The sequence below is a fragment of the Scomber scombrus genome, chromosome 17, assembly GCF_963691925.1.
Source record: "Scomber scombrus chromosome 17, fScoSco1.1, whole genome shotgun sequence".
NCBI classification, from domain to species: Eukaryota; Metazoa; Chordata; class Actinopteri; order Scombriformes; family Scombridae; genus Scomber; species Scomber scombrus.
This window is the reverse complement of record NC_084986.1, coordinates 4118158-4241573: the sequence shown is the minus strand read 5'-3', so window position 1 is coordinate 4241573 and position 123416 is coordinate 4118158. Positions and strand designations below refer to the sequence as shown.

The 123416-nt window shown below is 38.0% G+C and overlaps 4 protein-coding genes across 6 annotated transcripts; 2 read left to right on the top strand and 2 right to left on the bottom strand.

Moving 5' to 3' along the window:
* The first annotated feature begins 5757 nt into the window (after nucleotides 1–5757).
* LOC133997317 (uncharacterized) lies at nucleotides 5758–27182 on the top strand. Of its 3 annotated transcripts, none has more exons than XM_062436887.1 (9): nucleotides 5758–5826; nucleotides 5982–6311; nucleotides 6454–6726; nucleotides 6913–6957; nucleotides 24210–24311; nucleotides 26073–26180; nucleotides 26267–26346; nucleotides 26569–26637; nucleotides 26842–27182. In XM_062436887.1, exons 1-9 carry the CDS (start codon nucleotides 5766–5768, stop codon nucleotides 26959–26961), a joined length of 1188 nt encoding a protein of 395 aa, XP_062292871.1. In that variant the 5' UTR covers nucleotides 5758–5765; the 3' UTR covers nucleotides 26962–27182. The 3 variants fall into 3 exon arrangements, with proteins under 3 accessions (XP_062292871.1, XP_062292873.1, XP_062292872.1); XM_062436888.1 differs by lacking the exons at nucleotides 5758–5826; nucleotides 5982–6311; nucleotides 6454–6726; nucleotides 6913–6957 and adding exons at nucleotides 17886–17958; nucleotides 18120–18446; nucleotides 18589–18858; nucleotides 23594–23635; XM_062436889.1 differs by lacking the exons at nucleotides 24210–24311; nucleotides 26073–26180; nucleotides 26267–26346; nucleotides 26569–26637; nucleotides 26842–27182 and adding exons at nucleotides 8528–8629; nucleotides 8715–8746; nucleotides 8832–8888; nucleotides 9150–9734 and having other exon boundaries at nucleotides 6454–6738.
* Nucleotides 27183–39576: 12394 nt separating this feature from the next.
* Nucleotides 39577–51292, bottom strand: cebpz (CCAAT enhancer binding protein zeta). The gene is made up of 17 exons (XM_062436883.1): nucleotides 51072–51292; nucleotides 48627–50119; nucleotides 47264–47495; nucleotides 46603–46783; nucleotides 46428–46516; nucleotides 45094–45147; nucleotides 44852–44954; nucleotides 44619–44675; nucleotides 44147–44213; nucleotides 43605–43711; nucleotides 43291–43351; nucleotides 42786–42991; nucleotides 41962–41997; nucleotides 41756–41845; nucleotides 41535–41602; nucleotides 40633–40714; nucleotides 39577–40090 (listed from the first exon to the last, which is right to left on the bottom strand). Exons 1-17 carry the CDS (start codon nucleotides 51270–51272, stop codon nucleotides 39930–39932), a joined length of 3288 nt encoding a protein of 1095 aa, XP_062292867.1. The 5' UTR covers nucleotides 51273–51292; the 3' UTR covers nucleotides 39577–39929.
* A 796-nt stretch (nucleotides 51293–52088) lies between these two features.
* On the top strand, nucleotides 52089–63105 carry ndufaf7 (NADH:ubiquinone oxidoreductase complex assembly factor 7). Its single transcript, XM_062436886.1, has 10 exons — nucleotides 52089–52412; nucleotides 53032–53192; nucleotides 53327–53407; nucleotides 54023–54133; nucleotides 54641–54854; nucleotides 55547–55605; nucleotides 56274–56387; nucleotides 59763–59906; nucleotides 61674–61847; nucleotides 62574–63105. The coding sequence occupies exons 1-10, from the start codon at nucleotides 52334–52336 to the stop codon at nucleotides 62796–62798; spliced, it is 1362 nt and encodes a 453-aa protein (XP_062292870.1). The 5' UTR covers nucleotides 52089–52333; the 3' UTR covers nucleotides 62799–63105.
* A 3415-nt stretch (nucleotides 63106–66520) lies between these two features.
* LOC133997325 (serine/threonine-protein kinase D3-like) lies at nucleotides 66521–118061 on the bottom strand. The gene is given in 20 exon segments (XM_062436898.1): nucleotides 66521–67682; nucleotides 67873–67958; nucleotides 68275–68542; nucleotides 68663–68761; nucleotides 69848–70009; nucleotides 70138–70244; nucleotides 70392–70464; nucleotides 70967–71019; nucleotides 76351–76627; nucleotides 80609–80686; nucleotides 82592–82715; nucleotides 83585–83768; nucleotides 84735–84806; nucleotides 84809–84811; nucleotides 85001–85046; nucleotides 85048–85191; nucleotides 89214–89371; nucleotides 93431–93562; nucleotides 97095–97233; nucleotides 117771–118061. Coding segments are annotated over 20 exon segments (2670 nt in total). The 3' UTR covers nucleotides 66521–67508.
* Between the last annotated feature and the right edge of the window lie 5355 nt (nucleotides 118062–123416).

Here is a 123416-nt window from a genome sequence, read left to right as displayed (position 1 = left end):
ACAACCACAACACCTGCAGCTACAGATGCTACTGTGCTGCCAGTTAACTCAACATTTTGTGTATCTTGCTTTACATTATATCTCTCTCTCCCCTCTTTTAAAGTCTAAAGTATGAATGTGAGACTTACACTTGACAGTGGACAGTGATATTATTGTATTCAGTCCAGCCTATTTACTGTATACATTCACAGTTAGCAAAAACAACTTCATAAAAAATGAGTGGGTTGTTTGGTTTGTCTAATTGGTAAATGGCAAAATATTCTGTAATTTTCAAACTGACATTGATTTAGCTGCATTTAAACACAAAAATACACTTTAAAACACGAGTCAGGAGCCCAAATGAACATTAAAGCTGTTTCTTGCTGTAACCATTCCTCATGTTCATACTGAGCAAAAAAAAGATCACAAAAAATGTTCACATTTTGAAAGTACTAAGTGAATCACTTTACAGTGGAAAGGAAGTGCGTTGTGGCCTTTGAGGTGAGTCACTGGAGACATTCACCCTGAACTCCTCTAATATCTAATCCTATATGTATATAGATATTTTATCAGATACCACAGATGCTTGCTCGTAAAATGCAAAAACCGTTTGAAAATAAAGAAAAGGGAAGCTAATATGCTCCACCCTAAAAACAGTTACAAGTGAGGAAAAATGGGTGGAGGAGCCCCTCTGCTCATGATAGGAAGTACATAATCCATTTCTGCATTTTGAAAGTTGAGAGCGTGAGAAGAAGACAGAGAGAAAGACAGAGAAGCACAATGGTTAAACTCAGAAGGATTAAAATGTTATTATTTCTGATTCTGGGGCTTCAGTTTACAGGTAAGATACAAAATCTGCATGATTACCAACTTTAATTTTACTGAGACAGTCAAATATGCTGTTTGTTTGTAACATTCACACTACAGTCATATTCTTATTTCAGTTCATTTATCACATTTCTCTTTCAAATTCTCAATAGCAGTAACTGGACAAACGTTCCTCTACATCACTGTCAGAGATGGAGATGAAGCCACTTTGTCCTGTGAAAATGTGATGACTGATCAGGATGAATGTGTCAGTACTACCTGGATCTTCAGTGGTTCAAGAAACACAGCAACAGTAGAGCTGATTAGACTTGGGCAGATTGGTGAAAATGCCAAAGCTAAATCAGACAGACTGAGTGTTACAGCGAACTGTTTTCTGGTTATAAAGAAGGTCACAGTTGAGGATTTTGGTCGTTACACCTGCAGACAGTTCGACAGATCAGGACAACAACGAGGTCCAGACTTTGTGGTTGATTTGTCTGTTGTCAGCAGTGAGTATTTACATTATAATGTTTTCAGCTCAAACTGTCTTGTTGGAACAATATACTGAAACATTACAATAATTATGATTACAGTGATGAAGTTAATTTTACTCTTGTTGTCTTTCTCTCACAATATCTCCATCTTCACCAGTGACTGAACATAAGGACACTGATAATGTGAAGTTAAGCTGCTCTGTGTCGACATCTGATGGGTGCAGACACACAGTGAAGTGGTTGTATAAAGGAAAAGACATAAATACCAGAGACGCAAAGACATCACAATCTACCTGTTCTGCCTCTGTGTTGATGTTGACTTCTCATTTTATTTACACACCAAATTATACGTTTTTGAAGTGTAATATCACAGATCTCAGCAGTGGAAAAGGGCAGCTGTATAACTTCAGTCCTCAGTTGTCAGGTAAGAAACCAGGTAGAAGATTACAAGTTGTTTATAATCACTCTACTCAAACAACTACATTTGTTAATTTTATGTATTCTAAATTTTAGAATGGGTTTACACAATGTTTACAATAAGTTTATTGGTTTTAATTTAATCTGTCAGAACCTGAAACAACAAGATCAACAGCAATACAAGAAGGTGAGCAGCAAAGTCACTCATATGTATTCAACATTTTATTCAATGTATTTAACCACTGCTGAAAACAGCTGTTTACTAGTGTAGATTTAGACTTTCTCTCTAGTAGTTATCTACACTAGTAGATTTAGACAATATTTCCCAAAGACTTTTAATGAGTTCAAATTACAAAAATAAAACATTTTATTAATGGAAATTAATCAAGTACTCTATAATTGTATCCCTGACAAAGTCTGATATGTTGTATTTTATAATGTATATGAGACACATTTTGAGCAACTCATCTTCATTAATAATCAGTGACACATAATCAGGTCTCCATCCTACATGTTCAGTGTGTTCAGTCTTTGTCAGGCTGCTGTGACCTCTGACCTCTGACTGTCTGTAGCTTCTGTTATTGCTGATCAAAACAGTTTCGTCACTGTGGAGGAGACAGAACTAAATGTTACAGATGTAAGTAAAGTAAAATTGTTTGGATGAAAATGGGATGAACTCTGTCAACTCACAGTGAATTCAACACCTGACAGAAAACAGAATAAAACAGACTAAATGTCTCTACAACACAAACTACTGTACAGACTCTAACAGTTGAGAGCATCGATCTTCACACGTTCAACTTCCTATTCTTATTTTAAGGAGGTCAAATGCGTCATTGTCACAAACACATAGTGGGAACAAACACAGTGTGCACTTGTTGAATCTTAATATGGCTGCTCTGAATGCAGAAAAATATTTCTTTACCTTGTGATTTCACACGATCTTTGTCAGACAGTTGTGACCTCTGACCTCTGATCTCTTCAGTGCTGGTTGCCCGTCACATTACTGATCAATAAATGTGTCATTCACAGTGGATGAGGGAAAACTACACTGTCAGAAGTGAATATGTTAACTTTAACCAGTTTTTGGCTGCAAAAAATTCAGAGTCAAACAGCTGATCACTGCCTACATACAGTCCAGACAGTATTTATTTAAACATTTACAGCTGAGACTTGGCACTTTCTATTATTTTATTTCAAACTGAATGTGCTGAAGCACAGAGCCTGAAGAACAAAACATTTGTAACTGTCCAAATACTTAATGTCTGGACTGTACATGCAGTAGAGTAAGAAAGAGGAAGTGACACATAAACATCACAGGAAGAAGATGACTTATCTCAACACAACAACTACAACTACAGCCAGAACTTCCAGAGAAACATCACAATCATTATGATCACAGTAATGAAGCAAATGTTACTTTAGTTTAAACAAAAAAACAAACATTTTGTGATTCTCCACAGCTGCTGTTAAATATTAAACCTGCTGACTCAGTGGACAGTTTTAAACAACAACTCAAAACATAACTTTTAAATGTTAAAATTACTTCACACTGATGTAAAGTTTAAACCAAAATATTTGTGTAATTTATAGATTTGAAGTTTTAAGATGAAATTCTTTCTCATTGAGATACTGAAGATTATAAACATAAAGTATTTTCTAAGTGTACAAATTTTGGACTGTTCATTTGTCCAGGTGTGAACGCCACACCAACAACAACTAAATCAACAATTCAAAGAACTACAACCAAAACACCTGCAGCCACAGATGCTCCACCAAGATATTTTGTGTATCTTGCTTTACATTATCTCTCTCTTTTGAAGTCTAAAGTATGAATGTGAGACTCACACACGACATTCAGAGTTAGAAATGCAAGAAAAACAACTTTATCGGAACGTAGTGGGTTGTTTAGTTTGTCTAATTAGTTAATGATAGTAATGTGTCATAACTTGCTAACAAATAATATATATACCTTGTATTTATAATGCATAGAGAAATTAAAACTCACCTGGAAGAAAACATGAATGATTCAGTCCAATTTAGAACATGGGGTCATGGTATACTTATGCCCTCCTCTGGCCTAAATGACTATTACAACAAAAAACTCATGAATCATAACACACAAAAAACTTTTCTTTCATCTGTTCTTGAGTCATAAAAATAGGACAGAAAATAACTTCAAACTTAGAAACCTGATCTTTAAAATCATAAAAATGAATCTCACTTACCTTTCAGAACCTTCATCCGTTCCAGTTTGGTGGTTGTTAATCGCTGCGGCTTCAGCAGCAGTCATAGTAGCTGCTGTTGTTGTGGTGGTGGCCATCAGACGGAAGAAAACTACAGGTGAGAAAGTCCACAGATTAAAGTTTTTCTGAAAAACCTGGATTTTCAGTGTTGAATCTGAAGTCGACTCTCTTTTTTGTATTTTAGGGAACAACACACAGATGAGTCAGGGACTTAGTGTAAACCCTGCAGTGACTCAGTCTGGTTTAGAAACCAGTCAGGACACGGTGAGATCACAAACTTCACCCAGTAGGCGACAACATTACTCTTACTTATGTTTCTGCCCCAAAATGTGGCAGAAAGACAGAAACTCTTGAGAAGACATTGTGTTGTCTTCATTGTGTAGGTTGATCCTGAAGAAGGTGTTTCCTACGCCTCCATCAGCTATACCAAGAAGACCAACAGTAAAGCCCGGGTAAGCTGAGTGTTTGGTTATACTGCCATAAAGGAAGAGAAAAGTTCCATCAGGATGGAGATCAACAGGGAAATATCAGTCATTAAATATAATCACAATGATGACTTTCAGATCTCCCAGCGTCTGTTAAGTTATGTTGAGTTTTGCTTTGTCATGTTATTATGTGCAATTTATGTGTGATTTTGTTTTCCAGGTTCAGGATGATGATGATGATGATGCAGTGACCTACAGCACTGTGAAAGCTTCCTCCTCTTATGCTGGAGCCTCCACTGATCCCAGCAACCTCTACGCTACTGTCAACAAACCCAACAAATAAGAAACCACAGTGTTCATATCATTACATTTCATTCATTACTGATTAGATAAAGCTTTAGCAAAGCAATTAGCCTTCACGGTTTATATCTGTGGGGAATTTGTCTTTGCAGTACAAACCTTATAGCTTCTGTGACTACGATACAGCAATTGGGATTCATTTCTATAAATAGCTTTTTTTACAGAAAGAGATGTGGTAAGTAAGACATCCTTAATGAACTTAATATCAGGCTCTTTATTGAGCTCAGTGATGTGTCTGCTGATGTTGAGTGAAAGTTAACATGTCCTCTCATGAGTTTTTTTTTTACATTGATAACTGATGTTCAATTTATCTGATTTAATATATCCTGTTACTTCTAATTTGTACATCAATTTTTGACTATTTTATGATGATTTTCCGGAATTATTGTTGTAAAAGCTTAATTTGTCCAGCAGGGGGAGTAGTAAGTTAGCCTGTGTGCAAAGGAAGCTGCCTGGACTATAAATGAGCAAAATACATTATATTATACATTTTGGTTGATAAACTTGCTGTCAGGCACTTGAATGTGTTATTTGTTTTACTTGTTTTAACATCTTTTTAAAAATGAATAAGTAAGTAATATCACCTGTTAATGTTTGATACGCAGTATTTTTTTAACGTCTCTGTAGTTTATTTTTATATTCTGATATTAAAGTAATTCAAGCAAACTTAGAAGTGGAACAATCCTCCATATGACTATCAATCAAAGGAAGCTGACTGTTTGATATTCATATTGCATTTTCAGAGCCATCTTAAAGTGTGTATGTGCTAGTGTACAGTAAATGGGGATTTAATTCATTTATTGGTCCCATGACTGGTTAATTCTTTTTCCAGATGCTTGCTTTTAAAATGCAAAAAACATTTGAATATAAAGAAAAAGGAAGCTAATATGCTCCACCTACAAAAACTTACAAATTTGGTCATTTGCAAGAGAAAAATATGAGGAGAAGACACTCATTACAGGAAGTAGATAGTTTACTTCTGCATTTTGAGCGCTAAGAGCGTGAGAAGAAGACAGAGAGAAAGACAGAGAAGCACGATGGTTGAATTCAAATGGATTAAAATGTTTTTATTTCTGATACTGGGGCTTCAATTTACAGGTAAGATACACAAATCTGCATTATTACAAATAGTACTTTATTGAATAACCATTTTACTGAGACAGTCAAATAAGCTGTTTGTTTGTAACATTCACCCTACAATCATATTCTTATTTCAGTTCATTTATCATATTTCTCTCTCAAATTCTCAACAGCAGTAACTGGACAAACTTCCCTCGACATCACTGTCAGAGATGGAGATGAAGCCACTTTGTCCTGTGAAAATGTGATGACTGATCAGGATAAATGTAACAGCACTAACTGGATCTTTGTTTCAACAAACACAGCAGTAGTAGAGCTGATTAAACTTGGGCAGATTGGTGAAAATGCCAAAGATAAATCAGACAGACTGAGTGTTACAGCGGACTGTTCTCTGGTTATAAAGAAGGTCACAGTTGAGGATGTTGGTCAGTACACTTGCAGACAGTTTAAATCAGGACAACGACGAGGTCGAGACTCTGTGGTTGATCTGTCTGTTGTTAGCAGTGAGTATTTACATCATAATGTTTTCAGCTCAAACTGTCTTGTTAGAACAATATACTGAAACATTACAATAATTATGATTACAGTGATGAAGTTAATTTTACTCTTGTTGTCTTTCTCTCACAATATCTCCATATTCAGCAGTGACTGAACATAAGGACAATGATGAGGTTAAGTTAAGCTGCTCTGTGTCGACATATGATGGGTGCAGACATACAGTGAAGTGGCTCTATAGAGGAAGTGATTTGGACATAAATACCAGAGACGTACAGATACCACAGTCTACCTGCTCAGCCACTGTGGTGTTGTTGACTTCTCATCTTATTTACACATCAAATTCTAAGTTTTTGCAGTGTGAAGTCACAGATATCGACAGTGGAAAAGTGCAGCTGTATCACTTCAGTCCTCAGTTGTCAGGTAAGAAACCAGGTGAGAAGATGATGAGCTGTTTATAATCAATTTATTCTAATAAGAAATATAACAAACTATATGTCAATTGTTTTTAGAATAACATCGTTTTTTTTCTTATAGTCACAGCAGTTGTTAAAATAATGTGTATTTTTCTCATTTTTAAAGTTTGTTGGTTTTAATTAAATCTTTCAGGTGAGGCAACAACAACAGAACCTGCAACAACAGCAACACAAGAAGGTGAGCAGCAAAGTCACTTATATGTATTCAACATTTTATTGAATGTATTCAATCACTGCTGGCCCCAGAAATATATTTAAACAGAAACATGTTTATATCTCTCCACTCGCTCCCAGCTGCTGCAAATTCAAAATCCTGACACACGCTTACAACACAGAAACTAAAACAGCTCCCACCTACCTGACCTCCTTCATTCAGGTCTACACTCCCTCCCACTCACAATACTCTGCCAATGAAAGGCACCTGGTACGACCACCACAACAGAGCCCTAGGTTGCTGCCCACACTCTTCCCTTCAGTGGTTCCCTGATGGTCGAACGAGTTACCAAACCCTTTTCAATCCACAATGTCCCTCTCAGTCTTTAAGAAGAAGCTAAAGACCCAGCTATTTAACAAACACCTCTGCACTTGATGGTCTGAACAAACACAAAACAATAAAACCTTCCTCTAAGCTCTCTGCATTGCATCTATAATCTGTAATGCCTGTTGGTACCATTGTCTTATAGGACTCAAACTTATCTTCATTTGATCAGATCTCAGCTGTACGTCACTTTGGATAAAAGTGCATGCTAAATTAAAATTGTAAATTGTAATGAACTGAAAACCAAACATGAGACACATTTAGAAAGTTCTGATGCAATCATAAATTATCCTCACACTTACAATAAACACAACGTTATATTTCTATGTGTTTCAGTTACTTGTTCATATTGCTCTCTCATCGTCTCAGCAGAGTTAACTGACAACATTCCTCCTTTAAGGTCAGAGATGGAGATAAAGTCTCTTTCTTTTGTGAAAATGTGTTAAATGATAAGGATGAATGTAACCGTACTACCTGGTTCATCGGTGCTTCAGGAAACACAACAGCACTGTGTCTTTATGGTCAGATTCATAAAGATGCAGAAACTAAATCAGACAGATTGAGTGAACTGTTCTCTGGTTATAAAGAAGGTCAACGCTGAGGATGATGGTCGTTACATACAGTTCAACAATTCCAAACACTAAGTATGATCTGTCTATCTTAAAATTGAGTATATAAATAACACAATTTCCAGCATGCAAGTTTTCTCCCAACAATCAAAAAGCTCAGAGCAGTTAAAACAGTGCTATGTTGTGCTTGTGTCTGTGTGTTTTAGCAGTTTCTTGTTAACAATGAGTGAAATGTAGTGAGTGCACAGTAAATATCTCCACTGATATAAGTCTCCTCTTTTTCATTCTGTTTCTCTGTTTGTCATTTTTTATCAAGCTGAGGTCAAGCTGCAGCTGATATCTTCATTTCTTCATGAGCTCTTCAGCACATAAAGAGCAGCAATGTGCAGCATGACTTCAATAATATAACAAGTTGTTTTTCTAAGAACATTTTCTTGTTATATGAAGAAACTGAGCAACTATTTGTCATGATGGCAGCAATACGCTGCTGTACAAATGTAACTTGTTAATCTTTTATTAACATGGCCTCTGTTTCCACAGCTCACATGAACCTGCTTCTTTAATATGACAACCTGCCAAAATATTCCACATGTACGTCCTTCCTTTACTTTCATGTTGTTTCTCTGATTAATTCTCCACAGCTTGTGCAGATTGTTCTGCTCTGAGCTACATAATGTTGGTGATGCGTGTGGTTGAACTCGTCCTCATCACTGTTGTTACTGTTCTTCTCTTCAGAGCTCGAGGTGAGAAAATGTTCACCAACCTTTGTTCAGTCTGATTAACATAAACTGTAAGTTTAGAGCTGAAATGTTCCTCTGATTTGTTTAGCAGGGAACCAGAGACCACCTGATGACCACACTGTGAGTTGATGTATAAAATCAACTAATAACGTCCATGTTACTGTAATGCAGGACTGTGAATGTCTCACTGTTTGTGTTTGTGCAGGTTTCTTATTCAGTAAGAAGCAGAACAGCGAGGCGTTCAGGTCCAGCAGACAGTCAGGTAAATATCTGATGGTGCATTCAGGGTCTGCTGACTCCACTGTGACCTGTGTTCAGTTTTAAAACTTCAACAGTCAGCTGGGAGGAAAATCTGGGAGTTTGAGGCTCTTTCAAATTCGTTTATTTGTATATGTGAGATTATTTGTGATTGTGTTGAATGTGCAGCAGCAGAAACCTACAGGTCAAAGAAGTGGGGTTGTGATTTGTTAGTTTTCAGCATCAGTGTGTCAGACTTTGTGTTTCTTTGTGTTGTTTTTCACAGGAGACGAATGATGAAGATGATGGTGCGATGAACTATGAAAACTTTGGAGAATCTTCTGCTTCTGTCAGACTCCGCTGATCAACCACTTCCAAACCATCAGCTCACCAGAGAAACGACTCCCTGACTGTTATATCATTAATATCGTCTCAGTTTTACATGACTACTTGAATTCTTTACATAAAAAAAGAATTATAAGATCACTTTGAGATTTTGGCCCCTTGAATGTTTTGTTGTTATTCATCAAATTAAGAAATGTTGATATGGATTAGTTTTAGCTTGAAAACAATATTCAAACCTGGATTTTATCTGTAGTTATGTAAGAAGCACAGTGTGAATTTTATTAAATGTCTTTTTCTGCATTCTTTTTTCCAACTTTTCTCGTGTTTTCACTCATTTAACTTCCTTAAATCTGCTTTAAATGCCAGAATTTGAATCTTAATTTAGACTTTAAGACTTTCTTGGCTGCTTTTTAAGTTGCAGCAGCTGCAACTCAGTTTCATGTTTAAATTGTACAGAAGAACTAATTTTAACTTTCATTTATCATTGTTGTTAACATGTTTGTCAGGAGTTGAATGAGTCTTCCTGCAGTCACTAATAGTTTTCTCTTCATTATATTTTCTAATAATAAAATATGCAAATAAATAATGTTTAGCATTTAATTCAACAGTGTTTTGTAATTATTTCATGTACAAACAGTGTGATGATGCTGTTGTTTCCACATTCTTACCAAAACTCTTCACACATCTCTCATTTCTCAGAAAATGTAACTGCAAAGATCAAATGAGGAACTAAAAGGTGCCAAATCACTTAAACACCATCCTATCTGTTCTTTCCCAACAGCTACAGCATCACCATGTTGCATCATGAGCATCAAGAGTCAAAGTTTGACTCTTCATCAGTCTGTTCATGTGTGCTGTCAAACATCACCATGAATCCTGTCAGTTTTTTAATAAACACAATATAAAGAAGAGTTGCATTGCTGCAAACATTTCTCTTAAATAACATTCTTCACACGTTCAACTTCCTCAGTTCTCGTCTTCTTCCTTTCAGGAGGTCAAACACGTCATGCACAGAAATGCATCATGGGACTGGAGTGTGCACAATATGTCCATTTTCAGAAGGAAATATCTCTTTTAATGGTGAGTCACTGGAGACATTAACACTCTTCTAATATCTAATCCTACATGTATATAGATATTTTAAAGATATATATGCCATAGATGCTTGTAAAATGCAAAACATTTTGAATATACAAAGAGGGGAAGTTAATATGCTCCACCTACAAAAAGTTACAAGCGAGAAGAATGGGTAGAGACACTTTACTCATTATAGGAAGTAGATAATCTATTTCTGCATTTTGAGATCTAAGAGTGTAAGAAGAAGACAGACAGAAAGACAGAGAAGCAAGATGGTTGAACTGAGATGGATTAAAATGTTTTTATTTCTGATACTGGGGCTTCAGTTTACAGGTAAGATACAAAAACTTGCATCATTACTAATGGTGCTTTAATTAATAACCTTCAATTTACTGAGACAGTCAAATTTGTTTGTAACATTCACACTACAGTCATATTGTTATTTCAGTTCATTTATCACATTTCTCTCTCAAATTCTCAACAGCAGTAACTGGACAAACTCCCCTCTACATCACTGTCAGAGATGGAGATGAAGCCACTTTGTCCTGTGGAAATGTGATGACTGATCAGGATAAATGTAACAGTACTGACTGGATCTTCAGTTATTCAAGAAACACAGCGGTAGTAGAGCTGATTGATCATGGGCAGATTGGTGAAAGAGCCAAAGCTAAATCAGACAGACTGAGTGTTACAGCGGACTGTTCTCTGGTTATAAAGAAGGTCACAGTTGAGGATGCTGGTCATTACACCTGCAGACAGTACGACAGATCAGGACGATATAAAGACTCTCTGGTTGATCTGTCTGTTGTTAGCAGTGAGTATTTACATCATAATGTTTTCAGCTCAAACTGTCTTGTTAGAACAATATACTGAAACATTACAATAATTATGATTACAGTGATGAAGTTAACTTTACTCTTGTTGTCTTTCTCTCACAATATCTCCATCTTCACCAGTGACTGAACATAAGGACACTGATAAGGTGAAGTTAATCTGCTCTGTGTCGACATGTGATGGGTGCAGATACACAGTGAAGTGGCTGTTTAGAGGAAAAGAACCGAACAAAAATAACAAAGAACTACAGACATCGACTTCTCATTTTATCTACACATCAAATGATAAGCTTTTGCAGTGTGAAGTCACAGATCTCAACAGTGGAAAAGTGCAGCTGTATAACTTCAGTCTTCGGTTGTCAGGTAAGAAACCAGTTGAGAAAATGATGAGCTGTTTAAAATCACTTTATTCTAATAAGAAATATAAAAAACTATATTTGTTTATTTGATGTATTTTAAGTTTTAAGAACAATGTCATTTTTTTCTTATTTAGTCACACTAGTTGGTAAAAAAAAAAGTGTTTATCTGATTTTAATTGAATCTGTCAGGTGAGGCAACAACAACAAAACCTAAAACAACAGCAACACAAGAAGCAGCAAAGTCACTCATATGTATTCAGCATTTATTCAATGTATCTAACCACTGCTGAAAACAGCTGTTTATTAGTGTAGATTTAGACATTCTTTTCCAAAGTCTTTTAATCAGTTCATATTACAAAATCATTTTATTAATGGCAATGGCATGTTTTATTTTATAATGTATTCGAGTATATTCAATAAACATAAATCTAAACCTAAAATTAAAAAACTTAGAATCAGAACAAACGCATGACATCATAAGACAAATCTTGAGCAACTTGTCTTCATTAATAATCAATGACACATAATCAGGTCTCCATCCTACATGTTCAGTGTCAGGCTGCTGTGACCTCTGACCTCTGACTGTCTGTAGCTTCTTTTTTATTGCTTTTCAAAAAGCTGTTTGGATGAAAATGGGATGAACTCTGTCAACTTACAGTGAATTCAACACCCGAAAGAAAACAGAATAAAACAGAATATATGTAATTTCTGCAACACAAACTACTGTACAGACTCTGACAGTTGAGAGCATCCATCTTAAACGTTCAATTTCCTCTTCTTATTTTTAGGAGGTCAAACATGTCATTGTCACAAATACACTGTGGGAACAAATACAGTGTGCACTTGTTGAAGCTTAATATGGTTTAATATGGCTGCTCTGAATGCAGAAACATGTTTCTTTACCTTGTGATTAGGGGTGTGACGATACACTCAGTTCACCAAAAATGTATCTGTCAGTCACAGTGGATGAGGGAGAACTACACTTTCAGAAGTGAACATATTAACTTCAATTAGTTTTTGGCTGCAAGAAATTCAGAGACAAACAGCTGATCACTGCCTAGATACAGTCCAGACAGTATGTATTTGGACATTTACACCTGAGACTTGGCACTTTCCATTATTTAATTTCAAACTGATTGTGATGAAGCACAGATCCTGAAGAACAAAAAATGTGTAACTGTCCAAATACTTAATGTCAGGACTGTACATGCAGCAGAGGAAGAAAGAGGAAGTGACATTAGTAAACATCACAGGAAGAAGATGACTTATCTCAACACAACAACTACAACTACAGCCAGAACTTCCAGTGAAACATCAAAATCATTATGATCACAGTAATGAAGCAAATTTTAAACGAAAAACAAACATTTTGTGATCCTCTACAGCTGCTCTTTTAACTCTTCTCAATATCACCATTAAAACCTTAGTGGATGCTGCTTTTAGCCAAAATGTCCTAAAACTATGGACGGCTGTTAAATATTAAACCTGCTGACTCAGTGTTAAAAAGACTTCAGACTTATAGTAAAGATTTAACCAAAATATTTGTGTATTTTATAGATTTGAAGTTTTAATATGAAATTATTTCTTGTTGAGATACTGCAAATGATAAACATGAAGTATTTTCTCAGTGTACAATTTCTGGGTTTTGTTCATTTGTCCAGATGTGAACGCCACACCAACACCAACTAAATCAACAATTCAAAGCAGCTCAAAGGCAGCTACAACCAAAACACCCGCAGCCACAGATGCTCCACCAGGTAACTCAACATTTTGTGTATCTTGCTTTACATTAATCTCTTTGTCTCCTCTTTTAAAGTCGAAAGTATGAATGTGAGACTCACACATGACATTCAGAGTTAGAAATGCAAGAAAAACAACTTTATCGGAACGTAGTGGGTTGTTTAGTTTGTCTAATTAGTTAATGATAGTAATGTGTCATAACTTGCTAACACATAATATATGCACTTTATATTTATAATGCATGGAGAAATTAAAACTCACCGGGAAGAAAACATGAATGTTTTCAGTCCTATTTAGACCATGGGGTTATGGTATACTTGTGCCCTCCTTTGGCCTAAATGAGTATTACAACAACAAACTCCTGTATCCTGACACACATTTAACAAAATATTTCATCTGTTCTTGAGTCACAAAAACAGGACAGAAAATAATTTAGATCGAAATTAGAAACTGGATCTCAAGAATCATAAAAAAATATCTCACTTACCTTTCAGGGACTCTGTCCTCTCCAGTTTGGTGGTTGTTAATCGCTGTGGCTTCAGCAGCACTCATAGTAGCTGCTGTTGTTGTGGTGGTGGCCATCAGACGGAAGAAAACTACGGGTGAGAAAGTCCACAGATTAAACTTCTTTGAAAAACCTGGATTTCCAGTGTTGAATCTAAAGTTGACTCTCTCTTTTGTCCTTCAGGGAACAACACACAGATGAGTCAGGGACTGAGTTTAAACCCTGCAGTGACTCAGTCTGGTTTAGAAACCAGTCAGGACACGGTGAGATCACAAACTTCACCCAGTACAACATTACTCTTACTTACATTTGTTCCCCATAATGTGGCAGAATGACAGAAACTATTGAGTCTAACTTTAATCTGCAAGATAGAGGAAGATAAAGTGCAACTAGAATTGAACTGAACTGAAGAGGTGGAAGATTGAGTCCATATACTGTAAATCTAGATGTTACTGAGCAGCCATCATGTTGTCTTGACTGTGTAGGTTGATCCTGAAGAAGGTGTTTCCTACGCCTCCATCAGCTACACCAAGAAGACCAACAGTAAAGCCCAGGTAAACTGAGTTAATTTTAGTCATTAAATAGAAGTACAACAATGACTTTCAGATCTCCATCCTCCTGTTGACTTTTGTTGAGTTTTGCTTTTTCATGTCATTATGTTTAATTTACGTGTGGTGTTGTTTTCCTTTTGTTTCCCAGGTTCGTGATGATGATGGTGATGATGAAGGTGATGAAGTGACCTACAGCACTGTGAAAGCTTCCTCCTCTTCTGCTGGAGCCTCCACTGATCCCAGCAACCTCTACGCTACCGTCAACTAACCCAAGAAATAAGAGACCACAGTGTTCATATCATTACATTTCATTTATAACTGATTAGTTAAAGCTTTAGCAAAGCAATTAGCCTTTACTTCATAATAGAGACGGTATCTCTGTGGGGAATTTGTCTATGCAGTGCAAACCTTATAGCTTTTATGACTATGATATAGTGATCAAGATTTATTTCTGTAAATAGCTTTTTATACAGAAAGACATGTGGTAAGTAAGAAATCCTTAATGAACTCTCTATCAGGCCCTTTATTGAGCTCAGTGATGTGTCTGCTGGTGTTGAGTAAAAGTTAAAATCTTAGTTTTCACTGTTATTTTATTTCTTATCATTTTAGGACTGAACTGAATTCTCTAAGCATGTATTTGGTATTTTTTGAGAGTCATAATTTAAACACATATGTTCAGTTTGCTTTGTTGTGGTACAAAAGCCAGAGTGAGCAGAGGTGTGATGTGATCATGTGACATCGCTGACTTGAACTAAATAAGTGGTGTCACCTTTAAGAGTCAAATATTAAACATCTGAATGAGTGAAACCTGAGAAATTCAAACAGGTTGTAGATTCATTGTACAGTTTTAGAGTTTAAAATATATTTGAATATGTTTCATGCTTCTTTCAGACTTTTGTGGAATTTAACATATTTGCTTAATAATTATATAATATATTGTATATTATATTTGAGAAATATTAGCAATACACAATATTCAATAAAACAAATGAAAACTCATACTTCTTGTTGCTGTTTTTTGTGTGTAAGGCAGACACCACTGAGCATGTGCAGGAACTTCTTTTTACAGCTTTATTAGCTTGTTGTGCTACATATCACAACCTCTTCACTTTGCACTGAAGCACCCTGCAGTGACCCCACGTTGAGATCACAAACTTCTCACAGTACAACATTACACTCACTTATATTTGTTCCCCAAAATGTAGCAGTATGACAGAAACTCTTGAGTCTAAATGCAGTCTGTAATATAGAAAAACATAAAGTCCAGATAGAACTGAGCTGAACTGAACTGAACAGCCACTATGTTGTCTTCACTGTGTAAGTTGATCCTGAAGATGGTGACCAACAGTAAAGCCCGGGTAAACTGTCAGATTATTTACACTAGTGATTTTGATGAACAATGAAAAAATATTAAAAGAATATGATCTCCAGAGGATTAATCTTTAAGCTCAGCAGTGATGGTGTTTGCCATGTCACTACTGACTGTGGTGTTATAGTGTTGTCGGATGTCATCACGCTGCATTGACCTGTTTGATCTGTAGCATGTCATGATGTGTAATTTATGTGTATTGTTTTCCAGGTTTTGGGATACTGATGATGATGGTGATGATGTAGTGACCTACAGCACTGTGAAAGCCTCCACTGATCTCAGCAACCACTACGCTACTGCCAACTAACCCCAAAAAAAAAGACAAAAGTTGCCTCCTACTGCTCTTATAATAATACAGTGATGACTCAAAGTTTCTGTCTTTGAAAACCCCCAAAAATTGTTGATATTCTGATGCATTGTGTAGACTACTGCCTACTGTCACATTATGCTTTTGCACTACATATTGTACTGTAGAGCCATATCATTACACTGCTAAACAAGTTCATGAATAATCTTTCTAAATGAATGTTTGACAGGTGTTAGCGGCATGTGACTGAACTACTGTAACCTTCTACTCAGTTTATATGAAAATTAAAGAAAGAGAATGACCCCAAATTTTGTCATGAGTTCAAAGTGTTTTCTAATGTGTTAATTAAGTGTTTCTTTCCAAGAGCCTTATGATGCAAACTTGATTATCAACAGTTCAGCTGATGTTGTAACCACATTAACCTTTAAACACTTCTGTCTCAGTTCTTAGAAAATATGTTTAGCTTGAATGAGGAACCAAAAACCACTAAAATATTAACACATTTGTTTCTTCACTCAGTAACTTTATGTTGCACCACATCAAATTCTGGAGGAGTTTAACTCACTTCTATGTTCATGTGTGGTGTCAAACAAGATTAAATTAGCTGTATTTTAGTGTCTTAACAGTGTAAATGCATGTCTTGTGCACAGGTTGTGAGTAAAAATGTTTTCACTTTTTAAAAAGCATTAGATGAAATACGTCACAGTGGAAAAAGGAAGTGTGTTGTGGTCTTACTGATGAGTCACTGTAGACACTATGATTCTTTCTGCAGTCAGTAACAGTCTTCTCTTCATTATATATTATAATAATATAATGTGCAAATAAAGAACTTTTTAACATTTAATTCAACACTGTTTTGTAATTATTTCATGTTTCAGTTTTGTGCTGCTGTTGTTTCAACGTTCTCACCAAAACACTTCACACATCTCTCATTTCTCAGAAAGCTTAACTGCAAAGATAAAATGAGGAACTAAAAGTTGTCAAATCACTAAAACATCATCTTATCTGTTCTTTCCAGCAGCTTCAGCATCACCATGTTGCATCAAAGTTTGACTCTTCATCAGTCTGTTCATGTGTGCTGTCAAACAACACCATTAATCCTGTCTGTTTTCTAATAAACATTATGTACAGAAAAGAAGAGTTGCATTGCTGCAAACATTTATCTTAAACAACAGTCTTCACACGTTAAACTTCCTCAGTTCTCGTTTTCTTCCTTTCAGGAGTTCAAATGCGTCATTGACAGAATTGCATCATGGGACTGGAGTGTGCACAGTATGAGTCTTAATATTCAGTTGTTTGCTTGTTACAGCATTAGATTGCCTCCATTTGTGTTTTCAAGGCAGAAACATATTGCTGACACATAATCAGGTCTCCATCCTACATGTTCAGTGTGTTCAGTCTTTGTCAGGCTGCTGTGACCTCTGACCTCTGACTGTCTGTAGCTTCTGTTATTGCTGATCAAACAGTTTTTGACTGTTTGGATGAAAATGGGATGAACTCTGTCAACTTAAAGTGAATTCAACACCTGACAGAAAACCGAATAAAACAATAAATGTCTCTACAACACAAACTACTGTACAGACTCTGATAGTTGAGAGCATCGACTTTCACACGTTCAACCTACTCTTCTTATTTTTAGAAAATATCCATTTTTAAAAGGAAATATCTTTTAATGGTGAGTCACTGGAGACTTGAACACTTAACTCTTCTAATATCTAATCCTATATGTATATAGATATTTGAAAGATATATAAGATATCACAGATGCTTGCTTGTAAAATGCAAAACCCTTTGAATATACAGAAAAGGGAAGCTCATATGCTCCACCTACAAAATGTTTAAAGTGAGGAAACATAGGAGGAGGAGACACTTTGCTCATTACAGGAAGTAGATAGTCTTTTTCTGGATTTTGAGAGCTGAGAGTGTGAGAAGAAGACAGAGAAGCACGATGGTTGAACTCAGATGGATTAAAATGTTTTTATTTCTGATTCTGGGGCTTCAGTTTACAGGTAAGATACACAAATCTGCATTATTAACAATGGTGTTTTATTTAATAACCTTCATTTTACTGAGACAGTCAAATATGCTGATGTTTTTTAACGTTCACACTACAGTCATATTCTTATTTTAGTTCATTCATCACATTTCTCTCTGAAATTCTCAACAGCAGTAACTGGACAAACTTTTCTCTACATCACTGTCAGAGATGGAGATGAAGCCACTTTGTCCTGTGAAAATGTGATGACTGATCAGGATGAATGTGACAGTACTACCTGGCTCTTCAGTGATTCAAGAAACACAGCAACAGTAGAGCTGATTGAACTTGGGCAGATTGGTGAAAATGCCAAAGCTAAATCAGACAGACTGAGTGTTACAGCGAACTGTTCTCTGGTTATAAAGAAGGTCACAGTTGAGGATGCTGGTCGTTACAGCTGCCAACAGTACAACAGATCAGGACAATATAAATACTCTCTGGTTGATCTGTCTGTTGTTAGCAGTGAGTATTTACATCATAATGTTTTCAGCTCAAACTGTCTTGTTAGAACAATATACTGAAACATTACAATAATTATGATTACAGTGATGAAGTTAATTTTACTCTTGTTGTCTTTCTCTCACAATATCTCCATCTTCACCAGTGACTGAACATAAGGACAATGATGAGGTGAAGTTAAGCTGCTCTGTGTCGATGGATGATGGGTGTACACACACAGTGAAGTGGCTGTATGATGGAGCAGACCCAGACAAAAACACTAGAAATGTACAGACATCACAATCTACCTGTTCAGCCACTGTGTTGTTGTTGACTTCATCAAATTATAAGTTTTTGAAGTGTGAAGTCAAACATCTCAGCAGTGGAAAAGTGCAGTTGTATAACTTCAGTCCTCAGTTGTCAGGTAAGAAACCAGGTGAAAGATGATTATTCTAATATGAAAAATAAACTGTATTTCATGTATTTTGAGGTTCGGTAAAAATGAATCCTTGTATAGTCACTGCAGATAATATACATGAGGTGTTGCAGTTTTGCGTTTTATTCTGTTCATTCATCCAGGAAATGAAAAGTCAGAATCAGGTTCAAAAACTTTACACATTGTCCACCCCATAACAGAAATATAGCAATGTTTTATTTGTTAGTAAGTGAAATGTTTAAAGTGGCCATAATTATTTATTCATCAACAGGAGTTGTGAATGTGATTTATAAACATTTATGAGTCGATTTGTTTAAAAATCATTCAGCTGCTGTGTTTGTTAGTGTTGTTTTTAAAAATTATTTATTATTATACATTTCCTGATAATAGTTGGGGTTTTTTTGTGACAAATACAGAGGGTGAACAATATCCTCACAAAATCACTTTTTTCTAATAAGAAATGTTCTAATTGGATGAATTATAAGTTTTAGAATGTCATTTCTTCTCATTTATTCACAGCAAATAGTAAACAATGCATTTTTTCTGATATTGAAGTTTGTTGGTTTTAATTTAATCTGTCAGGTGAACCTGCAACAACAACTGAACCTGAAACAACAGCAACACAAGAAGGTGAGTTGTAAAGTCACTCATATATATTCTACCAGCCAGCTGGACTGTTCAGTAGTTCCCTGATGGTTGAATGAGGTACCAAATTGTCTTCGATCAACAGAGTCCCTCTCAGTCTTGTTAATAATATAACAAGTTGTTTTTCTAAGAACATTTTCTTGTTATATGAAGAAAATTAGCGACTATTTGTCATGATGGCAGCAATACGCTGCTGTACAAATGCAACTTGTTGATCTTTTATCAACATGGCCTCTGTTTCCACAGCTCACATGAACCTGCTTCTTTAATATGGCAACCTGCCAAAATATTCCACATGTACATACTTCCTTTACTTTCATGTTGTTTCTCTGATTAATTCTCCACAGGTTGTGCAGATTGTTCTGCTCTGAGCTACATAATGTTGGTGATGCGTGTGGTTGAACTCGTCCTCATCACTGTTGTTACTGTTCTTCTCTTCAGAGCTCGAGGTGAGAAAATGTTCACCAACCTTTCTTCAGTCTGATTAACACAAACTGTAAGTTTAGAGCTGAAATGTTCCTCTGATGTGTTTAGCAGGGAACCAGAGACCACCTGATGACCACACTGTGAGTTGATGTATAAAATCAACTAATAACGTCCATGTTACTGTAATGCAGGACTGTGAATGTCTCACTGTTTGTGTTTGTGCAGGTTTCTTATTCAGTAAGAAGCAGAACAGCGAGGCGTTCAGGTCCAGCAGCCAGTCAGGTAAATATCTGATGGTGCGTTCAGGGTCTGCTGACTCCACTGTGACCCGTGTTCAGTTTAAAAACTTCAACAGTCAGCTGGGAGGAAAATCTGGGAGTTTGAGACTCTTTCAAATTCATTTATTTGTATATGTGAGATTATTTGTGATTGTGTTGAATGTGCAGCAGCAGAAACCTAAAGGTCAAAGAAGTGGGATTGTGATTTGTTAGTTTTCAGCGTGAGTGTGTCAGACTTTGTATTTCTTTGTGTTGTTTTTCACAGGAGACGAATGATGAAGATGATGGTGCGATGAACTATGAAAACTTTGGAGAACCCTCTGCTTTTGTCAGACTCCGCTGATCAACCACTTCCAAACCATCAGCTCACCAGAGAAACGACTCCCTGACTGTTATATCATTAATATCGTCTCAGTTTTACATGACTAGTTGAATTCTTTACATAAAAAAAGAATTATAAGATCACTTTGAGATTTTGGCCCCTTGAATGTTTTGTTGTTATTCATCAAATTAAGAAATGTTGATATGGATTAGTTTTAGCTTGAAAACAATATTCAAACCTGGATTTTATCTGTAGTTATGTAAGAAGCACAGTGTGAATTTTATTAAATGTCTTTTTCTGCATTATTTCTTCCAACTTTTCTCGTGTTTTCACTCATTTAACTTCCTTAAATCTGCTTTAAATGCCAGAATTTAGATCTTAATTTAGACTTTAAGACTTTCTTGGCTGCTTTTTAAGTTGCAGCAGCTGCAACTCAGTTTCATGTTTAAATTGTACAGAAGAACTAATTTTAACTTTCATTTATCATTTATAATTGTTATTAAAGTGTTTGTCAGGAGTCCAATATGTGTTTGGTTTGAATGAGTCCTCCTGCAGTCAGTAAAAATCTTTTCTTCAGTATATCTTGTAGTAATATAATATGAAAATAAAGAAATGTTTAACATTTAATTCAACTGTGTTTTGTAATTATTTCATATACAAACAGTGTCATGATGCTGTTGTTTCCACATTCTCACTAAAACTGCAAAGATCAAATGAGGAGCTAAAAGGTGTCAAACCACTAAACCACCATCTTATCTGTTCTTTCCAGCAGCTTCAGCATCACCATGTTGCATCAAAGTTTGACTCTTCATCAGTCTGTTCATGTGTGCTGTCAAACAACACCATTAATCCTGTGTGTTTTATAATAAACATTATATACAGAAAAGAAGAGCATTATTGCAGACATTTCTCTTTAATAACAATCTTCACATGTTCAACTTCCTCAGTTCTCGTCTTCTTCCTTTCAGGAGTTCAAACACGTCATTCACAGAAATGCATCATGGGACTGGAGTGTGCACAGTATGAGCCTTAATATTCAGTTGTTTGCTTGTTACAGCATTATATTTCCTCAGTTTGTGGTTTAAAGGCAGAAACATATTGATGACACATAATCAGGTCTCTATCCTACATGTTCAGTGTGTTCAGTCTTTGTCAGGCTGTTGTGACCTCTGACCTCTGACTGTCTGTAGCTTCTGTTATTGCTGATCAAAAAGTTGAACTCTGTCAACTTACTGTGAATTCAATACCTGACAGAAAACAGAATAAAACAGACTAAATGTCTCTACAACACAAACTACTGTACAGACTCTGACAGTTGAGCGCATCGATCTTCACACGTTCAACTTCCTCTTCTTATTTTTAGGACGTCGAAAACACTTTCATTGTGACAAACACACCCTGGTACCAAACACAGTGTGCACTTATTGAATCTTAACATGGTTTAATATGGCTGCTCTGAATGCAGAAACATGTTTCTTTACTTTGTGATCCATGATTACATCCCAGTTTCACACGATCTCTGTCAGATGTTGCAGTTATGTGATATGTGTCTTAACCAATATTGGGATGCCACAGAAAATGTCCATTTTTAAAAAGAAATATCTTTTAATGGTGAGTCACTGGAGACTTTAACACTTAACTCCTCTAATATCTAATCCTATATGTATATAGATATTTGAAAGATATATAAGATATCACAGATGCTTGCTTGTAAAATGCAAAAACCTTTGAATATACAGAAAAGGGAAGTTAATATGCTCCACCTACAAAATGTTTCAAGTGAGGAAACATAGGAGGAGGAGACACTTTGCTCATTACAGGAAGTATATAATCTATTTCTGCATTTTGAGAGCTGAGTTTGAGAAGAAGACAGAGAGAAAGACAGAGAAGCACAATGGTTGAACTCAGATGGATTAAAATGTTTTTATTTCTGATTTTGTGGCTTCAATTTACAGGTAAGATACAAAAATCTGCATCATCACTAATAGTACTTTATTAAATAACTTTCAATTTACTGAGACAGTCAAATATGCTGTTAGTTTTTTAACATTTACACTACACACACTACTACTTATTCACTCACTTATTTCAATTCATTTGTCACATTTCTGTCTCAAATTCTCAACAGCAGTAACTGGACAAACTTCCCCATACATCACTGTCAGAGATGGAGATGAAGCCACTTTGTCCTGTGAAAATGTGATGACTGATCAGTATAAATGTGTCAGTACGACCTGGATCTTCAGTGGTTCAAGAAACACAGAAACAGTAGAGCTGATTGAACTTGGGCAGATTGGTGAAAATGCCAAAGCTAAATCAGAAAGACTGAGTGTTACAGCGAACTGTTCTCTGGTTATAAAGAAGGTAACAGTTGAGGATGCTGGTCATTACACCTGCAGACAGTACGGCAAAACAAGACAACATGATCAAGACTCTCTGGTTGATCTGTCTGTTGTTAGCAGTGAGTATTTACATCATAATGTTTTCAGCTCAAACTGTGTTGTTAGAACAATATACTGAAACATTACAATAATTATGATTACAGTGATGAAGTTAATTTTACTCTTGTTGTCTTTCTCTCACAATATCTCCATCTTCACCAGTGACTGAACATAAGGACTCTGATAAGGTGAAGTTAAACTGCTCTGTGACGATATATGATGGGTGCAGACACACAGTGAAGTGGGTGTATAAAGGAAGAGACTTGGACAAAAATAACAAAGAACTACAGACATCACAATCTACCTGTTCAGCCACTGTGTTGTTGTTGACTTCTCACTTTATTTACACATCAAATTATAAGTATTTGCAGTGTGAAGTCACAGATATCAACAGTGGAAAAGTGCAGCTGTATAACTTCAGTCCTCAGTTGTCAGGTAAGAAACCAGATGAGAAGATGATGAGCTGTTTATAATCACTTTATTCTAATAATAAATAAAACAACTATATATGTTAATTGTTTTTAGAATAACATCTTTTTCTTTGTTATTTAGTCACAGCAGAAATATAAACAATGTTTTTTTTTCTCATTTTAAATTTTGTTGGTTTTAATTTTATCTGTCAGGTGAGGCAACAACAGAACCTGAAACAACAGCAACACAAGAAGGTAAGCAGCAAAGTCACTAATATGTATTCAACATTTATTCAAGGTATTTATTCACTGCTGAAAACAGCTGTTTATTAGTGTAAATGTAAACATTCGCTCCCAAAAGACTTTTAATCAGTTCAAATTACAAACATTTTATTAATTGAAATTGAAATTAGTCAAGTACTCTGTCATTTTATCTTTGACAAAATCTGATATGTTGTATTTTATAATGTATTCAAGTATATTCAATAAACATGAATCTAAGCCTAAAATTAAACATGAGGTTTTTTTTCACATTTTAAAGTTTGTTGTAGAAGCTGAGCAGCAAATTATCTAAAGTCACCTATATGTATCGAACTTTTTATTCAATTTATTTATGCACTGCTGAAAACAGCTACTAGTGTAGATGTAGACATATAGACATTCTCTCCCAAAAAACTTTTAATCAGTTCAAATTACAAAATACATTTTATCAATGTTATTTATAGATTTGAAGTTTTAAGATGAAATTCTTTCTCGTTGACATGCTGTAAATGATAAACATGAAGTATTTTCTCAGTGTACAATTTCTGGGCTTTGTTCATTTGTCCAGATGTGAAGGCCACACCACCAACAACTAAATCAACAATTCAAAGCAGAGCAAAGGCAGCTACAACCAAAACACCTGCAGCTACAGATGCTACAGCTCCACCAGGTAACTCAATATTTGGTGTATCTTGCTTTACATTATATCTCTCTCTCTTTTAAAGTCTAAAGTATGAATGTGAGACTCACGACATTCAGAGTTAGCAAAGACATGCAAGAAAAACACCTTTATCGGAACTTAGTGGGTTGTTTATGTAGCACTCGTCCCATGTAGCTAAGTAGTTATTAACAGAATAACAAGGGTTGTAATACTACGGGCGGGGTCCTGGGAACATAAACCTGTGGCTGGCCATGCTAATCTGAATAATTAAATGAACGTACCAGTTTTTTCAATGTTTAACCCAATTATGAATAACTAATTATATGACAGTGCCTCCACTTAGCAGGAAAAATACAGTTAATCTTCACCTATTTTAAATCCCACTAAGAATTTTGTTTTCTACTCTTATCTTTTTAACTCAAAACAAACCTCCATCAAATGTAAATATGACACTCACACTGTACTTTAAATGCAAATCATGAATTTAGTTGACATAAATATGAATATTAAAATCAATTATAACAATAAGAGATAATTCAAAAAGGTTGAATAGACCTTAATTGGTTTCCTTTATGACTTGTAATTTTTTCTCAGCAGTTATGTTTCTCTTTGGTTTTCCAATTTTAAACATTCTTAACTAAAGGGCCCACACTCATACACACACACTCACTCTGCAACAAAATAAAATAGTGTCCTTTAAACAAAAAACAAACAACCGTTGCATCAGGCCTGAGTCGAAGCTTTGGAGCGTGGAGACCTAAAACAAATGGCCGCTTCACTTGCACAAAGCAAGCAACAGATAAAATAGCACGTGCACTGGTCAAGAGTTACTCACAAGTCCTGGAGCTGACAGAGGGAAAAAGAGGAATGGGGTCGACGAGATGATGAGAGGAGAGAAGAGGGATATGACTGCCTGGTTTTAGCATCATCTCTATTTTACAGCATGAATCATAACGAAACACTACATAAATATACACACAGAGGTTTTTTACCTTCTGCAAGTGATACTGTGTCCGATACCGTGGATGTGACTCTGCATCCATCCAAGTATGAAATACCACACACAGCGACCTCGTTTTCAATAGTTACACAGCTAGTCTGTTCACCGCCTCTATACATCTCCAATTGGCTGACAGCTGAATAACAACCAGTGTTATTGAACAAATGTAATGATGGACAACCTTATGCCATGCAAAGCTAGATTGTGCACTAAACATGCTTCTCTATGAACACAGCAACCAAATTACTTCAACTAACATGAATTATATCAAAATAATGACAAAGATGTATCAAACTGCCTGTAGTGATTTTAATGAATGAACTGTATTTAACTTTTTTTTACTTAACCAAGTTTTATCAGAATAACTTTTTAAACATTAAAGATTATTTATTTACATACTTATGTCTTAAATGAAATATTTAAAGATTGGGCTTTATTTAGTTTGTCTAATTAGTTAATGATAGTAATGTGTCATAACTTGCTAACAGATAATATATGCACCTTATATTTATAATGCATAGAGAAATAAAAAATCACCGGGAAGAAAACATGAATGTTTTCAGTCCTATTTAGACCATGGGGTTATGGTATATTTGTGCCCTCCTCTGGCCGAAATGAGTATTACAACAACAAACTCATGTATCCTGACACACATTTAACAAAATATTTCATCTGTTCTTGAGTCACAAAAACAGGAGAGAAAATAATTTAGATCAAACTTAGAAACTGGATCTCAAGAATCATAAAAAATTATCTCACTTACCTTTCAGGGACTCTGTCCTCTCCAGTTTGGTGGTTGTTAGTCGCTGTGGCTTCAGCAGCACTCATAGTAGCTGCTGTTGTTGTGGTGGTGGCCATCAGACGGAAGAAAACTACAGGTAAGAAAGTCCACAGGTTAAACTTTTTTGAAAAACCTGGATTTTCAGTGTTGAATCTAAAGTCGACTCTCTCTTTTGTATTTTAGGGAACAACACACAGATGATTCAGGGACTGAGTTTAAACCCTGCAGTGACTCAGTCTGGTTTAGAAACCAGTCAGGACACGGTGAGATCACAAACTTCACCCAGTACAACAATACACTTACTTATATTTGTTCCCTATAATGTGGCAGAATGACAGAAACTCTTGGGTCTAACTGTAGTCTGTAAGATAGAAGAAGATAAAGTGCAACTAGAATTGAGCTGAACTGAAGAGGTGAAAGATCGAGTCCATATACTGTAAATCTAAATGTTACTGAGCAGCCATCATGTTGTCTTCACTGTGTAGGTTGATCCTGAAGATGGTGTTTCCTACGCCTCCATCAGCTACACCAAGAAGACCAACAGTAAAGCCTGGGTAAACTGTCTGATTATTAACACTGGTGAAAATATTATTAAAAGAATATGATCTCCAGAGGATTAATCTTTAAGCTCAGCAGTGATCACGTTTGCTATGTCACTATTGACTGTGGTGTTTGGGTGTTGTTGGATGTCATCATGCAGCATTGACTTGTGTTCGGTAGCATGTCATGATGTGTAATTTATTTGTATTGTTTTCAAGGTTTGTGGTGATGATGATGATGCAGTGACCTACAGCACTGTGAAAGTTTCCTCCTCTTCTGCTGGAGCCTCCACTGATCCCAGCAACCTCTATGCTACTGTCAACAAACCCAACAATTAAGAGACCACAGTATAGTTACAGCTCCTCTCATGACTTTTCTTTTTACACTGATAACTGGTCGCTTAAATTTAGCTAAATTATTATATCCTGTTACTTCTAATTTTTTACATAAATGTTTGTTTTTATGATGATTTTAAAGGATGTATTATTGTTAAAGCGTCATTTGTCCAGCAGGGGGAGTATTAGTAGCACATTGTGCAAAGGAGGCTGCCTGGAGTGTAAATGAGCGACATTCATTATGTGATACATTTTTGTAGGTAAACTTGCTTTGAGGCACTTTAATGTGTTAGTGTTGTAGTTAAAGATGTATTAGTTTTAACTTTTTACTTGTTTTATATCTCTTTTTAAAACTATGCATCACATGGTATTGTTTGGTATGCAGTCATTTTTCTAAAATGTATATCTTTTGTTTTCTGATATTAAATTAAAGCAAACGTAGAAATCGAAGTGGGACATTCCTTATTATTTTGAGACAACTGATGAAAGAGAAAAACTGGGAAACTCAACAGCAGTGGAAATATGATCCTTTAAAGTCCAGATACATCAGGACAGAGCAAACTTCATGCCAGCCATAAACAACACAGGAACATATAATATAAATATGACATTGTCTGCATACACAACTGACAAGACAGAAAAGAACAGTAAAAGTCACCATGAGGAAGTGACACCTTACAAATTACAGGAAGGGTGGCATAGCAGGATTTAATTTAATTTATTCATTTTAATTGTAATTTGTCGCACATCAAAGAAAATACAAGAAACATACATAATACATTAAGATTATGAAAAGAGAACAATAACTAACAAAAGAGAAATGTGAAGGAAGAGCCAATCAAACCCATAAGGGCTTGTCAGGTGGCCCTCCTTGTTACAATTTGTTAATGTTGCATTACTTAATTGACCCATGGTGAAGAGTATGGTTAATTTCTTGAATGAATTTAGCCTGGCGGGATTTTTAATATGATCAGACGGATCCAACAGAGAGGACCTCAGGATCTAACTGAAAATTTGTAAAACCTTGTCCTGGAAAAGGTGGGGTGGATATTATTGGCTGCACTTGTATTGTAATTATGGATTTGTAAATTGAAGTGAAATAATCATACTGGTTAATTCCCTGAAACTCAACACTACTTTACTACTTCATTACTAACATATCCAAGTAGATTTCTAGCAAGGTGAATGGTGGGTTTAAATCATAGACTGTATATAAAATGGGCGTAACATCCGTGACGTCACCCATTGGTTTGTGGACCACTGCTTGGAAGCGAATATTTTCGGATCTGAGCTGCGCCATCTTGAACATTTCCGATGCATACCAGGTAAAAAAAAAACACGGATTCTACTTATATGGGCATAAGGAGGGGCATGAGGCGCCCTCCTGAACCTGTGAACCAATCAACCTGTCAATTGCGACGTAGCCACGCCCTAATGCATACCCTGCTTTATCGTCACATATAAAATCAGGGAGGCCAAAATGTCCCAAATGAACATCATACTGCATTGAAGAAGGCTTTAAACTAGCGATTGAGACCATAAACACATTTTGAAAACGTTTACTGAGGTTAGAAATCAAGTGAGAAGTTGGTGAATTCTCCATTGACTTGTATAGAGACAGAAGTCCTTTTGACACCAAAACGGTCGCCCCCTGGTGGCCTTTTGATAGAATGCAGTTTTAAGTTACTTCCGCGTTGGCATCATTTCAGAGGACCGGAACTCCCCGCCTGGTTTAAATAAGTCCTTCAAACCAAGGATGAGGCACATTTTCAAATTTTTGATGTATCTGAAAGTATTCTCATGTGGCAGTCGTAACTGGCTCTTCAGTGGTTCGCAGCAGCAGTTGAGTTGATTAAATATGGACTATTTGATAAAAATGCCAAAAGTTAAGTCAGACAAGTGTTATAGTTTACTGTTCTCTGGTTATAAAGAAGGTCTGTCATGCCGCTCACCTAGCTCGCTCTGCCCTCCCTTGTCGTCTGCTCCGTGGTTAAGTACAGGAGTTGATACAGGTATGTGGGGTAATCAAGTACTGAGTCAGCAATACCTGAGTTATATATAAAGTATACATACCCAGTTCAGCTGCAACTTCGTCAGACCGTAGACTCTGTTCATGCAGTTAGTCTAGCCTAGCCTTTTGAATCTAGTACTGTTCAGCCAGTATCTGCATTTATCCAATACCGGTTTTCTTGTGCCATGCAGTTTACCCTCCGCCTGACTCCGGCTTCTGTCTCCAGACTTCCTGTCTCATTTGTCTTCCTTGTCAGCTCAGCATACTTCCTGGCTCTCTGGATAACACTGCCTGGCTCTCCTCAGTATCCCAGCTATCAACCCAGTGTCACAGTTTTGCTCTTCCTATTACCTGCCACTCTGGTAAATTTCCACTTACCCCAATGCCAAACTTTCCAGCACACAATGACTGATTTCCCTGGTGTTGACTCGGCTTGCCTCTGATCTCTCCTCTCCTCGTCTCTGTCCCGGTAAACGCAACAGCCTTCTGTCCCTGACCACGAGTATCACTTGTCTACTTCCTGGTTCTTGTCTGCCTGTGGCTGTTTGGCGTTCTCCGGGCTTCAGCATTGTCAGGAGAGCCCAGAGACTTCTGCCTGGTCATACACCTCATCTCTGTCAGTGCTTCTGGCTTCACCCTACCTGCTGGCTCCACGTTCCTCCATCTGTCTACGACCTTCTGCCTGCCTGCTTTCTCTTGGTCTGTCTGCTCCACTGTCTGCTCACCTGCCGCTGACTCTGCTTCATCTTTGTCGCTGAGCCCAGCCTTCCCCCTTATGCAATTTGTCAAGTTCCTGTTCAGATACCTTGCTGACTATATAAATAAAGATCATTTCAAACTGCTCCCTGGTGTGTTGTGCTGCAATTGGGCCCTACCCCCTCCACAACCAGCAAACTACATCATAATGTTTTCAGCTCAAACTGTCTTGTTAGAACAATATACTGAAACATTACAATAACTATGATTACAGTGATGAAGTTAATTTTACACTTTTTGTCTTTGTCTCACAATATCTCCATCTTCACCAGTGACTGAACATAAGGACACTGATGAGGTGAAGTTAAGCTGCTTTCAACACACCACATACTTTAAACTACTTTCTGCTCCTCAGATGTTGCAGTAATGCGATATGTGTCTTCACAAATATTGGGGTGCCACTGAAAGACTTTTTAAGAAGGTCTTTACATGTAAATACATGTCATGTGCAAAGGACGTGCGAAAATGTTTTCACTTTTTAAAAGCATTGCAGGAAATATTTTAAATAAAGCAGAAGACAAGAAGCGTGTTGTGGTCTTAGTGGTGAGTCACTGTAGACATTCACCCTGAACTCCTCATATCTAATTCTGTATGTATATAGATCTTTTAAAGATATGTGAGATACCACAGATACTTGCTTTTTCAAATGCAAAGACCTTCAACTTTAAAGAGAACGGAAGCTTATATGCACCACCTACAAAAAGTTAACGTACAAGTGAGGAAAAATAGACTGAAGCCACAATGAGGAAGAGACACTTTGCTCATGACACGAAGTAGATAATCTATTTCTGCATTATGAGAGCCAAGAGCGTGAGAAGAAGACAGAGAGAAAGACAGACAAGTCTGATGGTTGAACTCAGATGGATTAAAATGTGTTTGTTTCTCATACTGGGGCTTCAGTTTACAGGTAAGATACAAAAATCTGCTTTATTACCAATAGTACTTTATTAAATCTTAATATGCTATTTGTTTTTACATTCACACTACAGTCATATTCTTATTTCAATTCATCACATTTCTCTCTGAAATTCTCAACAGCAGTAACTGGACAAACTTTTCTCTACATCACTGTCAGAGATGGAGATGAAGCCACTTTGTCCTGTGAAAATGTGATGACTGATCAGGATAAATGTGACAGTACTACCTGGATCTTCAGTGGTTCAAGAAAAACAGCAGCAGTAGAGCTGATTGATCTTGGACAGATTGGTGAAAATGCCAAAGCTAAATCAGACAGACTGAGTGTTACAGCGAACTGTTCTCTGGTTATAAAGAAGGTCACAGTTCAGGATGCTGGTCGTTACACCTGCCAACAGTACAGATCAGGACAATATAAATACTCTCATGTTTATCTGTCTGTTGTTAGCAGTGAGTATTTACATCATAATGTTTTCATCTCAAACTGTCTTGTTAGAACAATATACTGAAACATTACAATAATTATGATTACAGTGATGAAGTTAATTTTACTCTTGTTGTCTTTCTCTCACAATATCTCCATCTTCACCAGTGACTGAACATAAGGACACTGATAGGGTGACGTTAAGCTGCTCTGTGTCGATATATGATGGGTGCAGATACACAGTGAAGTGGTTGTATGAAGGAAGTGACTGGGACAAAAATAACACAGAACTACAGACATCACAGTCTACCTGTTCAGCCACTGCGTTGTCGACTTCTCACTTTATTTATACATCAAATTATACGTTTTTGAAGTGTGAAGTCAAACATGTCAGCAGTGGAAAAGTGCAGCTGTATAACTTCAGTCCTCAGTTTTCAGGTAAGAAACCAGGTGAGAAGATGATGAGCCGTATAAAATTTAACAAACTGCATTTGCCAATATGATGTATTTTAAGTTTTAGAATGTCATTATTTCTCATTTATATTGTGTATTTTTTTTTAATTAAAATTAGGAATGGTTTAATTGTTTTCACATTTAGTCACAGCAAATAGTAAACTTTTTTTTTCTGATATTGAAGTTTGTTGGTTTTAATTTAATCTGTCAGGTGAAGCTGCAACAACAACAGAACCTGAAACAACAGCAACACAAGAAGGTGAGTTGTAAAGTCACTCATATATATTCTACCAGCCAGCTGGATTCATCAGTAGTTCCCTGATGGTTAAATGAGGTACCAAACTATCTTCGATCAACAAAGTCCCTCTCAGTCTTGTTAATAATATAACAAGTTGTTTTTCTAAGAACATTTTCTTGTTATATGAAGAAACTGAGCAACTATTTGTCATGATGGCTGCTGTACAAATGCAACTTGTTGATCTTTTATTAACATGGCCTCTGTTTCCACAGCTCACATGAACCTGCTTCTTTAATATGACAACCTGCCAAAATATTCCACATGTACATACTTCCTTTACTTTCATGTTGTTTCTCTGATTAATTCTCCACAGCTTGTGCAGATTGTTCTGCTCTGAGCTACATAATGTTGGTGATGCGTGTGGCTGAACTCGTCCTCATCACTGTTGTTACTGTTCTTGTCTTCAGAGCTCGAGGTGAGAAAATGTTCACCAACCTTTGTTCAGTCTGATTAACACAAACTGTAAGTTTAGAGCTGAAATGTTCCTCTGATTTGTTTAGCAGGGAACCAGAGACCACCTGATGACCACACTGTGAGTTGATGTATAAAATCAACTAATAACGTCCATGTTACTGTAATGCAGGACTGTGAATGTTTCACTGTTTGTGTTTGTGCAGGTTTCTTACTCAGTAAGAAGCAGAACAGTGAGGCGTTCAGGTCCAGCAGCCAGTCAGGTAAATATCTGATGGTGCGTTCAGGGTCTGCTGAGTCTGTGAAATGTAAAAAAACTTAAAACAACAGTCAGCTGGGAGGAAAATCATGATGATGATGATGATGTTACGGTGAAATATGAAAATTTGTGAGACCATTCAGCTTCTGTCTGACTCCACAACTAAAAACAAACAGCTTCCACACCAACATCACCTAATGAAAAGAAAAACAAACTTTAATTAAAGATTATTTCATCAAAGTTAATTATATTGATAAAATAGAATCACTTGAGTGATTTTTTGTGTCGGAAATCTTAAAATTGGCTTCCAGATTAACAATTTAGAGTCCATTTATGGATTATGAATTTTACTCATTGCTTTTGTAGTTACAGCTTTGCCTGAGCTTTTCTTCTTTTTAAAAAATCTCTTTGTGTACACAAGAAATACATGAAATTTCATTTATAGCATTGCTGTAAACATATTAGCTGGTAATCCAATATATTTTTGTAAACTTTGTACTGTGGTTGAATGAGCTTTAAGCCGTAACAGAGTCTCTTTTTCATAACTGAGAATTATATAATATGGAAATAAGACTGCATTATAATCACCTGAACAATATACGCTGTATTTTGTCAAAGAGTATTATGGCATTACTGTAAAAGGTGAATATTGTTTGCAATAAATATTGATATACATTTTAGAAGAAAGGTTTTCTCTTTTATTCTATCTGATATTGTTGTAATTCATTCAGTTTGGTTCAAATTATATTTACAAGAGAATATTTACCGTGTTCACTGAGACAATTAATGTGGAGTTCACCAAGAGTCGATTTTCTGGCCTCTAATGTTAAAATGTGAGCTCACACTGACTCAAACTTCTTACGAGAATTATGCAAATATGTGTCTCGACAAATATTAGGGTGCCACAGACATTTCTTTTTCTTTTTAAGGAAATCATTTGTCTTGAAATGTAAATACATGCCCTGTACACAGGATGTGAGCAATGTTTTCACATTTTAAAAGCATTACATGAAATACCTCTAAATGCAGCAGTAGACAGGAAGCGTGTTGTGGTCTTAGTAGTGAATCGACATTCACACAAACGCTCATATCTAATCATATATATATATATATACACGCACATATCTAGATATTTTAAAGACATATGAGATACCACCGATGCTTGCTTGTTCAAATGCAAAAACCTTCAACTTTAAAGAGAAGGGGAGCTAATTTTGCTCCACCTACAAAAAGTTTGATAACGTACGTGTGAGAAAAATAGACTGAAGCCACAAAGAGGAGGAGGCACTTTGCTCATTACAGGAAGTAGATAGTTTATTTCTGCATTTTGAGAGCTAAGAGCGTGAGAAGAAGACAAAGAGAAAGACAGAGAAGCACGATGGTTGAACTCAGATGGATTAAAATGTTTTTATTTCTCATTCTGGGGCTTCAGTTCACAGGTAAGATATAAAAAATTGCATTATTACCAATTGTACTTTATTGAATAATCATTTTACTGAGACAGTCAAATAAGCTGTTTGTTTTTTAACATTCACCCTACAGTCATATTCTTATTTCAGTTCATTTATCACATTTCTCTCTCAAATTCTCAACAGCAGTAACAGGACAAACTCCCCTCTACATCACTGTCAGAGATGGAGATGAAGCCACTTTGTCCTGTGAAAATGTGATGACTGATCAGGATAAATGTGACAGAACTACCTGGATCTTCAGTCATTCAAGAAACACAGCAGCAGTTACACTCTTTGAACTTGGGCAGATTGTTGAAAAAGCCAAAGCTAAATCAGACAGACTGAGTGTTACAGCGGACTGTTCTCTGGTTATAAAGAAGGTCACAGTTGAGGATGCTGGTCATTACAGCTGCAGGCAGTACGACAGATCAGGAAAACAACCAGGTCCAGACTCTCTGGTTCTTCTGTCTGTTGTTAGCAGTGAGTATTTACATCATAATGTTTTCAGCTCAAACTGTCTTGTTAGAACAATATACTGAAACATTACAATAATTATGATTACAGTGATGAAGTTAATTTTACTCTTTGTTGTTTCTATCACAATATCTCCATCTTCACCAGTGACTGAACATAAGGACACTGATGAGGTGAAGTTAAGCTGCTCTGTGTCGATGGATGATGGGTGCAGATACACAGTGAAGTGGCTGTATGATGGAGCAGACCCAGACAAAAACACTAGAAATGTACAGACATCACAATCTACCTGTTCAGCCACTGTGTTGTTGTTGGCTTCACATCTTATTTACACGTCGAATTATAAGTGTGAAGTCAAACATGTCAACAGTGGAAAAGTGCAGCTGTATAACTTCAGTCCTCACTTGTCAGGTAAGAAACCAGGTGATAAGATGATTATTCTAATATGAAAAATAAACTGTATTTCATGTATTTTGAGGTTCGGTAAAAATGAATCCTTGTACAGTCACTGCAGATAATATACATGAGGTGTTGCAGTTTTGCGTTTTGTTCTGTTCATTCATCCAGGAAATGAAAAGTCAGAAGCAGGTTCAAAAACTTTACACATTGTCCACCCCATAACAGAAATATAGCAATGTTTTATTTGTTAGTAAGTGAAATGTTTAAAGTGGCCTTAATTATTTATTCATCAACAGGAGTTGTGAATGTGATTTATAAACATTTATGAGTCGATTTGTTTAAAAATGATTCAGCTGCTGTGTTTGTTAGTGTTGTTTTTAAAAATCACCCTTTTCAACAAATTTCTTATGTAATTTAAATGTAATTTTGGTATTTGAATTGTAATTGTTGTGCTGAGGCGACACTTTTCATATCATGATCATATCACGATCTTTTCCATTTCAAACGCAACCAGTACACCATTATACTGCTGCCACAAGAAAAACAATTTACATTACTTTTTTATAACGTGACCAGTTTCTCATATTTCTTTATTTCTAAATTCATTGCAATTATACATTTCCTGATAATAGTTGGTGTTTTATTGTGACAAACACAGAGGGTGAACAATATCTTTATAAAATCACTTTTTTCTAATAAGAAATGTTCTAATTGGATGTATTTTAGGTTTTAGAATGTCATTTCTTCTCATTTAGTCACAGCAAATAGTAAACAATGCATTTTTTTCTGATATTAAAGTTTGTTGTTTTTAATTTAATCTGTCAGGTGCGGCTCCAACAACAACAGAACCTGAAACAACAGCAACACAAGAAGGTGAGTTGCAAAGTCACTCATATGTATTCAACATTTTATTGAATGTATTCAACCACTGCTGGCCCCAGAAACATGTGTAAACCAGCCAGCCGGACTCTTTTCTTCAGTAGTTCCCTGGTGGTTGAATGAGGTACCACATTGTATTCGATCCACAAAGTCCCTCTCAGTCTTCAAGACAAAGCTAAAGACCCAGCTATTTCACAAAAACCTCGACACTAGATCTCTGCTTGTGTTGTATCAGATCTCAGCTGTACGTCACTTTGGATAAAAGTGTCTGCTAAATGAAAATTGTAATGAACTGAAAACCAAAGATGAGACACATTTAGAAAGTTCTGATGTATCTTAAATTATCCTCACACACTCACATGACTGTCATATTTCTATTTATTTCAGTTAAACTTGATTATTTTTACACATAAACCAATATTGTCATGTCTCTCTCTCTTTTAAAGTCTAAATTACAAATACAAGTATGAACTGTTTTGAGTGTCCGACTGATGCTTGTCTGTGGGAACCAATATTATCTTATTCAATCAGTCTCAGTCAGTGTGTTCAAACACATGTCTGAGTACATGGTCAAGTGTTTTGTGATGCTCCTCACAATGAATATTTGCAAATCAGTATTTTTAAATTGAACTGGATTACTTTTTATTCAAGACACGATAACAGAAGAAAACTAAGGTTTGGGTAAAGGAAACAATAGTAATAGTAAGAAGTGAATTATCTTCTAATTTAGTTCAAAGAGTTTTGAATAGAACATAAATATTGTTGCTGTAATACTTATTTCAGCCACAAGAGGACACAAGTGTACCACTACCACATGTTCTAAACAGGCGGGGAGTTCCGGTCCACTCCAATGATGCCAACGCGGAAGTAACTTAAAACTGCATTCTATCAAAAGGCCACCAGGGGGCGACCGTTTTGGTGTCAAAAGGACTTCCGTCTCTATACAAGTCAATGGAGAATTCACCAACTTCTCACTTGATTTATAACCTCAATAAACGTTTTAAAAATGTGTTTATGGTCTCAATCGCTAGTTTAAAGCCCTTTTCAATACAAAAAACTTTAAAAATCCTGACACATGAACAACATTTTCTTTCATCTGTTCTTTAGTCATAAAAAACAGGACAGAAAATAATTTAGATCAGACTTGACAGAATGAAAAAAATATCTCACTTACCTTTCAGGGACTCTGTCCTCTCCAGTATGGTGGTTGTTAATCGCTGTGGCTTCAGCAGGACTCCTAGCAGCTGTTGTTGTGGTGGCCATCAGACGGAAGAAAACTACAGGTGAGAAAGTCCACAGATTAAACTTTTTTTTTAAACCTGGATTTTCAGTGTTGAATCTAAAGGTGACTCTCTCTTTGGTCTTTTAGGGAACAACCCAGAGATGATTCAGGGACTGAGTTTAAAACCTGTAGTGACTCAGTCTGGTTTAGAAACCAGTCAGGACACGGTGAGATCACAAACTTCACACAGTACAACATTACTCTTACTTACATTTCCACCCCAAAATGTGGCAGAATGACAGAAACTCTTGAGTCTAACTGCAGTCTGCAAGACAGAAGAAGATAAATTGCAACTAGAATTCAGCTGAACTGAAGAGGTGGAAGATTGAGTTCATATAAATCCAGATGTTACTGAGCAGCCATCATGTTGTTTTCACTGTGTAGGTTGATCCTGAAGAAGGTGTTTCCTACGCCTTTGTCACCTTCACCAAGAAGACCAACAGTAAAGCCCGGGTAAGCTCAGCGTTTGGTTATACTGCTATAAAGGAAGAAAAGTTCCATCAGGATTGAGAAAGATCCTGATCTCCCAGCTCCTGTTGAGTTATGCTGAGTTTTGCTTTTTCATGTCATTCGTGTCATTTACGTGTGGTGTTGTTTCCCTTTTGTTCCCCAGGTTCGTGGTGATGGTGATGCAGCAGTGACCTACAGCACTGTGAAAACTTCCTCTTCTGCTTGAGCCTCCACTGATCCCAGCAACCTCTACGCTACTGTCAACTAACCCAACAAATAAGAGACCACAGTAGAGTTATAGTTATCTCCTCTTATGTCTTTTCTTTCTATATTCATAACCGATCAATTACATTTAGCTAAATTCATATTATCAGTGTTCAAATCATTGCATTTAATTTATAATGGATTAATTAAAGCTTTAGAAAAGAAATTAGCCTTTACTTCATAATAGAGACTATATCCCTGTAGAGAAATTGTCTATGCAGTGTAAACCTTATAGCTTCTATGACTATGATACGGGAATGAGGATTTATATCTGTAAACAGCTTATTATACAGACAGATATACAGTAAGTTATATCCTTAATTAATTCACTATCAGGCCTTTTATTGAGCTCAGTGATGTGTCTGCTGGTGTTGAGTAAAAGTTAAAATCTTAGTTTTCACTGTTATTTTATTTCTTATCATTTTTCGACTGAACTGAATTCTCTAAGCATGTATTTGGTATTTTTTGAGTGTCGTAATTTAAACCTCTATGTCTCTGTTCAGTTTGCTTTGTTGTGGTACAAAAGCCAAAGTGAGCAGAGGTGTGATGTGATCATGTGACATCGCTGACTTGGACCAAATAAGTGGTGTTACTTTCTAGTGTCAAATATAAACATCTGAATGAGTGAAACCTGAGAGATTCAAACAGGTTGTAGATTCATTGTAGCCTACAGTTTTAGAGTTGCTTCTTTCATACTTTTTAAGGGAAATTAACATTTTTGATTGGTGAATTATATATTGTATATATGAGAAATATTAGCAATATCCAATAAAACAAATACAAACATTCTTCTTGTTGCTGTTTTTTGTGTGTAAGGCAGACATCACTGATCATGTGCAGGAACTTGCTTCTGTTTACAGCTTCATTAGCTTGTTGTGCTACATATCACAACCTCTTCACTTTGTACTGAAGTTCTTTGAGAAATTTACAGCGTAGTTGTAAAATCTAAAATAATAAGTGTAATGGAGACATTTAAACAAGACCTACTTCTATTCATACTTCCATTTCTTGATTATTGCAAACTGTTGACCTCTCTCTTCTTCTCTGCCCTGTCTGTAACCCCTTGGCCCTTCAAAAACACTGCCCAGATGGTAGGGTTCCTGTTTTTTATGAAGAAGTGTTAAATCCGGTGACTCGACCTTTTAACAGCAAGTCTAGTCAAAACCAACCTGGTTCCATTTTTTAATATAGGAACCAAAATTACGGAATTATGTATCCTATCCTATAAAATAAAGTCTGTTTCTCCTTTTTATTTGTTATGCAGACTGCATGGTGCTCTGTATGACTATTTGACCTCTTGCAAAGATAAAGACTCATAAAGACATCTAACTTTCTTTGAAATTATTTCAGATTCTCTTCAAGTAGGGTTTTCTTTTTTCCACAAAAGTAGTAAAAAGTGGAGACGTTATGATATGGAGCTCAACAAGCTAACAATGTCCTGTCAACACAACTGCATTTCTGACTAAATAAAACCAGAATATATTCATACTTTAGAAGCTGGAATATTAAAAAAAGATATATTTTAAAAGAAACCTAAACGAAACACAAAAAGGCTCAAAATGAATTGATTAAAAGTAGTTGATTCATTTTCTATGGATTCTTATCAAAAATGTCTGTGAAAAACAAAGAAAAACATTATTTAACTGAGAAATCAATGTTAGCCTAAATCCATTGTTGTTGAGACTCAATTTCCATTAATTTAAACCTGATAAAAAATAGTCACATTTCAGCCTTTAGTTAAAACATGTACCATGAACCATCTACTTAACTTTTACTTAATTTAAAATAACCAAAAAGAGATTAGTTTAATTCTTCAGAACTAATATGTATGCGTGTTTATCTGCCAATTATAACCATTTATATTGTAAATAAAACCAAAACATCAGAAAACAACTACTTTAATTTCCGTTGATATATATTTAAGCTTCATAACACAGAAGCAGTATGAAGAATATTACAGACTTAAAGTAGATTCTCGAAAAAAATCTGTCCGAGCAACGTAATGTCCCCTGTATAACAAAGTCTCTTTTTTTAATTTTCCAAAAAAGATATTAAACATGGCTTCTCTTCAGATCATGTCGTGAAGATTTCATCAGCTGACTGGATCTGAAAACGAGTTTCTGCTCTGTTTCCTCCCAGTTTACTACCGGTCCGACGAGTGGGCCGGCGTCTACGGCATCCGAGAGAGAGAGAGAGACCACGAAGATGTCCGTCATTTTACAGTCCACACAAAAACACACAGCAGCTACTTCTTCTTCTTCTTGTTCCCGAACATTTTGCTTCCCGTCCTGGCTCCGCCGAACGTCTTCTTCTTGTTAAACGTGGCTTTCTTTCGGCGCATCGTCTTTACGTCGCGGCCTTGGATCCAGTCGTCACGCTGAGACTCCCACCTGAGCTGCTTCAGGCCTGAAAGGGGCGACACGAAATAACAGAAAGTTAAGGAGAGGATGTTAATCTGTCTTAACCAGGCGGGGAGTTCCGGTCCTCTGCACTGAGGCCAACGCAAGTAATTTAAAACTGCACTCTATCAAAAGGCCACCAGGGGGCGACCGTTTTGGTGTCAAAAGGACTTCCGTCTCTATACAAGTCAATGGAGAATTCACCAACTTCTCACTTGATTTATAACCTCAGTAAACGTTTTCAAAAATGTGATTATGGTCTCAATCGCTAGTTTAAAGCCTTCTTCAATGCAGTATGATGTTCATTTGGGACATTTTGGCCTCCCTGATTTTATATTTGACGATAAAGCAGGGTATGCATTAGGGCGTGGCTACGTCGTGATTGACAGGTTGATTGGTTCACAGGTTCAGGAGGGCGCCTCATGCCCCTCCTGATGCCCATATAAGTAGAATAAGTGTTTTTAAGTTTTGTTGATGTAGTCTTGACCTTTAATATTTCTGTTCCAGTGTGAGATATACAAGGTGTAAACCGGCTCAGGTGTCTCTTACCTGCTTTGTCTTTGTTGGCCATGGCGTTCAGTCCAATGCTGTCAAACTTAGAGCCGGCGTTCTCATCCAGTAGGGAGCCAAACTGAAAAACACCAAACCATTTTTTAACTAAAACAGTAATTGTTAAATCCAACACACTTGTTTTTTTTATGTTATATGGTGAACATGTTTTATCAATAATATCTACTTTTCTAAAAAAAAAAACCCACACACACAAAATGAGCCTCTGGCTGAATGTTGGGGAATTTTGGCATCAAAAGAGGGTTTTTATGAGTCTACAGGTTTCTATCAACCTAAGTAAAGCTGAATTAATTGATCAACTGTTTTGATAATCAATAAATCATTTGAGTTACTTTTGCATGAAATTAGCTTGTTACAGCTTTTCAAATATAAAGATTTTAAGCTTTTTTTGTCATACGAAACTGTACATGTGTTTGTTTTGGACGTGTGATTGAGATGATTTTCAGTAAATCGATTAGTTGATTGACAGAAAATCTAACTGCCAACTCTTTTAGATAATTGATTAATTATTTTTGAGACATTTTTAGACATTTTCTGGTTCCTGGACTGCTGTCATGTCTTATCTATCTTATCAAATGTCCATCTATCAAAGACTATATGTTATTATTCTGAGAAGGGGGCAAGTAATGTAAGATTTCATGGTAATGTAAATTGTATTTTTATAAATTGCATGTTATATTTTGTGTAAAAATGTTGTGAAGGAGAGAAATTAAGAAAGATCAGATCCAGTTTCTCTAAAGTTTCCCTCTAGTCAGATATTTTATCTTTTCAAAGAAGACGTTAAACCTTCTGCAGGTATATTTTAAAGTTGTCTTCATCTGAACTATTTCAGCTGTTGTCACTTGGGGAACTAAAAGTTTCAGGTTTCTTTTCATCCTCACCTCCTCAGCAGAAGCAAACACAGCTGCTTCATTTCCTTTCTTCTTCTTCTTCTTCCCCTGTTTCGAACCTGTGAGCAGGAGAAGCACACCAATAAAACAACTTGAGTCATTCAACAGTCAAATTATTCAGGAAACCCACAGTTTACATTCTTTAGATTACTGAATAAAAACAGGACAAAATGAGGGCAGATAAAAATATAAAAGTTAAACTCTGTATTAACCTAAAGATCCGTTGAGCTCCTCGGAGGATTTCCTCTTCCCCTTCTTGGTACGAGGAGTGATGTCTGGAGCGTTCATCTCTTCATCTGAATCTGCAAACAATCATTTTTTATTTCATTATTTAGTGCAGAAGATATTGAATTCATAATGATGATCCGCTCTGAGTCACAGGATGCAAAGTGTGATGAAGGTTTGAATGTAAACTCACCATCAAACGCACCGTCGTCATCCTCCAGCTCAGGAACTGAAAGAAAAGTAAATAAATAAGAGATTTAAATTTGAGTTCAGGGTTTTTTCTCTCATCATACTCACTCAATCTGAACAAGAGCGCATACAAGAAAATTCACTGACAACACTTCAATATTTTAACACTTACACTCATATAAAAGTGAATTTGCAAAGATTTTAAGTACAGCTGCAATGATGTTGATGTGTTTTTAATTTGACTTTATCCAATTTTAATGTATTTTTCTTTTTTATATCAATTGTTGTGATTCTTTGCTTTTACGTGAATCACTTTGTGTCACATTTTATGCATTCATTTGGGAATAGAAATGGACGTTTTATCATGATTATTGTATTTAATCAATTAGCCAATGATTTTGATAATTGATTAATCGCTTACATCAGCAAAAACAACAAACTGAAGCTGCAATTTCAACCATTTGTGAGGATTTGCTGCTTTTCTTTAGTCTCATGCAACAGTTAATTAATTATCTTTGGACAAAACCATCAACTTCAGGGCATCAGCTTGGGTTTTAGGACTTCATGATTATTCAATACATAATACATGGCAGATTGATATTAGACCTGCATGTTTAGTCGATCAAAAGAAAACTAATCCAATAATTGTTTAATTGGTATTTTAAATGCAAAAATACCAAAACTATTTGCTGGGTCAAAGCTCTTGAATCTGAATTGTTTGTAGATTAACTGATAATAAAAAATAGTCCTTAGTTGCAGCGCTAAGTGATCAGCAATAAATGACTATAGTCCCAATTCTAAGGAAGGGAAATCTTTTATGTTCCTTACTTTCATCATCATCATCTTCATCTCCGCCCCCGTTAACGTCCATGAACGTCCCTCCTTCGTCCTCCAGCTCATCTCCGAAGTCTTCCTCGTCCATGCTGCCCAGAGACATCTCCTCATCGTCCAGGTCGTCCACGTCCGAGTCGTCCGCGTCCGAGTCTGACCCCTCTCCACTCGCGCCTTTCTTAGCTTTTTTAGTTTTCACATTACTGAGAAACATCGAGAGGAAACAGAACAAGGAGATGAGATGGTGTTTAAGTCGATGAATCAATAGATAGACTGAGATTTTAACTTTAAACTGCTAAAAGTTAAACAAAGATCAGAGTCTGTCGCAGCTCTCTGATGATCATTTTACACTCAACTGTTGAATGGCTGCAAAATGTCGAGAGCATGAACATTTAATAGAGCCTGCTAGTACAGCTGTAGACTCTCAGATGACGTTTCATTTGTGGCGTTAACATGAGACAGAATATAAACTAATTCAGGTAGTAATAATTGATCTGCTCACCCAGCGAAGTCCAGATCCTCAGCTGCCAAATCAGTGAAGTAAGAGTCTCCCTCACAGGTATCTGTTCAAACACAGTCAGAGAAGTTAGAAACTCATAGAAACAACTTTTTATCATTACTATTATTATTATTTCTGTATTATTTCAAAGAGCTACTAAAGACAAAGTTATGTAGTGATCTAGAAAAACACACACTACTTCTGTGTTTCAAATATAGTATCATTCATTATTTCTTTTTTTTTTTTTACTTTAATGTTGTTTTATATCTAAAAAACAACAACAAATACAACAGATTCTTTTAGTCTCTCAGACTCACCGAGTATTTTCTCAAACTCGTCATCGTCCACGTCCTCCAAGCTCTCGTTGTCGTCGTCTGGTCGCGGCCGACGAAGCTGCTTCTCCTGCTGACGTTTCTTAAAGAAGCTGCAGAGAGGTGAGGAGATAAATAAGATCAACAAACTGCCTCGAATCACTGACGGGAGATGTCCAAAACTATGAGTTAAGGCAATAAACACAGAGAACACAGGAAGGATGCAACGGTTTGATGAAGAAAGAGATCGTATTGATTATTAAGTGATCATTAATTTTCTTTGCAATGACATTTAAATGTAGTTCAAAAACAAAAATGAGGAATAAAGCTTCAAAAAAGCGTTAAAAACAAGGTTAAAATGGTTTCTTGACAAATCTTCACTTCATACAAACGAATGATCATAATCCAACAACAGAAACCCAGTTGAAATAAGTTGTGTGTGTTTGGTTTGTTCTCCTGATATCTACTACATCTACATGCTGGACTTTGCCTTCATTTTAATTTTAAGAGAAATCAAAGCTACGTTTCTTCTTTCTGTTCTGACTCACCGATGGAAGAAGATTTCATCAACAGGGACCTGACTCTCGTCTTTAGCCAGAAACTCGTCACAGTTCACTGAGAGAGAGAGAGAGAGAGAGAGAGAGAGAGAGAGAGAGAGAGAGTGAGAGAGGGAGAGAGAGAGACAGAGAGGGAGAGAGAGAGAGAGAGAGAGAGAGAGAGAGGGAGAGAGAGAGACAGAGAGGGAGAGAGAGAGAGATTGGGAGGGAGGGAGGGAGGGAGAGAGAGAGAGAGGGAGGGAGGGAGGGAGGGAGGAGAGAGAGAGAGGGAAGGAGGGAGGGAGAGAGAGAGAGAGAGAAAGACAGGGAGAGAGAGAGAGAGAGAGGGAGAGAGAGAGAGAGAGAGAGAGAGAGGGAGAGAAATTCACTGTTTTAACAACTGGAGAGATGAAAACCCAGAACTGACTACAATCGGGTGATCAAACCTGTTATTTACGCCTTTAAAAAGATGTTTAAAACTCACCTGGTAGATAGTTGAGAGGTAACCTCTGTTTAGGCATAGCGGCAGCATCTGTGTTTTCTGGGAAATAAAAGGTAAAACTCAAATTAAGATTTTTCCAAACCAAATATTTTTGATTTTACTCAGGTTTAAATCTGGGTGGGTTAAAGTTTCCCAGCATTAATGCAGCATAAGAAAAAGATGACTGCTAAAACTAATAATCAGCAATGAAATATAGTAAAATCTGTGTGTATTACGTTTTCCCTTCAGCTGTTTGGGGTTTCTGAAGACGAATCGATCCAAGAAGCGGATGAGGGTGAAGTCGTGCAGAGGATCACCGGAGTACTGGATGAATCCTCCCTGTGGAACAAAAAACAGAGAAAATAATACAAATGAGACAGCTGATAGAAGCTCAAACTGGATTTAATTCCAGTTCTTCACAAGTGTTTCTATATGTCACAGTTTGACTTCAAGTTAAAAGAAAAGTTAAAGTTTTTACCTCCAGGATGGTTTTTGCAAACAGCGACACTGACGGGTGGAAGTGCAGAGTGAGCTGCAGAGGAACAAACAGGAGATGCAACAGTTAAACTTCCATTATTATAGTTTCCAGTCTCATCAATAGTACTGACTCACTTATATACACTCATTTAACTTTTAGTTAGTCTTACTTAACCCTCCTGTTGTCCTCGAGTCAAGGAAGGAAGGGAGGAAGGAAGGAACGGAGGAAGGAAGGGAGGAAGAAGGTAGGATGGAAGTGAGGAAGAAGGAAGGAAAGGAGGAAGGAAGGAGGACCGAAGGAAAGAAGGTGGAAAGAAGGAAGGAGGAAAGAAGGAAGGAGAGAGAGAGGGAGGGAGGAAGGAAGGAAAGAAGGACAGAGGAAATAAGGAAGGGAGGAAGGTAGGGGAGGAAAGAAAGAGAGAAGGAGGGAGGGAGGAAGAGAGGAAGGAAAGGAAGGAAGGAAGGAGAGAGGAAAGAAGGAAGGGAGGAAGGTAAGGGGAGGAAAGAAAGAGAGAAAGAGGGAGGGAGGGGGAAGGGAGGAAGGAAAGGAAGGAAGGAAGGACAGAAAGAGAGGAAGGAGGGAGGGAGGAAGGACAGACGGAAGGAAGGAAGAAAGGAAGGAAGGAGGGAGGGAGGAAAGAAGGAACAGTCAAAACAGACGGGGTCAGTTTGACCCGGGAGTACATTAAATATAAACGGCCACATTTTAATTTTAACTCTTGTTAGTCTTTATAAATCTGCTGATATCCAACTTTTTAATGTCATTTATTTAATAATAATAATAATAATAATAATAATAATAATAAAGTCTTTCATGCATTTAAAATTATATAAAATATGAAAATACAATTCTGACAATAACTCTCAGCCATATTTATTTATGGTAATTTAACTCTGCTGGGTTAAAATCAACCAGGTTTGATTTGACTGTTTATAAAATATAACGTATAAATTATTAGTATTATTCTGTGTTAAGACCTTTTTAGCCTTTTTTAGGGGAATTTATGGTCAATAGCCCTCATTTAAATAAATTATACCTTGTTTTTGAGTTAACACCTGTTGTCCTGAGTCAAATTTGACCCAAAAACAGGAAGATTTAAGTAAGTAGTAGTATGTATTGATGAGATAATTAAACTTTAACTGAAACCAAGGATATTTTATTGTGTATAGCTACAAACCAATCAGGACTCTGCTTTATAATCAGGTTGTTTTCCCTCCACCACTGCTTCCTCTTAGTCACCAATAATCAATAATGCACCATTAGAGTTGACCTGATCATTCTAACAGGTTATTGATAGAAGGCTGATCGATGAGCTGACAGTGTTTGTGTCTCACCCGCTGTAGTTCCCATAAGGTCGTGTGGTCGGCGCCGCAGAATAACGGGTTTCTGTGCAGCGGGTCGTAGCACTGCAGGCTTTTCCCTCCTGGTGAAACAGGAAGTCAAACTCATTAATATTCAACCCTTAAATCATGTTTCATTTTTATTTTAAATCATTTTAAAAAGACAAACCTTCCAAGTTCTGGTGATGTACCCATGATGCTTTGGGTTTGACCTCCTCTGCCGGTTTGACCTCCTCTGCCGGTGAACTCACTCCTTCCTCCTCTACTTTGTCCGCATCCACAAAGCGCTCCTCTTCATCATCATCATCATTTTCCTCAGCAAGATCTTTGAACGCCTCCTCCTCTCCGTCCTGAGTGAACGCAGCAGAAAGATGTTTAAAACTCAAGGAAATCGTTGCCTTATTTATTCCCAGTAAGTTTTTAAATTATAATTGATTACCAATAAATATTAATTATAATTCTATTAATATTCACATTTTTCATAAGGAGCAGATTGGTATTAAGTGATTTTTATTTAGATTTTAAGCCTTCATGCATCCACAAGTTTGATTTTTTCTGCTGCAAGATATTCAAATATTCAAATAGTTCCAGTTAAAATAATTGATTTATCTACTAATTGCTGCATTTCTATATCAGATTTGTCTATTTGGACTATTTTGGAATATAAATAGTGTTTTAAAATCAGATATTCACCCAGATGTGTTATACATTTCTGTGTAATTTAATTTTTATATATTTTTAATGTAGAAAAAGCCCACATTTTCATGAGTTATACATGAAATATATATTGTATTAAACATGTAAGCTAATGGTGGTGATGTGGTTCTCACCCCTTCCTCCTGCAGGATCATCTTGAGGCTCGGTTTGGCTTTTATGACCTCCGACACCAGGAAGAGCGCTCCGCAGGCGAAGCTGGCGTTCTGCTCTGCGCTGATCTGCAGCAGACGCTTCACGAAGGCTTTGACCCGCCGCAGCACGATGTCGGCCTTCAGGGACTTATACAGCAGGTTGAGGAACATGCTCTGTCTGGAGGACGACGACAGGCCCGGGTCCAGCAGCTTCCTGCAGAGAAGAAGAAGAAGAGATTCTGACTTTAAACCCCAAACATACAGTTTCTTTTCATTTCAGCGTGTTTTAAAGTAACACAGATTAATCAGCGTGTTCATTTCTCTTCTTCCTCCAAATTCAAGCCGACATATTTGGTATATTTGGGAACTTTAGAATCTTTACATTCATTTAAATGTAGGTTTTATGGGTAAAAGGACAAGTTCACAACTCCTTTAATTGAAGATTTAGTCATTTTCAGAGGCAGCAGAAGTGTGTCTGGAGCTTAAATGAAGATACTGAGATGATTTCTGCTGAATTTTGTGCAACCATGCAGAGTTGTTTTGTGTGTTTTGATGATCTTGTTCTTTTAAATCTTACTTTATTGTATTACCTTTAATTTTATACCACTGCTTTTTTCATTTCAGTGTTATAATTAGTTACGCTGCCGAGATTGTTTAAGCAACTATTTAAAAAAAAGGACAGATGCACATTTGTTTCTATTAAAACATTACAAGTGAGGAGCCTAAATGATGCTGTAATCATTCCTGGAACAAAAACATGAAGCAGTCTTCCAAATTTATTATTTTTTTTAAAAACACACACACACATGATCTGGTAAATATCTGTTGGAATATTTTGGATTTGTGATTCATTGTTGGGATTTTAAGATCACTTATTCCTGAACTATCTGAGATATTTCCACTATTTTCTCCACTGCTTTCTCAAATTCTCCGACTTTCACTGCTTTCCAGAAATTCAATGACCAACAATAACATGATCCTTTCTACTTGGGGCAGCTGTGGCTCAGGAGGTAGCGCAGGTCGTCCACTAATTGGAAGATTGGAGCTTCGATTCCCGGCTCCTCGAGGCTGCATGTCGATGTTTCCTAGGGTAAAATACTTAATCCCAAATTGCTCCTGATGACTGTGCCAATGGTGTATAAATGTATGTCATCAGTGTGTGAATGTGTGACGTGTGTGTGAAGTGTAAAAAGCTCTTTGATCGGTCAAAAGACTACAAAAGTGCTTAAAGTACAGTCCATTTATGTTCAAGAAAGAAAAAGAGAGAACAGTTATTCCCCTTGTAAGAGGAATATAATCCTGACCCTGCCAGCAGATGTTAACGTGGTCCGCTTCGTGTTTTTACCTGTACAGAGCGACGTAGTACCGATCCGAGACGCTCTGCTGGGAGTCCATCACCTGGAACAGCAGCATGAGCGCCTGCACGGCCGTGTTGAACTTCACCAGATGAACCACTTTGAACAGCGTGTCCAGCTGCTCCTTCACCTTCTCGTCTCCGGCGCCGGCGTAGGGATACGCTCTGTTCACGCCCGACAGCAGCACGCTCAGCATCTTCGACTCGATGTCCTTCTTCTTCACGCAGGCGCGGAAAAACGAGAAGTAGATGGTGATGAGCTTGGCGGCGAGCTCGGTCTCGTCGTGGCTCAGCATCACCTGGCTGAGGAAGCAGACGGCGTAGTACTGCGCCTTCGGGCTGATGTTGGGCCGGAACATGATCCGCTCCACCTCGCAGCAGACCACCACCTTCATGTTGGGGTGTTTGTGCAGCAGCGTCTCCAGCAGGTACGACGCTTTGGCCGCCGTCTTGTACTCGGGGTCGCCCAGCTTGTTGACCACCTGCATGAGCAGCGCCCTCTCCTGCTCCGGCCGGTTGCACAGGAGCTCGTGGGCGGTGGCGAGCGCCTTCGCCTTGGTGGCCGCCACCGTGTCGTGAGCTACAGTGTCCAGAGTCGCCACAAACTCGGCCACGTGGTGTTTCAGCAGGTGCTCGAAGTACCAGAGGACGAGGCGGCGGTCGCGGGCGTCGCGGTTGCCGCTGGCCTTCTCCTCCAGCTGGTCAAACGGGTGCTGGGCGAAGGGGCGGAGCTTCCTGTTGTCCGGCAGCAGGTCGGACAGCAGCAGCTCTCGCAGCGTGTCCAGAGCCATCAGACCCATCCGCCGGCTGCCCTTCTTCTTCACCATGGCGACAAGGCTCTCCACGTGCTCCACCATGTGCACCGGAGCGTCCTGGATCAGCAGCGTCATGGCCGCCATCCTGTCAGCCAGCACGCCAGAGGAAACCACCGTCTTCATCCAGCCGGAGTTGGCTCCTTTCGACAGACTCTTCTTGCTCTTGTAGAGGGAGACCTCGGCCTCAAACAGCTGCTGGGCGAGCGTCTTGTACTGGGAGACCAGTGAGGGATCCTGCTGCTCCGTCGAGCCCTCGGCGGTGTAATCCAGGTGGAACCATTTCCCTCCGGGTTTGATGAGCATGACCTGCCGCTGCTGGAAGTCAAACACATTCGCATTCTGTTTCGCCTTTTTCCCGGCGGCGGCCTGAGCGTCTTTAATCTTCTTCTCCTTCTTCTTCTCTTGTTTCTGCTCGTTGGCAGCTTTCTGCTGAGAGGTGGACGCTGTCTCCTCGGCTGGAGCTTTCTTCTCTTTGGCTTTTTCCTTTTCGGCAGCGTCGTCGACCTCGGGCTCGTCTGCGATCACCTGCTGTCCGGCCAACGCTCGGATGCCAAGTTTGGTGATGAATTTTTCCAGCTCGCCATCCTCCAGGTCGTCTATGGCTCCCTGCTTCCCTCCGTCAATGAGCTCGTCGTTGTCGTTGAGGGCGGCGAGGAGGACAAAGTCAGCCTGCGGACCAACAAGAGAAGAAGAAAAGCATAAGAAAAGACTAAAGAAACCACAATTCTCAAATGTTAATTATCAAAAAAAGTCTCAGAACTAAATTAAAAGTATCTTCCCATTTAGTCCACTTCTCGGAAAGATGTATTCATCCATTTAACTTATTTATTTGATGTCATTTCGCTTCATTTTCTTAATTTATTTATCTTTTTATTTATATATCATCTCATTTAAGAAGCTGGAACCAGAGAATTTTAAGTATTTTTGCTATAAATAAATAGACTGAAACTATTAATTGATTATAAAATAACAGTTTCAACTTTTAACAGACTCAGACTTGTCATTTATCAAACAAAAAAATCCCCAGTTACTTTCATTATTAAATATATCTGTGATTAGTTCCTCCTTAATTAAAGTTATAAATAAATAATGCCAAAGTTGATGTCTTAAAATGTCTTGTTTGATCCTCAACCTAAAGATATTCAGTGTATTCTTATAGAGGACTAAAGACACCACATTTACAAAGCTGAAACCAAATAATTGTGACTTTTTTTTAACTTTAAAATGACTTAAATCGACTTATAGATTAATTTAATATTTGGCAACTAATCAATTAATGCTTATAGCTCTGTTGTAAACTAACCTTTGACTCTAGGAAAGTGTAATTGACATTTTATAGGCTAAAATATTAAAATCAGTTAACAAAATAATTCACATATTTTCCATTTAACTCCTTTAGTTGAACCCAAACATGTGTTAACACTGAAACTTAAAGTTAAAATTCATTTTAAGTGAAAAACTGTACAGCTGAGGACAGTTTACGCTAACATTACACACGTTTACGAGACATTTATATAATAAGTGTTTCCACCTTCATTAAACACTCCAAACATTTGTTAAAAAGTGTGTAAGATGTCATTTTATGTTTGTTAATGAAGTCTAAACTCCTGGAGAAGCTCACCTGTGTTCCTCCTAGCTTTAAAACCTCCTCTAGATTGAACTCTTCCTCCTCCTTCTTCCCTCTATCTTGTCCTCCATTAGGTGCTGAATCCTCCTCTTCCTCCCCGCTGCCCTTCTCGGCCTCCGGGTCTTCATCTTCGGGCTGAAATGTCACTTTGCTGGTCGCTTTGGACCTTTTGCGGATTTTGTTTTTCGCTGCCATGCTGCTTCTAGCATGAGGAGGAAGACGTGACCCGGACGTGAAGGTGACGTCAGCGCGGCGTTTCCGTAATTTTATTTTATTAAATTTATTTTATTTTTAATATGTTTTATTTTTGCTTAAAAAACTAAGTGTTAGCAGAGATATATTATATAAAGTGTTAATGTTATTTTCTTTTTTTTTTAAATAAACGTTGTAAATACCGTAAACACACAGAGTTCAGAAGTATTTATCATCCAATCACAATCACTCTCCTGGACTACGTCACTGCTGGTCGTCCAATCAGAGAGTTTGTTGTCCTGCGTGGTGTTAAGCATAATTTTATTAGACCGGAAACACCAGTACTTATGTTTACAATAAAATATAATAAAAAAAGATACTACTCCACAACATTTATCTGACAGCTTTAGTTACTTTTCAGATGAAGATTTGACACAATGGATAATATAACAAGCTTTTAAAATAAAACAGTTAAAGATGAAACCAAAAAGCAGTGTGTAGTCGGGCTCCAGCAGCTACAACAGTAACATGCTGCTCTAACACTGATGCTTCACTATTAATAATCTAATGATGTCATATATAATAATATATCAGTCAGAGGGACCAAACCACTACTTTACTGTAATACTGCATACTACATCACTCATAATACTGCAGTACTTTTACTGTAATACTGCATACTACATCACTCATAATACTGCACTACTTTTATTTTTGTAAGTCTGAGGTGTTCCGGATGTTATGTAACGTTGCTGCTACCTTGACGTCATCACTTGCACTAGTTAGCTGCAGAGCTGTAGCTTATCCAACAAGGACATTGCAGCTTTTTGTCACTTTAACCGACAGACAAACATTAATAAACACATGTATTTGTTAATCTGTTGCACCCGGAGCTGAAACATCATTTATAGCTCTGTTTGTCTTTTCCTGTTAACTTGCTTTTAGCTACTTAGCCGGCTAGCTGTTACCCACGAGGTTAAATAAAGTTAAATTAAAGCTGCTTTCGATAATAATGAAACCTAACTCAGTGTTTAAACATATAGTTTAGGTTCACTTGCAGCAGGATGAGAGCTTTTCTTGGTGGTAAAACCCAGCAGTTAGTCAGCAGGGTTTTATTTCATCCTGTCAGACCTTCAGCAGCAGGTGAGAGTTTATTTTATTACATTTAATTAATGATGTAGTATGCAGTGTTACAGTAAAAGTACTACAGTATTATGAGTGATGTAGTATGCAATATTACAGTATGCAGTACTGCAGTATTATGAGTGATGTAGTTAAAAGTACAATACTGTAAAAGTACTCCATTACTAGTCAAAGTCCTGCTTAAGTAGGTTCAGATTTTGTTGACATTGTTAGAAAGGTGATAATTATACTTTGTTTATTATTGAGGTCATGTAGGTGGTATTTGGCTGCCTCATTAACATAATCTGGGGAGGGGCAAAATAGGAACACTTTACTAACAATGTCAACAACATTAGGTTGTCAAAATAGTTGCAGTTTAATTTTCTATTGATTGATGAATCATCGCAGCTCTACTTTCCGTTGTGTGTTTAATCAAAAATACAAGTTCACCAATAAAATCTGTAATATAGGGGTTCAAATTCAGATAACAAGCTTAATTCATAAAAAATATCTTATTCAGAGCTGAAGTTGAACACATTAAGCTTAATTGAGATACAACAAACTATTCCAGCCACTAATTTGAGGGACTGATCACATGTTACTTTAATTTCAAAACCTTTTCTACTGTTTGTGTTGACAGTGCGATGGCGAGCAGCTCAGGTCAGACTCTTGTGCAGCTCTCCGTCAGACGAGGAAAAGCACCGACCCTCCATGCTGCGACACCTGACCTCTAAAATAAAAGCCACAGGTCCGATAACGGTGGCCGAGTACATGAGGGAGGTGCTCACCAACCCTGTGACGGTACGAGACGATATCACATACCGTATATATCAATGACACCTTTTGATTTTAGGATACATTTTTGCTTCTGTTATTGTTCAAGTTAATCACATCTCATATCAATCATGATCAGACTGATTAGTTTTGTCTTTCAGGGTTACTATGTGAAGAACGACATGCTTGGGCCTGACGGAGATTTCATCACATCACCAGAAATCAGTCAGATCTTTGGAGAGGTGAAAACTGCTTCAGATACACAGCAAGAGATTAGATTGGTTTGAGATGATTCTCAACTCGGTACAGGAGTTAATTTGACTTTTAAGTATTGATTTACAAGCGACCAAATTTACATCTAGTTCAACAACACTTTTATAACATTACACTCATATAGCATTAAAGGTGCTTAAATATAATCTGTGACACCTTCAGTGTAAATAGCTTAAAGTCGTGAAAATGCTGGAAAAGTTGAACTACGTCTCTGTTGTGGAAGATATAATACTAAATATATTTACACTTTTTAAAAAGTCAAATTTTTGTATCACAGATTATCGAAATCATTTACATCCACTTTCTATAAACACTGTAAAACAGCAAATTCCAGTTCAAGTATTTAGTTATTGTTATAGTATACAGAGTTATATATATGTATGAAGTTATATAGTTAAATGGAATAAAGAAAAGCAACATAATATTGTGTTTTTTAGCTAACTGCATCCTAAAAATCACCAAAAAGTACGAGTGCCAGAAAATAATTGTATTTCCAGAAGCAGGAAACCAGACATCAGCACATTTCTGCCTCTCTGACCTTTCCTCCTGGTGTTTGTTGAACGTGTGTCTTGTTTATCTTGCAGCTGCTTGGCGTTTGGATCATCAGTGAGTGGATGGGAGCGGGCGGACCCAAACAGCTGCAGCTGGTCGAGCTTGGACCTGGAAAAGGATCGCTGGCCGCTGACGTCCTCCGAGTAAGAACACATGTTTTATAGTAGATCATATGCATCAATTATTAGTTAACTACTTATTTACATTGTCTAACAGGGAGAGAAACATTACAACATTACAGAAGGAACATTATACGTTGATAATAGTTATTTTTGATAAAAGGAAAAACATTTACTTAAAGTTGCAGTAAAGAAATTATTATGAAATGTAATCAGATCTTCAGTCATATCAGTTCCATTTATGACCAGCAGGTGGAGCTGTTTACTGGTTATGTTTAGTTACAGTCAAGAAATCCAGCAAATGCAAATTAAAAAAACACATTAAATCAAATAATTAATTTTACACATATTTGCTCAGTTTAGTGTATTTATACTTGTCTCGTCTTATTTATTCTCATTATTCTAATCATGTGCTTTTTGAGTAGATTAATCATATTACCCCCAAGTAGAAATACTTTTTAAGCATCTGTATAATAAATTCATATAAAGTACTTAGTGTTGAATCACGTGTGTTGTGTGTTTTCTCTCCAGGTGTTCAATCAGCTGAAGTCGGTGCTGGGCGTCGCCTCGGTGTCGCTCCACCTGGTCGAGGTGAGTCCGGTGCTGAGTCGGATCCAGGCTCAGAATCTGACCGGGACCCAAAACCAGGAGGCAGACAGCGAGGACGAGCCAGTGTACCGCCGCGGGGAAACGTCCACCGGGCTGCCGGTGTCCTGGTACCGCCGCTTAGACGACGTCCCTGCAGGTACTTTACATCTATTCTATATTTGTTAAACACTTAGCGTTAATATTTTTATTATTTACACATAAGCAGGTGACTGATTTTGGGTTAAAGCTGCAGGAAAATCTACATTTTGTGGTGATTAATACTTCAACTAACAATTATTTTCATTTTTAATTCATCAGTTTATTATTGTCGTGATTAAGCAATGAGTTGTTGTTGTTACATATAATGTCAGAAAATTATGAAAAATGGCAATAACTGATTCCTGAAGCCCAAAATGACGTCTTCAGATGTCTTGTTTTGTTCCGACCAACAATCCGAAACTTGAAGATATTCAGTAGAACAAAAGAAACCATAAAATATTCACATTTCAGACGCTGAAATCTGAGAATTTGGAAATGTTTTCTTTCAAAAATGACTTACACTAATTAATCGATTATCAGAAATTGATTAATTATTGCAGCTCTAGTGGTGATATTGTTCCTATCAGGGTTGAAAAACATGAAACACTGACACACAGTATTATTGCGACTATTCATACAACAACTACAATATATATAAAATGTATGTTAAAAAGTATATTTAAAATGGATATTTAAAATGGAACATCACCAGAGTTTCTTATATTAAGTTATGTCTCTTATATTAACATGTGAAAGTAAAGGATGTCGTCTTTGCTTTTAACTTATTAAAGCAAGTTTCTCTTCTTACAGGTTTCAGCATCTTTCTCGCTCATGAGTTCTTTGACGCTCTGCCAGTCCACAAATTTCAGGTACGTCTCGAAACCCCAATCTGTAGAGTTTTTATGTAATGACACATTTCTATTTTAGGTTTTATTTGTAGAAAAATTGCATTTTTTTGCAGTCAGTGTGTTGCTTTCCTCAGATTGTTGTTGGCGTGCTGTGTCATTATCAAAGCTGCCACCAGATGGCGCCAAAGTGAAATATGACAAACCGAAACAGTATGAGTGATCAAAGGCTGCATTTTGTAGTTTCACTTTGAGTTTCTGAGCAGAAGCATTTTAGGGGATCTTCCTGATTTTGAAGATTTGGTGGAAGCAAAGTAAACAGAGATAAACTTCTGTGTCCAGATGTGAAACAGACACACGGACATCATCAAACAAGTGATGTCTTTAAAGCTTGTTCTGCTTTGTTGCACATGAATGAAGTTCAGATTTTAACTCCTGATATAAAAAGACAGTTATTCAAATATTTGTCTGGTTTCCTTGTTTTTAAAACTGCCTTTGTATGAGTCAGTAAGAAGGAAACCACTCGGACTCACAAATGTTCTGGTAACCTCTCACATACATTTTTAGGCATTTGTCTCTGGTGTTATGGAGACTTTGGTGTAACTTTCAGCACTGTCATTCAAAGCTGTTTATTTAGACTGTTTATTTAGGCTGTTTGCTTGTTTGTTTGTTTGTTTGTTTGTTTTGGGTAGCGGACAGACAAAGGCTGGAGGGAAGTGTTGGTAGACATCGACCCAGAGAAGCCGGGCCAGCTGAGGTTTGTCGTGGCGCCGTCTCCCACTCTGGCGTCCTCCACATACGTACAGGTGAGCACCCGAGCAGCCGGAGTCATGTGACACTGGATTCATCTTTTAAGTTGTTTGTTAGGCTGAAACATTAGAAAACAAAACACCACTGATTTAATCTCCTGAACAAGACAAACAACTGACAAAACAATCTCTCACCATAAGGTCCATTATCTTATGGAGCTTTCAATGATGTTGCATTATCTTACTCGGCAGATTGAGTTGCCCATTTATCCCTTAATGGACTTAATGGTCAGGAAATCAACTCTCAGTCTTAGCTTTTAAGCCAACATGTACATAAAGGTACTGTACTAGTAGTGCCCCCTGCAGGCTGTGATGTTTATTACACCCAACCATATGAAAGTGTGGCCGAGGAACAAAGACACCTTCAATTAATTCTTGTAGAAACATTTCAATTGATGATATTATTTCTCTTTTTAATTAGAGCGTTCTTGCTCAAGTCATGTACGAGGAACTAGCTTCTCACTGAAGTTGTGATTTAAAGACATTTTACACATAAAAATAAAATAAAACTAACTTACAAAAACAAAAAAAATTCACAACTGTATGGATTATACTGGAGGGATATTTTTTAAAAACCCACATGTAGTTGTAAAATAAAACTCACAATAAAAATAAACGAAGAAAAAAATTACTAAGATTACAAATTCATCAATAAAGAGATTTTTAAAACCCCAACTATAGCTTTTCTAGGTTGTTGTACTTCATATCACAACCTCTCCACATTACACTGACGCTATTTACAATTTACAATATAGTAAAATTCAACAGGTTGTGATATTTAGTACAACAAACCAGAGAAGGTGTAAGCAGAACCGTGTTCCTGCACATGCTCAGTAGCGTCTGTCTTACACTGAACTACTCTCCGGAGACTGAAAACATGATCGATTATTAGTCTTTGGAGCGGTTTCTAAACAAATTAATGTGAGCAAACTCTTCATAATGACTCACTGATGTGTTTTAATTGTTTTTAGACAACAGCGAAGGAATAAGGTATATCAGGCTTTAGATACACACGTAATACTCGTTAGTAGATCAGTTCATTTAGATCCAAACATGAGATTTGCTGATGATAAGAAAAATATAAAAAATCAGCAGTCAGATCCTTTCATGTTCAGCTTTATTTCTGTATTTTCTCCTCATGTCTTGAAATTGACCTTTTCTAAAAAAAAAAAAAAAAACAATGTGAATTATGCAAAAAAAAATTCTATTCTTATAATATTTCCACTGTCTTAAAACAGTCAACAGTTTAGATGGAAATACTTTAATTGAAATACAAACTTAAATCCATGACAACGAGCTCTACATTTGAAAAGAAACAACAAAAACAAATGTTTGGATGTTTTTAAAGCATTATATCTTTAACCTGACTGTGAGAGTTGTATTATTTGTACTTGAAAGCACAGAATGTTCTCGAGGGTCGATGTTTATTCTTTTTAACTCTGTGGAAATAAACTCCACGTACTCTTAGAAGTTGGTTTTATAGCCTCCATCTGTTTTTTTTTATTGCCCACATCTATACCATCTATACGTTCACAGTCTGTTTGATTTGGCTTCTCTGGCTCACTTCAGACACTTTGAGCATCCTGCCATGGGCCTGACATCATCCTCATCACCATCTTCATCTTCATAATCATCATCATCATTAGCCTGTTTGGATGAAAAACCTGTGTTTTTCAGATTCAAACAATAGTTTCTGAAACCAGAGCGTAGTGACGACGTGATGTGGTAACTTCACCCAGCTGCTGATTTTAAACTTTACATTTCTGGTTTTTATTTAGGTGTTTGTTTGTCTGTTTCTGGGTCAAACGTGCAGCAGGTCGACATATTTCCAGCAGCTGCAGTTTGTTTTAGTTTCTGTGTTTTTGTCTCTTAGCAGCAGAGAGCAAGAGCTTCTTCTTTTTAAGATAATGTAAAACATCAGAGAAGAAGAAGGAGACACACAGAGAGTTGTTTCTACGCCCACAGCAGCAGATAAAAACCAGGAGCTGAATGCAAAGGAGCTTTTCAGTGGTCAAGTTAGAGGAAACTGCTAAATAAATAAGGGGTGGTCAGTCCTAACTTAAAGAGGACGTATCATGCACGTTTCCAGGTCTCTATATTTATATTCTGAGGCTCTACTGGAATATCTTTGCCTGATTTCCAGTTAAAAACTCCTTATTTATCTTATACTGGCTCTTTATACAGCCCTTCAGTTCAGCCTCTGTCTGAAACAGGCCGTTTTAGCTCCTGTCTCTTTAAGAGCCCACTCTGTTCTGATTGGTCAGCTTCAGGAAACTTCTTCCATCTCCAGAGGCTACGTAGACACACTATAGTAGCAGGATTTGACTTATTTTTCTTCTTCTTTACTTAAAGTGAACAACCTCAGTAACAAAGGCTACAGAAAAGACGGCCATTTGTGAGCATGTGTGACTGATCTGATGTCATCACGATGGGGAAGTAGAGGCAACTTGGCAAACAAAGCATTCAGAGCAGGTTGAAGCATATAATCAACTCAAGTTATTAACCTTTGACCATGTTTAACATCCAATATCCATAACAGTAAAAAAAACTCCTGTTTAAACAGACACATACCAACATCTCTACTGTCTCCTCCTCTACTGTCCAGTGTGATCGACTGTCAGCAGCCGGCAGGAAAGACGCTCCGTGGTGCATGCTGTGTTAAATACTACTTCAGTACACTTTAATAACAAGTATTACTGGTATCAGTGCAGAAAACTGCAGATGAATATTAAATATCCAGGAATTCACATTATAGACATTACCGCTGACTATCACTGAAACAAAGTGGCCACAATTTTATACATTGACCCTAGACACAGTAATTCACTATGGCCGATGAGTTAATAAGGATCCAAACAGCCCAACCAATCAAAACAGTCCAATAACACCATAGAGCGATTCATTGACTAATCGATTTGAGACATTTTTGAAAAATAAATACAACAATGACATCGCTCCAGATTAAAAAAATGTGAATAATTTTGTTTCTTTTAATCCTCTGTGTTAATAATCTAAAGACCTTTGAGGACATCAGATTGAGTTGAACACTCGTCTCAAAGTTCGAGATTTGTTTGATCAAATGGAGAATAAAAGTAACATGCAGACTGTGTTTTCTGGTTATATAATTATCTACTTGACACATCAAAATATTTTATGAAAAGTGTGAAATCTAAATCTAAAATATTGTTTAATGTCTGAGCGAATTTTTCAGTCCACCTTAAAAGATCAGAGAGCCGACTGTGTTGAAGTCTCCAGCAGAGCCGACCTGAGAGTGAAGTGATTTATTATTAATTGTGTGTGTGTGTGTGTGTGTGTGTGTGTGTGTGTGTGTGTGTGTGTGTGTGTGTGTGTGTGTGTGTGTGTGTGTGTCAGGCAGATGAAAAGCGGCATCACGTGGAGGTGTGTGCCGAGGGCGGTGTCATCGTGCAGCAGCTGGCCCGGCGGATCACAGAGGACGGAGGAGCGGCGCTGATCGCTGACTACGGCCACGATGGAACCAAGACGGACACGTTCAGAGTACGACGGACACTTTAAATATTCACTCAGTGGGCCAGACTTAAATATGGGTTCATGGTTCTTAAAAAATCAAGTAATACAGAGACCTAAACTTTGGTCACCGTGTGTTCAACGGGCTGAGACTCTGTACTTTAACCCTCCTGTTGGCCTCCCGGGTCAAATTGACCCCGTCTCTTTCTTTAATTTTTCCTTCGTTCTTCCCCTCCTTCCCTCTTTCTTTGCTCCCTCCTCCTTCCTTCCTTCATTCCTTCCTTCCTCCTTTCCTTCCACCCTTCCTTCTCTCCTTACTTCCTTCCTCTTTTCCTCCCTCCCTCCTTACTCCTTTCTTTCCTTCCTTCCTTCCTTCCTTCCACCCTTCCTTCTCTCCTTACTTCCTTCCTCTTTTCCTCCCTCCCTCCTTACTCCTTTCCTTCCTTCCTTCCTTCCTTCCTTCCTTCCTTCCTTCCTTCCTTCCTTCCTTCCTTCCTTCCTTCCTTCCTTCTCTCCTTCCTTCCTTCCTTCCTTCCTCCCTTCCTCCTTTCCTTCCTCCCTTCCTCCCTCCCTTCTCTCCTTCCTCCCTTCCTCTTTTCCTCCCTCCCTCCTTACTCCTTTCCTTCCTTCCTTTCTTCTGTCCTTCCTCTCTTCCACTTTTCCTCCCTCCCTCCTTACTCCTTTCCTTCCTTCCTTCCCTCCTTTCCTTCCACCCTTCCTTCTCTCCTTACTTCCTTCCTCTTTTCCTCCCTCCTTACTCCTTTCTTTCCTTCCTTCCTCCCTTCCTTCCTTCCTTCCTTCCTCTTTTCCTCATCCCTCCTTTCCTTCCTTCCTTCCTTCCTTCCTTCCTTCCTCTTTTCCTCATTCCTTCCTTCCTTCTTTCCTTCCTCCCTTCCTCTTTTCCTCCCGTCCTCCTGTCCTTTTTTGACCTGAGGACAACAGGAGGGTTAATGCAGTTTCTATTATTTTAATTCAAATTGAGTTTATTGATGCACAGAGCCTGAAGAACAAATATATAAGACAATATTTATCAATATTTTAAAAAAGAATCACAAGAAGTCCATTTATAAAGTTTATAAGAAACCGAAAGCTGATTTCTGGAGTTGTGGCAGAGGGCTGAACCAAGTGTGGCAGAAGTAGGAGGGGGTTTCCTTAAAAGAGGATAAACTATTAAAGTACACAAATTATAAAAAGTATAGTTATTAATTGTATATCTGTACATGAATAACACGCTGTATGTATCTGGGAGGTTTCCTGTTATATATCACAGAAAAAAGTCAGTTTCTAATATCGTGCAGCTATAACATCATAATATTTTATAATAAATAAATGTAATAATGAATATAATACATTTTTTTCTTTAAGTGGGTGAAAACTTTGTGTATCCTGTAGCTTTTGTTCTCCTTTGATTTTCTCCTTTGTGTGGATACATTTGGGATTTGAACCTTAAGTGAGGAAATTAAAGACAGTTAAGACATTTTTTCTGAGTCTCCTCTCTTCAAGTCACAGTTTAAGGAAACAGATGTAGGAAGCAGCGAAGCTCCTCGGCCCGCCGCTCCTCTTCCTTCTTTTCCTCCTCTTCCTTCGCTTGCCTGTCTGATACTGTTAACATATTAGTTGGAAGTCACTTTTGAATTCCTGAGAAGGGTGAAATTATCTTTTAAGGATTTTTCCACATCAGTATTTCCATTGTCTTAATACTAAATATAATCTTGTGAACATGTGATGCCTTTAAAGCTGTTTTCAGTGATGTGACTAACTAACTCTCTATTTGTCTTGTTTTTATTTTGAAATCAGGGTTTTAAAGATCACCAGCTCCACCACGTGCTGGCGTCTCCCGGCTCGGCCGACCTAACCGCCGACGTCGACTTCAGCTACCTGCGGAGGGTGGCGGGGGGGGACGTGGCGTGTGTTGGACCCGTCACTCAAAAGCTGTTCCTGAAGAATATGGGCATCGACACCCGACTACAGGCGAGTCTGACTGATAACAGGAGGCATAATAACGACAGCAACAGTGCTTTTTGTATATTTAAAGCTGAATTACCTGATTGTTTTTGTCCACCTGGAGCCAGATTAAGTACAAGCTGCAGTCACAGTCATCATATTTTAAAGTTCTTAATGTTGTTGGTTAACAAACAGCAGCTTATTTACACATCCAGGAGCCACAAACCAGCTCTACAGTCATTTTCCTGTCAAACTGATGGATCTAAATCCTCATATTCACTCTCTTTTTTTTAGCTTAGTTTGATTTCCACCAACTCCTGAGAGAAATATTTGGCTGTTTAGCTGCTAAATGTTCAACTTCTTCACCAGCTTGTTGCTGTTTGGTGCTGAGTAGATAGTGTACAGTTGCTTTTTAGAGCTTTTTCTTTGGAAATAGCTGCCTGCTGTGGCTGAAATGACACTATGAGATTGCTGAGAGTGAAGCAAAACAGTGAAATGTGCCTTTAAAATGTAAAGTTTAAATCAAAACAATGACTCTTAAAAGCTTTGTAGAGTTAGTTAAAGTAATGTAGGTTTATTACTACAAGTGACACCTTTCACATTACAGTCATTTGATCCATTGTAGATATACAAATATGAAATTAATGAAGCTTTAATCCATGACAGATGACTGAATAAAGAGAAATTAACTCACATTATAAACCTGAAACATTTTCCAGACATTTGAAGGAGTTCCTCTCTGGTTCCCTGCAGGTTCTTCTGAGGAGCTGCAGCGACGCGTCCACCAGGGAGCAGCTGATGAACAGCTACGACATGCTGACCAATCCCTCGAAGATGGGCGAGCGCTTCCACTTCTTCAGCCTGCTGCACCCGAGCCGCATCGCCAAACCCGCCAAGACGACAGTGGGTATGAAGCTGGAGAAGAAGAGCCCGGCGCCGCTGCCTGTGGCCGGATTCGACGAGCTCAGCTTCTCCTGAGAGACTTTCAACCAACAGGTCAGAAAACGTCTGGAGATGATCTGAACTGTCTGAAAAAGGTTTGGGAGCTTTGACGGATATTACAGATTATTTTAGAGACTCTTAAAGCTCCGTCATTTCAGATACTTTGATTCGGAGGATCATGTTCACGGGACGATGGAGTTTTTACAGCTGACAGTTTTCAGACAGGAGGACGACTCAGTGTCTCTAATTTAACCTTTGTGTCGTCCTCCCGGGTCAAATTGACCCCGTCTGTTTTGACTGTTCCTTCTTTCCTCCCTTCCTTCGTTCCTTCGTTCCTTCCTCCCTCCCTTCCTTCCTCCTTTCCTTCCTTCCTTCCTCCCTCCTTTCCTTCCTTCTTCCTCCCTTCCTTCTTCCTCCCTTCCTTCCTTGACTCGAGGACAACAGGAGGGTTAAAGAAAAAAAAGAAATGTGCTTTATTTTACAAGCTTATATGTTCAGCATGAAGTAAACTAAAAATACAGATTCTCTTACGGTTAGTTATAAACACATTTAAATCTAAAAATCCAACAAAAATATAAATATTGTGCATTTTTTAATATTTATTCTTTACGTGGTGACACATACAGTTGCCTAACAAGGTGAAAATGTCGACACCTTGGTGATTAAAGTTCAGATCAGACCGACACTTGATATGGAGAGAGGTCAGAGGTCATCGAGAAGCAGGAGGATCTCTGTCCTCCTCGCTACGCCGACGTTCGGCCGCCTGCCTGCAGACACATCTTGAAGCAGTTAGCTGAGCTCAGACTTGTGCAGCAGCCATTCACAACGAGCCCCGCCGCTCCGCCGGTAGCAATTAAAAGATTCAGTTACACATGTGGGGGTGAGGTGGGTGAGGCAGCGGCAGTTCACGGCTGCCAAAACAAGCAGCCGTCCTCCCGAAGAGCGGCGGAGCGAGGCGATCGTGTTCAGAATTGGTAATTAAATGATCGTTTCCAAACATCCTGCCGGGGATCGTTATCAGCTTTCCTCCTGGTTCAGAAGAAGGATCTCCGTGTGTGGCTTTGATGAGTCACACTCAAACATTTGGAAGAAATTAGAAGGGTTTTTTTTTTTTTATTAAAACACTCAAATTAAAGATAATTAAATGGTTTTTCACCTGGAAATCGACACCGAAGTCAAACTGTTTAGTGCCTTTAAATCTGACTTGAGGTTGAGATTTGATACAATTTCAGCAACATTGGTAACTTAATAAATCATCATGAAAACCTCCGTCCAGTGGAAGTTCATCATCTTTTCATTACCAGTGTTGCATCAAGATTTCAGTAAATGTTTAATTTTCTATATTTATCATGAAGCGAAGAGCAAAACCAAAAAAAATATAAAAAGATTAAAAGGAAATCTTCAAAACTTAAATAAAGGTAAATTTAAAAAATCCGATTTTTACATGTTCGTAAAAGTAATTATTTTCTCACCTGAACTAAATGTTTCAGTTCAAGTTGTTGCACTTAATGACATTTGGACACATGCAATCTGCTTTAGAAAATGTTTTTTTGTTAATACATGGATGTAAAAATAATAAAAATGTCCTCTGGATTTTTTTTGCATTTCCTGTCAGCCTCTTGGACCTTGAAGATGTTGAACATGATGGAGATCATTTTCTTTATTTCTGGCCTTTCCCTTTCTTCCTGTATCACACATAATGTCACATAAAATTATATGAATGTCTTATAATTTGAAACTGGTAAAATCTATCAGTGATCAGTTGGCATTTCTGGTACCTAAATATGATGTTTGAGACTTTAAGAATGATTATTTATTGTTCTGAAACTACTTTTTCCTCCACTTTAATACCTCATCCAAGCCAAACTTACCTCATCCATTTAAAATCATTTATATTAATTACAGTAAATAATTGGCAGGACTAAGAATCGTTATGTATAATCATCAGCTGAATAACTGTCACATATACAATGATTTGGTTTCCCATCTTTAATATTTCCTCATCAAAAATCATCCACATAAAACAACATTTCTTGCAAAAATATAAAACATGAAATAAATTCTCAGGCTGGAGTCAGATCAGGATCAACGACGCTCTACAGTTCAGTTGAGTCATTTTTTTTTTTTCTCAGGCAGGTTTTTCACAGAAAAGACAAAAGAAAAGACATATTTAGCAGCTCGATTCTCAGCTCGTCATTACCCAAAGTTTCAGAAACAATCACTCTGAAAATAACTTTTGAATTTGTTTTTCTGCAAAAGTTTGAAATTTTGTGGAATAACCTTTAAATGAAATGAGTTTTATGAGATTGAGTCTTGAACTTGAACAAAATGCTGTGTTAGTACGTGATGTGTTTACTGCTGTGTGTGAAATTATTTATGTAAAATCTGAGTTTATTAAAGCGTCAGGAGGCTCACACTGCCGACCTCCACATGCATTGTTGTTTTTGTTATTTGCTTTATTTGGCCACAACGTGTTTCCTGAATTATCTACAACAAAAGGTAAAGAACGCAAAGTTAGAATCAATGGCCACAGTTATGAAAATAATTAATTTGTATATAACATGTTGTGATTTAGCCTGTAGCATGTTCTTTAGCATGTTAGCATGTGAAATACTAACGTTTCCTGAGTCTCTACAACAAGGCTGGTAAATGCAAAATGAGCACGAACAGACCCAGATTGAAAAATAGAAAGATATTCCTTTAACATATTTAAATTTAGCATGTTAGCACAATAATGTTAGCCTGTAAAAATGCTAATATATCCTGAATCTATAAACAGCAATTATAGGAGTGAATGGCCACAACTATATTAGAATGAGATAAATTAATATAAAATGTTGTTCTGTATGTTAACATGTTCACTGTGAGCATGTGAAGCCACCCTCAAGACAAACTACACATTTTTACCCAACTAGTGGTAAAGATTGTAAAATACAATTGACTCAATTTTAAAAATATATCCAATAGTCTTGTTTTTTCTGTTTTGTAATGACTTACAAACTTTTAGTTCTTCAACTCTCATAAAACATATAATCATTGGAAAGTTAAAAGAGGACATATTCTGCACATTTCCAGGTTTGTATATTTATATTCTGAAGCTCTACTGGAATATTTTTGTATGATTTACAATTAAAAACTCCTTATTTATCTTATAGTGGCTCTTTATGCAGCCGCTCAGTTTAGCCTCTGTCTCTTAACAGGCTGTTTTAGCTCCTGTCTCTTTAAGAGCCCCACTCTGTTCTGATTGGCTTACTGACTTAGCAACAACCTTAGCAACAAAGACTAAGCAATGGACGGCCGTTTATGTGCACGCACCAACAATCTAACGTCATTACCAGGTGGGGAGTTCCGATCCTCTGAAATGATGCCAACGCGGAAGTAACTTAAAACTGCATTCTATCAAAAGGCCACCAGGGGGCGACCGTTTTGGTGTCAAAAGGACTTCCGTCTCTATACAAGTCAATGGAGAATTCACCAACTTCTCACTTGATTTCTAACCTCAGTAAACGTTTTCAAAATGTGTTTATGGTCTCAATCGCTAGTTTAAAGCCTTCTTCAATGCAGTATGATGTTCATTTGGGACATTTTGGCCTCCCTGATTTTATATTTGACGATAAAGCAGGGTATGCATTAGGGCGTGGCTACGTCATGATTGACAGGTTGATTGGTTCACAGGTTCAGGAGGGCGCTTCTTGCTCCTCCTGATGCCCATATAAGTAGAATCCGTGTTTTTATTTTTACCCGGCATGCACTGGAAATTTTCAAGATGGCGCTGCTCAGATCCGAAACTATTGGCTTCCGAGCAGCAGTCCACAAACCAATGGGTGACGTCACGGATGTTACGTCCATTTCTTATATACAGTCTATGCTCTTAACAGGCCGTTTTAGCTCCTGTCTCTTTAAGAGCCCACTCTGTTCTGATTGGCTTACTGACTTACGGTCTTAGCAACAACCTTAGCAACAAAGACTAAGCAATGGACGGCCTTTTCTGTGCACGCACCAACAATCTAACGTCATTACGAAGTAAGTAGTGGAAACTTTGACCATGTTTAACATCCAACATCATAAAAGTATATAAAATAACAGCAGAATATGTCCCCCTTTTTAGAAATCAATTCACTTTTGCAGATTAACAAACTAGAAGTTATTTTCGGTGTGATTCCCCTTTAAAAGAGTTTCCCAATAGTGCAAAGACATCCCAACATGAACATCGAAATTATACTCAGAAAATATTCAAGACAATGACCTGTTTGTTTTTTCTCTGTTCCAGTAAACGTCACATAAAACAACTTCAGCATGTCCTCTTTTACACAGCTTTATGTAAGAAAGATGTAATAAAAATATCCTATTTGTATTAATTCTCTGTTTGTTTGTTTTTTAGCTAGCCCTTCTTCGGCTTTGACTGGCAGTGCAGATGTTTATTCACGAGACTACATGTTGAATTCTGGGAACAAATCTCTCACAGGGTCTGTTGGTTATTTATGGCTTGTAGAAAAAAAGGCAGTGAAAAAGGAAAAAAAAGGTCAAACGTGTTAAATTTCTTTACTCTGGACCTGAATTATCGCCGCAGTGAGCATGTCACAGTGTCCTCACACAGTTGCCCGACCGACGCGACCTTGCACATCATTCAACGCCGTGTTACGTAGAGCTCACGGTCTCCATGGTGATGGTTTCCAGGGCATCCGCTGCAAACCACTTCCTCTTGGTTTTTTTCTTTGTAAAGAAACTTTGGCCCCTCGGACGCCACTAGGGGTCCTCGTCCATGTCGTCCAGGTTGGGCGACATGATGAAGTGTTTGGGGTAGTACAGGCCTCTCTCGTCGGCGTGCTCCTCCCAGCGGGCGTCGTCACTTTCGTGGGTGATGTAGCGCTCGCCGCGCCGCGTCTCGAACTCCCTGAGGTCCAGCCAGGTCTGGTAGTCCTACATGATGACGACAACGACAATAAATAAAACTATTAAATCAATAATACAGATTTGGTGAATTTGATTGCTCCAAAAAACTGCGAACACTGCGATAAATAAAGTAGGACAAGGTCTTGTGTTTCTATATGCAGACGATACTCTGCAGTTTATTTGTAATGTTTCCTAAAGTAAGAACCAGTTTGGTTACCTGCAGCCAGGGGTGGCTCAGTGACTTGTCCACGCTGTAGCGCTTCCTCATCTTCACCTGCAGCAGGTTATTAATCAGGTCTGTCGCTGTGGAGAAGAACCAAGAAATCCTGTCAGCTTTACAACAAGTCTCGCTCAGACAAGTGATGAATTGGCAATCTTTTCCAAATGTTCTCCCATCTTTATTTTCTCTACAGCACCACAAACAGTGATGCTTTCTTCCTCAAATGTTCTTGCATTTATTAGCTGGATGATGAGGTGTTAAGTAACCAACTCTTGCCTTAACTTTGCCTAAAACTGCTTATAGGCATGATAATAATGTCAGCTCTGGTATCTTTATGTCACACTTTGAGATTCTGCAGTTTGGTCTTTGAAAATGCCCCAAACACGTAGGTTTCTTTACCCTCCTCTGAGATCTCCTTCCAGGGGTTCGATGGGTACATGAAAGCAGCGTTCTGGATCTGGTCGTTGATGTCTTCGTCCTCGTTGAATGGAAAGGTCCCGCTCAGACTGACGTAGATGATGACACCGACTGACCACATGTCCAGAGATCGGTTGTAGCCTTTGCTGCGGAGAACCTCCGGCGCCAAATACGCCGGAGTGCCGACGACAGAGCGGCGGAAAGATTTCTCCCCGATGATACGAGCAAAGCCGAAGTCACACAGCTTCACCTTGAGGAAAAAAGAGGATGAACATGCCTTTAGACTACACAACTACATTTCTGTAATTAAGAGGGTTTTTTTGTTTTCTGATGAGTCTAGTCTAACAGTATTAAGATGATTTGTTCTAACCTGAGGGAAGGGTTCTGCTGAGGCCAGGAGAACGTTCTCAGGCTTCAGATCACAGTGGACGACGTTCTTGAAGTGAAGATGTCTGAGGGCGACCAGGATCTGTGGACACACAACATACAAACTGGTATTACACCCAACAGCTGGAGAAAACAAGCCACAGTTTCAGAAGAAGGTCTGTAGACTCCAGTGACACTTTGGAAACCAATCAGACAGAATATTTGATATAATTTAAACTAAGCTTAACAGAAGATCACTCAGACCACATAATGAGTCCTTCCTATAGCTGCATGGACTAATGCATTGCTTGCAGGCCTTTCATTTGGTCCTTGGTTACAACAGACTTTAAGAATAACATTGCTGTTCCCAAAAAACGGTCCAATTTGTGCTGAACTTTGTATCTCAATCATCTTCTGGATCAAATTGATAAATAGGCCCTGTGGCATTTTTAAAACTGTATCAACTGTTGTCTTCCCATCGACCGTGCAGCTGTTGTTGACCCGGTCTGATTTGACTGTTTATAAAGCATAAAGGTCTACATTATCACCCAATTCTGTGTTTGACCTTTTTAGCCAACTTCATCCTAACTTATTACCACAAGTTTTACACATATATTTGGAAATTATAGTCAATAGGCCTCATTTAAATGAAAGTATACATATAATTCTTTAGGAGAATGCCTGTTGTCCACCTGGGTCAAAACTGACAACAGGAGGGTTAATAGGTTTTTGGCCACTTGTGGCGACTGGAAACACAATAATGTGATAGCAAACAGTTGTCTGTTTACACATTCAGCCGACTGAGAGCAACATTGTCGTATTTGTGTCCAACGATTGAATGTAAGCCTAATATTTACTCTCTTTTCAGCTCTGGTTTGGTCTCCATAAACTAAATATCTGGCTCTTTAGTTGCTAAATGATCCACTTCCTTCACCAGTTAGTGTATGAAATGTGTCTGTCTAGTGTTTGGTGCTGAGCTGGTGTGTTCAGTGTGTCTATCATAGCTTGTTTGCTGGAAATTAGATTGACAAGACCGGTGAGACTGAAGGAAAACCAAGCCTATGGGATGAAAGACCTCTAAACTGTTGATGTTCTGTAAAACAGCAAAAGTCTGAGTTGACTTCCATCTTCTTCGAGACACTAATCAAATGTGGCTGCCGTCGTTCAGAAGCTCCCGGTCGTCACTGACCTGTGTGACCAGGAACTTGGTGAGGCGTTCAGGCAGCTTGCTCCTCTCACTGGATAAAATCATCTCCAACATGTCACCGTGAAGCTTCTCCATGACGACGAACACCTGCTCGGGGGTCTCGAACATGCACTCCAGGTTAACGATCCCGGGGTGGTGGAGGTTCTGTCGGACACGAGACGGGAACGTACAATGACATCCAGTCTAGGAGTGTTTACAGCTTTTTTCCTCCTTTATGATCAGGTTTGATAATAACTATATTAGAAGCGATCTTTAGCTGCGAGCAGTCGTACCTGTAGAATGGCGACCTCGTTCCTCAGCTGGCTCTCCTGCTTGGTGGGGAACCTCATTTTATCAATGATTTTGATCGCAACGTCTCTGCCGGTCTTTCTGTGTTTACCTACAGAGGATGAGAGGGAACAGATGATCATCAGCCCTTTTTCTTTATTGATCTTTAATTCAGCTAGAATTAAAGAGAATGAGCAGAAAATGGCGGGAAATGAAGGGAAATATGGTGATGTGCTGCCACACTGGTGCCGGGTCTCACCTCCGTAGACAATCCCAAACTGTCCGGAGCCGAGGACCTCGTCAGCAAAGATCTGATACACTGAACTGATATCCTGAACAAGAAAATAGATTAAAATGTCAGTGTTTTTTAGGATAGATACAGTTGATCAGGTAGTTAAAAGTTGATCTGAAGCTAATGTGAAGCTTCAGTCGTCCAAATGAGTCAAATCATCATCTTCTATGTTTCAACGTTACAGTGTTTTTAGTAGCAAAGTCTTTTTGTTACTATACTTCCACCACAGCTCAACAGGGAAACACTAAGAGGGAATCTGATGCTAAAAAGACTGTAAATGTGTCAGATATCACTTGATATGACTAACTCAGACTGCTGAAGCTCAATAGAAGCTGATCATCTACTTTTAAATGACTGTGTGGACACACTGTGGATTTAGTCCTCCATCACTTTACATTGAAAGAACATTTGAAGGATTTAATAGTCAGTATGAACATGAGGAATGAATACAGAGAGGAAAACTTCTTTACTGTTTATATGGACACCTGACTGCTGTTTGGTCCTTTAAGCTTTATAAATGTGTCGGACGTGTGATAACTTACCACATTTTCTTGGATCTGGGAGTTGGACACTGATATGCTGATGGAGACTTCTTCTGAGGAGACACACAGAATATCACACATACAGTTATTCATAACCACAATATGTACCATAACGACGCTTACAGTAAGGGGAGACGTGTGGGGTTATTTTTCTAACCTTTAAATCATTAAAACCTCATTTCCTGCGTTTCCTTCTTCATTGAAGAGAGAAAGATGACAGAGGAGATTAAACCGACAGCTTTGTTTGATCAACACATGATGAAAGAAAAGTGAGGATGTTTACAGCTGGATCATTTTCCAGATTTCACAAATAATTCAATCCTTTTTTTTCTTGTCTTTTTTGGGGGGTTTTTTGCATTCGAATAAAGAGAAATGACGTAATCTCACAAACTGTTGCACGCTGTGTTAGTTCAACCTGACATTTCCGCGTTAGAGGAAACCCACAGACGCTGCCTGCGAGTGAATTTCCACTGATGAGCTGATATTGATTTCTGATTGCTGGCTGGGGTTTGATTGGGTCATCCTCCCCTCCCCCACCCCGCCCCCCCCTCTCTGTGATCGATACCTGCAGTCTGCTGTAGGAAGGCAGCAGGTTATATATTTAGGTCACCGGTTAGGTCATCATTCGGAGGGTTTTATGTAACTATATCGACAACATTTTAAACAGTGGGAAGTCAAAGGGGACGTATTATGTTTTTTTTTTTGGTTTTCTGTCATTTAGATGCTGTTATGACGTCGGATATTTATCTTAAACACGTTCAAAGCTGCAAAACTCGAGGTGAACCTGTGTAAAAATGCTCCCTGCAAGTCAAAAACGAGGGTTTAAACCTGCCCTGGATGCTTCTGCAGGTTTTTTCATGTGTTAAAACTCATATTTCTGATCTGATTTCAGCTCAAACATGCAGATGTATTTAATAGGTTGACATTTTAGAGTAGAGAACAATAAAAAAGTAGTTGAAATGCTGCTGCTACAGTTTCATGGTTTGTTGATGTTGCCTCCTCAGCTGCCGGATGTCGGCAGGTTTTTTAAAAGTGTGTGTGTGTGTGTGTGTGTGTGTGTGTGTGTGTGTGTGTGGGGGGGTGTGTGTGTGATGGGGCGCGTGTGTGTGTGTGTGTGTGTGCGCGCGTGTGTGTGTGTGTGTGTGTGTGTGTGTGTGTGTGTGTGTGTGTGTGTGTGTGTGTGCGTGCGTGTGTGTGTGTGTGTGTGCGCGTGTGTGTGTGTGTGTGGGTGTGTGTGTGTGATCTGCTTCTAACTGACTCTAACTCTGTGGTTTGAAGTGTTTCTGCGTCTCTACTTTCAGATATCAGCCTCGTCAGCTTCTTCCTGCTTTTTACTGCTTCATATTAAAAGCTTTTTAAAATGAGCAGAGCTTCGTTAGCGGCGTTATTCTTCAGTTAGAACAAGTCGAAGACAACAAGATATGAAGATATTTTAAGCTAATTGGTCAGCAAATCGATTATAATCACTGTAGGGAGGACGTTTCTGCTAATAGCACACCTCTAATAGGTAAACTACTTGACGAGTCATGGAAAAACACCAGCATGACTCTGCATGACTCAGCACCCCGAAAACAGACAGGAGCTAAAACGGCCTGTTTCAGACAGAGGCTGAACTGAGAGGCTGCATTAAGGACCAGTAGAAGATAAATACGTTTTTAAATGGAAATCATGCAAAGATATTCCAGTAGAGTCCCAGAATATAAATATAGAGACATCCTTTTTATTTGAATAGATATTTGTACAACCTGCTCGTGTTTGTCATGCAGCTGTTTGCAGTAATGAAGCCAAATATAATAAAGATATTCTCATTAAAGCTGTCATCAAGGCTCCTTTTAAAGAATCTAAAATATGAAACTCCTATATTATTTTTTCCTCCATAATTACATATGTGTTATTTCACAGTTTTGATGTCTTCAGTTTTGTTCTGCAGTGTTTAAAAGAGTTCAAATAAAACCTTGAATGAGTCCAAACTTTTGACTCTGAATTAGGCCATTTTGCATAATAAGTTACTTTTAGTACATTTTGCCAACAACACTCATGTACTTTTACTTAAGATTTTAAATGCAGGACTTTTACTTGTAACTGAGTGTTTTTTCCATTGTAGTATTGTTACTTTTACTTCTTCCACCACTGTTTTTATCACATATTTAATTTGTATTTATTCAAACGTGCTGTACTTATTTCATGATGTCTTATTTATTCAGTTGATATTTAACTTTTTGTGCCTCTGTAGGTGGAAATTAAAGTATTAAATGTGTTATTTCACAGTTTTAATGTCATCAGTTTTGTTTTACAGTGTATAGTAATAGTAAAAATAATTAGTACATGTGACCAAACTTTTGACTGGTACTTTTGACTCTAAATTGGGTTTTTTCATTGTAGTATTGTTACTTTTACTCAATTAAATGATCCAAATACTTCTTCCACCACTGTTTATATCACATATTTAGTTTGTATTTATTCAACTCTCCTGTACTTATTTCATGATGTCTTATTTTAAACTCTGCTGACTTCAGATAAATGAATCCCAGCGTGCTGACAGTGAACGCAGCCTCAGTGTTTGCGTGTCTAATCACTGTTAGACCAGAGTTTATATAACTTTATTGACACTGATGTATCTGTATCACACAGCTGCTGTTGTTTTGATAATGTAATTTAATACTAGCGGCTTTGATTTGATTTTTATTGAATGTTTATTTTTATTTTCTTTATTTGTATTTATGTATCGTTGCCATAACAACGGCGCACTATTGAAATGAGATGATAAAAAAAGACAAAAAGCCTCGTTATATAATCTTCCCCATTACCTTATTGATGTGTGTTGCTATAATTTAATTGCAATACGAAACATCAATTTTTGGAAGGAAACTGAAGCTCGACATTAATTACTCAACAGGTGGAAAACACAGCTCTCTCTCTCTCGCTCTCTCTCCCTCTCTCCCCCCCTCCCTCTCTCTCTCTCTCTCTCTCTCTCTCTCTCTCTCTCTCTCTCTCTCCCTCTCCCTCTCTCTCTCTCTCTCTCTCTCTCTCTCTCTCTCTCTCTCTCTCTCTCTCTCTCTCTCTCTCTCCAACTGTTTTATAACAATAAAGTTAATGGTGCCACAAGGTCCATTTAGACATTTAATACCTAAGGTCTAATTTTGGTATGCGACTTAAAACTCACTTTAACCTGAGGCGAGTCAGAGCGAGATGAAGCGGAAAATCCTCTGAAATCCTTTCAATCATGTTAAAATGTGTGTGTGTGTGTGTGTGTGTGTGTGTGTGTGTATGTGTGTGTGTGTGTGTGTGTGTGTGTGTGTGTGTGTGTGTGTGTGTGTGTGTGTGTGTGTGTTGAGGTGGTGGAGTTGTGTAACAGTTTTCCGTCTCCTGGAATAAAATTCAGAAGCTCCTCACACAGAGTAAAATAAAACCACACTTACATCCATTAAAACATTAAAAAAACATCAGAGTCTAATCTGAGTTGAGATTTGACTCCATTATCGTGTCAAAGGGTAAAAAACATGCAGGAAAATTAACAGCGTCACAAGTTCAATTCCTGCGCTAAGCTCCAAAGGTAGAGCTTTCTAATGAGAGTGAACATCTGCCTTTGTTCACATATAAGACATTAATAGAGATATATTAGGATTACAGCCCGACTGATATAAATCCATATATTATCAGCTGATATTGGCCTATCACAGATATATCAGTATCAGTGTTCAAGCCGTCCGATATGTGCTGTTTTTTTCTCTTTAAAGATATATTGGCTGCATTTTATGTGTATTTAATCTTTTTTTTTACTTCAAGTGTATTATATAATTATTTAACTGGTGCACTGATGTCATTTTATAAAAAATTAAGTTTATTCTTAAACTGTAACATATCATTATCACAAGTGTTTTGGTGACCACATTTGACGAAAAAAAAAGTGTTTATGTATATATTATGTATATACAGTATGAGATTATTGGCTGATATATCGATAGCTGAATTTTCTTACTCCCTAGAATCGGCATCGCCCCCAAAAATCCAGTATCAGTCGTGCTCTAATATGGATAAACAGTTGATACAAGTATTCATAAATCTGTTATTGAGTTTGTGCTTTAAGTTCCTTGTACTTTAAGTTTTTGGTAACGGCACTGTTTATTTTTAATTAGTGGTTTATTAAATCTGGTTGCACCATTAAAAGCTGGTAAAGACTTAAGTGCTGTAAGTGTAAACTGGTTGGAAAGATTAAAAGTCACTGTAGCATCATGAGCTGTAACATAACCTCTGAATATAACAGCTGTAAGGTCCACATTCTGCATTAAACACACTTAATACAATGAAAATGTAGGAATGACTTGTCTATTTACCGTAATGTCTCAAATATAAGATCACCCCCCTTTTGTTCTACAGCTGTTTCTAAAAGCTGTGTTTAAAATATGAATCCAAGAAGAAGAGAATCTGCATCTTTGAAGCTTTTTCTCTCTTAAAAGTGAAATAAAACCATTAAAGTAAATTTAATCTGACATTTTTCAGACTGTCTGTGATTCTCTGCAGATGTTTCGGTCCTCGCTGTGTTTCTGCAGTAAAGACGTTGTTTTAATTCGTCATGAAGCACACAGACTCTGACTCACTATGAACAGACTGGAGGAAACTGGCTAGCTTAGCAACATTAATGCTACAAACATCCCATGATGCAACACTCTCTCACCGGTACTCTACATTCACATTTATGTTTAGTCATAAAATATGAGACACATCTTCAAACCTTTGGTCTGATACAGTATATAAACACACATGGTGGATGTTTCAGTTCATAGTATTCATGAAGTTTAGAGCTGCAACTAACAATAGTTTTCATTATCGATTAATCTGATGATTTACTCGATTAATCAATTAGTTGTTTGGTCCTTATAAGTCAGAAAATTGTGAAAAAAGCTCCAGATGGCATCTTAAACTGTCTTGTTTCATCTACAACTCAAAGATGTTCAAGTTAGTGTCGTAAATGACTTTAAAAAAGCAGAAAACATCATTATCTGAGGAGCTGGAATCAGATAATTTTGGACTTCTCACCTTAAAAAATGACTTTACATGATTAATCGATTATCAAAATAATGTAATAATCGATTAAAAGACTAACCATTGCAGCTCTCATGTAGTTAAGAGTGAGAATTAAGCAATTACACTCACCTAACTAATGTTAATTGGTTATTCAGACATTTTATAGACCGAACATTTAATTGATAATGAAAGTAACTGTTGGACTTCACCACCAGAGGATTTATAATGTCTGAAAATATAAAATTAAGTGTAAAATCAGCAGCTCTGAGTTATATATATTATAAACTGCTTTTCATTCACTCTCATATCTCCATGCTGAAGTCGGACAGGAAGTGAAACATGAGGCTGCGGTGACTCACTGTGGTCCTTCCCTTGGCCGGGCCCGGTGCCCACGCTGGCCTTGGGCGTGACGGGCATCATGGCCTGTCGGATGGCTTTCTCCCAGCTCTGACCGACGTCCCGCCCAACGCCGGACGCCGCCAGCACCGGGTTGTGGTACACGCCGCCGTCGTCCTCGCCCACGTAGTACACCATGTTGGCCGTGATCACCTCGAAGCAGTGCGGCTTGCTGCTCTGCGCCAGGCTGCCGAAGTCCTGCGCCGGCTCCACCTGCAGGATCTCTGACAGAGGGATCTCCTGTAGACCAAGACAAAGAGAAAACCAATGATGTGATTGAATAATTGATTAATTTCCAACAGCTTTGATAATCATTTATTTTGAGAGATTTTTATGAGGAAAAAGCCACATTTCTTTAGTTTCCAGCTTCTTAAATGTGAATATTTTCTGCTTTTTTTTAGTCCTGAATGAAAGAAAACTGGATATTTTTGGGGTTTTGGACAAATTGAGACATTCTAGGTTACATCTCAGGTATTTGGAGACACTGATTTTCACCAATTTCTGCCCAAAAACAACAAATTAATTAATCAAAATCATGATCAACAGTTTAATTGATAGCATCCCTGCCTCAAACCTGTTGTGTCAAATAGAAAATTTAGCTTTCTGTCCTCATTAAAAGTCACATACGACTTCAGTAAGAGACTAAAATCAGCCACAAAAAATCAACTTCTCCCCCTGTGTGTCGTACCTCCACGTTCAGCTCAGGAAGTCAAACCTCTGCCTTTCAAAATTTTGGGAAACCACATTTCCAGAATAAGACAGAAAAGTCTTTTTTATGTCCACGAGCCTCCGAGACGATCCGAAAGGACGCTGCTTCCCAGCTCCCTCCATCCTCACATCTCTCCTCTCTCGGCTGAACTGCGAGCAGCACTTTGAATCTCAGTTGTTTAAAACTTCTCTTCCTTCCTGCTCTGCCAGAGTGAATCCCCCCCACCACCCCCCCCCCCTTCCACCCCTCTACAAAAACCTTAAACTCTGCCAGATCAAACATATAAAGGAGAGCGACCGGTGTCATCTAAACGTCTTGTGTTTTGCCAAGTTCGCCCCCTTCCTCCTCCTCCTCCACCTACCACGCCCCCCCTCCCCCATCGCCGTCTATTCATCCCTCCGCTCTGATTAAAAAGCAGGACGTTCCTCTCTGCCGCTTTGGGCACGAGGCGGCGTGGCGACGGGCCAGAGAAACGGCAGGGAAGCGACCAGAAACCTCCGCCAGTCTCGCCCCATCCCCTCTTCCCCTCCTCCTCCCCTCTTCCCCTCTCTGCTGCTCGCTCTCCCTTCATAAAAGGGGGAAGGTTACTTTGTGGTAAAGGTCGGCAGGTCGCTGGCACACAGCAGATGAAAGGAGGAGGAATGAGAGAGAGAGAGAGGGAAACGATGGAACATGAAAAGAGCAGTTTTTTAGTTCGAGCTCCAACAAAAACTTTTACACAATTAGTTGATTAATCAGTGAGATGATTGATGAAATCTCTCAGCAGCAATTCTGTGATTCCAGCTTCTTACATGTGAATACTTTCTGGTTTCTTTTGTTCTTTATGAAAGTAAACTGAGTATCTTTGAGTTGTGGACAAAAAAAAAAAAAAAAAGTTTTTAGGTTGATTCTGCGGCTTTGAGACATTTTTTGGCCAACAATTGATCGATTAATTGAAAAAAAAGAATCAACAGATGTTAATATATAATATAGATAAAATCTTAATTTCATATAATCGGCTCCATATTTTTCTTCATGTCTTTCACTCACAAAGTAACCTTAGCCTTTCTCTCTTTTTTATCAACATTATTTCTGACTGTGCAAAAGCCTGTTTACTGTGTCTGCCCAAGTTAAAGGACAAGTTCATAAGTGTCTTAAAGCAGCAGTCAGGTGTCCATATGAACATTAAAGAGGTTTTCCTCTCTGTAATCATTCCTCCTGTTCATACTGACTATTAAAACCTTCTAATGTGTTTCAATGTAAAGTGATGGAGGATAAAACCCACAGTGTGTCTACACAGTCATTTAAAAGTAGATGATCAGCTTCTATTGAGCTTCATCAGTCTGAGTTAGTCATATCAAGTGATATCTGACACATTTACAGTCTTTTTAGCATCAGATTCCCTCTTAGTGTTTCCCTGTTGAGCTGTGGTGGAAGTATAGTAACAACAAGACTTTGGTACTAAAAAATCTTTCTTCCTTCTTTCTGTCCTTCCTTCCTTCCTGTCCTTCCTCCGTCCCTGCTTGTCTCTTTCTTTCCTCCCTTCCTTCTTTCATCTGTTCTCCCTTCCTTCTTTCCTTTCCTTCCTCTTTTCCTTCCTTCCTTCTTTCCTCCGTCCTTCCTTCCTTTCCTTCCTCCCTTCCTTCTTTCCTTTCCTCCCTTCCTTCGTCCCTCCTTTCTTTCCTTCCTTCCTTCCATCCTCCCTCCTTTCCTTCCTTCCTTCCCTCCTCCTTTCCTTCCTTCTTCCTCCCTTCCATCATTCCTTCCTTCCATCCATCCATCCATCCATCCATCCATCCATCCTTCTTTCCTTCTTTCCTTCCTTCCTTCCTTCCTTGAAACACAGAAGACTCGATTTGACTCATTTGGACGGCTGAAGCTTCATATTAGCTTCAGATCAACTTTTAAATACAGTTTTTTTGCACAGAAGGAGGATGTGTGTTTAGTCCTCCATCACTTACCATTGTAAGTGCATTATGAAGGGAAACAGCTTTAATGTTCATTTAGCCAAACTCTGCTGGTTAACTGATCAAAACTATCAACTTCCCATAACATATCTGGCTTTCCGACACCACAAGGTCCATTAAAGAGTAACCACACACCCTAAATGCTGCTGCTAGCTCGCTAACTCTCAGCATATAGGACGGTGACTGTAGTGACAGAGGAGGTAAATGGACACCGACGGACTGTAGCATGAATAGACGTAGAGCTAACAGCCATGAGCCGCTACTGTCAGTCTCCTGCTGCAGCTTTGACAGCCACTAGAAAAATACATTTATAACAGTTTGTGGCATTAACATTCTTCTTTTATATGAACTTCATGACACTGAAAGGCACCAAAGGGTCGCCTCTATATCAGCGTTGGCTTTGAAAGGTTTCAGTGATGATTTAAAACAGCAGATGAGCCATTTTCAACCCGTGAAATGCTGATTTTTACACATTTTCTGTCCATATTAACACCAGCATTGATGCATTGCGTAACATCGTTTAGTTTACAGCTAAAAAAAAACACATTTAAGTTTGTAGTTCCTTAACCTTCGTGTCTTCCTCCCGGGTCAAATTGACCCCGTCTGTTTTGACTGTTCCTTCTTTCCTCCCTTACTTCCTTCCTTTCTTTCCTTCTTCCCTCCCTCCTTCTCTCTTTCTTTCCTCCCTTCCTTCTTTCCTCTGTCCTTCTTTCCTTCCTTCCCCTTTTCGTTTCTCCCTCCCTCCCTCCCTCCTTCCTTCTTTCCTTCCTTCCTCTTTTCCTTTCCTCCCTCATTTCCTTCCTTCTTTCCTCCCTTTCCTTCCTCCCTTCCTTCTTTCCTTTCCTCCATTCCTTCGTCCCTCCTTTCTTTCCTTCCTTCCTTCTATCCTTCTTTCCTTCCTTTCTTCCCTCCTTCCTTCCTTCCATCCTTCCATCTTTCCTTCCTTCCTTCCTTCCTTCCCTCTTTCCTTCCTTCCTTCCTTCCTCCTTTCCTTCCTTCTTCCTCCCTTCCATCATTCCTTCCTTCCGTCCATCCTTCCTTCTTTCCTCCGTCCTTCTTTCCTTTCCTTCCTCCCTTCCTTCTTTCCCTTCCTCCCTTCCTTCGTCCCTCATTTCTTTCCTTCCTTCCTTCCTTCCATCCTCCCTCATTTCCTTCCTTCCTTCCCTCCTCCTTTCCTTCCTTCTTCCTCCCTTCCATCCTTCCTTCCTTCCATCCATCCATCCATCCATCCATCCATACATCCATCCTTCCTTCTTCCCTTCCTTCTTTGACTCGAGGACAACAGGAGGGTTAAGTAGCTCAGACTGTACAGTTTTTACTTGATTCATTTCTTCATATGTTCCTAAAATATGGGGTCAGATGTTTTTGGAAAGTTACAACCTGCTCCATCCTGCTCTGATGAGAATAATCACAGTGAATAATCTGGTTACAATAAAGCAGTGATGTGTCTGATAAGCTCAGCGGTGTGTTACTGTATGAACCCGACTCCCTCCGGTCGTCTCTTAATGTCGCTGCTTTGTTTGGCCGAGCGGCTGAAACCAGATCTGAGCCGGCCGGGTCTCCTACCTTGTAATACTTGGCTCCGCTTTCATTCTGAAACAGAGTCAGACTCTTGCTGTCCAGCCTCCAGTAATGTCTCTTCCTCTGCAGAGAGAGAGAGAGAGAGAGAGAGAGAGAGAGAGAGAGAGAGAGAGGGAGAGAGAGAGAGAGAGAGAGAGAGAGAGAGAGAGAGAGAGAGAGAGAGAGAGAGAGAGAGAGAGAGAGAGAGAGAGAGAGAGAGAGAGAGAGAGAGAGAAGAGCTCATCAGGAAAAAAAAACAGATTCAGAGGTGTTTGGTTTCCTAAAAGTGTCGTTCAGTTTGTCTCAATGGGACTGACAGAGGAGGAAGAAGTACTCAGATACTTTATGTACAGTAAAAGTACAAATAAAACAATGTAAAAATAACGTAAAGTACTACATGAAGAAAGTCCTACTACAGTAAAAGTACTGCAGTATTATGAGCGATGTAGTATGCAGTATTACAGTAAAAGTACTGCAGTATTACAGTAAAGTACTGCAGTATTATGAGCGATGTAGTATGCAGTATTACAGTAAAAGTACTGCAGTATTATGAGTGATGTAGTATGCAGTATTACAGTAAAAGTACTGCAGTATTATGAGTGATGTAGTATGCAGTATTACAGTAAAAGTACTGCAGTATTATGAGCGATGTAGTATGCAGTATTACAGTAAAAGTACTGCAGTATTATGAGCGATGTAGTATGCAGTATTACAGTAAAAGTACTGCAGTATTATGAGTGATGTAGTATGCAGTATTACAGTAAAAGTACTGCAGTATTATGAGCGATGTAGTATGCAGTATTACAGTAAAAGTACTGCAGTATTATAGCGATGTAGTATGCAGTATTACAGTAAAGTACTGCAGTATTATGAGCGATGTAGTATGCAGTATTACAGTAAAAGTACTGCAGTATTATAGCGATGTAGTATGCAGTATTACAGTAAAAGTACTGCAGTATTATAGCGATGTAGTATGCAGTATTACAGTAAAAGTACTGCAGTATTATGAGTGATGTAGTATGCAGTATTACAGTAAAGTACTGCAGTATTATGAGCGATGTAGTATGCAGTATTACAGTAAAAGTACTGCAGTATTATAGCGATGTAGTATGCAGTATTACAGTAAAAGTACTGCAGTATTATGAGTGATGTAGTATGCAGTATTACAGTAAAGTACTGCAGTATTATGAGCGATGTAGTATGTAGTATTACAGTAAAAGTACTGCAGTATTATGAGTGATGTAGTATGCAGTATTACAGTAAAGTACTGCAGTATTATGAGTGATGTAGTATGCAGTATTACAGTAAAGTACTGCAGTATTATGAGTGATGTAGTATGCAGTATTACAGTAAAGTACTGCAGTATTATGAGCGATGTAGTACGCAGTATTACAGTAAAAGTACTGCAGTATTATGAGTGATGTAGTATGCAGTATTACAGTAAAAGTACTGCAGTATTATGAGTGATGTAGTATGCAGTATTACAGTATTTCCTTCCTTCCTTCCCTCCTTCCTTCCTCCCTCCTTTCCTTCCTTCTTCCCTTCCTTCCTTCCTTCCTCCCTCCCTCCTTTCCTTCCTTCTTCCTTCTTCCTCCTTTCCTTCCTTCTCCCTCCCTTCCTCTTTTCCTTTCTCCCTCCCTCCCTCCTACCTTCCTTCCTTCCTTATTTCCTCCGTCCTTCCTTTCCTTTCCTCCCTTCCTTCCTTTCTCCCTCCTTCCTTTCCTTCCTTCTTCCTCCTTTCCTTCCTTCCTCCCTCCTTTCCTTCTTCCTCCTTTCCTACCTTAACTCGAGGACAACAGGAGGGTTAACAATGTGTTGTATTCTAAAAGCTTGTTATATTTTATCCATTGGGTCAAATCTTCATCTGAAAAGTAACTAAAGCTGTCAAATAAATGTAGTGGAGTAGAAAGAAGCATCACATGGAAATACTACAGGTTTTGTGTGTATCTGTTGTGTAGTAGATGTGTTGTGTGTGTTGCGTGGTCTCACCATGTTGTCCCGGCTGGTATAGTGGACCATCCAGCCCTCTTTAACCGCGGTGGAGCTTTTCCTCTTGGTGTGTTTGATGGACTGAACCACTCGCATCAGAGGGATGTTTGTGCTGGTCGACGGGCTGCAAACAAGCAAACATGACAAGAAGAAGAAATTTAGGAAACACATTAATACTCTAATCATTAAGAATACAGACTGGAACTGGATATAGGTGAACCTTTTCTGCTTTTTTGACATGATACAAGCTTCATTTGGGGAGTTGATGGAGATGTTAATCAATAAAACTTTAAAACTGTTAAAATTATGTCAATCTCAAGCCTAAACAAATCTAACTCGCTGCTATCTAATAGTCAAATTGACCCGTCTGTTTTCACTGTTCTTTCTTTCCTTCCTTCCTCCCTCCTTCTCTCTTTCTTTCCTTCCTCCCTCCTTCCCTTCCTCTCTCCTTTCCTTCTTTCTTCCTCCCTTCCATCCTTCCTTCCTTCCTCCGTTCCTTCCTTCCATCTTTCCTTCCTTTCTTCCATCTTTCCTTCCTTCCTTCCTTCCTCCCTCCTTTCCTTCTTTCTTCCTCCCTTGCATCTTTCCTTCCTTCCTTCCATCTTTCTTTACTTCCTTCCTTCCTTTCTTCCTTCCTTCCATCTTTCCTTCCTTCCTTTCCTTCCTTCTTCCTCCCTCCTTTCCTTCTTTCTTCCTCCATTCCATCCTTCCTTCCTCCTTTCCTTCCTTCTTCCTCCTTTCCTTCCAATCTTTCCATCTTTCCTTCCTTCCTCCCTCCTTTCCTTCTTTCTTCCTCCATTCCATCCTTCCTTCCTCCTTTCCTTCTTCTTCCTCCCTTCCTTCCATCTTTCCTTCCTTCCTTCCTTCCTTCCTATCTGCATTATTCTATTAAAGGGTATCTTAACTTTTATGTGACACCAATTAAAGCTTCAAAGTCTCTCAGAAACTTTCACATAATTTCGTTTCCTTCTTCCAGAGATCAGAGTTTGTCACCTGATGGCTCGCAGCGTCTCGTCGTCTTTCTCTCCGTCCGTGCAGGAACCCTCGATGTAGAAGAGCTTGTCGTCGGGAGTGGACGGCTCGTCCTGCTCGTCCATGCTGTGGCCGCCGTCGCTGTTCATGTCACAGTTGTCCACCTCCATCGTCGCCTCGGAGTCCAGACTGGGACTGGCCGGTTCTGCAGAGACACAGAGTCGAGTTTCATAAAAGACTTACAGAGAAACTTTAAGTGTGTCCTGAACTATCAGTTAGGTTGTAATCATTCCTCCTGTTCATACTGAGCATTAGAGGATTCTTCATAATGCACTTACAATGGAAGTGATGGAGGACTAAACACACAGTCCTCTAAATGTGTTTAACCTTTGTGTCGTCCCTCCCGGGTCAAATTGACCCCGTATGTTTTGACTGTTCTTTCTTTCCTCCCTTCCTTCCTTCCTTCCTTCTTTCCTCCCTCCTTTCTCTTTCTTTCCTTCCTCTCTTTCCTCCTTTCCTTCTGTCCTTCCTTCCTCCCTCCCTCCTTCTTTCCTTCTTTCCTTCCTTTCCTTCCTCTCTTCCTTCTTTCCCCCTCCCTCCTTCTCTCTTTCTTTCCTCCCCCTAGCTTCCTTCCTTCCTTCCTACCTCCCCCCTTTCCTTCTTTCTTCCTCCCTTCCATCCTTCCTTCATTCCTCCTTTCCTACCTTCCTTTCTCCCTCCCTCCTTTCCTTCCTTCCAGTCCTGTGCGGACTGCTAACAGCCTCTCCACTTTTAAAACACTACTTAAAAACGCACCTTTTCACTTTGGCCTTTGGTGGAGGATAGCCGCTTTTATTGGGTCTTTTATCTGTTTTATTTCTCTATATTATTATAATTTTTTATTTTATTTTATTATTATTATTATTATTTTTTTGTTTTTTTTTTGTTTTTTATTGTTTGTTTTTATTGTTTCTACTTATTTTGCTGTAAAGCACTTGGTAGGCCATTGGCTGTGTTAAATGTGCTATATAAATAAAGTTGACATTCTTCCTTCCGTCCTTCCTTCTTTCCTTCCATCCTTCCTCCTTTCCTTCTTTCTGCCTCCCTTCCATCCTACCTTCCATCTTTCCTTCCTTCCTTGACTCGAGGACAACAGGAGGGTTAAAAGAAGTTTAAAGTTAAACCAACTCACCTCCGTTAAAGTCGACCTCACCGAGACAGTCTCTGGGAATTTTAGCTGCACATCTCTTATGGCAGTTAAATTACAATCTGAAGTAGAAAAAAAGAAACAGTCAACATCTTAGAAAGCATGATTTTAATATATATAGCCAAACCTATGAATGTAAATATGTATTGTGTGTATACTGTGTTCTTCTCTCTCAGTGTGTGTGTGTGTGTGTGTGTGTGTGTGTGTGTGTGTGTGTGTGTGTGTGTGTGTGTGTGTGTTTGTGTCGTCACCTTTGCACTGCATGCCCTGGCGGAAGAGGCCCTTCAGCAGGCGTTTTGCAGTACTGGCAGATGGTGGGACGAGTGTACGTGTGCACGGAGAAGGTGTGAGGGACTTTGACCCGACCCAGGACTATCTTCTCCATCCAGATGGGCCGACCGCTCAGCAGGGAGTTACGCTTCCCGGCACCCAGCAGGGGGCGCTGTTTAAAACGAGAGAGGGGAGGAGAGGGAGAAATAATTTGATATACGTTCAAACAAAAACAAACGGAAAACTACCGGTAAAGTTATTTTCTTGATTAACACTCCTGTTGTCCTCGAGTCAAGGACAGAAGGGAGGAAAAAGGAAGGAAGGGAGGGAGGAAGGAAGGAAGAAGGAACAAAAGGAGGGAGAGAGGAAGGAAGGAAGGAAGGAAGGAAGGAAGGAAGGGAGGGAGGAAGGAAGGAAGAAGGAACGAAAGGATGGAGAGAGGAGGGAAGGAAGGAAGGAAGGAAGGAAAGGAGGGAGGACAGAAGGAAGGAAAAAAGGAAGGAAGAGAGGGAGGAAGGACAGGCGGAAGGAAGGACGGAGGAAAAAAGGAAAGAAGGGAGGAAAGAAAAGGAAAGAAGGAAGGGAGGAAGGAAAGGAAGGAATGAAGGACGTAGGAAGGGAGGAAAGAAGGAACAGTTAAAATAGACGGGGTCAATTTGACCCAGGAGGACGACACAAAGGTTAATTGATACGTTTTTGGACCATAAATATTAATATTTGCAACAGAGACACAACGATTAATCAATTAACCAATTAGTTTCCAACTATTCTGATATTTAATTAATCATTTTGAGTAAATTTTATAAGAAGAAAAGTGCAAATTCTCTGAATCCAGCTTCTTAAATGTGAATATTTGCTGGGGTTTTTTTTACATTTTCTATGACAGTAAACTGAATATCTTTGTTTGTTTCACCATTTTTTTTAACCAAAAGTAAAACTGAATGCTCCTGAAAATGTTAATATCAATGTCAAAGAACATTTTTTGCATTTCTACATTTAAATTTTAAAACATTTTTGTCAATATCGAGCAGGAAATATCCTAAAAACAACAACCATAGTGCTTCATTGCAGAGGTAGATTACATTGATTCCACATTTATTTTCTTTTATATAATCAGATTTTTATGAACAGATACCGGTTACACCAGTTGGACACTGGGTTACATCACGTCATTGACCTATATATGTAATATTTGAAGCTGCATTAGCGTAAGTGTGCATCTAAAGTGGGTTAAGTGTCCATACTAGATGTCGGTATATTTCAGATGTAGGACATTAATGCACATTTAAGTGTTACATCATCCGAGTAGCCACTTATATCCCCCCCCCCCCCCCTCCTCCCGACTTTAAAGCTACTGAAGGGGAACAATCGGAGTTCATGAGGTTCAGCTGACGAGACATCAGAGTCGGGAGAATTGTGTCAGAAATCGTTGTAAAAGTGGAGCAGCGATGAAATCTTTTCTATCCGCTGGAACAATGAACGTCCTTGTGCGGCGTGCAGCTTATAGACCGCAGCGCTGGCAGAGCAGGAAGCATGTGACACAATGGAGCCTGAATTAGTGCAGAAGCAGAAGTTGATAATAATCCTTCTCGTCTCACATCACAGGCTGATTCATTAAGATCCTATAAAGCTAAAAAGGGAGGGAGGGGGGGGGTAATAATAATATGACAGCATGCATCATAGGGCAGACATGTAGATCCCAGTGAGCACATGTTTAGTTATTTAGATGCATTTAACACTAAAAGGTGAAATAAAACTCATTTAAACTCAAACTGATGACTTTCTGAAACAAAACCTGCCAGAAATATAAAGATTTGTTCCTCTGAAGACGTTTTAATTGTTCTTTTTTTACCATTTTGTAATGTTAAGATTCATTTTAGTAGAACCAGATTTAGATTAACAATTATTTAATCATTATTTTCAAGTTCGAGCCCTTTATTGTCATTGTATAGTGCAATGAAATTACTTTTGTCACAACCTCAATACATATAAATAAATAAATAGATACAGTATAAATACATAATAAAGCTAAACAGCAGAATAATCACACAAAATAATAATAATTTTCTTCATTTATTAACGTTTTTAATTATTTTCTCGATGAATCAATCAGTCGTTTGGTTTATAAAATGTCAGAAAATATGGATCAGTGTTTCCCACCCTGCAAGATAACGTCCGCAAATGCCTTTTTTTGTCGATTATCGTGATGATGTCGCTTAAAATTTGATACCGACACGTCTCCATAAACACCGTCTGCTCCCTGATGGATCGTGATTTGGATAATTAATTATATTTCTGTGTGATAAGAAGTTTGGCTATCAAACAGCTGATTCTCTATCTCTGTGTGTGTGTGTGTGTGTGTGTGTGTGTGTGTGTGTGTGTGTGTGTGTGTGTGTGTGTGTGTGTGTGTGTTTGAGACTCTGACTTTGTTCCCTGGTTTGAACAGGATGGAAAATCCAGTGGTTCGCCTCCAGCCATCAGTGTGTGTGTGTGTGTGTGTGTGTGTGTGTGTGTGTGTGTGTGTGTGTGTGTAGATCTGCTAGCGTGGAAACTGTCTGTCTGTGTTTTCATTCATGTAACTCATTATGTGTCCGAGCGAATTAGAACTTACTTTCCCTTCAGTAACGACTCGTCTGTTGTTCTTTCAGCTGATCAGAAGTTTAAAATCTGCTGCAACTGAAGCTTCATCTCTGCTTATTTTACACGGGCATTTAAACTCCTTGTCATCCCAATTCCAAGGGCAATTTAACTTTTTTATTTAAGAGCATATTGCCCTCGTTAATTTCACTATCACTGATTACACAGACGATCTGCCCCAAAAGTAACATCACACCCTTCAACAGAATATATTAAACCACCCAAATAAAACCTGTTTTCTTTTATTATATTTGTGTAACTTGATAAATTAAGAGAAACTTTGGACTGAAGTCGGTGAATAGAGCCTATTAAGAGAGGAAGACAGTCTCAGATATAACAGATACACCATTATTTTTGAAGTATAATCTCACACATGCAAATCACACAAATCTCCTACTGTCTTTAAACCACGTGACTACTTTTATTTTAGTAGATTTCATAATAATAATAATAATCATCATCATCTTTTATTTATAGAGCACTTTCCAAAACAGTGCAGCAGAAAGTTCCAACAGTAAAGGATAAAACTAAACCATAGAACAGACATAAAAACATAAATATAACTAGGAAGAGATCGTTAAAATACGATGTGTGGAATAATTATCTAGGTGGCGCTATTGAGCTATTTTGCCGTCCCCATTTCCATGAAACATAAAATATTTAATTTTTCGGCGGGTCTGACAAGAGTACAAATGTTTGTGAATTTTCGGGCATATCAAGGCTGTTAAAAATGTGTTTGTTTTGTCAGAATAATACAAAATAATAATAAAGACGAATTCCTGCAGATTTTAGGTTTAGTGCTCGTTCCCTAAAAATAGGAGATAGATATAAAAAGAACAAATAGATTAAAAGATTAAAAGATAAAAATTGAAGTAAATTTAGCTGATAATACTTTTACTTCAGTAGGATTGTAAAAGCAGGATAAAGTATTTTTAACATTGCCGTTCACCTGACCAAATTGACCCCGTCTGTTTTGACTGTTCCTACCTTCTTTTCTTCCTTCCTTTCCTTCCTCCCTTCCTTCTTTCGTCCCTCGTTCCTTCTCTCTTTCTTTCCTCCCCCCTACCTTCCTCCCATACTTCTTTCCTCTGTCCTTTCTTCCTTCCTTTCCTTCCTCCCTTTCTTCTTTCCTCCCTACCTTCCTTCCTTACTTCCTTTCCTCCCTTCCTCCTTTCCTGCCTTCCTTCCATCCCTCCTTTCCTATCTTCCTTCCTTCCTTATTTCCTCCGTCCGTCCTTCCTTCCTTCCTTTCCTCCCTTCCTTCCTTCCTCCCTCCCTCCTTTCCTTCCTTCTTCCTCTTTTCCTTTCTCTTTCCCTCCTACCTTCCTTCCTTCCTTCCTTATTTCCTCATTTACTTCCTCCCTCCCTCCCTCCTTTCCTACCTTCTCCCTTCCTTCCTCCCTCCCTCCCTCCCTCCTTTCCTTCCTTCCTTCCTTATTTCCTCCTTTCCTTCCTCCCTCCCTCCCTCCCTTCCTTATCTCGAGGACAACAGGAGGGTTAAAATGAAACGCCAGCTGTGATTGGACGTAGAGAATCACATGACAGTAGTGAACCTACCTCCTCCTGCGGCGTCGGCGTGAACTCGATGGAAGGAGGACGAGCGACGGACAAGACGGCGCCCGACAGCGAGACGTTGGACAGCCGCCTCTTCTTCACTCCGCTGCAGTTGTTGGGGATCTTGAACGCGCATCGTTTGTGATAATTCAATCCGCATCCTGCAGGGGGAGAAAGATCAATATGAGTGTTATTATATTTATGTTATAAGCATAGACCGTATATAAAAATGGACGTAACATCCGTGACGTCACCCATTGGTTTGTGGACTGCTGCTCGGAAGCCAATAGTATCTGATCCGGATCTGAGCAGCGCCATCTTGAAAATTTCAGGTGCATGCTGGGAAAAATAAAAACACGGATTCTACTTATATGGGCATCAGGAGGAGCATGAGGCGCCCTCCTGAACCTGTGAACCAATCACGACGTAGCCACGCCCTAATGCATACCCTGCTTTATCGTCACATATAAAATCAGGGAGGCCAGAATTTCACAAATGAACATCATACTGCATTGAAGAAGGCTTTAAACTAGCGATTGAGACCATAAACACATTTTGAAAACGTTTACTGAGGTTAGAAATCAAGTGAGAAGTTAGTGAATTCTCCATTGACTTGTATAGAGACGGAAGTCCTTTTGACACCAAAACGGTCGCCCCCTGGTGGCCTTTTGATAGAATGCAGTTTTAAGTTACTTCCACGTTGGCATCATTTCAGAGGACCCGAACTCCCCGCCTGGTTATAATATGTTTTATTCCTCTCTTATGTGTTTTTTTTTCACCTTTTTTAATTGTTATATTTTCATTTGTTGGCTCTGATTCATTCGTTTAGTCATCTGTAAATCACTTTAAATCTTACTGAGTGTTCAGAAGTTGCTCAACAAATAAAAACGTGATTGATTTGTTGCAACCTCTGATGGTTTCAGGCTCGGGTGCGGAGCTCAGAGATAACTAGAAAACATTTTAAACTCAAACTGAAACAGATTTAAGACACGGATCAGTCATGACGCTCGTTTTATGAAACTTTTGATGCATCATCGCTTGTCAATTATCTGTTTCGAGAGTATTTTATTATTGAGTTTTATGTATTTTAAAGGTCAATCAAGGGATCAGGGCTGCAAATAATGACTATTTTCTTATTTCTTTCTATTATTATTAGATTGTTTTGCCTTTTATTGAACAGTTGGTGGTAGAGAGGAAAGAAGAGGAGAGAGAAATTGGTACAACATGCAACATAAGGTGCCTTGCCAACTCAAACCAGGGACGTTGCAGGTGTATGACATATTTTCTTTATTATTATTATTCATTAATTTTTCAGGTTTTTTTCAATTAATTCATACATTTTTTGGTCCATAAAATGTCCAAATGATGTCATCAAATGTCTGGTTTTGTCTTCAATTTCAAAGATATTGATTTTACTGTCACGGAGGAATAAAGAAAGCAGAAAATAAAGAGAATTTGAGAGAAAAAAATGACTCAAAATGATTAAATGATTGATGTTGATGTTGTTTTCATTCATGTAAATCAATCAATCATTATGTGTCAGAGCGAATCAGAACTTCGTCGATATTTGACTGTTTTCTGAAACGTCCTCGCTGCTTTTTTCAGTTCATCAGACGTTAGCAAACCTGCCTCCGTTTTAACAGATCTCTGCTGAAACTGAAGCTTCACACAGTTTAGACTTTTATCTTCTGTTTATGTAACTGAAGCAACGTCTCTGACTTTACAATCAGAATCACTGAGCTGATCTTTAATCAGCACAATCTCTTCATTTCCTGAAAGACAATATGACCGCAAAGATTAACGGAGAGTTTTAAAATAACAAACTGATGAAAACGATACTGACACAATAAAAAGAAGAACATAAATGAGGGTAATGTCTGGGTGTTTTTGATGATTGCAGAAACCTCATGAAAAGGACAGATGATGATTGTATCAGGTTTATTATAGTTAACTAAAAATAAGACTAGTAGTAAAAAAAATAATTTAGTTAACTGAAAAAAATATATAAATGATAGTTTAAAAGAAAACACGAAAACTAAATAAAAACTAAAATGAACAAAGCAAAACTAATTAAAACTAAACTGAATGCAGATAAATCTCCCTTTTTACCGTCCTGTTCAGTTTGACTTCTTCTAAAACCTGGAAAACTAAATTAAACTACTTAATCACTTGTTAAACTCACTAAAACTTGACATGATGCCCAAACATAACTGGGTCAGTTATGTTTAATTAGATGCTTTAATTGTCTAAAAAGCAGATTTACAGCAATGATAAAAAGCTTTCTTCTTCTTCTTCTTCTTCTTCTTCTTCTTCTTCTTCTTCTTCTTCTTCTTCTTCTTCTTCTTCTTCTTCTTCTTCTTCTTCTTCTTCTTCTTCTTCTTCTTCTTCTTCTTCTTCTTCTTCTTCTTCTTCTTCATGTGTTTCATGTCTTTGTCTGGATTGAATAAACTCTTCTTCTTTTTTAACTCTTTCAACCTCCAAAAAAAAAAAAGTCAAAAATCCAAGTTATATAAGCCGGAAGCCGTATCTCTGCCCTGACAGACACATCAAGCGTCTCTTTTTCTCTCTCCTCTTGGCATCACTACAGTTGAGACTCGGAGAGCTCGGAGCGTCGGGCCGAGAGAGAGATCGGGACTTGAAAGACGAGGCTCTTTGAAAAAATAGTCGCAGGAAGTCACCGACTCAATGAAGACATCCTGCTTGTACAGTCGCCGCGGCTTTGATTCAGGCCCTGAAAAACCAGTGTGTGAAAATGTGTGTGTGTGTGTGTGTGTGTGTGTGTGTGTGTGTGTGTGTGTGTGTGTGTGTGTGTGTGTGTGTGTGTGTGTGTGTGTTGGACGTGTGCCTGGACGCTCCGGGTCAGCGTGGACGTGTCAGGGATCAAAGCCAGCAGCGCACAACCGAACAGATTAAATAAAACCTTATCAAAACATGACATCACTCTCGAGTCTGAATGAAAGTCAGACCTGTCCACGTTTCATCTTTTACGTGTGTTTTTTTTTTTCCAGTTATCCGTCGTCAGGGGCGACGACAGCGGTGGGAGGATGACGTGCTTGCTCAGGTTGTTTAGTTTGCTTCACATCCACGACGGCTGTTAAACTCGTTAAACTCTGATTTCTGTGACATCACCGCAGACGAGCTGGCAGCAGACGCCGCTTCCTCTCGTAACTCGTTTTAATTGACAGGAAGCTCTTCTTGAATAGTTTTTAACAACCAGACATCCTGAAAATGTATCGCTGATGAGTTAATCGCCTCGCTGACACCTGTCGGGACGCGGACGTGTTTGTTTTTCTGCGTCTCTCTGCGGGTGATTAAAGAGATCGGATGTGTGAAGAGAAGTCGGCCATTCGTCTTCATTTCAATAAAAGTTGCTCATCTGGTTTAAATGATGAAAAAGTTCTTCAGGCGGTTTTTTTTTTTTTTTTTTTTTTGGGCTCACAGTGTGTGTGTGAGTATTATAGTCTGACTGAAACCAGCTGAGTACACACACTAAATTAGAGCTGGGAATTGAAGATTTTATTGATACTAATGTACGAGTGTCGATTCTGCTTATCGGTCCGATTCTTTATCAGTTCTTTGTGTGATAAAAAAAAGTTGTCCTACAGGTTTTCAGACTGTCTAGTATCAGTGTAGGTAAGATAAATGATCCACAGCCAAAAGTTATCTACATTAATTAATGAATTAATTGCTTTGAAATCATCTTAGAGTCTCCTTCCTGTATGAGAATAATAAAATGAAGCAGAGTGTGTCACTGTTACTGTTATTAACGTTATCGTTATCTTGCATTAAACAGGTGTTCCTCAACTACTGTTTCTCAGACTGAGCTGCCATCTTGTTTCACTTCATTCATTCATTCATACTGACACCATCGTCATATCGAGCTTTTCACAAACCCGAAAACCAACTGAAACCCACAAAGCCTGAGCAGACCACCGCCTGCCGACTGGAACTGATTTTTCACTCTTAGACAGTCAGGAAGGAGCAAAAAAAAACACCTCACGGCTGAGTATGATCTCACAGAGAAGAGAAAACACACTGAAATCACGGCTCTGAAAGTAACCGCCGGAGATCCTGCAAAAAACTTCTTATGTGTAGTTTGAGTTAGAAAGGTAAAAAAATTTTTTTTAATTTGCTGTGTAATGTGTTTAAAGTGCACAGTCGTTACAACGTGACCTGAAAACTGAGTGTTAGCAGCGTTAGCAGCGTTAGCATCTTCTTACCTTCACATTTGAGGCCCTGGCGGACGAGCCCCCACAGCATCTCCCCGCAGTCGTCGCAGAAGGCCGGAGCCTTGTAGGAGTGGACGTACAGCGTGTGAGGCCTGATCTGGAAGTCCTCGGCCGTGGCGAGAGCTGGGACGAGAAAAAACAAGAGAAACGCCGTCAAATAAGAAGCAACAACACGGGACCTAAAGTTAAAAATCCTCAAAGGAGCTTCAAGTTTTGAGCTGCTCATGTTGAATAAAACCTCACAGACTCTGCTCAGACGCCAGAGTTCATTAGTTGGTTCTCTGTTTTCCTTTCTTGTGTTTTTTACTGTGATCAGGAAGAGTTCGTGTTTATAAAAGTCTCCAAATGTCCTTTTTGGAAATCCGCCTGGATCTTTTCATGAATCAAACACTTTGTCTTCTCTTCTTTAAATGTGAGGCAGGTTTTTACTTTCCAGCCTCATACGGACCTCATCATTTATTTACAGACAAAGATGCAGACAGTTAATTAGACTCAGAAAAACATGTTTATTTTAGCTTTTCCTCTGTTTCTGTGTCACTTTGACTATTTCTGAGGTTGTCCTGTCCTGAAAAGATCTTCTTCATGCATATAGTCACTGCTGTTTGGGAGCTTTCTGCATTTAATTTGTGTCATTTTACGTGTTTTTGCTCCAAAATAACCCTCAACGTGATCACATCTCTCCTGTTTTAACCTTTTTACATTCGCCCCAACTATGTTTTAGATCCTACTGATTACTTTTACGGCTCTTCATGGCTTCTCTCACAGCTATATCTCTGACCTTTTTAGTGCCATATGTGCCACTAGGTCTTTTATCTGCTGCAGAGTCTCGTCTGAAAGCTAGAAGGGAGAGAGCGTTTGCAGTCAGAGCTCCGAGAAGAAATCAGGTCGGCTTTTAAGTCTCTTCTTAAAAACTCACTTTTATCGCAGAGCCTTTCCTCATTTTATTTGTGTATTTTCCTTGCATTGCTTTTATCTCCTTTTGAAATAGTGTTCACATATTCTCACCTTTGTTCCTCCACTGAATTGGTTTTGACTCATCGAATCGTTTCATTTGTTCTCTTTTATGATTTGTGTATTTAGTGAGTTAGTTTAGCAGCTTTATTGTCGTTATATTGAGGGTCAGACAACAATATAACTACATTTAGATAGCACTCCCTGAACCATAAAAACATTTAGGACAATGAAAAACAATCTGAGACATAAATAAACCATTGATAACAGCATGGCTATAAAGGCAATAAAGTGCAATATGCAATATAAAAAGGTGCAAACAGCAGCAATGCTTGTTGTAACAGCAGCCATATGTAAATATGGGGATATAGGGATAAATATAGGGATATCCTGATTAAGTTTTGTTGCCCTCAGATGCATTTAAAAGGTGCCTTGTTTAGATGAGATCAGCTACAGTCTGATTTAAGTTGAAAAAATGTCTGACTTAGTACTTCCAGAGATAAGTTGAGGCTTTTTTTGGGAGTCATTTGGAGCTAAATTGGCTTCAGACTGGAGCAGTGGGAGCTGCAGTCTGACCCGGTCGACCTGTACAGTAGTTCTGTCATTAATAAACTTCCGTATAATCAGATGCAGGTTCCTTCCTCTGGCTGTTGTGGTTTTTGCAGGTGCTTGTTTGTTTTCTCTGTAATAAAACTCATGTGTGCAGCTTTAACAGAGGTTACAGGTTACAGTGTTTCTGACTCGCAGCTGCAGAGGAGCCAGAAAAGACAAATAATGACAACAGACGTTTGTATTTAAAGCTTATTTCTCTTCGTCGCGGCTCTCCAGTGCCTCTCAGTGCCAGTCATGTTTGATAGAGTTGTGTTATAATGTACGGAATAAGTCAACGAGCCGAGGTCTGCAGGGTTTTTGCAGCAGCAGCAGCAGCAGGAGCAGGAAGTGGTCTCGGGTTCGAGCTCGATGCGGTTCCTCCTGTGTCATTTAAAGCCGAGAGCTGCTGCTGCTCTGCGTCTGGGTGTTCAGCTGGTAAGGTGTCAGTTTTAGTTTTTTTTTTTTCTTTTTCTTAAAGCTCAGCCTGTCGACACGGCTCAGGAAATGACAATCCTATACACAATATTATGGTTGAAGCATGCAGGGCGACACCGCGGCGGAGGAAACACGATCTGGGCTGACCTCATCGCTCTTCCTCCGATTAACAAGAGAGTCAGACGCAGAGACAAAAACAAACAATATATAAAGAATACATATGCACTGCCGACGTGTAACTTTAGATTCATAATGTGAATAATAATGGTTGCTGCTAATAGTTATATTAATAAAATGTTATATCTGCATATTTTGACCTCAATAAATCACAATTGTGATTAATATATATTACTTTTTTTACTCTTTATGTGCATGTGATTAATATTATTAGTGTTAAAACTCTACAGTTCTGGTTCACAGTGATATTATTCTTACTTTTGCTCCTTAAAAGTGTCCCAGAAACCCCGAAACCTGGCAGACAGGTTCAAACTTGCAGTTTTAAAGAGACTGAGACTAAACCAGAGGAGAAAAAAATATTCTTTATTCTTTATGACAGGAAGTAAAAGTTAAAACTACTGTGTAAAGTACAGAAAAATGTACTTTAAGTATTAAAAGTACTGCAGTATTATGAGTGATGTAGTATGCAGTATTACAGTAAAAGTACTGCAGTATTATGAGTGATGTAGTATGCACTATTACAGTAAAAGTACTGCAGTATTATGAGTGATGTAGTATGCAGTATTACAGTAAAAGTACTGCAGTATTATAGTGATGTAGTATGCAGTATTACAGTAAAAGTACTGCAGTATTATGAGTGATGTAGTATGCAGTATTACAGTAAAAGTACTGCAGTATTATGAGCGATGTAGTATGCAGTATTACAGTAAAAGTACTGCAGTATTATGAGTGATGTAGTATGCAGTATTACAGTAAAAGTACTGCAGTATTATAGTGATGTAGTATGCAGTATTACAGTAAAAGTACTGCAGTATTATGAGTGATGTAGTATGCACTATTACAGTAAAAGTACTGCAGTATTATGAGTGATGTAGTATGCACTATTACAGTAAAAGTACTGCAGTATTATGAGTGATGTAGTATGCAGTATTACAGTAAAAGTACTGCAGTATTATAGTGATGTAGTATGCAGTATTACAGTAAAAGTACTGCAGTATTATAGTGATGTAGTATGCAGTATTACAGTAAAAGTACTGCAGTATTATGAGTGATGTAGTATGCAGTATTACAGTAAAAGTACTGCAGTATTATGAGTGATGTAGTATGCAGTATTACAGTAAAAGTACTGCAGTATTATGAGTGATGTAGTATGCAGTATTACAGTAAAAGTACTGCAGTATTATGAGTGATGTAGTATGCAGTATTACAGTAAAAGTACTGCAGTATTATGAGTGATGTAGTATGCAGTATTACAGTAAAGTAGTGGTTTGGTCCTCTGACTGATATATTATTATTATGACATCATTAGATTATTAATAGTGAAGCATCAGTGTTAGAGCAGCATGTTACTGTTGTAGCTGCTGGAGGTGGAGCTAGTTTACACTACTTTATATACAGTTAGCTAGTTTAGTCCAGTGGTTCCCAACCTAGGGGTGGGGCCCCTCCAAAGGGTCAGCAGATAAATGTGAGGGGTCAGAGGTAATAATCATCAGTTTCTTACCGGAGAGCACCACCTCCACCAGGTCGCCCTCGTGGATCTCCTCTGGTGACGTCAGACGCTGCAGGATGTTGTCCGAGCTCAGGTCATGACGGAAGAGAAGGATCTTGTCGTACATCCCGAAAAATCCACATTCAGGGAACTGAGGAGGAAGAAGAGGAGGAAAATGATTCATATAGATTCAGAGAGAGCTGCTACTATTCCTAAAAAGGGAACTTTACACAAACTTAACTCATCAAGAAAGCCCAAAAAACACCTTTAAATGAAACTTTGAATATTGTTTAACATCTGACATCATAACAGGAAATCACAGAATTCAATGGATAAAACCTGCATCTCTCCAGAAGCTGTGTGACGTCTGTTTTGTCCTGAATGTTACTGTACTGTGTCATGATAAATATGATATATAAATATATTATTTACCCTTTCATTGTATTTGTTTCATTGTTTTTGCCTTGTGATTCATGTTGAGTGGCTGCTGTAACACTTTAACCTCCCTTTGGGTTAAATTATGTACTCTACTCTTCCACCTGCCAGCCTGTGCTTTACATTTTTATGCTTTAAGCTAAAAAAAACACATTTGAACGAATCAAAACATATAAAAGCATGAAGACTTTTAACTGATGTGTCTATTAAATGACGTCATACAGTATATTTGACATAGTGGAGAAGGAGAACAAACTCGGCTAATATTTATATCATGAAGCCGTCCTGACGTTAAGCATTACGTGACCTGTTTCATGTGAAGACCAGGTGATGAAGCAGCTTCACAGAAACGCCACGCAGGGAAACTACCTGCAGCCCGACGCTGAAATGTTGTGACTGTGGTTACTGAATCAGTTTCCACTTCAGTCTGTTTTTTAAAATGTGTGTGTGTGTTTAAAAGCCGCAGCAGCAGGTACAGCGTTACTTTTCTTGTTCCAAAACAACACAGGAGGGTTTCCCAACATCTCCATCACCGTTTATAAGAAACCTTCAATATCACGTAAAGCCTGCTCGCTAGTTCTGCTGCAACTCACTGCAACTTCCCCATGCAAGAGTGAAAAAGAGTAAACTACGGTATCACATAAGGGTCAATAGGAATGTTGTGCCAATCGATCGGCTTTAACTTGTCTGATTCAGCTGTGAAGACAAATTCAATACAGATTAATCAATTAGTTGCTAACTATTAAAGGTAACTGCCAGCTATTTTGATCATCAATTAATCGTAATTTTTTTAAGCCAAAAATGTCCAAATTGTCTGATTCTAGCTTCTTAAATGTGAATATGTTCTAGTTTCTTTACTCCTCTGTGACAGTAAACTGAATATCTTTCAGTTTGTGGACTAAACGAGACATTTGAAGACGTCATGTTGATATTTTTCACAATTTTCTGACTTTATAGACGCAGTAACTAATTGATTAATCAAGATAATAACTGACGACTCTTTTGCAGCCCCTTAACTTCACTGTCTCATAGAGCGTGGGAACTTTGAGCGCCGAGTTTCATAAGCAGTTTTTTTTTTTCTTCGAATCTGTAGGCAGGTGTACACAAACTGTCTTTCATTTTTAATTTGTGTAACATCACCACTGATATGATTTATGTACAGATTTAAATCACAAGTTTTCGGTTTCAAATGAATCAAGACGAAAACTAATGATTTGAATAGTATATTTTTGGGTCAAACACTAAAACGCGGACAGAAATAAGTCAAATACACTGCTGCCGACGCTGTTTAGTATGCTGTATTATGGCACAGTGAAGCCTTGTGTGTTGTGATAAAGTGTGAGAGGAGGATCTGGGGGTTCAGCAGCCTCTGCAGCCTGCAGACAGGCGACAGGCGACAGGCGGAGCAGCTTCCTGCCCAGAGCTGCTCTCTGTGTTAGCAGGATGTTAGCAGTGTGCAGGGAGCATGCAGCATGGATCCTGCAGCGAGAGCAATGACAGCAGGAAACCCAACCGACAGGTGACGAGGCACGAGCTGCAAGGATAGAGCTAGACGTGCCACACACACACACACACGCACACACACACACACACACACACACGCACACAGTCACTGTAAGTCATGAATTATGTCTGAGGTCCTGTTACTGACACCCTGCAGCAAAGGTGGTTTTTACTGTGTAGGGACTTTTTTTTTAAATAGGTGTGTGTGTGTGTGTGTGTGTGTGTGTGTGTGTGTGTGTGTGTGTGTGTGTGTGTGTGTGTGTACTTGCTCTATCTCTTTTTTCTCTTTCATACAGACACACATAAAGAGCCTGACGCTACCAAATGTTTGTTTTATTGAATTTGTATTTGCTGACTCGCCTGAAACCGGAGTTGTAACTTGATTTTTTTTACATTTTATTTTATTGATATAAACCTGAGACCAAAATTAATAATTAAAACTGAAATATTATAGACCATCAGAGTAGACATGACAAAGGTAAATCTATAAAAGCCTGCAGGTAACATGCTGCACAGTTTTTAAACCTCGCCTGAGATTTAGTTTGTTATTGACGTCTTTGAATCATCTCTAAAACTTTATCTATATAAATATACAAACTACTTTATTATTAAACTCTTGGCTACACCTTTCACGATGACGTCAGAGCTCACCTGAGACAAATATGCAATCATAACCCTGCTACTGATCCAGTCTTTGTAAAGGGAGGAGAGGCATTACATGGTAAATATCTTGATTACATTGATGTGTCTGAAAGGCTGATTAATAAAAGTTAAGACATAAATGTTTCCCATGTGAAATAGTGAAATAGTCGATCTTATTATTTATCTTATATATCAGACTTAAAGCATCATCAGACTGAAATAAGACTTCAGAACGTCTTTGCTTGTTTACCACAAACATACTTATTCTTGTTTTTTACTGTATTTTTAATCATTTTTCCATCATTTGCTTCTTAATTATTGCAACATCTCTCTTCTTACTTTAGTTTTTTAGTTTTTAGACAGACTTTTATTTAGTCTGGCAATTTTTAATCAGTTTTGTGCAGAGATTTGTTGATTGTTCTGTGTTATTTTTAGATTATTATTGATTAAAATAGTTCATTTTCATGGGGTTTTTTTAATCAGAAAATTAGATAAAGCCTCATCCTCAAATTTAAAAAAACATGAGACGTTCAAAAGAAGAATTAAACCCACAAACAACTCTATTTGTCTTTTTTTGTTGTTGAAAAAAAACGATGTTTAAAGGACGTAATTAAAGAAAAACACAGCGAGACAAACTAATCTGAGTCTGCAGACATGAAACCACAAGAAGGAGAAATCCTCCACGTGGACCGGATACTTTTAACACTTATAACACTTTTTTCTTGGGCGTCGTCCAATCACGTTTAGCGTCCTCGGTCAGCTGCTGCGTTCGCTGAGGTGAGCACTGAGAGGTCTGCTAATGGACGCAGTGTGTTTAATACACACTGATCCCCTTTTTATAGTTAATCCTCCATTAACCAGGCTTAACCTACACACACACACACACACACACACACACACACACACACACACACACACACACACACACACACACACACACACACACACACACACACACACACACACACACACACACACACACTCCCTTTCATACATCCGAACTCTCCTCTCTCACCAAACTGAACCAGATTTTCGTCGACTCCACCGTCTGATTCTTATCATCAAAGTTCACAGAGTTCAAACCCTCCAGGCCCCCGATGTCGTGACCTTTGACCCCCCTCGAGCAGGAGCAGGAGACATCCCTCTTCTGTCTGTGCTGGGTCTTGTTTTCATTGAGCCACAGAGGAGGGATCGGAGGGGCGGAGGAGGGAGGCGAGGGTAGATCCATCACCTCGTAATCTGTGCAGCCATTATCAGAGACTAAGTGTTCATAGAGTAATAATAATAATCCTGATTCTGTAAAGGGAGGAGAGCTGCGTCTACATCCGACTCACAAACACACACACACAAACACACACACACACACACACACACACACACACACACACACACACACACACACACACACACACACACACACACACACACCACTGCTTCATGAAGTTTATGATACAACAGGAGTTATAGTTTTACTTTAGGAGCTAAATTATTGAGTTTCTGGTGTTTAAATGAGGAAAAAAACATCAAAAATATGATTGATGAAGTTAATAAAAGACATTTAAACACTTAATTCCTTCTTTTCTTTTCTCTTATTGTTTCTTTTGGTTTCTCTCTTTGCTCACAAGACGACCATCTCAACCTTTTCACCTCTTTGACTGTTTAAATTCTCATTTTAAACTTCATCCAGGAGAGGAAATACATCTACTGTGGCTTTTACTGCAAGTCTAATGAGCTCAGTAAGAGCAGGAGGAACATCGTTTTCATACATTTGTCTTTTAAGATACAACAAACTGATTTTTATTCCCATTCACATCCTTCAATTACTGTCAATTTGTTGAATTTGTGTCCTTAAAAATGCCACATGGCTCCTTTTTGTCACTAAATCTAAACTAATTTCTATTCTTTTAAAAGTTTCATATCCTTACAAACAAACATATTTCAGAAATTTCAACATGTGTCCAACAGAAATTAACTTATTTCAAAGATCAAGACAAAATGAAACTAGACTAAATATATAATTCATATATAATTTGCACAGAAAACCAGCAGACATGCTGGAATTTATTATCCTCTTCTATCTAAATTATACTTTATGTGCCAATTTCTTGAATTTCTTGAATTTTATCAACATTTTTGGTGTAATGGAGGGAAAAACATACAAAAATATGATTTATTAAGCCTCTCAGAGCAGGAGAGCACTGCTGACTGACCAAAAAGTCTAATTTTTTAATCCTATTTTTAGGATTAGAGGAGTTCTGACCTGTTAGGAGTTCAGGTAGAAATGTTCAGTGAGATGTTTTATTAAAGCTTGATGAGAATAAATGCATTGAAAGATCATTTTTACCCCCAAAAAACAGGAGAACAGTGAACATGCAGCTTCACCACAGAGATGAATCAAACTTTATTCTACACACTAAAACTAATGAATCTCAACTTTATTACAACAAGTTTTAAATCGTATTATATATTTCTTCTGTTCACAGACTGCGTGACATTACAGGGAAACATAAGTTAACAGGAGGAAGTAGATGAATGAGAACAGGACAGCGGAAAAAGAAGAAGAAGAAGAAGAAGAAGAAGAAGAAGAAGAAGAAGATGAGACACACAGTGCACGATTAGAAACTTGTGCAACGTGTGCAAGATGCTGCAGCATTGTGGGAATTGTGAAGCGATGCGGTTTTAATCGTGATTTCACACAGTTGAGTCAAATCAGGTCATTGTGTAACCTTTGTTTACAGTGTGTGAAGGATAAATGGGGTTTATATCGATAAGAGGCAAACATTCATGCAGTTATAAATGCCTTTAAGTTGGTAATAAAGGGTTCTTACACTTAAATAATCCTCTAGATCTACACTTCTTCTGTCTTATTATGAGCTTGTAAATCAACTGTGAAGCTAAATAAAGTTTGATTGATTGATTGATTGAGAGGTTTTAAGCATGCACAACATTCAAAACATGATGCAGTAAACATTAAATTTATAAGTCATTGATTTTTAATTTATATCAGCAACAAAACTGACGGAGAAGGAAAGAATATTGAGACTTTCTTACTAAATTTGGCGACTTTTAAAGACATATTTAGCAACTTTTTCTTCTTCCAAAAAGCAGCTAGTGACACATTTAACTACTTTTTGAGCAGAACTGAATCCTCTTATAGAAAAGCGTCGTCAGTCTTTTTCTCTGCCCTTCTGTGTTCAGCTGAGACGGAGCAGCAGCACGTTCAGGGAGCCAATCAGCAGCCAGACAGAGATGCAAATGAGCGGTGAATGTACGTATTGTTTAACAGTGTTTAACTCGTTCTAATCTGCTTTTATTCAAAACTTTACGGTTTAAGTTTCATTTAGTTTTGTCTCAATGTAGAGAATTTAAAAAAGAGACTTTATTCATCACTATCACTGTTGATCTCCATGGCAACGTACTGTTTCTGTCTATAGTCGTAATATAGTTTAAGATTTAGATGCGTTATTGGAAATATAGCTGATTGGAAAAGGAAGGAAGGAAGGAAGGAAGGAAGGAAGGAGAAGAAAGAAAGAAAGAAAGAAAGAAAGAAAGAAAGAAAGAAAGAAAGAAAGAAAGAAAGAAAGAAAGAAAGAAAGAAAGAAAGAAAGAAAGAAAGAGAAAGAAAGAAAGAAAGGTGTGCAGTTCGAAGGAAGGAAGGATGGATGGAAAGAAAGAAAGAAAGAAAGAAAGAAAGAAAGGTATGCAATTCGAAGGATGGATGGATGGATGGAAGGAAGGAAGGAAGGAAGGAAGGAAGGAAGGAAGGAAGGAAGGAAAGAAAGGTATGCAATTCGAAGGATGGATGGATGGATGGAAGGAAGGAAGGAAGGAAGGAAGGAAGGAAGGAAGGAAGGAAAGAAAGAAAGAAAGAAAGAAAGAAAGAAAGAAAGAAAGAAAGAAAGAAAGAAAGGTGCACAATTCGAAGGAAGGAAGGAGGGAAGGAAGGAAGGCAGGAAGGAAGGAAGGAAGGAAGGAAGGAAGGAAGGAAGGAAGGAAGGAAGGATGGATAGATATTAAATATTTTATCACCTACAGTGTATTTAAGTGGACTTATACTAATAATGACTTCATTTAAAACATGTAAATGTTTCCTGATCTCCATGGTTACCAGATTAAATGTAATATTTAGAACAATTGTATTCCATTACCTTTATTTAATATAAAGTTATAATGTAAGATCATGCCAAACTAGTTGATATGGTGTTTTATTGACAATTTACTGTTTTTAAGCAAGTTTAATTATTTGGTACAAAGTTTTTATGGTTACACCACTTGGACATTTTTGCCATAATCCTCTAATATATTCTCTCAAAATGGATTAAAAGCAGAAATTTGATGCTGAGTCCATAAAAAAAGAATGTGTGCAAGTTATTCATCCGTTTATTTTCACATTTTAACTCCTTTAAATTTAACCATAAATACTGCTATTGTTACTGTAGTTGCAAAAACACTCATCAGCGAAGTCAAGAGCCCGACCAGATAAAACAGTCGCTGTCTTCCTCTGCAGAAAGCCGGCAGCCTTTCAGCTCCAATAAAACTCTCCGACTCTTTCACAGCAGGCGAGCAATTAGCCATGAACGACGGGCCGATGGGGGGTCGAGGAGGAGGAGGAGGATGAGGAGGAGGATGAATTAAAGGTAAACACGGCCGCGCTGCTCCCTGTTTTCCCCTCATCCGCTCGCTCCGTCACCTCGCTCAGGAAACAACAGGAAGCGGCGCTGAGTGGGTCAGGCTGGTCACAGTGTGTGGGAGTTTCATTCATCCTCATGTTAAAGAGGATGAATGCAGCACAAACAGCAGCAGCAGCACACCTGAAGCTTAAAGTGCTTTTTTTTCTCCTCAATAAGGACCCAGGGTGTATTTTTACACACGGAGAGGTTTTAATGGGTTTCAGGGTCGAAAAGTTAATAAAAAAAGACATTTAAACGTTTAATTCTTTCTTTTTTTCTCTTCTCTAAATGTTTCTTTTCTGGTTTTCTGGTTTCTCTTTGCACTTAAACGTCATCCAGTCTACTGAAGCTTTCTCTGCAGGTTTATGGAGCTTTTGTTTCTATATTTTATGACTTCAACAAACTGATTTTAATCTCAAATTATTCATTCATAACCTTCAATTACTGTCAGTTTCATTAATTTATGCCACAGTGCTGCTTTGTGTAACCTTTATTTAAAATCATCTGAACTTATCAAGTCATTTCTGTTCTCATAAAAGCCTAAAATCGTTAAAACTAATATATTTAGGACATTTCAACATGAAATTAACTTGTTTTTTCGAATATATATCTTTTTAGAAATGTCCTGAAACCATCGAGACAAAATGAAACTAAACATGCTGGAAGTTTTTCTCCTCTTCTACAGAAATAAGACTATAAATCTGCTTTAATCAATATTTTGAGATTGACAATTTATCATTAAAAAAAAAGATTTGTAATGTGTTATTTAACTTTTATCTATGCTTTTAACCTGTGCTGTTTAATTTTAACTTGTTGTACATTTAATCGCTCGTGTTTTATTGCTTCAAATGTAAAGCTGCATCTTATGTGGACAAATCCACAGTGTGACATCATATGAATGCAGTTCCCCTCAGATTTACAGAGCTTTTTAGGCCTTTTTTATACTTTTTAAAGTTATTTTAGAACCTGAATGACACCAAACAGCTGACTGAAACATTTAGAGTCTAGCTGGTGAAGTAAGTGGAGCATTTTTTATTCTCAGTAGTTGGTGGAGACCAAACCAGAGCTAAAAGGAGAGTGAACATTGCATTTATATTAATCTGGTGGGCACAAATAAATAAATGCATGATGTGTAAACAGTAAACTACTGACACAACAACTTTATAGGCAATAATTCATCACAGTAATAACAAAAGAATCGACTGATCTTAAAGCTTAAATGAATAAAAGCATAATTATAATTATAGACAATAACAGCTTAACAAGGATTTTAAACAGTGCAGGATGCATCTGTGCTCTTAAGATGACATATTCTGCACATTTCCAGGTCTCTATATTTATATTCTGGGGCTCTAATGGAAAATCTTTGCATTATAAACAATTAAAATCTCCTTATTTATGTTCTACTGGTCCTTTATGCAGCCTCTCAGTTCAGCTTCTGTCTGAAACAGGCTGTTTTAGCTCCTGGCTCTTTAAGCCCCGCCTCCTCACTCTGTTCTGATTGGTCGGCTTCAGGAAGCTTCCAACGAGTCCAGAGGCCACGTAAACAAACCATAGTAGCAGGATTTCACTTCTTCTTTTTTTTGTTTGTTCTTTACTTGAAATAGAAACTTCTCACGTACATCAGAGCTGAAATATGAGAATTGATACGTGAAAATGAAACAAAGACGACAGAAGGGACGGCCGTTTGTGGACATGTAAGAACAATCTGAGGCCAACAGGAGGAGGAAGTGGAGGAAACTTTACAGAGTGTTAAGAGCAGGTTGAAGCCCTGAGTTTTGACTTACAGGCAGCATTTTTATATACTGTATGTCCAACTTAAGTTTTGGAGCTTGGAAATCAACAAAAAAGCAGAACAGGACTGTTAATGCCTCGCTCTGCTTGTTTAACTATAAAGTTTATCTCCTCAGTGTTACTACTATAAGACTGGCCTCACACACACACGCACACACACACACACACACACACGCACACACACGCACACACACACAAACACATACACACACACAAGCACACGCACGCACACACACACACACACACACAAGCACACGCCCAGTCGCACACATACACACACACACACACACACACACCCAGTCGCACACATACACATACACACACACACACACACAGTGCTTTTATGTTCTACATCTGTTACTGGGACCACAACAACATCCTCCCTCCTCAGATACATTAGTGTGTGTGTGTGTGTGTGTGTGTGTGTGTGTGTGTGTGTGTGTGTGTGTGTGTGTGTGTGTGTGTGTGTGTGTGTGTGTGTGTGTGTGTGTGTGTGTGTGTGTGTGTGTGTTTTAAATGACCTCAATGTTTCCTCTGGCTTCACTCAGCAGCAGAATGACCACAATGAGAGTAACGGCGGGTGTGATTATTGAAATGTGAGCAAACAGCTTTGAGTTGTGACATTTCATTGATAAAAAAAAAAAGTCAGACGCAGCGCTGAGAGCTCCTGAATCCTGAACCCTGAGTCTGTTAGTGAGAATCCAATGCAGAAACACACCAAAAAATGTAAAGATCTGCTTTAAAAAGTCCAATAATTCTAAATTCTAATTCTAAATTCTAATTCTAATTCTAAATTCTAATTCTAATTCTAAATTCTAAATTCTAATTCTAAATTCTAAATTCTAATTCTAATTCTAATTTTTTTTTTAAATCAGATTTTTTTTTAAATGTTTCAGGTTTTAGAGCCATTTAAATGTCTTTTAAAGGATTTTAGTGATTTTCAGGTTAACGAGCTGCAATTTAAGATAAATAATGGACTGATGAATCTTAAAATTAGAAGCTAGTTTTCTCTTGACCTCACAGTAAGATCATCTAAACAAGAGATTTAACCTTAATTAGCTTAAAAAATAATATAATAGCACTAATAAGATCCAAGACTTTTCTGATTTTTGGTAATAAGAAAGAGATTTGTCAAGAAATCTTATTATTAGAGTATTAGAGTTCGGACTAAACATGGTGAAATCAGCCCCAACTGTGAATATTTTTAAATCCAGGTTAAGAACACTTCTCTTCTCCTGTGCTTATGATTGAGCTCTTTATTTCAAAGCACTTTAAATTTTAATCTTTCATTTGCACTCTATGTCCTTTTAATGATTTTAAAGCAAATCATTATTTTATGCTGCAACCTCATATTTAATGCTCTATTATAATATCTTATTTCTCTCTCTTTCTATTTTTCTATTTATTGGGTTTTGTTTTTTATTTCCAATTTTTTCTGTTAAATGTTTGTTTTATGTAAAGCACATTGAATTGCCATTGTGTATGAAATGCGCTATATAAATAAAACTGCCTTGCCTATTATTGCTGCTTTTTTAAATCAAAAAGCTTGTTTTTTGCAGCACTGATTACACTCATCATGCCACACTTTTAAAAAAAATAGACGTAATGTCCCTTTAAAGTCCCGCAGCAGCAGCAGCAGCAGCAGACCGAGGCGACGTCTCCACATCATATCACCCAACTCTGACTTATTTGGATGCAAATGAGCGTCAGATATCCTGGTTAGATTCGAGCCGTCGGACGGAACAAAGTAAACATTAAATCCAAACTCATTTCCTGTTTCTGAGCCGATGACATCAGCGACGCGGACGGAAACTAACCCCACTTCCTGGTTCTTATCACAATAACAGGTACAGTGGAAGCAGGTGAAGGAGGGGAGCGAGGGGGGACGGTTGTGTTTTTATTATTATACTTTCAACAGCTGCTAACAGTTGGATTTACTTTAAAAGTGGAAAAAAAGTGCGATAAACAAATGCAGAGACTTTTATACTCTGATTTAATAAGAAGTAGTAAAACTAAAGTATCTCAGACTTTGAAACAATACCCAACAATCGTCTGTAGAGCTGAGCAGGAAGAAGGAATTAGTTTGTTATCACTCGGCATTTGTTTAAGTACAGCTGTCATGTCTGCAGTGAAAAATAGGTTAATGTCTTTATGATTTTAACCCTTTTAACCCTTCATTAAATTGCTTTTATTGATTGTGTTTTATCATTTATTCTGCACGGTTTTATTGATTTTAATTTGTCTTTGATTCTGGAAAACGTCTTTTAGATTTGTTAAAAGTTGTTATTATTATTATTAAAAAAACACATAAAATCACATTATTTAAGTCTGAAATTGATTTGATTTCCTTTCAGTAGCCTAAAATGTGCAGAAATGCTTTTTAAATGATTTGTTTTTGTGCAGCTGGTAAACATTTATTGCACATAGAGGCTTTTAAAGGTTGTAGTGAAGCATAACATCCTCCACTTTAAATACATTAACTGAATAATTATGGCTGTTATTTTCTCCTTTTAGATGACAGAAGATCAAAAGTCATTTTCACTAAGGAACCATGAACACAATAAATTTGGTTTAAATTTCAGTATTAATTATGAAAGGAATGCTTAAGCCGGGTGAGAATATGAAGGGTTAAATGTATTTGGTGATTTTTTATGATTAAAGGGGAAAAAAAGGTGTTTGGGGAAATATCAGAATTGCTCCTTTTTTGTCTCAGCAGTGTGTCGGTGTCTGTAGGTCGGTTTCCAGTCACATTTAGAGTTTTTACGCTTGGATGGAGGCGGAAAAGTTAATGTATGATATATAAAAGCAAAATGTGACAAAGTGTAAGGAAACTGTTTTTCCCCCTTTCATTCTGTTCAGGGTTAAATTTGACCCCATTTTTACATTTTAGAGCTGTAAAAACATCCTAAACAGTTGTTCGACTTCCCTAATGTAACACAGAATATACAAAATTGGACATATACACATTTTTATAAAGTGTTTGAACAAAACTAATATCAATATATTTATATAGTGTGTTGTAAATGTTTGTTTTCTATCAACTAAAAGCATAAAATGTAAAGAATAAACTAATTTCAGCTCTTTGAAAGCTTCGTATTAAGTATGAATCACACGTTGATCTGTGTGTGATCTCTGATGTGTGATAATAATACACGGTCGACCATAAAGTTTGAATTATTTTGTTTTCAGACACATTCCTCTTTTTATTTTCTATTCATACACATCAGTAATCACCTTTGACCAGGTGAAATTAGATTGATCAATACAATTTTGAGAATATATGTACTTTAACTATCAAGAATACATCACATTGTCACAATCATTTCATGGAAAGAGGTAAAAAATATTTAATTCCAACTTCATGGGCGACCGTGTATGTTTAAAACGTGTGGTAATAAGTTTAAATGAAGCTAGCTAAAAAGGTGTAACACAGAATTAGGTGATAATTTAAACCTTTAAGCTTTATAAACAGTCAATTTTGACCCAGGAGGACAAAAGTTGCATGAAAAATGTTTCTGACTTTGTATCTCTAGAGAAAAGTTTGGGATTTTTAACCTACTTCAGCACAGTTTCCTCTGTAACCTCTAGTGGCCGTTAGAGGAACTGCACCTTGAAACAGCGTGAGCAATTATTCATTCGCCTCAACAGTTGAGAGGAATAAAATCAGGTCAGGTTATAAAACTTAAAAACAGGCTGTAACGGGATTAAAAGCAGCTGTGAGTGACGTTCAGCATCATCAGAGTTCAGATGATAATTTGGTGTTTTTTTTCTGAGGATGATTTTAAGTTTTTAATGAAATGAGACGACAAATGGAGTCTGAAAAGTTAAGCCGTGATTTTTAAAAGTTTGCGTAAGAGTCAGACAGATGTTAATGTTTCGTTTATTCGTGTTACGTAAAAGATTGATGATTAATGACGGGATTAAAACCTCTTCACTTAACCTTAAATCACATTAAAACTACCTCATACTTCTGTTAATTCGAGGTAAGCTCATCTGTCCTTTTAACTCATTTTTATCATCGTCATTAATATAACAGGTTCGTACATTTTTAATGGCTGACCTGCAATTAAAATATAGTTTTATGAACGTAATTTTGTAATTTTGTTGAATATATATAAACTTTTCAGCCTAAAAACAACCTAATCAATGCAAAAACATGTAATTTACACCCAATAAACATGCACAGAAATGAGAAAGTAGGAGAAAGAAAGAGGAACATGATGCAATAAATCAAAAACATGAACTATAAAACTTTATTACTGGGGGAAGTCCTTTAAACTAATATCAAATTGAGCTAATAAATCACCTTATTTTCCATCTTTTTCAAACTATTTACAGGCTGTTTGATTACTTAATGATCAGATTAATTAGTTTATGGAGTAGAGAGAAGATGAGAGAGGAAGACAGACACTAAAAATCTACTTAAAATATATCTTGTAACATTTTATGCCTTCACAAGAACAAGGACGTTACGACTCTTGAGAGAAGAAATAGCGTGACGATGTTAAAGAGCCAGAAACTTTCAGAACTTTATTCCATTAAAGGGCAAATTCACAGTTTTACAAGTGTCTTAAAGCAGCAGTCAGGTGTCCATATGAACATTAAAGGGGGTTTCCTCTCTGTAATCATTCCTCCTGTTCATACTGACTATTAAAACCTTCAAATGTGCTTTCAATGTAAAGTGATGGAGGACTAAATCCACAGTGTTTCTATTGAGCTTCATCAGTCTGAGTTAGTCATATCAAGTGATATCTGACACATTTACAGTCTTTTTAGCATCAGATTCCCTCTTAGTGTTTCCCTGTTGAGCTGTGGTGGAAGTATAGTAACAAAAAGATGTTCATTTGGGCTCCTGAGTGATGGTTTAATGATGTAAATTCAATTTATCCAAAGGTTCATTTCAGCCTAGAAAACTATTGATATGAGCGATGTTTGACTTCAAAAACTAGAGTGGGAATACAATCTAATTAATATGCAAAATAATAAATGTATAGTATCTACATTAACACACATATTAATAAAATCTTTCAATTGATGTTACAAGGCTTCATGTGACATTTGCAGAGCGTTTAAAAAGTAGGTCTCTTTCTCTCTCTCTCGTCACTTCTCCACCTGAACCACCACCTGGCCTTGGTAACCGTGGAAACCAGCACAGCTAATGGGAGAGAAAAGGGAAGTGGAGGACGCGTGTCCCTCACGTCGCCCGTGGCAACAGATACAGATGCTGTGTTCAGGTTTTAAATGATGGCTTTTTTACTTACAGATATTGTATCTGTTATTTCTTTATTTGGCCTTGATTTGTTCATGTTTTCATCTTTAACTTTTAATCACATAGAAGAATGGTTACTTACAGTACACTATCAATGCTTATATTTATATTTTGTGATATTTCATACTCGCCAACATGAGGTCGCCTAGTTTGCTCCTTTTTCTTTCATACATTCAGAAATGTTTCCTGCACTCTTTAAGCTGTATGAAGAAGCACAGATAACTCAATCAGCTGCTTCACTATGAGAGATGAAATCCTGAACATGAAAACACTTTTCTGCCTCAGTTTCAGTTATATATATTTCCTGTATGTTGTGTTTTTTGTTCATCTGAGCACAAATCAGTTTAGCAGTTTTTGTACAGAGAGGATTTTATTATTATTAACATATATTTGTTTGATTGGTACAAATTTGGGTATTTTTAGTAATAAGTTTGCTTAGTTTTTTCCAAACTTTAACACTGATTTCTGCATGTTTAGTCAGGAATAGTTGAGCTAATTAAGAAATAAATAAGAATAGTAACTCCATTTCAAACATGTCCTTTTTTGGCCCTGTTTATATAAAAAAAAAATTATGTATTCATATTTTAATTGTGCCTAATAATCTTAATTTTCACCAATATTCGACCAATAGTTTGTTCTTTTATTGTCATTCATTTTAGTATTATAAATGTCTTGTTATATTCTGTATTCTACATACTGTATTTAATGCTTCAATGTGTTCAAGTCTGTATTTCCATATAAAGAACACTTTAACTTAAGTTGCCTTATTTAGCATTTATTAACAGTAGTACAGACATTTAATAAATGGGTTATTGCACACTATAATGTAAGGACATATTATCAGAAGTTCACATATGAAGACATATTTTATGTTGGTATATTAGTGTTTGACCATATTGTAATTCATTATCATTTTATACAGCAGCTTCCATTCATGGGTGCCTGCAGGAGGAGTTATAGTTGTTATTATAGTTGTACAATAAAGTGCGTTATAAGCAATTTATTCATGTATAAGTGCTAAATAGGCAGTGAAGGAAAGTAATGTGAAGCAGAAGAAGTCAAAGTGTATAAAACTTAAGAGCTCAACACTGTCTCTACTTTTTTATTTGACATCTAGAAAAACTTTCCTTCGATAAAACAATCCAGCTGTTTTAAAACAAACTGTCCATTATTGAGATATATAACACACAAAAGACTCTTTTTTTTTTAAACAGCCTGAGTCAGTTTGGCGCTGTTTCGATGAGACAGTGATGATGTGTCGAGACGCTGAAGATGAACTCTGGAGATGTTTTAGAGGCTCGTATTGTTTCACGCTGACAAACTGCCTTTTTTCTGTGTTTCTGTCTCGCTCTCAGATTCCAGGTTCATGACATCACCGCTGGATGTTCGGACCGTCGGGACACTCGGCTCTGCTCTTCTTCACTGCTACTCTGCCTAAAACTGAAGCTTTCTTTTTACGAGCTGTTCAACAAACAGAACCAAGAACCAATAACACAGAAAATAGGCCAAGATTATGTGTTTTTTCTGTGCATGATTTATATTTTCTGGAGGGAAAGAAGCAGCAAAACGTGAGAAAAGTGAGAAATCATGAGTTTAATAATCATAAAATACTATAACAACTTTGTAATGTTCAAATCCATAAGGAGAATAAATGTTAACGAATAAAAACACATCTGTTTAGACAGGCGTTTGGGTAACATGAAGGCAGCAAGCTTCAGCATTTAAATTGGATTACTTGACTTATTACATTATTATAATTCTATGTGTGTATATATGTACATAGAAACATATATTGTGTGCTTGTGTGCATGTGTGTGTGCGTATTGTTGTATGATCTCTATGACGTATGTTTTATCTTGCCTATGTAAAGCACTTTGTGATTTATGTCTATGTAAAGCGCTGTATAGATAAATTGTACTTTTACATACGTTTAAAGTAAAATGTAAAAAGTGTCCAACTAAAGAAACCAGATTCACAACAAGCTATGCCGTTTTTGTGGGTTTATGCAAAAATCTGGGAAACAAAATTACAAAAATAAAGTTTATTTTCATGAAAACATGCTGAACTGCAAAGATGTGTGATCTAAACATGTATTTTTAAATTATACATCTTCATATCAACCTGAGTGTTTTAAGCTTGCACTGCACTTAAATGAGAAAAACTGACTGACAATAGATCATATTTGAACATTGTCATTTTAATGCTGAGTTGATATATCATCATATTATAAGGTTGTTCTGGCTAATGTGTTACTAAACCCTTTAAACACATATTTACTCATCCAGCAGACACAGAGCAGTACATGTGTCATCTAAAACCGAAACTAAGAGCTGAAAGAGGTTAAAGGAGCTCCGCAGAGCTGCAGAGTCGGTGCGGTAATCGTCTGCGGGTTCGTTAGAGTCGCTTTCAGTCGACGCCTATATCGAAAATACTGAGTTAAGAGTTTCATTACACGATCTGTGACAGGGCTGTGAGAGTGTGCGCACAGAGGGGGGTGGTCAGTGCGGCGACCTACAGGGGAGGGGAACTTCCCTACTTCCCTAACCAACCCCCCCTTCCTCCTACACACACATACACACACACACACACTAACACACACACACGCACAGGAGTGACATAACAGCCGTAAATCAGACCTCAGGCTTCCATTCACCCACAGACGCAACTCACAGCTCCGTGATGTCGACACAAAAGCAGGAAAAAGAAAATTCCTGTGCTGATGTCACTTTATCGAGCGACCTGGAATCATTTTGTTCCACCGTGTCCTCCGACTTACAAAACGTTACGTTAAGAACACCAGGTTACTGTGACGTAAACTGAGTAAAAGGCCAACACACATGTTAACAAGATGGAGAGTCTGCAGCCATGCTAGCAGCTCTGCACAGGTACAGCAGCGCCTTAAGCTAAACACATGCTAACATTTAGCAGGTATGTCGCAATGTTCTCAAACCTGCAGTTGGTTTGTTCTGGTCCGAATCAGTAGATGAGTTCAGTTTCTTTACAAGATCCAAGCAAACCAAAATGCAGCACCAACAGCCAGGTGAGTGTGTTTTCTCTTCTCATTGGTCAGGTGTGTCTTAGTTGGGAAGAAAAAGGTCTTGAACATCGTCCACGAGCCAAAGACAACATACTACATTGCACTAGTTAAGATTGGACCTCAATTCACTCTCCAGCTAGCAGCCAGCAACTCTTAAACTCACTCATCCACATCCAAGCATGCAAAGCTCACCTGGCTGTCGTTTTGCTCGAACTGGCAGAGACCACCTGGTAGTTGGGTCGGATCGAGGCCAGACCAACTTCCCACCACAAACTTCTCCAAGCCTACCTCCTCTACAGGGTCACTGTACAGTTGTTCTTATATATCTGAGTATGATTTCTGTGTTCAGATCTGCCCAAACGAATCGTACCAAAGAAGAAAACCAACCAGAGTCTGATTCAATCGGACTGAAGGCATGCTAAACTCAAAGTGGCAAAGTATTGAGCATCTCAGCTTATATATTGGGTTTTTTTCGTTGGTTTAGGGTTTTTTACACTAATACCATACATCATATTTCCTGGTGGAATGTCAGGAAGATATCACACAAGCCTACAAGGTAAATAAAAAGTTATCACAGGACATTGGCTTATTTCCCCTTTCAGTATTCTTAGCTGCAGTTCCTCCAACAACCACTAAATGCTGCTCCAAAATACACTGACTGTATTGAAGTAAATTACATTTTTTCTAAAAAATCTAAAATTGTGGGCACTAATGTTACTTTTAAACTGTATTTTAGTGGGAATTTTAAAATGAAAAGGGGTTTACAGATTTCAGAGACTCTTTCTGCCCTCTTAACCCAAATACAACATTTTACCCACCAAGTTGTAACAGTTTACACACAGTGAGAAGAGTCAACAGCAGTCAAAACCAAAGTGACCCCCCCTCCACCCCGCCCCACCCCACCCCACCCCTCTGACTGCTTCTCCAACACAACACACAGCTGTGAAACAGGAAGTGAAGAGCGCTGACACAGCAACGCCAACCAGGAAGAGACATTCTCAGTGAAAAGTCTTTTCCTTCTCTGAGCTTGTAAACAGGGAGAGAGAAAGAGAGACGAGAGACAACAAGTGAAAGTATGGAGACGGTGATGATGTTGATCAGATTGTCCAACTATTTGGTGAGGTGATCCCATGACCTTTGCTCCACCCTCAGGACAAACTTCACATTTTTTGTATGACAACAGTTTGAATGACCAGTTTGTTCTTTAAACTGTCCAAAACACAAAGGTTCATGAACTTAGGAATAAAGAAAGTCCAACCACTTTAATGGCACAAATTCCACAAAACCCAAAAAGATTTATATTATTTTATACCCAGAATAGTGCGGCAGAGAGATGTGCTGATAGTTTACATTCACATTACATGCTAAAGTGGCCCAAATCTGATTTTTTTTCCCCCAAATTGTAAACAAACCAAATTAGTTGTTTTTTTCCTATCAAATCTGTGTCACTCACATCTGTGGTCCTGGATCTGATTCATATCTGATCTCTGGATGTTCAATCACTGTCAGATCAAACTTCATGTGTTTTTTTAATGTCATTTTTGTTCATTGGTATATTATCATATTCTGCAGATACACCAGGAACAGTGCCAGGCCGTGATGCCAATTTGACACAGTGGCCAAACTGTGTAATTACAATTTCTGTCATTGACGCACGATGGCCCAAAAAGCGTTTCCTCCCCCACACACAATCATTGGAAAAGGAGCAGCTGTAAATCAAAATGACTCTTTTTATTACCAGAATTTTATCCTTTTGGTCCGATAACATTCGGAAAGTCTAGAGGAGCCAAGAGGAAGCTGGCTTGGCCATGCTCCATTGGCCGAAAAATGGTGGAACCACGTTTGTTTTTGGCTTCCTGCACCACTGAGCAACATTCACAGGAAAACAAGGCACCATCTCTGAACACGGTATCCTGTTCAATACGTCCATAGTATGCAGATATCGCCTGCAAACATTATTAATCACCTAACAACCTGCTACAACAACAACAACAGCAACGGGTCCAGCAATGGAGAGAGGAGGAAGTTTCAAATTTGTTGGATTTAGCTGGAGAAGCTTCTCCGTGACATATAAGCCATGTTTATGATTTTAATGTTGCATTATTGTTGTTATTCTTGTACGAATGTGGCTCACTTTTCAGTTAAATATGTACATGTGTGACAAGTCAGGACCGCAACAGCGCTCACGCATGCATGTCAAGAATCAGAATCATCAGAATTTGCACATTAAGGCAGCAATGTGAATGTAGCCATAGATAAATCACCTAATCTGCTGTTATTAAAGAAGCTTTCAGACAACTAGCAGTTACCACTCCATCTTCCACCCAGTGGAAACATCAGCAGGGAGCACCACCACCACTGCAGCCACTGGTTACCTCCAATCCTACCAACAGCTTCTACCATCAGCTCCAGACTGCTGCTATCTATCTGTGTTTCAATGTCAGGAAGAAAAGTGTTTACAGTTTGGATAAAGTACAAAAAAAAGCCCAAACAGGTGTTGGTGCAGGTGAACAGCTTCACTGCAGGTCAGAAACCAATAGATCCAATAAACAACCAGCTGATCAAAAGTTAGATATGTAACGGTAGTCGAGGTTCATTGCAGAGCATCGTTATGCTCTGCAAAACTGACAAAACTATTTGGTTAGCTGCAGTGTGTGTGTGTGTGTGTGTGTGTGTGTGTGTGTGTGTGTGTGTGTGTGTACAGTGCAGTTAACACAGGTGGTTCAGTGCGAGCAGTGAAACCAGTAGATTGTGGGAGATATAGTCGAGCTGATAGCGGATGCCTGTACCACGAGGTGCGAGAATCGACTCTGACACAAAGGGGAAGTATCACTGAGTTCACCAAAACTCTGTCCAATGAACCGGCAACATTAGAGACATGTGACAACATTATTTCATACTTCGAACTTAAATAGGAGATGCTTTTTGATAAGTATGATTATTTTCATAATCGATTAATTGGTGAGCTGTTTGGTCGAAGATTTGCTGCATCATAGATGACAGTTAATCAAATATATTAACATTTGCAATCAGGAAATTGAAGACTGTGTCACTATTTTGTAACATTTCATAGATTCAATGATTAATCGACTAATCAGGAAAATAACTGGCAACTAATCAATAATGAAAATAATCATTTCCTTGGTATTTATTTTAAAAAAGCCACGTTTCTTTTCCTGTGGTGGTTTCGACCAATGGAAACCAGCTTTAAGTCTCATCAGTGCTTTGAACTTTGACAAATATTTTGGGTAAAAAATGGAAAACTTTTGGGGGAATTTCTGTGACATGAACAACTACGCCACCAGAATCCCAGTTCAGAAGCCAAAATAAATCTTTACCTTCGTATCCACGATGGAGCAGACGAGCTCTCGGACGGCAGACAACGAGAGGTCACCAGGGTCGAGCGTGACCGTCTCCCTGGTGAGTCCGATCTGGAGCAGGAAGGAGACGCCGTGGATGGAGCACCGTGAGCTGGTTGGGCTTGGTGCCGTCTGGCTGCCGTTGGACAACTGGCTGCAGATGGTGGCGGGCGGGCTGGGCGATGGCGTGGGTGGGACCGCATGGTGAGGGAGGACGGGGAGAGCTCGCGGCGAGGCCGGCGGCGGCGGGGGGCTGTTATCGGCCGACATTGGCTGCTATCTGTGACGTCGTCCTGGAAGTAAAAAGGCGTCGTGGGGAAACAACATCCAAAGAGAGCGTCCGACTGCTCAGGTTTGTTCGTCAGCCGAGCATTTTCTGTCCCTTCTTTTGTCTCAATTCACATTTCTCACTGTTAAAATCCTGCAAGGAAGGTTTGCTCTCACCGCCGGGCATCTCTGAGGTAAAAATAAAACAAAAAATCTGGATCCTGGAAAGTTCAGCTTTAAAGAGTTTTATCACGGTTCGATCCTCAGACCTCCTGCTGGCTCAGACTGTGGATTGCGTTATAAGTGGCGATGATGGAAGCTGGAAAGATCTGTAGCTTCTCTTTGCTTGTTTCACTGGCAGCATCTGTGGAGAATTAAACAGTTTTTAGTTAAATTTAGTCTAGTCTAGTTCATTTCGGTCATTAAACTCAAATACACATGTATAAACAAAGTAAATAATCATGTATCATTGTTTTCGTCGTCTCCCTTAGAAATAAAATATACAAATATATACACATATTTCCTTATAAATGCATGGTTATATATCCCCAAAAGTACCAAGGTTCCTAATCCATTACAAAATGTATCTATACAATAATATTTATGCCTTCATTTTGTATTAAGAGCAGGTAAACTGATGTGTAGTCCCTTGTAAGTTTCACTCAGAAATATTAAAATGCTTAAAATGTTGTGCCAACACATTTTGAAGCAGATGGTGTCACTTCCCATATATATCCTTACATCATATATTATACTGATGCTATGTGGGTAGTTCATTATAATTACAGTGATTTTAATGACATGATGCAGCATTGCAGCCACACCTCAATAGGCCACACCCCACCCCCACCCAGAGGAGGTGGGGCTTAAAGCAAAGCAGATGTGCAGGACAACTTTAACATCATATTGAAGGACTTTAACTGGAGGTGAGACTTAGTCAGAATTAGGTGAGAATTAGTATTATCACTTATCAGATCTAACAGCATCTGTGTGAATGTTGGCAGCTTATAGTCTGTTTTTTAATGTGTTTTTCTTTTGCCAGTTCATTTATATAAGTGTAATGTAGCGAGACCAGTGAGATAACAGGGACTAGTTAATGCTGCACTGGGATAAAGACTCAGGTGTGTAGTTGGGCAGAAACGTATGTATACATGTTATCAGGGCAGTGCAAATAAACTAAATAAAGTGTCTGTTCGTCCCAACATGGCTGCTATTAAAGTTTAAAAACCTAAAGACTTGCACTGACTGGTCATTAAACATAACAATAAGCGTCTTTTCCTGGTTTTAAAGGCTGCATTACAGTGAAGTGATGTAATTTTCTGAATGTAACAGACTGTTCCAGGCTCAGCTGTTCTGTTATTTGTGTTTTCCCATTTAGTCATTATATCCGCATTACTGACGATCATCTATCAAAAATCTCATTATGTAAATACTTTGTGAAAGCTCAAATCGTCATCGCTACAATATAGTTATAATATTGATATCGAGGTATTTGGTCAGGAATGTTGTGATTTTGTCCAGTTAACAATAAAGTTCACTTTGAATTAGGAAATGAAGCTATTTTGTCATTCATACTCTTTATTCTTCTTTCATTTATTCTTACTTTTCATATTGCAGAACATTTCCCTTAACTCTTAATCATTCTTCTACAAACCTGCAGCCACTCAAAGTATTGCTCCACATCAGTTCCTCCAAACTCAACTACCCAGAAATATATGACTTTAACATTTTTCCAAGTATCTCATCAGTAGTCTCATTTTGAAACTAACTCCCAGATTTACTCAAGCAGAAAATCATCTGATCCTCGTCTTTCCAAACATCTGACGACCAGACTTCAGTGTTCAGTCAGATACAACAGTCCAAATTATGCACTCACTTTTCCACCTCACCACTTTAACCTCATTATCCCATTTTCTTTGACTTTAAAGCCTTTTTAGAGCATATTTAGAAACACTTACTTCCAGTGATCAATAAGCGTACTGTGTTTTTTTTTCCCTCTCACTGCACATTGATTTTGTTTCTTGTTGTTTTTGTGTATTGATTTTAACTTGTAAGTCAGAAAATCAGTTTTTTTGGAGGCTAATTTGAATGAATCCTTTAAGTATCTGGTTCAAACAGGCAGTAAAGACTATCATGGTATGTACTATAGAGACTAAAGTACCACCTGGCAACATTATTTCATTGTTTTAATCCCTTTACTAAAGTTAAAACTTCTCACATTTAACTCAGCTCAACCTGCACTGTATTTAAAGAGAGCCACAGTACTTTATAATAACATTAATAAGAATAATAATAAAGCAAAAGCGTTAAACAGGTTATATCAAACTCTTTACATCATACGGCCACAGTGAAGTCTTAATTAAACTGTTCAGTAACTCACATTATAAAAGTGAACACTGACTTTAAACCCTTAAAGACCTTAACTAATGTGAACAGATTTACAGTAAAATTAGATTATATATATTACATGCAACAAAACATGAAAAAAAAACCAAATGCAACATCAAAAACATACAACTACTAACAATAAAAAGCACATTAATCAATATTTGCTCACATGTGTATTTTCGCTCATTATGAAGTATGAATAAAATAAGTAAGCAGCATGAAGTCTGAATGTAAAGCAACAGGATGTGCCTGGTTACACAGATGCAGAGAAAAGTTTAAAGGCAGCAGCACCTCTCAAGAGCAGGGCGGGTTTTCCACTTCCATCCAGCGGCAGTTCGGAGCGCTCAGCGGCCGAATATGAGCGACCCCAGCCCCGGTTCGTCCGCTCGGTCCTCCGGGCCCTGGAGCCACAGCTGGAGCGGTGCAGCAGATGAGTACTTTCACACTGCAAACTTCCCCCCGCTGAGCAGCACTCACACCGAACAGCTCCAGCTTCATGCGGATCTGATTAACACAGCTACAAACACACAAACCACACTCACAATGCAGATAGTAGAGCGAGCAGGAGGGCTCACTCTGATGGGATTTCTAGGGACCAAGCTGCAAAACAAAGATACTCTCTGAAAATCTAAAAAAGTATTCACAAAGTACCAAAACAGCAATATGAAAATACTCAACTAAAAGCCCTGCATGAAAAATCCTACTACAGTAAAAGTACTGCAGTATTATGAGTGATGTAGTATGCAGTATTACAGTAAAAGTACTGCAGTATTATGAGTGATGTAGTATGCAGTATTACAGTAAAAGTACTGCAGTATTATGAGTGATGTAGTATGCAGTATTACAGTAAAAGTACTGCAGTATTATGAGTGATGTAGTATGCAGTATTACAGTAAAAGTACTGCAGTATTATGAGCGATGTAGTATGCAGTATTACAGTAAAAGTAGTGGTTTGGTCCTCTGACTGACTGATTATATATGACATCATTAAATTATTAATAGTGAAGCATCAGTGTTAGAGCAGCATGTTACTGTTGTAGCTGCTGGAGGTGGAGCTAGTTTACACTACTTTATATACAGTTAGCTAGTTTAGTCCAGTGGTTCCCAACCTAGGGGTGGGGCCCCTCCAAAGGGTCAGCAGATAAATGTGAGGGGTGGTGAGATGATTAATGGGAGAGGAAAGAAGAAAAAACAAAGCTCTGATTTCAGTTTTTGGACTTTTTCTCTAATCTTTGATTTTTGCTGAAATATTGGATCATTTGAACATTTATTGAAATGAAACCATGTGAGAAGTTTAGAGGGATAAATCACTATTTGGTGGAGCTGTTAACAACTCATAGACATCTGAAATGTGAGCCGACTACACACTGCTTTTTGCTTTCATCTTTAACAATGTGTTGTATTTTAAAAGCTGTCAAATTAATGTAGTGGAGTATAAAGTACAATATTTCCCTCTGAGATGTATTTTAGCTTCTCAAACAGGCCAATATGATTCAGGAGGAGCTTTTATTTTCAATTGTTCCATCAAATCATTGACTTTTTATTTGGCAACAGAGTGAAACATCTGTTATATGTTAGACAATCTTTGTCTGATCCGTCCATTGAGTTTCAACAGATGACTCTTTGGCGCCATCTTCTGGTAGAAAACACTCCCGACACCCAGACTGCATTTCATCAGGCATGGAGTTATTAACTATTTAACAAATAATGTGGACTATTAATGTTCCTGTTAAATAACAGAGGTGGAAAAATATTAGAAAGATACTTTACTTCAATAAAAGCATCAATAACACACATATCAGATACATTTACTGTCACTTACTGTACAAAACCAAAATTACTCTTTTGTTAGAAAGTTGGGTTATTAAACATGATTTCAACCATTTAAACATATACTTTCTCTCTCTTTTTTAAAAACTGTTTTTATTGATTTTGTTGTTAGGAGAAGATATCATTACATAATTGATCATCGATCAGTTGCACAAATACACAAATACATCTACAATAAGAAAAAGGCAAAGAAACAAGCCAACAAAACTGTGGCACATATACACACACACACAGGGGGACATATATAGAAAACATAAAGCTAGCAAAATTACATGAAATATATTAAATTAAATGGGGGAAAACCACAGGAAATAATTAGTTAGAAACCACTCTTCCCAAAATAAGCTTTATAGGGGTCCCAAATCTTAAAATAAAGGTCAGATTCCCCCTTAAAATATGTTTTCTACACTGAAAATGTGAGTTATTATTGTTTAAAGAGTAAAGTCAGGCATTTTCCTGAGTTGTTCTTGTGAGCGTTAATATATATATTGTTCAGGCGCCTTTTATCTGCATCTATTGTCCACAGCAGCGTTGGATTTGGCGCAGGGTAAATACTGAGGGTCTGTTACCGAGGTACAACCCGCCTGCAACAGGAATCCTGAGGCGGAGAGATTGGCCGCTCGTGTTTTCAAGAGACCAGGATCAAATGAAAACACCTCACAATGCAAGCTGAAAGGTCAAAGGTCACATTAGAAGGGAGAGCAGAAAGTTAATAGAGAGGATTTAGACTGTGCATAATGTTAGAACAACTGCAGAAACAATGAAGCAACTGTTGAGTTTTCTTATCTGTGTTGAACAGTGATTTATTGTTTCAGCTTCCTTACCAGTGCTCCCAGTGAGTCTTCCTGGAGATAACTCTAAATTGATTTTTATTGTGACTGCAGATGGAGGACTATATGAATGTCTCTTTTGTAGGTCTCCACCCATGACTGGATCTACCATACCACCCTTAAAAAGATAGGGTACCTCAATGATGGTTTGACTGGGTTTTACTTGTTGATTCGACGGCTACGAGAAATGATTGGTTAGCAGAAAATGGACAGAAACAACAAAAGGAAAAGAAAGAGAAAGAAGTGACTGCTATAATAATGAAAAAGTCTTGCAAATAAGTTTCAAAAAGGCTTAAAATAACGAAGTGGA

Bases quoted from the DNA above. Each gene is read 5' to 3' on its own strand.
- LOC133997317 (XM_062436887.1), top strand. From the start codon at position 5,766: ATGGTTGAATTCAAATGGATTAAAATGTTTTTATTTCTGATACTGGGG. The intron at 5,827-5,981 runs GTAAGATACACA...AATTCTCAACAG, and splicing joins ACTGGGGCTTCAATTTACAG to CAGTAACTGGACAAACTTCC. The intron at 26,347-26,568 runs GTGAGATCACAA...TTCACTGTGTAG, and splicing joins TAGAAACCAGTCAGGACACG to GTTGATCCTGAAGATGGTGT.
- cebpz (XM_062436883.1), bottom strand. From the start codon at position 51,272: ATGGCAGCGAAAAACAAAATCCGCAAAAGGTCCAAAGCGACCAGCAAA. The intron at 43,712-44,146 runs GTGAGTCAGAAC...ACCTCTCTGCAG, and splicing joins GATGAAATCTTCTTCCATCG to CTTCTTTAAGAAACGTCAGC. The intron at 43,352-43,604 runs GTGAGTCTGAGA...GTGTTTGAACAG, and splicing joins CGAGTTTGAGAAAATACTCG to ATACCTGTGAGGGAGACTCT.
- ndufaf7 (XM_062436886.1), top strand. From the start codon at position 52,334: ATGAGAGCTTTTCTTGGTGGTAAAACCCAGCAGTTAGTCAGCAGGGTT. The intron at 56,388-59,762 runs GTGAGCACCCGA...TGTGTGTGTCAG, and splicing joins CGTCCTCCACATACGTACAG to GCAGATGAAAAGCGGCATCA. The intron at 59,907-61,673 runs GTACGACGGACA...TTTTGAAATCAG, and splicing joins CCAAGACGGACACGTTCAGA to GGTTTTAAAGATCACCAGCT.